Source organism: Oryx dammah, unplaced genomic scaffold, assembly GCF_014754425.2.
Source record: "Oryx dammah isolate SB20612 unplaced genomic scaffold, SCBI_Odam_1.1 HiC_scaffold_21, whole genome shotgun sequence".
NCBI lineage: Eukaryota > Metazoa > Chordata > Mammalia > Artiodactyla > Bovidae > Oryx > Oryx dammah.
In genome coordinates this window covers 29,211,550-29,350,115 of record NW_024070205.1, presented here as the reverse complement: position 1 = coordinate 29,350,115, position 138,566 = coordinate 29,211,550, and the positions used below count along the sequence as shown (strand labels likewise).

At 56.4% G+C, this 138,566-nt stretch overlaps 4 protein-coding genes across 20 annotated transcripts; 2 read left to right on the top strand and 2 right to left on the bottom strand.

Annotated features, from left to right (window-relative positions):
* Positions 1-50,895: 50,895 nt before the first annotated feature.
* Positions 50,896-76,840, top strand: CUNH1orf159 (chromosome unknown C1orf159 homolog). Of its 9 annotated transcripts, XR_005725073.1 has the most exons (10): positions 63,993-66,505; positions 67,094-67,331; positions 67,706-67,812; positions 67,905-67,993; positions 69,516-69,591; positions 71,709-71,795; positions 72,108-72,173; positions 73,620-73,754; positions 74,399-75,133; positions 75,643-76,840. XR_005725073.1 is itself a non-coding variant. In XM_040264136.1 (9 exons), the coding sequence occupies exons 3-9, from the start codon at positions 67,922-67,924 to the stop codon at positions 74,782-74,784; spliced, it is 720 nt and encodes a 239-aa protein (XP_040120070.1). In that variant the 5' UTR covers positions 50,896-51,018; positions 67,706-67,812; positions 67,905-67,921; the 3' UTR covers positions 74,785-76,840. The 9 variants fall into 9 exon arrangements, 8 of the variants coding, with proteins under 8 accessions (XP_040120070.1, XP_040120071.1, XP_040120075.1 ...); XM_040264136.1 differs by lacking the exons at positions 63,993-66,505; positions 67,094-67,331 and adding an exon at positions 50,896-51,018 and having other exon boundaries at positions 74,399-74,424; positions 74,527-76,840; XM_040264137.1 differs by lacking the exon at positions 67,094-67,331 and having other exon boundaries at positions 74,399-74,424; positions 74,527-76,840.
* Positions 76,841-80,572: 3,732 nt separating this feature from the next.
* On the top strand, positions 80,573-83,992 carry RNF223 (ring finger protein 223). Its single transcript, XM_040264134.1, has 2 exons — positions 80,573-81,316; positions 82,755-83,992. The coding sequence occupies exon 2, from the start codon at positions 82,764-82,766 to the stop codon at positions 83,511-83,513; it is 750 nt and encodes a 249-aa protein (XP_040120068.1). The 5' UTR covers positions 80,573-81,316; positions 82,755-82,763; the 3' UTR covers positions 83,514-83,992.
* Positions 83,993-85,757: 1,765 nt separating this feature from the next.
* On the bottom strand, positions 85,758-96,370 carry LOC120880615 (tyrosine-protein phosphatase non-receptor type 11-like). 2 transcript variants are annotated; one of them, XM_040264097.1, is made up of 13 exons: positions 96,304-96,370; positions 91,207-91,329; positions 89,996-90,193; positions 89,125-89,311; positions 88,930-89,049; positions 88,617-88,730; positions 88,371-88,464; positions 88,079-88,158; positions 87,591-87,746; positions 87,251-87,382; positions 86,413-86,567; positions 86,239-86,306; positions 85,758-86,109 (listed from the first exon to the last, which is right to left on the bottom strand). In XM_040264097.1, exons 1-13 carry the CDS (start codon positions 96,315-96,317, stop codon positions 85,787-85,789), a joined length of 1,764 nt encoding a protein of 587 aa, XP_040120031.1. In that variant the 5' UTR covers positions 96,318-96,370; the 3' UTR covers positions 85,758-85,786. The 2 variants fall into 2 exon arrangements, with proteins under 2 accessions (XP_040120031.1, XP_040120032.1); XM_040264098.1 differs by lacking the exon at positions 96,304-96,370 and adding an exon at positions 95,812-95,891.
* A 1,564-nt stretch (positions 96,371-97,934) lies between these two features.
* On the bottom strand, positions 97,935-136,810 carry AGRN (agrin). 8 transcript variants are annotated; one of them, XM_040264037.1, is made up of 39 exons: positions 136,535-136,810; positions 134,096-134,357; positions 116,177-116,224; positions 112,479-112,694; positions 111,981-112,205; positions 111,668-111,892; positions 111,277-111,483; positions 110,000-110,218; positions 109,731-109,925; positions 109,439-109,639; positions 109,208-109,356; positions 109,016-109,121; positions 108,200-108,316; positions 107,949-108,113; positions 107,650-107,793; positions 107,419-107,543; positions 107,232-107,337; positions 106,807-107,139; positions 106,590-106,727; positions 106,007-106,134; positions 105,756-105,870; positions 105,558-105,677; positions 105,019-105,366; positions 104,711-104,903; positions 104,387-104,602; positions 103,694-103,923; positions 103,471-103,605; positions 103,277-103,373; positions 103,010-103,174; positions 102,784-102,895; positions 102,566-102,577; positions 102,218-102,334; positions 101,868-102,060; positions 101,701-101,788; positions 101,513-101,536; positions 100,806-100,838; positions 100,296-100,520; positions 99,714-99,817; positions 97,935-99,360 (listed from the first exon to the last, which is right to left on the bottom strand). In XM_040264037.1, the coding sequence occupies exons 1-39, from the start codon at positions 136,739-136,741 to the stop codon at positions 99,203-99,205; spliced, it is 6,201 nt and encodes a 2,066-aa protein (XP_040119971.1). In that variant the 5' UTR covers positions 136,742-136,810; the 3' UTR covers positions 97,935-99,202. The 8 variants fall into 8 exon arrangements, with proteins under 8 accessions (XP_040119971.1, XP_040119976.1, XP_040119973.1 ...); XM_040264042.1 differs by having other exon boundaries at positions 105,019-105,150; XM_040264039.1 differs by lacking the exon at positions 100,806-100,838.
* Between the last annotated feature and the right edge of the window lie 1,756 nt (positions 136,811-138,566).

Genomic DNA, 138,566 nt, shown 5'->3' with positions numbered 1-138,566 from the left:
AGACCTGGCCCTCCTCAGGCCCCATCACCGAGCAGAGCAGATGTTTCCGGGGCCTGGGGTCCCTCCACTCACTGAGCAGCCTGTCACCAGCACCCTACTGTGGCATGGCCCTGGGGTTCTGGCCACTGCTGGCTCTGAGGTCCAGGGTGAGGTGGTGCCGGGCTTGCAGGAGGGGTGCAGGAGGGGCAGCCTGTTCAAACTGCCTGGCAGTCACTGTGGCTTGTGTGCCCAGAGCACATCGAACAGTAGCCCCCAAACACAGAATACAGGGCAACAACACCCAGGTACCTGCGGGGACTGAGCCAATCTTGAAGGCACCCCAGGATGTCTGTTCAGGGTGGGGGTCGAGGAAGTGGGCAGCTCTGGGGCCCCACCCTGCTCAGGGTCTGCACGTGGGACCCCTGCAGGGAGCTGAGAGACCCCCGGCACACTGCTCTGAGGCTCTGAAGGGTCCTGTCCTCTCTCCTGTCACCACACAGGCGGCACACTGGCCTGGAGAGCTGACCAGAACAGCTTCTGAAGTTTTCTGGCACCTTCTACCCATAGAGTTTGCATGGAGAGGGCATGAGCTCTGTGCTGATCCCCCCACCCTGGGCTGACCACAACAAAGACTGCGTCCACCTGGTCCCCAGCCTCAGCTGGGTTCACCTGGTTCTCTGGCTCCATGCTCCAGAAGGGCTGACATTTCTCAGAGGGCCTGACCAGACTTAGGCCTGGCCTTGAGGGACATGGGGCTTTCCTGGTGGCTTAGACAGTGAAGAATCCGCCTGCAATGCAGAAGACCCAGTTTGATCCCTGGGTCAGGAAGATCCCCTGGAGAAAGGAATGGCTACTCACTCCAGTATTCTTGCTTGGAGAATCCCATGGACAGAGGAGCCTGGTGGGCTACAGTCCATGGGGTCACAAAGAGCTGGACATAACCGAGCGACTAACACTTTGCCTTTCTTTTGCCTTTGGGGGACACACACAGGGAGGGGGCTTCACAGGTGCCTGGACCCTCCAGGTGACCGTGTCCAGGCTCAGAGAGTGGTGTCCATGGCCAGGATCTAGGCCTTCAACCTTCTGGCCCCAACCTTGCCTTTCATTGTCCATCCAGACCTGTAAAGTCAGTTCACTTTTTTCTGAGCTAAGTGAAGCCATTTAGACTTCACCTTCAGAGCTGAGTTAAATTTCAGCTCCAATCCCAGTGGTCAGGACTTGAGGGCTGGAACTGGGCCGAGCATCCCTCCTTGCAGCCATCACTTGTTCCAGGTGCCTCCGCTGCCTGACCTCCAGTGCCCTTGGCTGCTCACGGCCAACCCTGCTAGGGGACCAGTGAGGGCCTGGGAGACCCCACAGGCCCTGGCCAGCCCACCTACGAGAGGATGGATGAGCTACTCCCATTGTTTGCTTCCTACCAGCACATTGACTGTTACATTTTCACTAGGAGGCAGAAACCGGGGGCTGGTGGGCAGCGGAGTGCTCCCGTCTGAGCCCCAGGACAGAATCTCACTCTCCTCCTAAACTCAGAACCTGAATTCCACAAGGAAAGACTGACGCCCTGGCCTGGGCCTCACTGTGGTTCTCATATGGGCTGAGGGCCTGGATTGCTGCGCACCTGGCTTGGTGCAGGCCGCTGAGTCTTACTGGCTGACATGAAAAGTGAAAATAAATGTTCCCTGCTTCCAAGTGCCCCCAATGATGCTTTCTTGACCAGTTGTTGGTAGGAATGAAGCCAGTGTGCGGTCCCTGGGTGTGGGGTCTGATTAACTATCACCATTCCGATGCGGCTCAGCTGAGGACATCTAGGAATCAGAGCATCTCCTGTTTGCAGAGCAAATAGCCCACCTGGAGGGCACCCAGCCTGCCCAGTCTGGCGGGTCCCACCTGCACAGGACAGGGTGGGGTGGGGAACACGATCCCAGCGTGAAAAACCAGCAGGCTGGTTAACCTGCCCGACGGGCCTTAATCAATGGTGAGGCCGCGCAGAGAACAAAGCACAGAAACCCAACCCCTCTGCGCGGCCGGATCAGCCAGCTGGGCAGGGAGGCTGGGGCGGGGGTGGCCCGAAGCTGGCCCATCTGCACGCAGGTATGGCTGGAGCTGTGCGTCTGAGGCCTGGCCGCCATCCCCCCTGAGTCCTTTGGGGTGCCCTCCCCACACCAGAGGACAGACCAGCCTCCTCAAGAGGCCAGCAGCTTCTGTGGGCTATTTTACCTACTCCTAAATCCACCAGATTTTGCAAGTAAGGTATTTGCAGATGACCAACATGCCTGAAAATGCACAGCAGACTGCATCCATTGTCATGAATACAAAACTTATTTTGCCTAATTCAATCCGCTGCCAATGGCTCCAACTTTGAAGCATTTCATCTGAGTTACTAGGAAAAAAAGAAAACGAAACCAACCCGACCTATTTTTACAGATGCTCAGCCTAAAAGGGCCTAAAGTTCTCCCGTTGGATTAATTAAACAGCCTGTGCTTCTGCCCTAGAAGTTTCATTCGTCAGGAACAGCGAACTCTATACTATGCCTCGGAGACAGTTAACCTCTGTCACATCAACGTTTCATTTCCTAAACTTCAAGACTTCCCACGAAGGCCAATGCCTGGGCTGTGAAGGAGGCTCTCAGGCCAGCTTGCTCAGGGCCAGTGTGTGAGGCCGAGGCACCACGGCCTCACTGCTGGACAGAGTGTTTGTGGGGGTGCAACCAAGGGTGCTACTTTGAGTTTAGGTAGAGAATCTTTAGGACAGACTTTGGACCTGACCCCATAGCGCGTCGCTGGCAAGCTGGCCTGCACCTCCTCTGAGGTGGTTCCGGCTCTACTGGCGCCTCAGACAGGGGCGGGTAGGAAACAGCAGCGAATCCGGGCCAGACCGGCTCCAGCCCAGTGTGGCCACTGGCAAAACTGAGCTCTGCCCAGGAGCAAAGCCCAGAAACCCAGAAAAGGCTTAGAGCTGCCGACGTCTCAGGCCTCCTTGGCCCCGGCTCTTGGTGAAAAGACAGCTCAGAACTGGCACTTCAGTGGCCGACTCAGCAAAGGGCTTTCCAGAAGATCTCGTGGCCCTCTGGTTGGGAGGGAAGACCCCCACCACCCGGTACTGGTCCCCTGGACCTGGCCTGTGTACGCTGACCGCCCTGGGCCGCGGGGTGGCTCCAGGCTCCCCCACCCTGCTCTCCCGACCCCCGAGGCCCACCTTCTCCTCAGAGAGGAAGGGCCACCCTTCCCCGAGTCCGGGCCCCACTGGACTCTGTGGCCGACCGGCTGTCGCCACCATCACACCGTCCTCCCCAGGTCGCTGGTGAGGGCCCCGAGGGGGGCTCTTGGCCCAGGGTAGCTGCCTCCAGCTCCTCCACCTCCCGCACCAACCTGCCCCAACAGGTTCTGGGCCTGGAGGAGTAAGGTAGGAGCCCCTCCCGCCTCTGCCCACAGCCTGAGCCTTGCTGGGCCCCGGTATCTGGGACCCACCAGGCCTCTGCGTGGACGCCAGGGACACCTTGGCGCCAGTCTCCCCGAGTACCTGTCAGCCCCTGGTCCGTGGCCCCGGCACCCAGGTCTGGCTTCGGCCCGACCGAGAGAGCTGCCTGCCTCCTGGGCAGACTTGAGGCCCACCGCCCTCGGTGGAGGCTCCGCACAAAGGAACCCGAGGTCCACGAGTGTGCAGTGGACGGCTTGCTGGGCCTTGGGGGAAGTTCTGAGAGCGACTGGGAACAATGGAGGCGGCGCCGGGTAGAGCTGGGAAGAGGCGGCGAGGCCCCGGCTCGCCTTACATGTAGGGCCACCCCCCCCTCCCCACACAGGTGCCTGCTCCAGGCCGACCAATCTCCACTCCCGGCGGCCGACAGGTGTGTCCCCCGGGCTCCCATAGGCCGGGAGGGAGGCAGCTAGTGACGCAGCGGCCGGGCGGGCTCAGGGCCTGCACACATTCCTGCCCCCGCCTCGCCCAACTCACCCGCTGGCCAGGTTGAACAAAAACCAGGGCAAGAAGCTTCGGCAGGGACTGCACTGGAGCGTGTGAGCCGGCGGCCAGGGCAGCCGGGCAGCAGCTCCTGTCCAGGCACTGGGGCTGCCTTGCTACACCAGGCAGGGAGCGGAGAGGGGTCATGCTCCACACCGCTGCCTTTCCCCAGGTGGCTCCGGCAATGCCTCTGACCCTTGGGGCGGTGGCCTCCCACTGACCAAGGGCAGAGACTGGACCTGACCTCTTTGTTCCAGGCCCCCACCCCCAGCTGTGGCAGAAGCGGAGGGTCTGCTTTGTGTGGGTCTCTCAAAACCCTTCTCCTGTTTGCCCCTAGCCCACCTCTATGGTCAGGTGGCCCGGATCAAGCTGCATGTCATACTGGCCCACATGCTAGGGGAGCCAGGCTGCTGAGAAGGGTGGGAGGTCTGCCTGGTGACCAAGGCCTTGGCAGCCCCCGGGGCCTACATTTTAGACCCCTAGACTGGGGTGCAAGGTTTTGTGTTGGGGTTCACAGGGTGGGAGAGACAGGGCTGCAGTCCAGCTGGACTTCATGCTTGCTGTGTGCCCCCAGGGAAGGGCCTGTAATGAAAGGACAGTAATTCCAGTAATTAGCCCAACAGTAGAGAGATCCCAAAGGCCCAGCTACTCTCCATAATGAACCCAGCAGCCGTGCTGGAAACTCATGTGACAGGGCTGTCCCTGGGCTGCTGGCCCTGGCCTTACTCCACCCCAGGAGGGGCTCTGTGGCCCAGAGGCTGTCCTCCAGGGATGGATGAGGCCAGATCACTGCGTCACCTCGAGGGCTCCCTGGCAGCTGTATAACTCCAAGGGGTGCTGTGCCCACACCTGGGGGATGCAGGGGAGGGTATGGCCCCCAGAGCTAATCGTGGGGTCACGGTGGGGGATCCAGAGATTTGCCATGGGCCCCTTGAGTGTGGTTCTGAGTTCACTGCCACCTGGACATCCCAGGCCACTCCACTCCCTGACTCTGGAGGGGGAGCAGCCTGGACCTGGTCTGGCCCCCTAGGCCTGGTATGGGGTGTCTGGAAGGCAGTCCTGGGAGCAGCGGTGCCCTCTAATCCTCGACACTTGGGCTTCAGCCCCTCCTTGGGATTGTCAGGATGCCCACCCACCCTGATGCCCACTCAGGTGTCTGCGTTTGTGTAGGGGTGAGGCAGGACACAGACGTCCCATGGGTACCATCTTTTGAGGAGATTGAGGCACTGTCAGTGGAACTGACCTCCTCTCAGTCTCACACCCTGCCCTCCCCGGTGCTGCCTGCCAGCGGGGAGGGCCTCTCTGCTAAGCCCTGAGGGCCAGGATGCGGTGGGGACCAAGGGCCTGCTCAGTTCTGCCAGGAAGGAGCACAGAGTTGGGTCCAGGAAGGGAGACAGTCATGGGAGGAGCCCCTGCCCCTGGAAGGGAGCATCTGAGGGTCGCTTGGCCTGAGAAGAGGCAGAAGTAAACCTCCTCTTAGTTTCTGGCCTGCTGGGAGGCTCTGATCCTGTCATCGCCAGGCGGGGACCCTTTCCTGCCAACTCAGAGGCTCCTGCAGTCTGAGAGACACCTGGGCACATTCACATGGCTTCCTGAAGCTGCTCTACTGGGCAGCTGCCCTGGGGCAAGGGGACCCCCTACCATGGAGGCTACCCTACCTAGCTGGCCACAGTGGTGCCGTTGAGGCCTGCTTTTAGCCCAGGGTCAGAAAGCAGCTCAGCTATTCCTGTGGCCCAGGAGCCAGGCCTGCCCCCGCCACAGTGAAAGCCACTCAGAACATCCCCTAGTGCATCATTTTGAAGAGGGCTATTCTGGTCTGGCTGACTGCCCACCCTTGACCTTGCAGTGACCGCTCAGTGCTCTCCTTGCCTATTCTGCCTAAGTCTTGAGAAGGAAAAATGACCCGAGTGAGACTGGGCCCTGTGCTGGCAAGAGGACCGAGGAGGTCTTGGCAGGTCTGCACGCATTTCATCCCTCAATTTTCAACAAAAGTTCAGTTGAGATGCTTCCGTTGCCCCTACAGTGTCTGCAGGCAACACTAGCCAGCCCAGGTGGGGGTCCCAGGACACACTGGCACCTCTGAGCTCTGCTGATGGCCACCTCGAGGCCTGAGCTGGGGTCGTCACTCCTAGTGGAGCAGCAGTTGGCTCCTCTCTGTGCAGAGGCCCTGGTCCCTCTAGGGCAGCACTTCCCCGCCGGCCAGGATACATATCCAGGGAGTAAGGGTGGGCGGGCCCTGGGCAGGCCCAGAGCCTCTGGCTTCCTCCAAGGTGAGAGCAAGAGCCAGGTGGCCAGGCCCTGAAGGGTCAGCAGGGTGCCGCCCCATATCACACCAGGCTCATGTTGTCCCTGCCTGCGGGCAGCAGCTAAACTGGGTGCTGGGATCCCTGGAGAAACCAGTGGCCATCAGACAAAGGTTCTGGCCCAGCCTACCTGCTGGGTGCAGATGTTGCCATGGCAGCAGGAGGGGGCGGGGCCAGCAAGACAGGCTCTTCAAGGACAGGGAAGACTGACATGGGAGGAGTGACAAAAGCCCCCCCCCAGCTTGGGGACACAATCGGGCTGGTGGCAGAGCTAGTGGTGAGCTGGCCCCCAGCCCCTCAGCCCTCTCTGTGGGGCTGAGGCCTCACGGGGTGGGGCAGGCAGGACAAAGGGCCATTGTGCTGTGGCTGCGGCTACTTCCTGCATGGCAGCCAGCCACAGATGGCTGCAGGCTCCCTGTGCCCCACAGGGCTCAGCCTCAGCCTGGAAGCCAGGCCCAAGAGGGTCCCACCTCGGGTGCCGAAGGGTGGCCTTCCCACTGTGACTGTGCTGGGGCAAGGGCAGGGCCCTGGAGAACCCTGAGCCTTGGACTTGGGAACAGGACCTTTCTCAGCTTTTAGCCAGCTCTGGGCTCCCCAGGGGACACCTTACTGAGTCGCCTTACCAGTCCCTGCACTTCCGGTTGGGACAGGCCATTTCTCCTCTGCAAGCTCCTCTGACTCACCTCCTCACCTCAGCAGAGCAAATACCTGGGGCAGGTGTGGGTAGATGCTGGGGGCTGCCAAGCAGCCCCATGTGGGCCCACTTGGGCAGCTGTCCCTGGGGTCAGCACCCCCACAGAGGGGGCAAGCTCTGTCACTCACTCTTCCCTGGCCCTCCACCAAGTCAGTGGTGTTGACCTGGATTAGGGAGGGGCTGTGGCTAACTTTGCTTTCAGCCACTGCAACCGGTACTGCCTTGGAAGACAGGCAGCTTGGCTCCAGGAACTGGGAGAAAGGTCTAGTTGCTGGTCCAGTAGGGCAGGTGCTAGTGTCTGGGTCTGGACTTGGAGGTTCTGCCCAGGAACAGGGCTCCCCGTGGGGCATGGCTCAGCCACCTCCTCCCACCCAGAGTTATCTGAAGCATGGAGACCCCGTCCCAGGAAGGCCAGGCTGGGGAGCTGTGCTCCAAGGTAGGGGTGGGGCTGCAGTGCCTGCACCCCTGGACCTGCTCTCTGAAGGCTTCCTGTCCCTGATCCGTGGGGCCAGGTGTTCCCCGCAGAGGCCACTTCCTCCCATCGTGCTGAAAGGTGAGCGCAGGAGGCTGGGCCCTGCCGTAATCAACTGCTGCACTGAGAAGGGACCGTCTTTCTTCCATCTTTTGATCTACCTTTCCACTCCTTTTGGCCTCAGCTACTCCCACCTAGCCCAAGGACCTAGGACCTGTTGGCTGTCCCCAGCTCAGGGCCAAAGGGTTCAAGCCAGAAAGCTCAGCAACTATCACTCCAGGTCCCTCATGGCCCCACATGCTGCCCTGAAGGCCTGCTGGTGCCCATGAGCAGGCTGGGGTTACTCCAGTGCTGGGACTTCTCTCTGGCCCTCCTGGATGAGTCTTCCCCGCCTTCCTGCCCTGGGCCATGCTCTCAGACCCTATTGTTCAGGCAGGGCCTGGTGGCAACACCCGCAGGCTGTGCCAGTGCAATGTGTTCCTGCAGCGTGACTCAGTCTTGACCTTGACCCCGTGCCTGAGATCCAGAAGCACCTATGTTGTCTCAAGCCTGTCTCCCTGAGGCCCACACCTGGTCACAGTGTCTAGAAAACACTGGGCCAGAAGTCTGAAACCTGTCCATCATTCTTAGAAAAACTGAGGCCCCCGGTGGCCTCTAGGGCGCCAAATCCAGGGCCAAAGGTCAGCCCTCTGGGCTCCTGGGCTCAGCATGTCAGCAGCTGGTCACTCTGCTTGCAGAGCCTCTGCCCAAACAGGCTACCAGAGACCACGGTACCCTGGCCCTGCCCGTCTCTAAGAGCCCGTGGGTCGGGTTCTGGTGTTGTGGGGATGGAGGGGGAGGGGTCGACCCTGTCGGGGTCTGTAGCTAGGGAGGACCCAGAACTGTGGAGTTCAAAATATGAAATTAAAAAGGTCCCACTGGTGATGTGAGAACAGGTGCTCTAGTGTGATGTGATAACAGGTGCTCTAGTGTGATGTGATGAGCAGGTCAGCAGCCCGGTGGCTCCTCCCAAGCCCCTGCCCCAGTCTAAGTGTGAGAAAAACATTAGACAAAGCCCAGCAGAGGGGCACATGATGGATATGACGGGCACATACCTGGCCAGATCTCCTGCACAGGCCAAGGTCACAGAAACAAGGGGGGGTCTGGGGCCTGTCGCAGCCAGAGGAGCCCAGGCATACGTGACGGCTGATGTCAGGTGGGGTCCTGGGTGGGAAATGAGGAAGCCGGGTGAGGTGGGATGGTAGCCCATGGAAACGTGCTGCACTGGCAGCACTGGCCTGAGAGCAGGGGAAACTGGCTGTGGGCCCGGGAACTCTCGACGGCTCTGCAGTCTCAAACTATCAGATAGAAGAAGCTCATTTAAGTATATCTGCAAGAGTCCCACAATAACTCTGGCAGATGTCCTGGGGGCATCAGGGGACAGAGCAGGTGGCTGTGGGCGGAAATGCCAGGGGAAGCTGAGGACAGAGGCATTGGTGGAGCCGAGGCAGGGGCCTCTGGCTCCCATCTGAGGCCACGAGGGGTGCTGTGTCCCAGGTCCCTCTGGCCTCCACCCCCACCCTGTCCTGTGCTTGGGCTTGGCGGAGCGCCTAGAGCTTGGGGATCACTGAGGCCTCTTGTCTGGTCTGGTCTGAACGTTCCTGGTGGAACTCTGGACACTTGAGGCCTGATGGGGCCAACTGCCTCTGGGCTCCTCTGCACCCCCTTGCCCAGAGGCTCTGAGCAAAGACCGGCTCAGGGTCTGAGTGCCTCAGGTCCCAGTGGCCCCTTTGTCCTGGGAGAGCGGTCCACAGAACTAGGGCCTCATCTGAAGCCCCTGGAGGACATGGTGAGGCGCATCTACCCCACTTCCCCCACAGCCCCACAGTTTCGGATCCCAGGAGCCCCCAGGCCAGAGTTCAGGTCGACACCAGGAACCTGGCTGGGACACCCTGCCCTCTCCTGCCATGTAAGGCCCACACTTGTCCTGTCCTGTCCTGGGGTCCAGCACTCACGGGGCGGGGCAGGTCCAGTGACTCGGCAGCCCCTCAGGAAGACACAAAGATCCTGGAGGCAGCAGGGGCCTTGGTGCTGAGGCTGGAGGGACTGGGAATCTGCACTGGCAGCCTGTCCGGTGGGGTGCCGTCCTGGGGCCATCCCCTTGTGCCAGGAGACCAGATGCTCAGCCCTACCGCCCCTCTGGTTCCACCTTTGACCAAAGTCAGAGATTTGCAAGGTCTCCATCTCCCAAAGAGCCTGCTTCCAGGGGCATCAGCCCCAAACCCAGCACTCAAGAAAGGAGGGTAGCCCTTGCCTCTCAGCCCCTCCCCAGGGTCTAACTGAAATAACCATCTGTGGGGTGCAACAGGGACCTCAGATCCATAGGCCAGCCTGGCTGGGGAGCCCCAGCCTCCACTCTTGTTCCCCAGCCAGCCCTGAAGGAATCCTCTGAAACAGGGCCATAGTCCCCCAACTCAGGGCAGATCCACTGAGCCCCCATTTCGCCACCATTCAGCAGGGCCTGGAGCAGGATGCTGGTGCAGTAAGGAGTGGGAGGTGGGGGTGGGGGAGGCTCTCACAGCCTCAGCTGTATTGCCAGCCATCCAACACTCACTAGTCCCCTTTGTGATCTCAGACCAGGCCCCAGGCCTTATCTACACCCAGAAGGGGGGGGGGGTGCCAGATGCCTTGTCACAGTCATGGGGCCTCTGCGTCCTCAAATCAATATCTTTACTCTTATACAGCACCTCAGATCCCTGGCCATCGCCAGCCTGACTGCCCCTGGCCAGGGTAATCTGGCACCCTAGCCCCCAAGGCCCTCTCCTACCTGGCCTCCCCCTACCCCCACTGCAATCCCTTGGGCTTCTGGGGGCCTCCTTGGGTCATGCCCACCCTGGATCTCTGGGAACCTGTAGCCCAGACTCAGCATCATGCTCCGCAAGGCCACCAGTCTCAGTTTTCAGATGGTGTCAGTGCCGCCTCCCCACTCCCTGCTTCGTGCCAGGGGCCCTGCTGCCTTCTTTGAGCAAGAGTGGCCTTGGAGCCCCTGCACCCCCACTGCCTGCGGCTCTGGGCACTGCTGAGCCTGGGGAGGGCCCGGCACTCTTTGGGGCCTTTTGTTCAGAATCTTTCCTCCATGGCATTTTCACCCCTTTTCTTTTGAAATAAATCCAAACTTAGAGGAGAGTGGCAGGGACAATATGAATCTGTCAGCTGGGGCAGCTGTAACAAATCACTACAGCCGAGGGCAGCATAGACAAGACGCTGTTCCCACAGAACTGGGTCTGGGAGGCCCAAGATCCAGGCAGGTCTGGGTCTGGTGAGGCTCTTCCTGGTCTGCAGGTGGCCTCACCTTGGTGTGTGAGCAGGGAGGTGATCCCTCTGTGTTCCTCTTGTGACAGGGCACCACACCTCTCATGGGCCCTGCCTCACCCTGAGCACTCCTGAGGCTCCAGCTGCAGACCCCAGCCCACGAGGGTCAGGGCCTTCCACCGAGGATCTGGGGACACGACTTAGCCCAGAGCAGACACCCTTTCTTTCTTCAGGATATTTGAGAGTGACACTCTCACCTCAGGAGTGTCCACCAGGAGCCCTCTGGCCCCCTGGACTATGCAGCTCCAGGCTCAGGAGGCCTGGCCCATCATCTCTGACCACTGCCATCAGCCCCAGGTCGGTGCTGCAGCCCCCGCCGCCCCTGCATATCTGCCCTCTCAGGCCACCGGCCCCTGTCCTCCACCAGCCTCCCCTCCCCCACAGCTTCTCGTGCCCACTCTGGGTGTCTCTGCCCCACGTGACCTCTCAGTGAAGCCTGGGCACCTGTGTCTAGAGCCCCGCCCGCGCCGCGCCCAGCTGCTGCGCCCAGACGTGCCCATCAGTTACGCTCTCGTCTGGTTCACGGCTAACCAGGCCCGGGCATGGCTGCTCCTGCGGATGCAGGTATTGACTGAGAGAGCGCATGAGTGACACCGGAACTCCCACCACCATGAGGGCACACGCAAAGCTGCCCAGGTCTGGCTTTGGGCCAGAACACATCAGATGGGAGGGTGGGCTTCTGTGTCCCTCTTGCTGGCACCAGCTGCCAAGGTAGCAGCAGTGCTTCCCCATGAGAAGGTGAAGCAACAGCAAAGTGTCTGAGGTGACCTTCCAGCAGTGCTGGCTTTACTAACAGTGGCAGTGGACCTCCATCCTCTCCCACAGGCAGGGCTGCGTGATGCAGGCCCCACAGGGTGGGTGGTGGGCGGCGGGCGGGAGGCAGAGTCCCCCTGAGGCAGGAAGGGACTGGGTGGGCATAGGGGAGTCCCAGGATCCTCAGGGACGCTTGCCCCTCCTGGTGCCCACACTCCAGTGGCCCCACCACCCAGAGGGGTGACTTTGCCTCCTGGGGAGCCCGAGCTGAGCAGAGCCCCTCCCAATTCCCGCCTCCCACCCTGCTCTGCACCCACCACTGGGCGGGCTGCACCCGGGCGAGGAGGCATCTGTGCAGCTGGTTCAGATTTGCGTCCCAAATCAGCTGTAGCCACTGCTGACATCGAATTTGCCTGAAAACTCAGATTTGGGGAAAGTGTGGGCTCCAGTGCCCACCAGATGCGGGGAGGGTGGTGGGCTCCTCAGGGATATCCACTGCTCCCCTCACTCCTCTGAGTGGGGTCTGGCTGGCACAGGGTCTGCAGCCTCCTCTGTCTCCAGCCCCTCATCCTTGCCAGGCTCAGCCCTTGTGACTGCCCACAGCCCAGATCCCACCTCCTGCTGTGTCTGGCTCTACATGACCCTCAGCACTGGCTTGGCTCCTTCCCAGCCACACCTTCTAGGGGCCTTCCTGGAGTTGGATGCACTGCCCTTCCTCTGGGAGGGTCCCCTTCTCTATCCCTGTGACCCCCCGCCCCCAGCCATGGTGGGAAGTGGGGGCTCAGAAATCCTGGTCAGAAATCCAGGGTCAGGAGGTCAGATGAGGTCAGTGATTAGGTCAGGAGAGGGTCAGAAAGGGGGTCAGGTGAAGTCAGCATGAAGGTCAGGAGGGGACCAGGAGGAAGTCAGGTGAGTTCAGCATGAGGTCAGAGGGGGTCAGGTAAGGTCAGTGAGAAGGTCAGAAGAGGGTCAGGGGGAGGTCAGAGAAGGTCAGCATGAGGTTAGGAGGGAGTAGGAGGAGGTCAGGTGAGGTCAAGTGAGGTCAGGAGGGGTCAGAGAGGGGGTTAAATGAGGTCAGGAGGGGTCAGAAGGAGGTCAGGTGAGGTCAGTGTGAAGGTCAGGAGGGGTCATCAAGATCAGATGAGGTCAGTGAGGTGAGAAGGGGTCAGCCATGAGGTCAGGCAGGATCAGCATGGGGCTCACTGGGTTTTGAAGACCCCGCCCTCCATTCTGTCCCTGAGTCCCCCTTGGGGACACCCTACTTCGGCTCCCAGGAGCCCCTTGGCTGTTTCTGCCATGTTCTCCCTGCAAGGGCCTGTTTTACAGGGTCTCCTCTTAGAAGCCAGAATGGATAGAGCGGTGGGGCATGGGGAGGGGGGTAGACAGGATGAACAAGGCACACTTATCCTGTACCTTGAGTCAGAGTCAGATTTGGTCGTGGGTGCAGGGGTATTAGGGGCCAGTGTGAAAGGGGTGTAGGGTCAGATGAGGTGGCCTCCAGGGAGAGGGGGCATGGAGCCTTGATATGCAGTGGTGTAAGCCCCCACTGAGCCTTCTGGGTGCCGTGTGAACAGCTACCCTGAGCTGGGGAGGGTCTGGGGCCATGCCACCTGTGCCCACAAATGCCCATCTGTGGCCCTTTCTGCCTGGATGGGGACAGAGAGGAAGTGTCTTGGCCCATCAGAGTCAGGCCCTGGGCAGTGCCTCTGAGGGGGTAACGGGAAGCGAGACCCTGCATTCTTGCTTCTGGGCCCTGGACCCTGGGTCCTGTCACTGGAAGTTTGAGAGGCCTCCAAGGGGTCGGTGGCCATTTGGGAAGTTGTACCAGAGCCAGCCTGTAGCTTGGCCCTGCCCCTAAATGAGTCTGAGCAGCTGCCTCACAGAGGACAGAAGGGGAACCATCCAGAAGCCCAGCATGTATCAGCTCAGGGAGAAAGTCTGCTGTGGGGACCCCAAGGAGGCAGAGGCGAGGTCACAAGTCAAGTCAGGGGCCCTCACTGCCCTGGACACCAGGCAGCTCTGGCCTGGTGTGCTGAGTGGGGCACGTCTTTGCCTCAGGGCTGCTGGGGCCTTGTGTGGTGGCCTTGTCTGATGCAACCAGGCTCTAGGAAAGGCGGGCAGAAGCTGGGCTGTTGCCACAGCAGGGAGGAGGCTCTGCAGTCCTCGGCCTCTTGGGGCGGGGGGGTGGCTCCTGCTGGCAGGGCCCCAAGCCCACTTGGGGGCTGGGTACAGCCAGGCTCCTCCTGCACCTCCCGGCCCTTGGGGCTGGCAGAGCTGTGCTTACGGGACCAGACGCCCTCGCTGGGCCGCCTCCCTCGGAGGCAGTGAGTTAATGAGGCCACTGGGCCGCTCATCCTCTCCACCTGGGTAATTGGTCTCCAAAGGCAGGGAAGTGTCACCGAGATGCCTGGGGCTGCCTCGGGGGATGGGACTGGAGAAAAATCACACCCCGTTTTTCCACTCACTGGAGTCTAATTGTGCTCTGGGGCTGCCCACCTGGTGCTGAGCATGTTTGTCAGCTGCACAGGAGGGAAGACTGCTTCCCTGATTTCAGGGCAAAGGTGGCCTTCCTGAGCCCAGGGCTCATTCAGGGCTCCCCAAAACAGAAGTGTTGGTGGGAAGCCCCATGGGGTGAGCGGTGGGAAGGGACCTGTGCAGCCCCTGGATCCAGATCTGATGGGACTGGGTGAGGGTATGTTTTGCAAGGGAGTTTTGTTTTCTTAATCAAGGTGAAATTCATGTAAAATGAACCATTTTAGAATCAACAGTTCCGTGACACTGTGTATTTGCTGTACTGTGCAGCCACCACCTGTATTTAGTTCCAGAACATCTTTATCCCCTGAAGGAAAACCCACCAGGTAGCCCCCAGCCTGGGATCCACCTCTGTGCCTCTGCATCCCAGACTCGCCATCTGCACACTTCCAATGGTCATCAATGGACCCCCCCATGTGCCCACAGCTCAGTTTGGTTCCCACCCCCATGCTGCTGAAGGCCCCAACAGGAAACCTCCACCTGCCTGCCCTTTGAGCCAGATGACAGGCAATGTGGAGTCCAGTCACCTACTGCTTGTTCATGGTCTGGGCCCTGACTCCTGTAGGAAGCAAGAGGAGGCAGCGATAAGCGGGCAAGGGCTATGTTTGGGCCAGCAGGGCACTCGGGGAATAAGGGGTCCCTGGGTGGGTGAGGTCAACTGGAGTGACTGAAAGGGGAGAGGGCAGGGTTGGGGGAACCAGGTCCCAGCTTTGGGCAAATACGTGCAAGGTGATGGTGAGACACTTCAGCTGGGGTCCAGGACAGGAAGTGGGTCTGTGGGCCTGGAATCCAGGGGTGGCCTGCAAGGATGTCTGGCCGACCCCAAGGTGTTAGTGACCAGAGGATCAGCTACCACGAGATTCATGGATATCAGAGCTAATTGCTGAGGAGTCTGTGCCTCTGGATAAGAGCGCCCAGCCTCCTCCTCACTGGGCACGGGGAGGGGCACCAAAAGCTGAGGCCCCTAAATGTGAGGACAGCAATTGGGAAAGAATCTGTTAGTTGATATTTTAAGAAAGATTCTGAGAAGTCTGATGAGAAGGATCAAGTCTGGTAAGCCTCCCTCCCTGGTGGATGCGACTCTGCTTAGAACTGTGGCCAGGGTCCCAGGGCAACGGGGGACAGGAGCCTGGCTGCACTAGGTCTGGGTCTGGCCTGACCAGACACGCAGGAACTCCATCCCAGGATTCTAGCATCCTGGTGGGCCTGGGTTAGGGACGTGGGAGCTGCAGAAGGAAGAGACCTGGTCAGAACAGGCAGCAATATAACTGGGGGGTGGGGGAGGCAGAGATGGCCCAGGTGGAGAAGTAGGGGCAGCCAGAGGGCCCTGGCAGCATCTGAGAACAGCACCAAGAGGGAGGACAAAGCCAGGGCCAGGCCAGGAGGAGGAGGGAGGTCACTGTGGCCTTGAAGAGAGTGGGGCTGAGCAGCAGGAGGGAGGAGCCAGACAGGAGGAGGGAGGGGGGCAGTGGCGGGGAGGAGGAGGGGAAGTAGGACAGGAGCTAGAGGGGCCGCTGGGGTCAGGGCCGGTTTTGTTTAAAGATGACATGGTAGGAGAGTAAGGTCCCCAGGAGGCCTCTGAACAGGCCAGTGGGGCTCCCCTTGCAGGAGCAGGGCGTTCACCAGGAGGGATAGCTTGGGCCTGACCATGCTGAGAGGAGGCTGCCAAACGGGGTGTTTCCTGCAGCCACGGTCGGTCAGCCGTGGGAGCTGAGGTGGTGCCCGGAGAAGCAGGCACAGGTGGGGCCTGGAGACCAGGGGCGAACCTGACAGAAGCCATGACAGGGAGGGGACCTCCGAGGGGCAGCCAAGGGCCTGCACTCTGGAGGCTGAGGCCGTGGAGGGGAGCAGCACAGACTCACCCCGAGGGACAGTGAGCAGGGGCGAGTGGGGGCTCCAAAAGCTGTAGCCCAGGAGGGCAGGCCTGGGGATGGGTGGGGAACTAGGGTCTGAGGGCCAGTGGAGAGGCCCCCATGGACATAATGAGCGGTGAGAGGGTGTGGGAAGGCCCCTTTGGACAGGGCTGGATGCTTGGCCCAGGGCAGTGGGGATGGGTGAAGGGCAAGTGGATGAGGTAAGAGACGTTTGGGAGGAGGGACGAGGAAGCAAGCAGGGGGCATCTATGGGTGGGGCCCCCAGGAAGGGAGAGGCTGGGAGAGGCGATGTGCCAGCACTCAGCTCTGAAAGTGGAGGTCTTTGGGGGTGGGGTACAGTTGCAGGGAGAAGCTGGGGCTGCTTTGAGGAAAGCAGCAAACTTGTCTGCTTAGCCAGAAGGAACAGGTGGGCTGAGTGGCACCCCAAGTCTTTGCTGGCAGTGATCCCTCCCCCAACTGCTGGTCTAGGCCCAGTCTGGGGACAGCGCAGGCCCTTCCTGGCACCACTTCAGGGACCAAGGCGCACAGACCTTCCAGTGGCTCCTTATGCCGTTTGTGACCCCACATTTCTGCCACAGTTACAACACCCTCAGATTCAGGTGGGGGCTGGATCATGGCCTCAGGGGTGCAGGAGCCTCTGGAAGACCCTCCACCCACCCAGTCTGGTTATTTGCCAGCCCGTGGGGGGACCGTCCCTGGAGCCTCATGCCACAGGTGGGGTGGGGCTGGATGCCAAACTAACGTAGTCAGGGGCGACCGGGCTGCGGAGAACAAAGCTGGGCGGGGCAGGATGCCCACTGGCCTGTGCTGGGGGCCCAGTGTGGTCCCACCTGATCTAGAACCACTGAGGTATCTCAGTGCTATTGCCATAGTGAAATGCCGATGCCAGGATGGGTGGGGGTGTGTGGGGAGGGCGCCTGAGTCTCTATAGCTGAGGACCAGACCTGTCTCCTGGGTTAGCTCTGGCCCTGAACACAGGGACCACCTGCCCTGTTTTCAGTGCTTTAACACATCCACACCCACTTCTGGTTCATGTACTGGAGGCTCCAAGCTCAGCCCAGCCTTCTTCCCCAGAGCAAGCCCTGGTGGGAGTCCTGGGGGTAGCACACCTGTCTTGTTAAGTGGGGTCTTTGCCCACCTTTGCTCCAGCTTTCCCTCCTCACGGTCAGATGTGGGGGCCCTGCCTTTTGGGGGGTCTAGCACCCCATGAGAAGAGAGCCCTACCAGGAGGGAGGAGGCTGCACCCCTATGCCCCCTCCCCATGGACAGTGCCACACAAACACAGTCTGCACCCTGTCATCATGCATCTGGGGAAAGGGTCCCCTCCTCCCCGTCAGGGTCCTGCCCGCTGAGGGACAGGCTCTCACCCCAGGCTGCTGCTCCAGACCCTCGGGGAGTTGACCTCCTTCTTGTGTCTGGTCAGCCCCAGGGTCTTCGTGTGCCAGGTGTGGGCACACACAGGATGCACTCCGGCCCTGAGTCCTGTGGATGAACCCAGAGGGCACCTGTGAGGGGCTTGTCTGGGTCCCAGACTCTGTGTTGACAGAACTCTGGATTGGGCTGCAGGCTGTGGGGCCAAGGCTCACACACACGTGTGCAACACAAGTGTATCAACTCAGTGAGGCACATGAGGGCAGGTGCATCCAGGGGTGTCCCTGGGGCACTGGAATGGCAAAGGAGAAGCGCGTATTGGTGTTTGGGGTTGTGAGTTTGAGCTCGGCCCATCAGAGGTGCCCAGCAGAGGTGGGTCCACCTGGCATGAGCCTCCACATTCCTGTCCTGTTCGGAAAGTGACATGTTTCCTCAGAGGACCCAGAGGAGACAAGTTCAGGTGCCGGGGCCTTGGGCAGGGGTCTGCTGGGATTAAGGGGGTGTGGGCCCTGAGGGCTTCAGGAATGCCCTGGTCTGGGAGCTGTGTGGCGAGGAGTGGTGTGGAGATGGGGCTGTCGGGAGACGCATTCTGGAGGAGGGTCTGTGGACCCAGGATGGACCCCAAGGCCAGCTCCGGCGGGGTGGGCAATAGTGGGGTGTAGAAGAAAAGACAGACATCAGTTTCCCCCTGCCCTGCTTCAGGCAGGACCCAGAGGTGCTGAGGCCCCTGCTGCCCAGCCTTGCTGAAACTTCCTTCCCTGACTCCTCCTCGTACCCCTTCCTCTGCCATTTGTCTTTTCAAAAACTGATCCCAGGAAAGGGCTGGAGCCAGAAGCAACAAGCAGCCCCAGTGAAGAGGGTTCACATCCTGAAAGCCCAGAGCTTTGGGTTTGGCCAAAGGCCTTTTGTTGTCATATAAGTTGGTAAATAGAAGCAAAACACATTTCAGTTGAAAGACAAAGCACAATTCTAATTGGTGGTCCTGCCCTCTTAGATCATGCTGCATGAGCTGTCTTGACTTTAGGCCAGCGGCCACTACCCAGGGCCCCCTGGGCTCCTGGACGCAACTTCCCCAGGACCACCCTCCCAATGGCCGCCCACACTTAGGACAGTGCTGTCCCAAAGCCAGAGACACCTTGAGGTCAGCTGGGCAATGCCTGGGCTTCCCGACCTGCAGGTCCCAGGCAAGGCCACCCCATGACCCTCCAGATGTCCAGAGCACCGCATCTGACTGTCCATCTGTCCACTTCACCAAAGCCCAGGTTTGGCTGCTGTTCTGCTCCTCTCCTCAAAGTGCAGACCAGCCCTGCTGTCCTGGACTTTGGGGAATGTGTTTATCTGGCCAAAAGGACACCAACAAATGCCACCATCTACCAGCCTATATCTTACAGAGCACCCAGTGCGTTCACAGCAGTAAGTGGAGGGGATGCAGTCTCCGGATCAAGGATGCTGCCTCTAAGGGGAGAAGTGTAAACTCAGCTTCCTGGAAACTCAGGTGTGCTGCACAGCCCAGGATCCCCAGCAGAGGAGGCCTGGGGCCAGCACCACCCTCCCAGGCTACTCCCTCTCCCCCCATCCACCGAGTCCTCTGCTCTGTCACTTCTCACTGACTTTGGGAGCGGACGAGGTTGCCAAATGTCCAGTGTGTGATGGAAGCTTGGGGAGAAGTCAGGGAGGGTTTTCAGAAGGTAGGGGAATGGGGGTCTTGCCCTGTTCCTGGAGAAGGTGGAGGCGGGAAGGAACCGGTGGCTTAAATCAGGCAGAGTTTGTGGGTGGGAGGGGCCGCCAGGCCAAGAGTAAGTGACAGCCCTACCTGGTGAGACCAGCACTGTCTTGTTGAGACTGTCTCTCTGGGAGGCTGCTGTGGGGCTGTCAGGCCCCTGTCCCGAGGGCTGAATGAATGAGCAGCCACGATGTGGGCAGGGGGCATCTGCAGTGCTCTCACCTGACCGCCAGCCCCAGGCGCACACTCCTCTGCATGTGTGTGTGCATGAGACTGTGCCTGGGGAATGTGGGGTTGTGGATGTGTGATTGGTGTGTGATTGGGTGTGTGATTGAGTGTGTGTGCATGTGTACATGTGTTCACGAGGCTGTGCCTGGAGAACGTAGGGCTGTGGGTGTGTGACCAAGCATGTGTGTGGATTGTGTGGATGCAGGAGGAGGCAGGCAGAGCCATGGGGAGGGGACAGGAGCAGGCCCTGAAGAGCAGGCAGTGGAGGTGTTCAGGCCCTTGACCTCTGACCCACTGGGTGTGGCTGTGCCTGGGAGCTTTTAGAACCTGAACCCTCCCCCAGGGTCACAGTGGTTTGAACCTGGGCCCAGAGGCTGTGCCACACCCCTGGGGTGGGCCAGGTGGGGTGGGAGGAGTCCTCTCTCCAAGAATCACCACCTCCCCAGCACCCCCAGGGAGTACCCCTACAGTCAGGCTCAAGTGTCTGGTGCACCCTGGGACCACATGCAGGGTCCCAGAGGACCCACACCTCTGGACACTGGAGAGGGCTAGGGAGTCCAGGACTACAGGCCCCGGGATCCCATAGAAGGCTGGGGCAGGGGAGGGAAGAAGGGATGAAAGGTGGCAGAGGGGAGCCAGGACACCCCACTAAGCAAAGCCGCTTCAACTTAAAGGTCTGACTTTCCTGGAAACCATCTCTGAGACTGATTTAGTGAGCAGGCCCAGGGATGGTCCCTGAGGAGTGAACACTGGCCTCCTGCTCCAAGTCCCTCCATAGTCTCCCATAGTACCTGTAGTCCCCCATGGTCACCTATAGTCCCCGTAGTCCCCCACAGTCCCCTGTAGTCTCCCTAATCCACCTAGTCCCTCATAGTTCCCCATAGTGCCTCCTGTCCCCCATCGTACCCCTAGTTCCCCATAGTCCCCTGTGGTCCCCCATAGTACCTGTAGTCCCCCCCCGTAGTCTTCCTAGTTCCCTGTAGTCCCCCCTGGCTGTCCATAGTCCCCCATGGCCCCCCATGGCCCCCCATGGCCCCCTGTAGTCCCCCATAGTCCCCCATAATCCCCCTTGCTGCTGCTAAGTCGCTTTAGTCGTGTCCAACTCCTAGCGACCCCATGGACTACACCCCACCAGGCTCCTCTGTCCATGGGATTTTCCAGGCAAGAGTACTGGAGTGGGCTGCCATTGCCTTCTCCGATAGTCCCCCTTAGTCCGCTGTAATCCCCCATAGTCCTCCATATTTCCCCGTAGTCCCCCATGGTCCCCCATAATACCTGTAATCCCCCTGGTCCCCCTGTAATCCCTCATGGTCCCCCATATTCCCCTAGTCCCCCATGATCCCCTTGGTCCTGGGTGTGGGGGTGGGGCACAGAGTCTCGGGGGCTCCCCCCCCCCCCCCTTGCATGCAGACCTGAGCCCCCAGCACTCGCCCCCTGCACCTGGGCACCTGGCTGGCTCCGGTTTCCCTATGCAAAGCTCAGCTCTCGCCCAGCCACGCCCTCCCCACCCTGGGAGGAGTGGTCCCCACAATGAGGCCACCTCGGGGGCCCCTGCCCACATTGTTCACTGCAAGACCAAAGAGGGTGGTGGCAGACAGGTGCGAGTATCCACTATCCCCACCTAGGGGCACGTGGCCGAGTGCCCAGGGCAAAGCACTACTGGCCCCAGTGGTGCCCAGCCCCCACCGGCTGCCCCACCCCAGGGAAGCGTTAAGTGCCTGGCCAACCGCACCTTTGTTTGCAGACCTGCACCTGCACTCCAGTCTACTGGGCAAAGGGAGGCGGATTGCATGACTCCCACCAGAAAAATTACCCCCCCTACACACAGTCTTCCTACAAGCTTTGCCTAGGTGGGGAGCCTACTAGGACCAGAGCCCCCACACCCTGCTGCAGTTGAAGGCAAGCATCTGTCTGCTCACATCAGAGGCTCAGGGCAGGGTGGGGTGCTTGCCCAGCAGCCTCCCCGCTCCACACTGCCAGGAGCCCTGGGGTCCAGCTGCATCCCCAGAGCTGAGCACTACCCGCCCCATGCTCTGTCCTTGGGGTGATCAGATCTGCTCCAGGGAGATGCTCCTCGCAGTGAGGCTTTCACTGTCCTCAGGACTCGCTGGAGACAGCCTGGCTCCAGAGCCGACCGTCCACCCTGGCCCCTGTGCCACAGGCTGCAACAGCCCCTCGCCATGCTGCCTTCCCAGTGAGAACATGGCTGACCTCACCCTTCTCTACAAGGTGGCTGCAACCGCTCAACACCCACCAGCATAGCCTGCCTGTCTAGTGTGGACCCCTCAGCCCATCCCCAGGGCTGGGGGTCCTGTAGTCCTCCACTCACTGCCCCCCAAACACTCAGCTGAGAGCCCTCCAGGGCCCCCCCTCTACCCCCTTCCCATGTTTCTCAGAGCTATGCTGGCCCCTCCCCACAAATCAAAGGCTGCAGGGTCTGCCCCCCCCCCCCCCCCCCCCCCTGGCACCCAGAGAGCAGGGTAGCACACAGGTCCTTTCAGCTGTGTGGCCATGTGTCCCGCCCCCATCCTGCCCCAGTTCACAGGGATGGGGGGCAATGGAAACTGGGGTCTACTCTGTCTCCCTGGGACCAAGGACCACAGCCACATGGCCCTAAGTTCCCACTTTTAGACCTGGGGACATCCATGCTTCCAGCGATTCTTGATCCACCCAGGACCCCCATGGAAAGGACTCAGAAAGCCCTGAATTCCTCACCCAGGCTGTCCAGGAAGCCCCCACCCCCAGCTCGCCACACTGCTCCCCAGCTCAGCTCCTGCTGGCTGTACCTCAGTGCCTTGAGATCCGTGGTGGGTGTCTCCACCATAGAAATGAGCAAATGCCACAACCAACCCCTGGGGCCGCTAGTAACATATTCAACCCACTGTGGTCCAGGACCATCCCATTCCAGACCCTCCAGTCCTGCCCAGGACTAGGTGTGGGGCTGCGGGGCTCTTGCAGGTCCAAAGGACAGGGCAACCTGAATGACCCTGGGCAGCCTCAGGCCTGGTGGTTGGAGCAGTGGACAATGGCCCCGGGCCTGGTGGCTAGAGCGGTGGCCCGGGGCCTAGCTTTGCTGCAAGGAGAACACTATTGACCCTTGGAGGTGAAATCACAGGATGGGCTCTCAGGCATGGAGGGTTTCGTGGAGTAGAGGTTAAAACCTGTGGAATCCACTGGTGTGGACAGTTTGGTCCCAGGTTAGAGCAGCCCTCGGGACCCCAGTCAGGGGTAGGGGGACCAGGAGTGAAGTCATAACTCAGGAAGGGCAGGCAGTTTGGCCCCTACCTCCCTCAGCCTCCAGGAAACCAGATCAGGTGGGTGTGGCTCCCACGCTTCCTCTTCCCGGGCTCAGTGGTCAGCAGACAGTGACCTTAGGCTTGGGAGCTGAAGAGGAGGACAGTGGCTTGCTCCATTGAACCTGCCTGTTGTTCCTAAGGCCTTCCCCTGGCTATGCCTTCCGTGAGCTCCACGCTTCCTCCAAATGCCGTTTCCTGGAGGCCATCTCCACCCCAGCGAACGTGGGTCCTGACGTGGGCCCCTGGTGTGGCCACCTCCTTCAGCGCTCTCTGAGGCTACGTTCTGGACACTTGTTCAGCAGGACATTGGAACAGGCTGGTACCCCTCCTGCAGGGGACCTGGGGATGCCCACAGGACAAGTTGAGACTCTGTGGCCCGGATCCTGCCCACCTGTGTGGGGTGCCGTGCTTGGGGACCCTTTGCTCCCTCGAGGCACCTCACTTGCTGGAGACCTATGATGTCTCGGGGGGCCCAGTGGCCCCTCTGGTGTTACTGGCATTGATAGAAAGTGAAAAAAGGTTTTGGCAGAGCGGGATGGGCAGGGAGGAGGGGGAGCTGGCCTGAGTGGGGTGGGGGAGCACCACGGCCTGGAAGGGAGAGGGGCTGTGGGCAGTGAGGCGTTGGCCCTGTGCTGATCACCCCAGGCTTCTGTCTGAGGTAGGAGAGATGTCAACCCTCCTGACCCCTTGCTTCTCAAAGATGAGCCAGTAGCCAAGACTGGCACTTTATCACATTGTTCCTTTTTAGGAAAAGAGAACACGAATTCCGTGTCCTAGGACACGGCCCCTCCCCAGACCAGCACCCAAGGGCCCACGTTCCAGAAACTCTGCACTTGTCCAAATTGACTGGGGACAGATCTGCCCTTTGCTAAACCTTTTTGTGGACAAACACCCTGGGTGACCTTTCAGTCCCTGAAGCTTCCACTAATCCCAGCGTGACCTGATGGGTCAGAGGGAAAGTGCCACTCCTGGGAGCCGACTTCTTGTTAAAGATCCTGTCTGGGGTTAATCCTGACGGGAGGGAGTCATGTGTGGTCCCACCGGCTGCTCCCTGCACTGCCTGGGAACAGAAACCATGTCTGGCACAAGGCCTCCTCTTCCAGGGACAGCTGGCTTGGCACTTGATCCACTGAAGCCCTGGGCTGGTGGGGAAGGCACGCTCACTGGCCAGCTCCAAACCCCTCACGGGCCTCCCTGTGCAAAGGACACCATCCAGTGGGAATGTTGCCCTCACAGTGACCCCACGTGGGAAGGATACACCAGGGGCCAAAACCAGGAAACAGGCCCACACTAGGACCCCGGAGGACAGACCAGTCCCCACTGGGACCCCCAGGAACAGACCAGCCACCAATGGGACTCCAGGACAGACCAGCCACCACTGGGACCCCTGAGGATAGAGCAGCCACCACTGGGACCCCCAGGGACAGACCAGCCACCACTGGGACCCCAGGACAGACCAGTCCCCACTGGGACCCCATGTAGCCACCCCCTCGTCACCCCTCAGAGATCATACATCTGCCCTCTGTCTTCCTGTAGGAGGCATTTTTTGTTCTTCTCACAGATACACATGCCCGGATCATCTCTCATGTGCTCTCCTTGTGCACAAAACTCAATGCTCACACATATATGCAAGCGCGTGTGATCTGCAGGTACACTTCTGTGACTATGGGTTTTACTGGAGTCTTTGCAAGTATGATATGTCACTCCTCACCTATGCGGTGATGCCCCTGAGTCACCTGGATGCCTTCTCTCCTTAGAAGTGCTGAACTGGTTTCCCCAGAGTCATATGTTGAAACTCTGGCCCCCAGGACTCAGAATGTGACCATGTTTGGAGACGGGGCCTTTTCAGGGGGAATTAAGGTAAAACAGGACCAGTGGGCTCTGATCTAATCTGACTGGTGTCCTTATAAGAAGAGGCAATCAGGGTCTTCCCTGGTGGCTCAGTGGTAAAGAATCTGCCTGCCAGTGCAGGAGACACAGATTCAATCCCTGATTTGGGAGCATCCTACATGCCATGGAGCAACTAAGCCCATGTGCCACAACTACTGAGCCTGTGCTCTAGAGCCTGGGAGCCATAACTACTAAAGCCCACACACTAGAGCCCGTGCTCCACAACAAGAGAAGCCCCCAGAGTGAGAAGTCTGTGCACCGAAACTAGAGAGTAGCCCCGCTTGCCGCAACTAGAGAAAGCCCTCACAGCAAAAAAGACCCAGTACAGCCATAAATAAATACAATTGTTTTAAGAAATACTACACTTTAAAAAAAAAAGAGGCGATCAGGATACAGACCCTGGGAGGACTTGGGGAAGTGGCCTCACAAGAGCTCTGAGCTCAGACCTCCTGCCTTCAGGAGCGGAGGGAACTGACTTCTACTCTCTAAGCCCTGGATTTGTGGCACTTGGCTACAGCTTTCCCAGGGCAACCACACGCCTAGCACTCTCTCTGCACCACCACCCCCAGAGGGGCTGTGAGATGCTGCAGGACCACCCCTGCCTGGCGCACTTGCAGACACCCGGTGGAGTCAGGGTTTGCAGATACTTCTAATTGTGTGATATGACCAGATGGCCTGGCTCTGAATTCCTCTACAACATGTGAGAGCGAGCTCCCCTCCCTCTGGCCCCTCTGGCAATCTGTGCTTCTGCTTTTTCATTTTTCCCGAGTGACACATTCTGGGTGACAGCTCACCTCCAAAGAAGCCAGGTGCCCCAACTCAGGCTCCCTTCTGGCAGGTGCATGGCACCCCAGCCCAGGGCTCTCAGTGGCCTCCTGGGAAGTCACTCTTGGGACGGTGACCCACACTGAGGTGGGCCAGTTGGTGCTCCTGGGTCCCCTCTCACACTAGGACCCTGTTCCAGGCTCTGCTCCTTGGACACTGATCCGATGTCTGGGATTCTGGCTTCCCAGATGCCAGCAAATCAGGCATTCTCATTAGACAGCTCCCAGATTTCTCAGTGGGTTGCCAGTCACAGCCCTCACCCATCTTTCCATGGAGTTTCTTGTCTTTTTCTTGACAATTTATAAGTTCTTAATACAATATTTATCTTGTAATCACTTGTCTGCTTTAAAATATTTTCTCAAATTGATGATTTGTCTGCAGACTTTACTTATGGATTATCTTGTTATGGTTAAGTTTTAACTTTGATATAGTAAGTGTGATTATGGGAAAAATTTGTTTATTGCATTTCTGCACAGAGCCTGTACAAGGGGAAAAAAACTTAAAAACAAACAACTACTGTTGATCTCTTCAAAGAGAGAAGAGAAAATAAAGTGACCACAGAAAAAGATCAGAGTGCTTTAGAAATAAATATTCAGAGACCAAGCACAAACCTCAACAAAGGAAACTAAAGTTGAAAGACCCAGAAAAGGAGATCAGGTCACTTGCTCCCATCTATGAGCTCCCAGGTCCCAGTGATATTTACCATGAAAGAGGGAATAGAGAAAACAGGAGCCGGGAAACAATTTAAAATTAATGATTAAAGAAAATATCCTGGAAATGAGCAAGAATTTCCAGACTCACTGAGCCACGGAGCTCATGGTAGAGAGCGAGAAGGAACCCATACGAAGGCCATTTTCATGAACCGTCAGAACACTGGAGACAAAAAGGAGCCCTGAAACTTCAGTAAGAACCGACAAGCCAGTTGACCTCCTGATCAGGAGTTAAAGTGACATGGAATTCACCCGCAGAAGCATCAGAGGCTGGGGTCCCAGGCTGGGGTCCCAGGCTGGGGGGACAAGGTTCTGAGCTGGAGGGCCACCCCAAGAGACAGGCTTCCATGCTAGGGAGGGACAGGCATTAAAAGCCCCATGTTTGTGGGCGCCCTTTCTCAGGAAGGATGTGCTTCATCAGGACCAGGGTGAACCCAGAAAGAGGAGAGTGTGGGGTCCAGGAAAATCCAACCCAAAGGAAAAGCAAAGGAAATCTTCCAGGTGAGATCCAGAGATCTCGGGGTGCCAGCCCTCCTGTAGACCTAGGAGGACCAGCCCCCAAGGGGCCAGGGAGGAGGCTCCCAGAGGCGCTGCCTCAGAAATGCCCGTGTGTTTGAACTGAAGCCACAGCAAGAGTCTGAGGACGAATTAGTCATGAGTTCAGAGAAAACTCAGCAAGCATGAAAAAAGAAAGGCGATGATTAACTCTGGGGAAAACTGCACATGTTCAGATTGGAACAGTAACCATGGCCTGCCTCAGGCCTGGTGTGAACACAGACAGACCTTACCCCTGAATTCAGAGCTAATTAAAATTAGAACGTCATTCTGTTGCAAAAACAGGGGGACCTGAGTGTGTGGGGGAAGGGGAAAGGCAGAAGAAATAAACACCAGCTTTCCTGAGGTGAATTCAATAGACAATACCTAAACCTGAAACAATGAGAAGCTGTTATTCAATCATGTTGTTGCCCAAATGCTGGTAAAGGGCCTAGGAATTATGCGGGAGAGGGAATTAGTTGCCTCAGGGGCCAGCATGGGTGGCTGGCGGGGCATATTTGTCTGAGCCTTGTAGAAATGTTTGAATCTTAAACCACATACAAGTGTAACTCTGATAAAAACGAAATTAAAACTGAGTCAGTGTCCTCCCACCCTCTGAGGTCTGGGATGACCTGTAAGCACACTGGGCTGAGGACCCATCTGCTGTCACTATCTTTCAGGACATGCCTCTGATTACCTAGCCTAATGCTTCTGCCATGCCTTCCCCCTCTTCTCTGACAGTTGAGATTCTGCTGGGACAGTGCCCATTTCTCTGGGTTTTCCCATCACAAGGCCACGTGGGGTCCAGCACCCCAACCGGTGTCTACCTCCCTGGTCAGGCGTGGCCTCCCTGCGCCCTGCCCATCTTCCCACGAGGCCACGCAGAGTGAACGCTGCGGCGGAGCCGTCCCAAGTCTTAGACCCACGTCTTACTTCTTTCGTACCCTCTTCTTACTGGGGCGTCCTGGACAGGACAGAACTTCAGCTTTGGTGAAGGAAGCTGGTCCTGCTCTAGCCGATCCTGAATTCCACGCCTCTGGGGGAACTCACAGATACACATGACTGTATACGTGGAGTGAATCTGGTTTCCCTGCAAGAGCCTTGTGGCCGCTGTCATGCAAACTCACGCATTTCAGGCCTGCTCCCTTCGCACGGGGCCTGCACTCTGGCTGTCATCCTCAAAGGTGGCCATGTCACAGGCACGCTCCGTAAACAGTTTGGGGCCTTAACAGTCACCCTTGCCCACCAGAGGCTTGAAAACACCCACCAATGTCCCTGAGGGAGGCCCGTGAACCCCCTCACAAGGGCAGCGCGCCCCTCCATCCCCTGGAGAGCCCAGCCCGCTCCGGTCTTTCCACACAGGCCCCAGGGTGTGCCGCTGACCTGGTCCCCACCCCCTCGCCCAACAAACAGCAGAGAGAAAACCCTCCGGCCAAAACAGGCTCTTCCAAAGACCCCTACTTTCCCTGCAGGCGACTCTATGCTGGCCCAGTGCTCAGACCCTGAGCTCGCAGCTGCAATGGCCCCCTTGGCCCCAGGCGGCACCCGGTGACCGCGAACTGGACAGCAGCAAAGTTTCAAAGTCGGGGGAGGGGAGTTCTCGAGCCAGCTCTGTGCAGAGGCCACGGAGTGACCGCGGACCCCCACAAGAGAAGCTCTCCCCAGCACCAGCTGTGGGCCTCGATCCTACCTGGTCCCCGTAGAAGCGGCAGGCAGTGTCACCAAGGTGCAGCTCCCGCTGCCTTATCGCGGCCTGGCCGGGGGATGCGGTGGAAGCCTTTGCCTGGTACAACCCGCTTCTGCAGCACAGCCCAGGAATTCTGCCTTGAATAATCTTTAACTTCTGCTCGAGAGAAAACTAAGGTTGTGTGCCTGTCTGTCTACATGGAATGCCAGGGGCTTCCACTCAGGAGCAGAGTCCTCGGTAATAAAAAAAAATTAAAAAAAAATAAACCACCTCGTCATAAGAAGAGGAAGAACAGAAGAAGAAAGTATCTGGGGATTCAGCTAGCCAGCAGCAGCAGCAGGCCGGTCCCATCTTGCTCTTTGGACATGAAGCCGTGTTGGTGACCGCCCCCACCTCCCCAGCCTCTAACCCCACACCCAGTTCTGCGATTTCTTCCAACAGCCTCATATTTCAAACTGCCAGAGCCAAGCTGGCGCCACCCCTGCACCCTGCATGTCCACCTTCCACACTGGGGTTAGTTCTGTGCTCATCCAGCGTTGGGCCTGTGACCTTGCAGCTGCAGTGGCAAGTCCTCTCAGAGCTCCCATGAGCCCTGTGGCCACGATGGGGGAGGGGACAGCCTGGCCAGCCCCCCTCAAAATGGCTACACAGGGAGCTGAGAAACCAGAGTTTTCCTTTAAAAAGACCCCAAGTTTCTCCAGCACTGGGACAGGAGTGATCAATGCTTAAGGTGCCCAGGTGAGGCCCGCAGACCCCGTGAGGGAGGGCACTGGCCCCCCAGGACATGAGATCATCACCACCCAAAGGATAAGGGACTGCAGCTCTGTTCTGCAGGTCTCCCCGAGACCTGCCTTGGAGAGCCTTGTGCCTTAGAAGCTGAGCTTCGTGAGGGGTAGGGGGTGAGGGGGTCTTGTGCAGCAGCCAGAGAGGCCGATATGAGAGCCTGGGCACGGGGGTCCAGGAGAGGCTGCTTCCATCAACCACCTGTCCTGGGCTCCCCACACTCCTCCCGTAGCGTGTGTGACCCCCACACCCCATTGGGTGGCCACAGACTCTCTGCCAAGGAATGGGACACTGATTCAGACCCTCGCTGGAAATAAACCTCACGCAAGCTTGCAGGGGGGCCCCCTTCAGGGCCTGCCTGCCAGCAAGATGGTCACCCAGAGAGCGGTGAAGAGAGAACCCAGGCAAGCCTGCAAGGCCAGGACCCCTGATGGCCCGGGCAGCCTGTTGAGTGTGCATGGCTGGGGATTCTTGGGCAAAAGGGCCCTCCTGACTTCCTTGGTGCCATAGTGGATAAAAATCTGCATGCCAATGCAGGGGACACGTGTTCAATCCCCAGTCTGGGAAGTTTCCATGTGCCTTGGAGCAACTAAGCCTGTGCCCCACAGCTGTTGAGCCCACGCAGAGCCTGTGCTCCTCAATAAGAAAAGCTACCGCAATGAGAAGCCTGTGCACCACGACAAACAGTAGACCCCTCCCTGCTCACCACAACTAGAGAAAGCCTGTGCAAAGACTCAGTGTAGCCAAAACTATAAATAAGTAAATAAAAAGGGCCCCAGTCCTTCTGACCAGGGGCCAAGGGGTGCCGGTCACCCTCCCACTCCCGCTCATCCCGCTCCCTCCAGGCTGCACTGGCTGTTTGGAGTGCTGACACTGCCGACCCTATATTTCTCCCCCCACCATCATTCACTCAGCCTTGGATTTCAGGACATGTCTGCAGAGCCCTGAGCATTCAGACATGCTCCGGCCCTGTGAGGTGCCCCCTTCAGGCTGCCCGTCCACACTTGGGGATGCCTGCAACACCCACACAGCTCTTTGGGGAGGTCATCACCCAGCTGGCCACATCCCCAGCTGGGCTGCCTTGTCCACACCTGGCCACCCCGATCATATCCAGCCACCCTGGCTGCAGCTGCTTGCCACGTTCACACCTGGCCACCCCATCCACTCTCCCAGGGTCCCACAGCTGCATATGCTCCAGTCTTCCCTGGTGGACTGTCTGATGGGGAGGTGGCACTCATGTGTTTTTCTCTACTGGGCTTGAAGGTGTCCCCACATGAGGTCTTCTGAAACATGACCATTTTCTCACTTTTTGGGTAGGGTTCTTCTCCTTCCTGTTAAATTGAAGAATTCCTTGTGTTTCCTAGATAACAGTCCCTACAGATGGGCATAGTCACGATCTTCTCCAGTTCTGCCCATTCATTGGTCAGAAATCCTGATATTTATAACCGAACACATCCACTGTTTGCCTGAGGGCTCAGGTGCTTGGGGCGGTATCTGAGGCCCCTTCCCTGTCCCTCCCAGGCCACCAGGCATTCCCGGAGGGCTCTCCAGGTGGCAGAGGAATGCCTGCAATTTAACAGGAAGGAGAGGAATCCTACCCAAAAGTGAGAAAACATGCTCCACGCTCCCCATGCCAGCCCTGCCAACTCACACTGACACACCTTTCCCATCCCTTGGCCCATGTGTCCTTCCTGCCTGGATGTGTGACTGTCACCCTGCCATGGTGTGTGACCAACCTGTCATGTACCCCAACATCTGGGAGAGCAAGTTCTACTCTTCCCCTTTTTAAAATGTTTACTCCATTATTCATACCTTTTTCTGTCATAAATTTCAAAGTAAGCTTTTCTAGTTTCTGCAAAACTCCAACTGTAATTTTGACTAGGATTGAATGGACCATACAGATTAATTAGGAAGAACTGACATCTGTGCCATGTTGCTCTTGCCCCCGAGAAGGCAAAGGACCCCTTACTGACTCAAATCAACACTTCAGCCTTCATCTCAGTTTACAGCTCTCTCCATACAGGTTGTCTGTATTTTCGCCTAAGTTAATTCCTAGATGCTATATTTTCTCTCTTGCTATTGTGAATTCTTTTTCCCTAATTTGTTATTGCTGGTATAGAGCAACATTATTGTTTCTTCATTTTAAAAAATTGAGGTGAGATTTACATAATGTAAAATTAACCATTTTAAAGTGTTGGTTGTTCCAGTGGCAGTTAGTATGTTCACAATGCTGTGTGACCGCACCCTCCCCTCAAATGTTGTCATCACTGCAAGGGCCCCTGAAACGAATTATACAGTGATTTCTCATTCTCCCCACAGCCCCCAGTCTGCTTTCTGTTTCTCTGGATTTGCCTCTTCTGGATATTTCTTAAAAAATGGGCTCACACATACTCACACATACAATATGTGACTTTTGCCACTTATCTGGCTTCTTTCCTATATTATTGTTTTTTTATTTTTATAAATTAGACCTAACGTAAAATTTACTATTTAACCATTTTTTAAGTGCACAGCTCAGTGACATTAAGTACATTCATATTGTTGTACAACCATCACCACCATCCACCCCCAGGACCTTTTCATCTTCCCAAATTAAAACTCTGTCCCTGAGACTTCCCAGGTGGCGGAGTGGTATAGAATCTGTCTGCCAGTGCAGGGCACATGGGCTCAATCCTTGGTCTGAGAAGATCCCACATGCTGTGGGACAACTTAGCCCACGTGCCACAACTACTAAAATCCTACAGCCTGTACTGTAAGGCACCCTACAGCCTGTGCTCCGCACAAGAGAGAAACCATTGCAATGAAAAACTCATGCACCACAGCTAGAGAGTAGCCCCTGCCCACCGAAACTGGAGAAGGCCATAAATAAATAAATATATATATTTTAAAGCTACTCTGTCCCCATTAAACCCTTACTCCACACCTCCTATTCCAGCCCCTAGCACCCATCCTCCTACTTTCAGTCTTTGAGTTTCACTCCTCCAGGGACCTCATATAAGTGGAATCATAATTATTTCTCCTTTTGTGACTGGCTTATCTCACTCAGCCTAATGTCCTAATCTATGCTATGCTCTGTACAGTCAGCAAAAACAAGACCGGGAGCTGATTGTGGCTCAGATCATGAATTCCTTATTGCAAAATTCAGACTTAAATGAAAGAAAGTAGGGAAAACCACTAGACCATTCAGGTATGACCTAAATCAAATCCCTTATGATTATACAGTGGACAGGACAAATAGATTCTAAGGATTAGATCTGATAGCCAGAGTGCCTGAAGAACTATGGACAGAGGTTCATGACATTGTACAGGAGGCAGTTATCAAGACCATCCCCAAGAAAAAGACATGCAAAAAGGCAAAATGGTTGTCTGAGGAGGCCTTAAAAATAGCTAAGAAAAGAAGAGACACTAAAGGCAAAGGAGAAAAGGAAAGATATACCCATCTAGGTGCAGAGTTCCAAAGAAAAGCAAGGAGCAATAAGAAAGCCTTCTTCAGTGATCAATGAAAAGAAATAGGGGGAAAAAATAGAATGGGAAAGACTAGAGATCTCTTAAAGAAAATTTGAGATACCAAGGGAACATTTCATGCAAAGATGGGCATGATAAAGGACAGAAATGGTATGGACCTAACAGAAGCAGAAGAGATTAAGAAGGGGTGGCAAGAATACACAGAAGAACTATACAAAAAAGATCTTCATGACCCAGATAACCATGATGGTGTGATCACTCACCTAGAGCCAGACATCTTGTAATGCGAAGTCAAGTGGGCCTTAGGAAGCATCACTACCAACGAAGCTAGTGGAGGTGATGGAATTCCAGTTGAGTTATTTCAAATTTTTAAAGATGGTGCTGTGAAAGTGCTGCACTCAATATGCCAGCAAATTTGGAAAACTCAGCAGTGACCACAGGACTGGATAAAGTCAGTTTTCATTCCAATCCCAAAGAAAGGCAAAGCCAAAGAATGTTCAAACTACAGCACAATTGCACTCATCTCACACACTAGCAAAGTAATGCTCAAAATTCTCCAAGCCAAGCTTCAACAGTACATGAACCATGAAATTCCAGATGTTCAAGCTGGATTTAGAAAAGGCAGAGGAACCAGAGATCAAATTGCCAACATCCACTAGATCATAGAAAAAGCAAGAGAATTCCAGAAAAACATCTACTTATGCTTTATTGACTATGCCAAAGCCTTTGACTGTGTGGATCACAACAAACTATGGGAAATACTTAGAGATGGGAATAGCAGACCACCTTACCTGCCTCCTGAGAAATCTGTATGGACGTCAAGAAGGAACAGTTAGAATTGGACATGGAACAACAGACTGGTTCCAAATCGGGAAAGGAGTATGTCAAGGCTATATATTGTCACCCTGATTATTTAACTTATATACAGAGTACATAATTTGAAATGCCTGTCTGGATGAAGCACAGGCTGGAATCAAGATTGCCAGGAGAGATGACATCACCCTTATGGCAGAAAGCAAAGAAGAACTAAAGAGCCTCTTGATGAAAGTGAAAGAGCAGAGTGAAAAAGTTGGCTTAAAACTCAACATTCAAAAAACTGAGATCATGACATCCAGTCCCATCACTTCATGGCAAATAGATGGGAAACAATGGAAACAGTGACAGACTTTATCTTTTTGGGCTTCAAAATCACTGCAGATAGTGAGTGCAGCCATGAAATTAAAAGATTCTTGCTCCTTGGAAGAAAAACTATGACAACCTAGAACAACCTAGACAGCATATTAAAAAGCAGAGGCATTACTTTGCCAACAAAGGTCCGTCTAGTCAAAGCTATGGTTTTTCCAGTGGTCAAGTATGGATATGAGAGTTGGCCTATAAAGAAAACTGAGCACTGAAGAACTGATGCTTTTGAACTGTGGTGTTGGAGAAGGCTCTTGAGAGCTCCTTGGACTGCAAGGAGATCCAAACAGTCACTCCTAAAGGAAATCAGTCTTGAATATTCATTGGAAGGACTGATGCTGAAAGCTGAACTCTAATACTTCGGCTACCTGATAGGGAGAATGGGCTAATTGGAAAAGACCCTGATGCAGGGAAAGATTGAAGGCGGGAGGAGAAGGGGATGACAGAGGACAAGATGGTTGGATGGTATCACCGACTTGATGGACATGAGTTTAAGCAAGCTCCATGAGGTGGTAATGGACAGGGAAGCTTGGTGTGCTGCAGTCCATGGGGTCTCAAACAGTCGGACTCAACTGAGCAACTGAACTGAATTGAACTGAATGTCCTAGCCATTCTATAGCCAATACTATTGATTTTTATTCATTTGTCTTTTACTCAGCAATTGTATTGGACTCTTATTCTAAGGTTTTCCATCTATTCTACTGGCTTTTTAAGATAAATGATTGTACCTTTGCAAATTTTATTGATTTTTACCTCCTTTCATAATCATACACGTCATCTACTTTTCTTTCTTTATTAAGTTGGCTATGATCTCCAGTCCTATGTTGGGCAATAGCCATGATATGGGAGCACTCTTGGTGCCATCCAGATCTTAAAGAGAACGCATTGGAAGTTTCTCCAGTTAATGGAAAGTTTGCTATGAGGTTTTCATGTGTGAAATATGTCGTGTTACTGAACTTCATTTTTAATGTCAGTTTATTAAAAGGTATTTTAAAAATTACAAATAGGTTTTGAAATTTATGTAAAACTTTTCCTGAATCAGTTAAGATAACCACATTTTCTTTTTTATTCTATCGAACTATCTTTGCTTTCCTGTTACAAAGCCCAATTTTTAGCAACTTTTGTTTAGTCAGTCATTTTGTTTCTGGTTATCTGGGTAATTCTGTGCTGGCTCCTCACTGCTGCATGGGTTTTCTCTAGTTGCAGCAAGTGGAGCCCACTCTCTAGTTCGGCATGCAGGCTTCTCACTGCAGTGGCTTCTCTTGCTGCAGAGCACGGACACTGGGGCATGTGGGCTTCAGTAGTTGTGGCTTGTGGCTCAGTAGTTGCTGCTTCCAGGCTCTAGAGCACAGGCTCAATAATTGTGGCACATGGACTTCGTTGCTCCATGGCATGTGAAAGCCTCCTGGACCAGGGACTGAATCTGTGTCTCCTGCGTTGGCAAGTGGATTCTTTACCACTGAGCCATCAGGGAAACCCTACAATACCCACTGAACATGATGTATTATTTTTAATACACTTGAATTTCATTAGTTACCGAGAAGATCTGGATGATAAGAGGCAAACTGTAGATGCCGGGACACACAGTAGGGCCCACCTTCCCAGGGTGCTGTTTGATTTTCTTCAGCCCTGACATTTTAGCCTTTGCTTGTCTATGAGAAGGTGTGCAAAGGAGAGGAATCAGGAATGGCCCGAGACACAGCACACTGAATATCAAACTTCCTAACATAAGGAAGGGAGAAGGCAATGGCACCCCACTCCAGTACTCTTGCCTGGAATATCCCATGGATGGAGGAGCCTGGTGGGCTGCAGTCCATGGGGTCACTAAGAGTCGGACATGACTGAGCGACTTCACTTTCACTTTTCACTTTCATGCACTGGAGAAGGAAATGGCAACCCACTCCAGTGTTCTTGCCTGGAGAATCCCAGGGATGGGGGAGCCTAGTGGGCTACCGTCTATGGGGTCGCACAGAGTCGGACACGACTGACGTGACTTAGCAGCAGCAGCAGCAGCGGCAACATGAGGAAGATTGCCTGACTCCCCATGTTCTGTGCTGGGCATCAGGATCCAGCAGTGGACATGGTGGGTAGGTTCCTTCCCTGACACCCAGGGGCCTAATGAAGTCCCTTTGAAACTGGAGGGACTATGGTGGAGAGTCCTCAAAGTGACTCAGGAGTTAGACTGTTGTAGGATGTGAATTCCACTGGCATTTAAGATGCTTATGCAGTTCTTAGACAGTTAATCTGGGCAGAGAGTAGAAAAAACATTTTAGAAAACAAGTCATCCTATGCAGGGAACAGGGAACACAGCTCATCTTTTTCAAGGGAGAACAGATCAGTAAAAGAGCTTACTGTCTGACATATAAGGTGTCTGAGGGACTTTCCTGGTGGTCCAGTGCTTAGGGCTTCACGCCTCCTCTGCAGGGGGCATGGGTTCAATCCCTGATCCGGAAACTAAGATCCTGCCCACTGCAAGGCTTGGCTGAAAAAAAAAAAGATATTTGAAGAACTGATACACTGAAATCCTCTAGCCCTGAGGTAACATCTTTTCACAAGGGAAATATCCCTAGGAAGCTGCGCTTGGACAAGTATCCAGCACCAAGATTCAGAGAAACACAAGAAAAAGCATCTGAAAGTAAAGTGTGTTCAGACTCGTAACGTTGCTGGGGGTGCCAGGGCACCATGGAAGAAACCCAAGGAATGCAGCTGTGGGATCTCGGGGTGTGTGCTTGCCCCTGTCACCCAGTTTAGGGCAACTTACGTCGGGAGGGGGGCAGTGCCGAAGCATGAAGATCTGCGGGGAAACCACACACGTATGGGAGTCAGCAAAAGATGAGACACCCCCACCTGATAGGAGAGACAAGTTAAGGCAGCAAACAAAGGCCAGGAGGTGCCACACTGTCTGGAAGCAAGTCTGAGGATGGAGTGACCAGCAGGTCCAGGCCAGGGAGGGTGGGAACCATGGCCATGGCCCCTGACAGCCTAGGGGTCAGAGGCGTAGTGTGTTCCCTGGAGAAGGCACTGGGTCAGGGGCAAGAATCTGACCCCGGCCAGGGGGCTCCGGCCCTGCCCTGGCACCAGGGCTGAAGTTGGAGTCTCCACATGGTGACAGGCTCCCCACACCCAACTGTCCATCCTGTGCCTCCGGGACCATTCTCTCTGCTTGCAGGGATGTCTCAGATGCCCAGAGTAGAAAAGGGCAGCACCAACTGTGAGGCCCTTTCAGCTCTTGGGGACATAGGGGAGGCAGCTTCCCATGTCCTCCAGTGTGTGTGGTGGCAGGGCACTGACTGGTGGCTGGCAGGACCTCCTTGGAATGTGTGCACATGTGTGCATGTGTGTGTGCACATGTATGTGCATGTGCATGCACCACCACACACACCATGGGGAGTGACTGAGGACCAGGTCTAGCCCTGGTCTGTGACCACCAAGGACAGTCCAGCTCCCTCCTGGTAAAGTGTGTCTGGAGAGGCGTGTCCAGATCCAGGCTGCCAGAAGTTCGGGGGGGCGTGGGGTCTGCCCAGGGTCAGATCCCTCAGAATCCAAAGGCTGAGCATTTCCCAGGCCCAGATCAGCCACTGTACACCCCTTCCACCAGCACCAGCCGTCCTCGAGTCCCAGGCCCAGATCAGCCGGTGCGCACCCCTTCCACCAGCACCAGCCTTCCTCGAGTCCCAGGCCAGGCAGAGTGCCTGCGAGGCTGCAGAGCAGTGGTGACCCTGGAGGTGGAGAAGGCCTTTCCCACGGGCCATGAGCTGAGCTTCTGCATCCTCCCTGGGATGAGGGGCATCTGATGATGCAGCCTTGGCTCATCAGGGTTTCCTTCTGGGTGAGATGTGGCCTCTAGGAGCCCACTGGCTGGAATCTAAAACCACTGCCGGCTCTATCCGATGCACAGCAAGGCGCCCGGGCCCCCGGCCTGGGTAGACTCTAGGCAGCATAGCAGCCGGGCGGCCAGGCCTTGGGGATGCAGGACGCAGCGGAGGCTGTGGAAGCCAAGAAGGGAACCAGCTGCTCCCAGCACTTCACTGCCTTCAGAAATGGGCACAACATGCATGGTTCTCCATGGACTGCCTCGGGGCCAAGTGGCCTGGCCCTGGGAGGGAGAGCTCTTTAAAGTGGTCAGCAATTTCCATGTTTAACAAAGGGGCCCTTCACAGTGAGTGGGCAGTGGGAAGTGACCACGGGGCACCCAGGGGTCGCCACTCAGCAGACAGAGCAGAGGTGCTGCACCGCCGGCAGGAGCTCACCGGCCGCACATGGCCAGGTTATCCCTGGTGATGAAGCGGTACTCACCGGGGAGATGCCTGGGACTGTGAGGAGGAACCCCCGGCAGCCCAGCCCCCACATGATCCTACTGACATCTCCATGCATTTCCTTACAAATGTTTTTCTATGCACTGATGTAAATCTAAGCAAATAAATCCTGGGTTAAAACCCAACTTCGCTCGTTCCATCCCAGGCCATGCTCCATCTTCTCACTTGGTGTTATGACACCTCCCTGATGGGACATGGTAGCTATCATACCAAAGCGGGCACGCCATGGTCTTCCCTGCACGTTGCGGGTATTGTGTGCTTCACAAACCAAAGATGTGTGCCAACCCTGCAGTGTCGAATAACTGTTAGCAGATTTTAGCAATAAAGTATTTTAAAATCAAGGTGTGCACATTGGGTTTTAGACGTACTGCTATCGCACACTTAATAAACTACAGTGCAGTGTAAATATCTTACATCCACTGGGAAAGCAAATGCATGACTCGTTTGTTGTGATATTCTCTGTGTCAGGGAGTCTGAAACAGAACACGCAGGGTCTCCGAAGTCTGCCTGTATTATATGTGCATAACAAGTTGGTTCCTGGGTGTCGGGTGAGCACCTCACCTCCTTTTCTGGTCAGAATTCCAGGGATGAGCTTGGAGCCGGCGCCCTGGCAGGTGACTGCCCCACCGGTGTCCCCAGCTTCTGTCCACTTTACAGATGAGCCACATGGAGGCCTCCTGGTTCCTCCCAGGTATGGTTAGCATGGGCAGAGCACTGGCCCCCAGGCTCTGCGGGCTAGCCGCATCCTGGACCCCACGGAGGGGTGGACACCCTAGCCCCTTTGGTGTTGCTCCCGGGGGGTAGTAGAACCACCCCCAGGCCAGTGCCCCCGGGTGCGGGGGTGGGGGCTGCTCCCAGAAAGAATTGTGGGGCCCCCCGGGCCTGCGCCCTCCCACTGCCCTCTTGCAAGGCATGCTCACCAGCCACAGCATATGCGCTTGTACCCCAGGTGCCAAGGGGCTCTGCCAAGGTCTGCGACCAGTGGTGCTTCTTGTTTCTGCCTGGGACCCTGGGGCTCTCTGGGCCCTTGACTGGGACCAGGCTCATCACTCCCTGGATGGCTCAGCTCTCCCTGACCCAGAGTGTGGGTCAGGCTCTGCAGTGTGACCCCTCTGTGCATCTGAGTGCAGACCAGTGCCCAGAGGGCAGAGGGGAACAGGGTCTGCCTGGTGGCACCTGCATCTGTCCAGGAGATTCCTGGGGGCTTGAGAGGACAGAGGCCAGAATGGAGACACAACCCCTGCCTAGCTTCTTGCTCCAGGGCCCGGGCAGGAGGCGTCCTGGCTGAAATCCAGGCGGAAGCCAGCTCTGGGTCTGTCCCTACCCAGTCCCAGCCACTTTGCCACTGTGGTCAGCAGAGGCAGGGGTCAGCTGCAGCCCTGGGGCAGCCCTTTCCTGGTGTTTGAGTGCCTAGTTGAGGTCCCTGCAGGACACACTGCAGCCACCACGGCCCCACCACGGCCCCTCCACAGTGAGCAAGACGTGGGGCACTGCCATCAGGAGGGCCTGCAGGTCCCACTGCTGTACCTGACTCCAGGGCAAGGGTGCCATGCTGCCCCCAGGGCAGGTGAACACTGACTGAGGCGCTGGCAGGCTGGAAGCTCCGTTGCCCTCAGGCATCTCTCCAGGCCTCCGCCCCCACAGGGTACAGACGCTCCCAGGCTTGCTATCTCGGCATCAGTACATGGAGGTTAGGCAACAGGACATATCCTGTGCCTCTGCACCAGGACGGATGTCCAAAGCCCCTCAAGCGTGGCCTCCTGTTAAGTGGGCCGTCGTCGCCATGCAGCCTGAAAGCCCCAAGGTGCAGCCAGCTCCCCTCCCAAGGCCCATGTTGACAACCCTTCCTGGACAGTCAGCCACGGCGGTTTGCTCTGCTGCCTCCCCGGCTGTGAGAACCTTCCGTGGCCTTCGTCCTGGTGAGCCCTTAATTGCCAAATAAATATTTGCCCAGGGTGGGGCTTGGTGCTCAGGGTTAAGTATTAAATGGGCTGAAAGCCGGAGGACCCCACGGCCATCCTCGAAGACCTAGGTGGAATGGGGATGCTGGCCCGGCTGTGTTCCCATTCACCGTCCAGATGGGAGGCAGAGCTGACCCCAGCCCGGAGCAAAGGCCAGCCCAGGGACCAAGGAGGACCAAGGCAGCAGAAATCCTAGGAACATGAGGTGCACAGGGGCGGGGAGGGGCACTGTCTGCATCAGAGGTCCGCCAGAACGTGGCCTGTCCTGAACAACAGGGGATGAGGCAGGAAAAGGCACGTCCAGGCCGACTGAGTCAGTCAACACGGTGCCTGAAAACAGCAGGGGACCTCAGAGCAACTGATGTGGCATGAGGCTGCCCACAGGGGTGGCCACAGCCACCTGGTGACCAGCCCTGGACGTGCCACCTCTCCCTTCCTCACTTGTGTCCACGGAGAAGTAAACTGGAAGGTGGAGGGGAGGGCACTGGTCAGGATCAGCACTTCTGGTTTGTTTCCTGGAAACCACTCATCCCATTGGTGGGCATTTGTTTGCTTTTGCTGATGGACTGGCAGTTGGTTGGTTAAGTAAGACTGTAAAGTGAGAGGACTTTTGAAAAGATGCACATTTGTTGTCAACCTAACGCCTATGAATGCCAGGCCAGGCGTGTCTGTTCCCACATGGGGGTTCCTGCCACTGCTGTCCCACAGCTTCTTGTGCACAGAATCCTGGAGACATGTTCATCACCAGGCTTCCCAACCTAGTTTTCACGGGTACACGTGTGCACTCATCCTGTGTATTTGTCCCTGTTTGCAGCCTCTCTGATGCAGCCTCAAGTCCCCACGGTGAGTCTGGGCTGATTTTGTGCCAGCTTGGCTGGGCCACTGGGAGCCCAGGGACATGGCCAGATCCTGTCCCAGGCAATTTCCCATGCGATTAGCATTTAAATTGGTGGACAGAGGAAAGGAGATGTCCCTCCCATGAGAATGGGCCTTGTCCAATCTGTGGAGGGCCTGAATGGAACAAGAAGGCCAGCCCTCCCCACTAATGGCAGGGTGGCAGGGGGGCTGTTCCTGCCTCTAGACAGGAGTGACCTGTCCTCTCTAGGCCTTCAGTGGGCTGACTGCACTTCCCGAGGGTCTTGGCCTACATGACTGCCAAGTCCTCATAATGAATCTCTGTCTGTCCATGTACCTCCTGCTGATCTGTGTTTCTGGAGACCCTGACTCTTACATCCGGGTGGATGGGTGTCTGTGGCCACACAGGGCTCACAGCTGGTAGGGGGAGGCCTGGGCTTGGGTCAGTGAGGATGTGAGCCACTGGAGGCCCCAACGACCAGGCCCAGGATCTGGCCAGGACCCTCCCGCGAGTGAGAGCGAGGGGCTGTGTGATCCATGGGGAAGGGGGTCTGAGACGAGGGGCAGGAGCACAGCTGCAGGGAAGGAGCAGCACCTGAAGGCCCGGGGAGGACACAGAGGACCAGTGCGGGGCCTTGTGTGGGCAGCAGGCCCAATGCCTCGAGTTGACTAGGGCTACCGCTAGTGTGTCTCAGGGTTTTGGGCACCCCAGGCAGCCATGGTGGGGAGTTTTGGGCACCAGGTACGGGGAGGCACTGGGGTCACAGATTGAGGCAGGGTCCCTTTCTCCTCCCCAGGGAAGAGGGCCTCAGTGCCAGTCCTGGAGCATCAACACATCAATTTCTGCGTCTTGGGGAAGGGTCCAGACCCAGGTCTGCCCCTCTCCAGGGTCAGAGGACCTTGGACAGTGGAGGCGGGGGCTGCAGGCTTGTCCAGGCCGTTGCCCGCTGGACAAGGGCGCCACCTGCAGGCCTATTCAGGGACACGCAATCCCTGGGGCTCCAACCCAGGGTGGTCAGGCAGGTTTGTTAAGGACAGCAGGAGACCCGCTTCCCTGCTGGGCTGGTGTCTGGAGCTCTGAGAAGCTTCCAGCAAAGGTCAAATGTCTTCTTGGGCTTTCAACCATGAGTGGGGAGCACACAGAGCCCAGAGGTCAGCCTGGCAGGCACGGGGTCCATGAGGCTGGCACCAGCCCTTCACCAGGTCACCAGTGACCACACAGTCTGGTCTGCATGCAGTGAGGACCCCAGAAGGCAAGCTCAGGTTGGAGCCTGTGCTTCCTGCACCTGGCCCAGCAGGCTTCCTGCTGGTCTTCAGAGGACAGCTCCACCCACCAGTCTGCACAGATACTTGCACACAAAGCCCACAACCCAGGGAAGTGGACCAGGTTGGGGAGGGCCGGGGGCGTGGAGGGTTGTAAACAGCAATTAAGTCCTCCTTCTAATTGCAGGCGATTAATTAGCTGATGATTGAGCCTCCCCCAGCGTAGGGGCTGTTTGGAAAGAGCTAAGGACCTTCACCTGCTCCTCCTTGGGCTGCAAAGGTGCAGGAGGGTGGGGTGGGTGGGAAAGGGGGACAGTCTCAAGGGCTGCACAGAGGCGGGGTAGGGGTGAGAAGGGGGAGGACAGGCCCAAGGGGCTCTGGGGGTTGGATCCTGGGGGCCATTAGGCACTGGGCTGGGGGTCCTGAGTCTGCCTATGCCTGCTCAGGTTCCGAGTACCTGCAGAAAACATTCTCTTAATGGGGAGGAGGAGGGGAGAGCAGCCCCCAGGGGAATCCAGAGCAGAGCGGATAATTGCTGTTCCCACATCCAAGAGCGGGAACAGCGGGAGGAGGCGAGCCTGGGCAGGCCTGCTCCTTGGGTGCCCAGGGACCTGCCTTCCTGGGCTGACGCAACAGAAAGGCCCCACAGGCACTCTGGGAGCCCGAGGGGTGGGGATGAGGGCTGTTTGTGCCTCAGGTTCCTCTGGGCAAACCTGGCCCAGCCTGAGGGCCCTCCCTCTCTGCAGCAGCAGGATGAGTGGAGGGGCTGGGAGTCCTTTGTCTGAGCAGCCATCTGTCAGGAAAAGCGAAGCACGAGAAAGGCCACTGGGTTTCAGGAGACAGAAACAAAAACCCTGGGATGATCAAGGCCAGACGGAGGCAGATAAAGAGGCCACCCCATTCCCCGCCAGGAACTTCTTCCCCAAACTGCAGCATTGCTGGCTGCCTGCTTCGTTGTCATCTTGTCTCACATGTGATCCTGGGAGCACTCTGTCATCAGGCACAGAGCAGTCCCCACAAGGAACCTTCCAGCCGCTCCCCCCCACCACCCCCCCACCCCCGCTGTTAGACTCTTCCATAATTCTGGCATTTCAGGGGTTAGGTGAGCCTTTGAGACTAGCTTTTCTTCGCCTGCAGCTCCCCCGTGCGGCAGCCCCATAGCTGACTGGGCTGCTCTCCCACCTGGGACACCTGGGTGGTTGCCAGGTTTGGCTTTTACAGACAAAGCTGCTGTGAACAGTCTGTACAGTTTTTTTTATGTAGACATCAGTCTTTGTTTATCTGGGATAAATGCCCAGGAGTGCCATTGCCGGTTGCCACGGTAATGTTCGGTTGATGAGAAATTGTCAGTCAGTCTCTCAGGGCCTGCCCCTTTACATGTTCCCACCACTGCAAGAGTGATCCAGGTCTCTGGAGCCTTGACAGCATCAGTGTTGTCACTATGTTTAATCTTAGCCATTCTGATGGGTGAGTGGTGGTAGCTTCTGTGGTTTTAGCTTGCATTTCTCTGATGGCTAATGGTGCTGAGCATCTTCACAAGTACTTTTCTGCCACCTGTACTCCTTTTCAGTGAAATGTCTCTCACCCACCTTCTAATATTTTAAACTATTTGCAAATGTAATATATTCTATTTCCTTCTCTCTCTCTCTCTCCTATTATTTCTTTGGCTGTGCAGCACGGCTTGTGGGATCTTAGTTCCTTGACCAGAGCTTGAACTCGGGCCCCAGCAGTGAAAGCGCTGAGTCCTAACTACTGGACCACCAGGGAATTCTCGACATTCTATTTCCTTTTCATCTGAATTAACAAAATCCTCCCAATTAAATAATCGACAGATACCTATTTTAATTAAACTTATATATAGGTTATTCCAAAAACTCTCTTAAATTTTCAACACTTAAGTTTAGTAGGATTATAGGATTTCATCTTAAAGAAACAAATGTAAATAATTTCCTCTCTTGAAGGATGCTGCTGCTGCTACTAAGTCCCTTCAGTCATGTCTGACTCTGTGTGACTCCATAGATGGCAGCCTACGAGGCTCCCCCATCCCTGGGATTCTCCAGGCAAGAACACTGGAGTGAGTTGCCACTTCCTTCTCCAATGCATGAAAGTGAAAAGTGAAAGTGAAGACGCTCAGTCGTGTCCGACTCTTAGCAACGCCGTGGACTGCAGCCTACCAGGCTCCTCCGTCCATGGGATTTTCCAGGCAAGAGTACTGGAGTGGGGTGCCATTGCCTTCTCTACTTGAAGGATGATTCAGTCGCAAAGCTGACCGTCTGAACAGGAAAAGATCTCTGCACGGCAAACACAAAATGTTCACTGATTTCCCTTCAACACAAATAAATAACAGTGCCTGAGTCTCTGCTTCTTGTAGCCGTCCCTACACTGAATGAAAACCCCCCAGTGGGGAGGTGTTAACTCACGGGAAGTCTGCTCTCGGCCCAGGCAGTAACCTTGACCCCAGAGATTTCTGGGGGATGCTGGCTAGATCCATCACTGACCCTGGCATCCCACATTGCTCCCTGTGGCCTTCATGGAGCCTCCCCCACATGACTGCTGTAGGGGTTTTCATATTTTTGTGGCCCTTAAGACAGTAAACATATTTTTCCATTTTATCCTGGAAATTATCCTTCAACCCCATGGGCTCCTCAGAGATGTCCTTGTATTCCCCACCAGCCTAACAGGACCGGGACCATGCAGCTCAGGGGCTCCTCAGAAAGTCCCAGAACATCTTTCTCGGGGTTGTCTGGGCCACATGGGACCACCACCCGCAGACACCCACATGACTTGTTCAGGATGTGCCCCCACCCCCAGCACCACTGCCCAGGCCTTGCTGGGCCCCTCCCTGCCCTGGGAGGGGGCCAGGTGAGCCCCTGCCTGCCTGCCTTCTGGAGCAGGGAGTGGCACTCCATGCCCCTGGTGGTGTGGTGCTGGACACAGCTGCCAGGAGACAGGCCCGTGTGGGGGCCGCCGGGGGTGCGTCCAGCACGGTGCTACACAGAGCAAACATCTGACCACCGACACTGGAGGCTGACCCCAAAAGTCAGCATAACTTTCACGTGTATTGTTGAAGGAAGGGGGTAACAAGGGGGACCACAACACACATTCAGGTGGCTGTTTTCCTTAAGGAATAGGAACTGGGAGTTTGGAAGGAAAAGGTGTAATCAAGATTAAAAACAAAAATAGAGACAGACTTCCGCTCCTGGCCAGAGGGCGTCACAATCACCTCTCCTCCAACCAGCTAAAACTCAGACAAGATTCAGATGACTGCCCTCGAGGCACTGGACATCAGGCAACCAAGGACACTGACTCCCAGATGCAGGGCCCAGGGCCCTTAGAGACAGGAGATGGAGCTGATGGTCCAGAGGACCCAGTATGGCTGGAGTGCCCAGACCTCCTCACAAAGCTAAAAGAAAGGTCCAAGAGGGTCAAATTGTTTCCAATCAACTTTTGTGCATCCCAAGATAAAGCTCAGGAGTACTGACCGAATACAAAATTGTGCAACACCAAGGTCAAATTCACATCTAGCAACCAGCCAAAGACTGCCAAAGCATGCTCAAAAGAAAATAGATAACTTCACTCAAGAAGTTGAATTCACAGTTAAAAACCTGCTCATAAAGAGAAATCCAGGCCTAGATGGCTTCACTGGTAAAAAATTCTACCAAATGTTTAAGGAAGAGTCAAGAGCAATTCTCTGCTTCCTGCTCTGGAAAACTGAAGAGCAGGGCAAACCTTCTAACCCTCTGTGCATCCAATGTGACCCTGATGACAAACAAAGGCCTTACAGGAAAACCACATCCCTTGCAACACAGATGCAAAAATCTTAGCCAACTCATTCTTAGAGAATTTTAGCAAACTGACACAGCAATATATAAAAAGGGTAACATATGACCAGATGGGCTTTTCCTCAGGAATATAAGGTTAGTTTAACATTGAAAGTGAAAGTCATTCAGTTGTGTCCGACTCTTTGCGACCCCATGGACTATACAGTCCATGGAATTCTCTAGGCCAGAACGCTGGAGTCACCGTTCCCTGCTGCAGGGGACCTTCCCAACCCAGGGATCAAACCCAGGTTTCCTGCATTTCAGGCAGATTCTTTACCAGCTGAACCATCAGGGAAGCCCTGATGTTTAATGTTAGAGAATGTAATTCACCACACAGACTTTTCTCAATAGTTATTTTTTTAAAAAAGCATTTGACAAAATCCAACATCCATTCCTGGTTTAAAACAAAACAAACAAGCAAACAAAAAAACAACAAGTAGAAGTGAGATGGGGGTTCCCTGTGGGCCATGAGTATGAAGGACAGATAAGACTTCCAGGCAGAGGTGTCAAGGAGGCAACTTGTCACAGGAGACTTCAAGAAACTCCTAAACATTGAGATCTGCTCTCACTTTATTACTGGTTTTTACAGAATTGTCCTATTTTTCTACATTTTTCCCACAGGTGATTTTTGAATGCTTTTGTCAAACTGTGAAAGTGAAATCCTCTTAGTGTCTTAATAGGGATTCAGTGGATTTACAGATTTATTAATAAATAGATTAAAGGGAAAAGAAGAAACTACTACACAGAAAAAGTTGTAGATAATTTTATTGTTCATTTCAGAAACTTTATGGGAAAAAATGCAAACCCTAGGCTTTCAATAGGTCCCATGAAAAGATTCCTCAGACCCCTTTGCCTTGCTATGTCCACCAGCCTGGAGACCTTTACCCAATCTGAACCAAGCCTCCTTCCCACTGAAGGCCCAGATTAACCCAGACCCCAGCCTCCCGATGGGGACTCCGCAAAGACTCAGTTGAGAATATACTTGCTTTGGCTCATTGCAGGCTTCTTTGGCAGCATTTTCAGGGAGCCCGCATTTGACCTAAGAATCACTAGAGTGAAAAGACCACCCTCTGATACTAGATGATTTGTTATTAAGGGACAGCCTGATGTTAGGGGCACGTGGGGCTGAAGCAGGCAGGCTCAGGGATAAGTAACAAGATCCTGGAAGAAAGCTGTTTCCACTGGAGTTCAGAAAACCACTGAGAAAGTGGAAATTGACGAAATGGAAGGGAGCAGTGATTCTGTGGCAGGCAGGGCAGCTGCGGGGCCACAGAGCAGCCACAGGCGGCAGAGACCCTGCTGTGCCACCCCACGATGTTTTTCAGACGTCCCAGTAACGCCAGGCCAGGTTCCTCCTGACTGCATGGGCCCACGGAGCTGACACATTCCCAGGCACGAGTTCATCCTGAGAGACTTTACCATCACCATCAAGAGTCACATCATCCTGAAAACCTGTAGTCAGTGACTCCCCAGCTCTGCTGTATGGCAACGAGGTGCCATGAGGTCATGCTTGGAGCCTACATCAGCTTCTGCCTCGGAGGCCCCCTGAGGGCCATCCTGAGAGGGAGCGCCCGGCTCTAACTAAAGAAACTCAGTGACCGCTGTCCTCTGGAAGAGAAGACACAAATGTGACTCAGCCTCCAGTCCTCAGTACTCTTCCTAGGAGAGCAGTAGCCTCGCACCACAAAATAGACATTCTGTTGACATTCAACTCTGGACATTCAAACTTCGGATGAGTGTCCTGAGTGTCCCGAGTGTCCTGAGTGTCCCCACAGGGAAGAGAACCCACAGGATTTGGGCCAGATGGCCAGTTGGGGCAGAAGCCAGCTGAGGGTGGGGACGGTGTCAGCCTTGGAGGCTGGGAGTCCCAGGGTCAGGTGTGGGCTTATGCTAGCTGTCCTGCAGCACCCCACACACCTGTAGATCCTGACCCTAACCTGCACCCCACTCTCACTAGACACTCCCAGGGACACCCACAGGGACCCCACCCTTTCATTGGCACGCCTGTGATCCCATGTGCTGAGAAGTAAGGACTGCAGGACGTGTACACAGGCAGAGCCTGAGAGCACACAGGCAGACTTTCCCCCAGTGCCACCCTGTCAGAACAAAGCAGTCCGGGTGCCAACCATCCTGTCACCTAGACCCCACGGTCTTAGGGACAGACTGGGGAGCATTCCCAGTGCCTGGGAGGTACCACAAGGCCAGAGTGGAGCTTTCGTGGAAAGAGTAACCAGTTGGACCAGCTTCACCAGTTCAGAAAAACCAGAAATCTATCCCATCCACGCCTATTCATATCGAATAAGGAAGTTCGAGACAGACCTGAAAAGCCCATGTTTTATGTGTCCCTGTGGACTGCAGTCTGCGGTGTGGGAGCCCATCTTGGTCCAGGCCTCTCGGTTCAGACCCACCGGCCCAGACACTCCTCTCCAAGTAGCTGCCTTTGAGGAAACTCGGCCCCCATCCAACAGCCCAGAAAGCATGAAAAGGCGATGGTTGATCGTCCTCTCTTTTCTCCAAGCTCCTCTGCACAGCCTTCCCTAGGGACAGCCTTATGCAGACCAGGTCCAGGGAGCCCCACGTTCCCCGACCCCACAGGCTCTGCCTGAAACCCTGAAAGTGGCAAAGCTGGCACAGGGGTGGAGTGGGGGGCGGAGCAGGGCAGCCCAGGAACAGCTGCCTTCCTGGGGAATCGCACACAGAGGACACAACGCCCACACAGGCCTTTTCCAGGCCCCGCCGTCCACCATGCCCGAGCGCGGGGAGCAGCCCCAAGGTCGAGTCCAGAAACGCTGTGGGGACACTGTTCGCAGTCTGGTGTCACCCTCCGGGACACATCTGTGTAACCCCGTGCTGTCTCGGGAATCACTACCCTGGTGGACACCAACGAGCAGCCTCGCTGAGCATCTGCAGAGGGGTTTCGGGCCCCCAACTCCAGGAGCCAGATGCCCTGGCACCGACAGCCTGGGCTTTTCTGGTCTCTCTCTCCCTGTCTCCTGGCAACACCAGAGACAGCTGCATGTGAGAGATCCTGGGCAGCGTGGGCCTCCCCTTGCTTCAGCTACTCTATTGGGGCCCTGAAGATATTAGAAGACATGGCAAGAATACACATAACTATACAAAAAAGATCCTCATGACCCAGATAACCATGATGGTATGATAACTTACCTAGAGCCAGACATCCTGGAATGCGAAGGCAAGTGAGCCTTAGGAAGCGTCACTACCAACAAAGATGGTGGAGGTGGAGGAATTCCAGTTGAGCTATTTCAAATCCTAAAAGATGATGCTGTGAAAATGCTGCACTCAATATGCCAGCAAATTTGGAAAACTCAGCAGTGGCCACAGGACTGGAAAAGGTCAGTTTTCATTCCAATCCCAAAGAAAGGCAAAGCCAAAGAATGTTCAAACTACTGCACAACTGCACGCATCTCACACTCCAGCAAAGTAATGCTCAAAATTCTCCAAGTCAGGCTTCAACAGTACATGAACCGAGAACTCTCAGATGTTCAAGCTGGATTTAGAAAAGGCAGAGGAATCAAGGATCAAATTGCCAACATCCGTTGGATCATCAAAAAAGCAAGAGAATTCCAGAAAAACATCTACTTATGCTTTATTGCGGAGAAGGCAATGGCACCCCACTCCAGTACTCTTGCCTGGAAAATCCTAGGGACAGAGGAGCCTGGAAGGCTGCAGTTCATGGGGTCGCTGAGGGTCGGACATGACTGAGTGGCTTCACTTTCACTTTTCACTTTTATGCATTGGAGAAGGAAATGGCAACCCACTCCAGTGTTCTTGCCTGGAGAATCCCAGGGACGGTGGAGCCTGGTGGGCTGCCGTCTATGCGGTTGCACAGAGTCGGACATGACTGAAGTGACTTAGCATGCTTTATTGACTATGCCAAAGCCTTTGACTGTGTGGATCACAACAAACTATGGGAAATACTTAAAGAGATGGGAATAGCAGACCACCTTACCTGCCTCCTGAGAAATCTGTATGGACGTCAAGAAGGAACAGTTAGAATTGGACATGGAACAACAGACTGGTTCCAAATCGGGAAAGGAGTACGTCAAGGCTATATATTGTCACCCTGATTGTTTAACTTATATGCAGAGTACATCATTTGAAATGCCTGTCTGGATGAAGCGCAGGCTGGAATCAAGAGTGCCGGGAGAGATGACATCACCCTTATGGCAGAAAGCAAAGAAGAACTAAAGGAGCCTCTTGATGAAAGTGAAAGAGGTGAGTGAAAAAGCTGGCTTAAAACTCAACATTCAGAAAACTAAGATCATGGCATACGGTCCCATCACTTCACGGCAAATAGATGGAGGAACAATGGAAACAGAAACTTTATTTTTTCAGGCTCCAAAATCACTGCAGATGGTGATTGCACTCATGAAATTAAAAGATGCTTTCTCCTTGGAAGAAAGCTATGACCAACCTAGACAGCCTATTAAAAAGCAGAGATATTACTTTGCCAACTAAGGTCCGTCTAGTCAAAGCTATGGTTTTTCCAGTAGTCATGTATGGATGGGAGAGTTGGACTATAAAGAAAGCTGAGCGCAGAAGGATTGATGCTTTTGAACTGTGGTGTTGGAGAAGGCCCTTGAGAGTCCCTTGGACTGCAAGGAGATCCAAACAGTGCATCCTAAAAGGAAATCAGTCCTGAATATTCATTGGGAGGACTGATGCTGAAGCTGAAACTCCAATCCTTTGGCCACTTCATGTGAAGAACTGACTCACTGGAAAAGACCCTGATGCTGGGAAAGACTGAAGGCAGGAAGAGAAGGGGACGAGAGAGGATGAGATGGTTCGATGGCATCACCGACTTGATGGACATGAGTTTGAGTAAGCTCCGGGAGTTGGTGATGGACAGAGAAGCCTGGCGTGCTGCAGTCCACGGTGTCGTAAAGAGTCGGACATGACTGAACGACCGAACCGAACTGAACAGACCTGATCAGGGCCCTAGACTACACTTCCCATGTCGCTTTGCGTGCACCTTTAGATCTCGCGAGAGCTCTGGGCTGTCACCCACTTGACCCGGCGGTTTTACCGTGGACCGCTGGGAGGTGTAGTTTTGGGCTGGGAGCTACGCTCCCTGGCGCTCTGGCTCGGGTGGCGGAGAGACTACAAGTCCCAGGGGGCACAACGCGACCGCCTGGAGGGCGGGGGGTACGAAAGAGGAACTCGAAGGGCGCGGGGGTGAGTGAGGGGCCGGGGGGGCGGTGCGGGCGCGTGGGGGCGGGCCAGGGGCTGGGGCGGCCCTCAGGGTGCGGCCCCCCGGCAAGGCTGCAGTGGCGGGGTGGGGCGGTGGCGCGGGGTCTGGCCGCTTTGCTCCTCCGCGTTCCTCGTCCCCGTCACCGGCTCTGGACGCCTCCGCCGCGCGGGAGGGCCAGCGAGTGGGTTTATCGCCCTAGAGTGTCCACTGTGGCTCAGCGGGGTCTGTGTGCGTTGTCATCAGGACGATTTAATTGACGCTTAGTTTCCGTTTATTTGATACCGGGGTTCGGACGCGCGTCTCACAGCGTTTCAAGGCGCAGCGTTCGGGGTAGCGCGCTCCTCGGAGGTTCCCGAGCGCCCAGGTGGCCCTTTTGTCCTGTTCCGGGGTCCCTGTGGCTTCGGGGGTAGAGCTGGGTCCCGTCCTTCTCCGCTCCTCCCAGCACCCCCGCAGCAGTCTGTGTTAGCCGGAATCCGAACCGCCACAGTGATCTCACCAGCTCCTCGGAGGAAATAAAACCTGGGTTTTCCGGAAAGTTTCTCCTGGCACATGCGCGCCCCACCCCACCCCGGGCGCTCCTCCCAAAGGCGGAGCGGCCGCGCCTCGAAGGGTCACCGGCACCCCGAGGGCGCTGCCTCCTCTCCTGTATTGCCCAGTTCCGCGAGGTAAGCTGTGATTTGTCCGGTAATTCACCTGAAGAACGCCCTCTGGTCACCGCATCACTGAGAATTCTGCGTCCCCAAGACCAAGGACCCCTTCCAGCGAGTCTCCAGGGGTCCTCTGGCAGCACCGTCTCGGCGCTGCTGAGGCCACAGAGCGTGTGTGTTCTCATTCTGTCCCGAGAGCCAAGTTCCGCCTTGGCGCCCTATGCTTGCTGAGACGCTGATGAGCGGTGGCCTCGCTGAGGAGCTGGAGATCCAGTGGGAGAAGCAAAAGCAAAGATCAGCAACGTGAACTTTGAAGCGGTTGGCCCCCTGCCCCTCTCCGTTCTCCAGACACAGCCGCGGGGAAGGTTGGCGAAGCGTGCATTCCCACCGTGATCTCCCGGGCAGGGCCTCCTGTTGGAAAGGCATTCGTGAGGTTTTCTGGCCAGCACCCAACCCCAGTTGATTGTTGTTGTTTTTCCGTAGCTCAGTAATAGCCGACTGTTTGTAATCCCATGAACTGCAGCACAACAGGCTTCTCTGTCCATCACTGTCTCCCTGAGTTTGCTCAAACACGTTTCCATTAAGTCAGTGATGCCATCCAACCATCTCATCCTCTGTTGCCCCCTTCTCTTGCCCTCAGCTTTTCCCAGCATCAGGAAATTGATGGGCCAGAATAATTCCCCCCTGGATACCTGAAGTGTTTTCTGCTGCTGCTAAGTCGCTTCAGTTGTGTCCGACTCTGTGCGACCCCATAGACGGCAGCCCACCAGGTTTCCCCTTCCCTGGGATTCTCCAGGCAAGAACACTGGAGTGGGTTGTGTTACTTGTTCAGAAATCACAGTGACTTCTTCCTTGAAACCAATTCCTCTAAGGAAAAATGAGTTGTGAAAGAAAACATGGTACAATTTAAATTCTCACCAAATTTTTAATTACCTTGAAGAAGTTTTTTCTACCCAATTCCTTAGCTTTTTTGCTAAGATTTTCAAAATTGAAAATGAATTGCAATCATTCAGTTCATGATTAAGTATAATTCACATAAGTGAGGTGCATAGATTCAGTTTGACCAATTTTGACAAATGTATACAGCTGCGTAGCTGGCACATCGTGGTGATAGAGGGCGCTTCTGTCATCCCTAAAGCTTCCCTCGTGTCGTGTCCTCTGGATCGTCGGGTGGAAGCCCTGATCCCCATGTGTTGGTGTCTACAGCTGGGCCCTTGGAGGTGCTCAGGGTAAGGTGGGGCCCACGAGGGGATCAATACACTAGCAACAGGAGGAACACAGTTGCTCGCACACCAAGGAAGGGCCTGGAGGATCTTGAGAAGGGAGCCTTCTGCAGTCCAGAAAAGGCCTCACCAAACCCAGATCTGCCAGCACCCAGATCTTGGGCCTCCCAGACCCAGTTCTGTGAGGAACAGCACCTTGTCTACGCTGCCCTGGGCTGACTGAGACTTTCTAAGCCTTCCCAGACCCACCTCCCAGAAGCAGGCACAGTTCTGACTTCTGCCACATTCCTTTGTGGTGTCATGTTAGACCTTGTGGTCTGTGGAGTGGCCTTGGTTGTCCTCAGCATGATACCTGTCCCTGGAGGGCACTTGGGTGGGTTCCTGGCATTGCCTTGGGTGACAATTGTGCACATTCTTCCATGTGTGTTCTGTGGGCATGAGACTGCCGTGTGGGCCTGGTGGGCAGAGGTGTTTGCTTGTGTCTTCCATTTGCATGTGGAACATTGATGCTGGACCTGTTGCACCCACTCCAGGCATCTAAGCAGGTCCTTTAGGTCTCTGGATACAAGCCGAGACAGGTGTGTGTGTGTGTGTGTGTGTGTGTGTGTATACATATATATATATGCTCAGTCATGTCTCCAACTCTTTATGATCTCATGGACTGTAGCCTGCCAGGCTCCTCCATCCATGGGATTTTCCAGGCAAGAGTACTGGAGTGGGGTGCCATTGCCTTCTCTGGGGAAGCCCTGGCTCAGTCAATAAAGAATCTGTCTATAATGCAGGAGACTGGGGTTTAATACAGATAGATAGATATTACTGTCCATTGTTTGAACTTGCCTATTATTGTGTCTTTTTAAAATTAACTTAAAATCTTTTGGAGTAGTTTTAGATTTACAGAAAAGTTGCAAACCGAGGCACATTTGTGAAAGCTAAAACATGATAGCGCTCCGTTACTGTTCCCGGCCCTCCAGGCTTCGGGTCACATGCTGCCCCAGGGTCCTCTGCCCTGGATCCCATGATGACAGCTATGAGGAGGACTCCTCAGGTGTTTGTAGCATATCCCTGATTTGGGGTTTGTCTGCTGTGTTTTCTTCTGGTTGGATAGGGGTTGTGGGTTTTTGGAAAGAGGACCCCAGAAGTGAGGTGGCCCTCTTGTCACATCACATCAGGGCAGCTGATGTTTGCACGACATCATGGGGCTGTTGGCCTGGTCACCTGGCTCAGGTGGTGTCTGCCAAGGAGAGTTGCTCCTTATCCTGTTCTCCAGTCTCTTTGGCAGCCATGCAGGGAGAGGCAGCCCACCCTATTGGGGGTGGGAGCTAAGCTCAGGGAAGACCCATTGTGTGGTCTGGAATTCCATGAGGAGGACAGACTTGTGGGTGTGTGTCTGCACTCTGGAGGGGACCCAGCTCGGTGCTGTTTGTCTGGCTGCTCACCTGTTCCAGCCTTGGCCACCAGGACGTCATCAACGCCTAGCTGCTACTTTTAAGAACTTCCCTTTCTCACCCTGCCAGCCGCTCCAGCTTCTCTTCCTCTTGGAGTGTCCTGCCACAGTTCTCCCGGGAGCGCTAGTTCATTTCATTGGAGAGTGGGATCTAGAGACCAGGAACCAGGCAGTGGGTGTGGGCATTGCTGCTGCGGTCATTGCTTGTAGTCCTCTTAGCAGATAGGTAAGTATATACCTGTTCACCTGTGTGTCTGTAACCTGTAATCTGTAACGAAAGTGCTTATGTATAACCTTCTCGCCACCATTGCCATCATTTTCTTATTTGTCCCACCCCAATGTATTTAGAAAGCAGTTTCAGAATTGTTCACCGATACACCTCCCCACCTTGAGAAACAAAATTATCAACTTGAGTACAATGTTTTATATTCTGTTTCTTCTTATCATTGGTCTTAACAATTTCCAAAGAGTATTTTCCAACCACTCTCATCCTGTCCCCTCCTGTGTGTTAGTGTCATACATTGTGATGCAGTTAGATTCGGTGGCCACAGTCTGCTTTCCGTCCTGACATCCCTGGTGGGTGGTGTTGATTTTTTTGCGTATATTAAAGTATACTCTATGATGTAACTTTCTGTGGGTTTTGGCAAATGCAGAGTGTATATCCACCATAACGGTGTATTTTAATGAGCAAAAGTGTTTAATAGTGTTGAAGTTCATTTTATCAGTTTTTCTTTTTTGGTTCATGCTTTCGGTGTTCTATTTATTTTTTTGTTTTTTTGGTAACAGCTTTATTGAGATTTAATTCACATCACCATAGAATTCACCTATTTAAAGTGTAAAATTCACTGGCTTTTAATCTATTCAGAGATGTGCAACTATCACCATAATCAAGTTTAGAACATTTTCATCACCTCAAGTAGAAACCTTATATGGGTCAGTTCAGTTTACTCAGTCATGTCCGACTCTTTGCAACCCCATGGACTGCAGCATGCCAGGCTTCCCTGTCTATCGCCAACTCCTGGAGCTTGCTCAAACTCATGTCCATCGAGTTGGTGATGCCACATCCAACCATCTCATCCTCTGTCATCCCCCTTTCCCTCTCTACCTATAGGGGTGGATAAACAAAATGTGGTATATACATACAATAGAATATTATTCAGCCTTTTTTTTTAAATATTCTTTTTTTTTAATTTATTTTTTATTTTACTTTACAATTCTGTATTGGTTTTGCCATACATTGACATGAATCCACCACGGGTGTACATGCATTCCCAAACATGAACCCCCCTCCCACCCCCCTCCCCACAACATCTCTCTGGGTCATCCCCACGTACCAGCCCCAAGCGTGCCATATCCTGCATCGTACATAGACTGGCAATTCGATTCTTACATGATATTATACATGTTTCAATGCCATTCTCCCAAATCATCTCACCCTCTCCCTCTCCCACTGAGTCCAAAAGTCCGCTATACACATCTGTGTCTTTTTTCCTGTCCTGCATACAGGGTCATCATTGCCATCTTTCTAAATTCCATATATATGTGTTAGTATACTGTACTGGTGTTTTTCTTTCTGGCTTACTTCACTCTGTATAATCGGCTCCAATTTCATCCATCTCATCAGAACTGATTCAAATGTATTCTTTTTAACAGCTGAGTAATACTCCATTGTGTATATGTACCACAGCTTTCTTATCCATTCATCTGCTGATGGACATCTAGGTTGTTTCCATGTCCTGGCTATTATAAACAGTGCTGTGATGAACATTGGGGTACATTCGGTGTTCTATTTAAAAGTCTTTGCCTAACCAAAAATCAAGGGCTTCCCAGGTGGTGCTCATGGTAAAGAACCTGCCTGCCGATATAGGTAGACAGAAGAGACATGGGTGCGACCCCTGGGTTGGGAAGATCCCCTGGAGGAGAGCATGGCAACCCACTCTAGTATTCTTGCCTGGAGAATCCCATGGACAGAGGAACCTGGCAGGCTGTAGTCCATAGGGTCACACAGAGTCAGACACAGCTGAAGCGACTGAGCATGCACGCACACAACCAAAAGTCACAAAGATAATCTCCTGTAATTTCGTGTAGAAAGTTAATAGATTCAGTTTTGTGTTTAGGTCTGTGTTGTTCAGTTGCTCAGTTGTGTCCGACTCTTTGCGACTCCAAAAACCAGTTTGGACTGAAGGCCAAAAACCAGGCCTTGCTGTCCTTCACCATCTCCCAGAGCTTGCTCAAACTATGTTTATTGAGTCGGTGATGCCATCCAACCATCTCATCCTCTGTGGTCCCTTTCTCCTCCTGCCTTCAATCTTTCCCAGCATCAGGGTCTTTTCCAGTGAGTTGGCTCTTCACATCAGGTGGTCTGTGAGCCAGGTCTAATTAATTTTTTGTATGTTGTGAGCCTAGTTTCACCTTTTTTGGCTGCGGTAGGTTTTCGTTTGGGGGCAGGCTTTCCTAGTTGTGGCAAGCGGGATGCGCGAGCTTCTCATTGCAGTGGCCGAGCACAGGCTCTAGGGGCTGCAAGCTTCAGTAGTGGCTTGTGGGCTCTAGAGTGCACGCTCCGTACTGTGATATTGGGACCAGAGATTGAACCTGTGTCTTCAGCACTGGCAGGTGGATTTTTAACCACAGGACCACCAAGGAAGTCCTAGGTTCACTTTTTATTCCATGTGAGTAACCAGCTGTCCAGCATCATTTGTTGAAAAAATTTTCCTTTCCCCATTGAATTGCTTTGGCACCTTGTCACAAATCATTTGATTGTTTTTGTGAGGGTCAGTTTCTGTTACACTAATCTCTGTTCATCAGTCCACACTGTCTTGTGACAGTTCCTCAAAAAAAGCCTGCTGTAATTTTGCTTGGGATTATATAAAATATTGGATCAATTTGGGGAGAATTAATCTTAATAATATTGAGTCTTCCAGTTCATTTACATGGATTAATGGAGATATTACGCATATATATGTATGTGTGTTTGTGCTATATATGTATATATACCATTATAGTATATCTTTCCATTACTTGGATCTTGAACTTCTCTCAGCAGTATTTTGTAGTTTTCTGTGTACAGCTCTTACACATTTTTTAATTAAATTTATTCCCACCAATAGATTGTTTTTGGATGCTATTGTGAATTATATTAATATTTATTAAGTTTCATTTTCCAATCACTTGTTGCCAGTGTATAGAAATAACAATCGATTTTGCATTTTCACTTTATATTCTTGGAACATTGCTGAATTCACCTACAAATCATAGCAGGTTTTTAAATTTTCCTAGGATTTCCCATATGAACAATCATGCTGTGAGCACAGAGGCAGGATCAGCCCCTTGTGGCTTCTGCTTTGTTTTCTGTCGTTACTGCTCTAGCTTGAGCCACAGGGCAGTGTTGACAAGACCTGCAGAGGCTGAGTGTCCTCAGCCTCGTCTCGGTCAACCTGTCATGAGCTGTGGGTTGTTTGGGGATGTCTTTCTTCATGCTGAGGGTATCTCCTTCTGTTTTCAGTTTATTGAGTGTTACTATGAATGGGCCTGAAATTTTGTCAAATGCTTGTTTTGCATCTGCTAAAATGGTTATATTTAGTAGAACCCCTTTATTCTGTTAAAGTGGTTGATTGCTGGTTTTGATGTAAAGTCAATCTTATGTTCCTGGAAGAAACTTGTTCGGTCGTGTTTTGTCACCTTTCAGTATTTGCTGAATGCAGGCATGCAGTTTGCTAATGTTTTGTTAAGAGTTTGGGGATCTGTGTTCATGAGGGATATTAGTCTGCTTTTTTCCCCTTGTGATTATTTTTGTCTTTTTTCTGTCTGGTTTTGCTGGTCTGGGTCTGAGTCCTGCTTGCTGGGCTTATAACCGAGTTGGAACAGATGCCTTCCCCTCTGCTTTCTGAAGGGCTTTGTGTAGTATAGGCAATTCTTCCTTAATTATTTGATAGACTTCACCATTGAAGCCATCTGGGTTCAATGCTTTTTTTGTGGGAAGTTTTAATGTTATTAATTCAGTTTCTTTTTTTAAAAAATATATTTATTTATTTTTGGCTGTGCTCGGTCTTTGTTGCTGCTCATGAGCTTTCTCTAGTTGTGGCAAGTGGTGGCTACTGTGTCGCTGCAGAGCAAGGGCTTCTCGGTGTGGTGGCTTCTCCTGTTGGAGAGCATGGGCTCTAGGCATGCAGGCCCAGTAGTTGCAGTGCACCGGCTCAATTGCTTTGCGGCATGTGGGCTCTTCCCAGACAGAGATCAGACCGGTGTCCCTTGCATTGCAAGGTGAGTTCTTAACCACTGGACCACCAGAAAAGCTCCCAATTTCTTTAATGTATATAAGATTGTTCAGATTTTCTTCTTCATCTGTGTCATTTTTGTTAATTTGTGTATTTAAATAAATTTGCTCATTTCCTCTAGGTTGTTGAATGTATTGGCTTTAAATTGTTTATAATATTGACTGATGGTCCCATCAGGTTTGTAGTATTTGTAGTGATGCCTGTCTGCTTTTTAATTTCTATGTAGATAATTCACATTGATTTTTTTTTATTATTCTTGCTAGAGGTTTATCAATTTCTTTAATCTTTTCAAAGAACCAACTTTTGACTTGGCTTGTTTTCTCTAACTTTTGTTCATTTTTTGTTTCATTCATTTCTACTCTTGTTATTTCCCTTCATCTGCCTTATATGGTTTAATTCAGTCTTCTTTTTCTGTCTTCTTAGATGGAAGCATAGATCGATGATTTTACACTTGTCTTTTCTTATACAGGCATTAAAAACCACAAATTTCTTTCTAAGCACTGCTTAGTTCCCTACACAAAATCTGATAGGTTGCACTTTATCTTTTTGTTAAAAATACTTGAAATTTTCTTGTGTTTGATCCATGAGTGATTTAGAAGTCTGTTGTTTCATTTACAAATATTTGGAGATTTTCTGAGTATCTTTAGTTATTGATTTATAATTACACTTAGAAAATATATTCTGTATGATTTTTACCCTTTGAGTTTGTTGACACTTGTCTTATGGTCTAGCATATGGTCTGTTAGTGAATATTTTGTTTCCACTTAAGAATGTGTATTATACTTTTGTTGAGTGTCATATTCTATACTTGTGAGTTAAGTTGAATCAGTTGATATATCCTTTTTCTCTTTTTCTCTGTCTACTTGTCCAATCTGTTATTGAAAGAGGGATGTTAAAGTTTCCGATCACAGTTGTCGATCTTTTTCCTTTTAGTTCTGTCAACTTCATGTATTTGGAAGGTTTTATTGAGTGCATACAAATCAATACAAGAAGATTGATTTATCTTCTTGATGAATTTACTGTGTTATTGTTGTGAAAGGTCCGTCTCTTCTCTGAGGCAGTTATCTTCTTGAAGTCTGCTTTGTCTGGTATCAGTATATCGGCATGAGTGTTTTATGCTCAGTAATTGTATAGACTATCTTTTCCATCTTGTGCTTTCAATATTCTGTGTCTTTATGTTTCAAGCTTCTTTTTTTAAAATATTTGCTTCTTTTTAAATTTTATTTATTTTTAAATGAAACAAAGATGAATATTTTTAATGATAAAAAATACAGTTCACAAAGAAGATCGACATCATAAAACCATTTGACATGTAACAACAAAGGAACAAAGATACATAAAGCAAAAATCAGAAGAAATATAAGGGAAAAAAATATAATCATAGTGAGACATATTAACATTTCTCTAAGAATCTTATCAAGTGCAGAAAAAAGAATAGGAGCATCTTGAATGATGTCATTAATTTAAATATAGATTTCTACTTATATTAATTTATATTAATCTTATATCCTACATAAAATATTTAAAATTTTGTATATCATACGTTATTAGATGTCCATAGGACATTTAGAAAAACTGGCAAAAAGATAAACATTACTAAATTTCAAAATGTAGAATTCTTTTTTTGTGTGATTCAGTTATACATAAACATATATTATTTTTTATATTTTCTATTGTAGGTTATGACAAGATATTGACAATAATTCCTCATGCTGTACAGCAAACCTTTGTTGCTTGTCACATATCTATTTTTAAAATTAGAAACCTAGCAATCTATTCATACTAAATTAAACAAGTGGAATGAAACTATCATAATTATTTTTAGTTAGGCAAAAATTCATAAGTTTTCTAGAATATGTATATTATGCATATTATTTATATATATCTATACAAGAGTCAAACTTGTTTCTTATAAAGCACATATCATTTGATCTTGCTTTTTTATTCAATCTGACAATCTCTATTAAAAAAAATAACTTTAATAACTATCATTTGTGAGGCACTTTATATGTATTATGTATTTTCATTTTTTTCTAGATATTTTATTGCAGTAAAATATACATAATATGAAATTTACCATTTTAAAGTCTGTAGCCTATAACGTTAAGAATTTTTATGATATTGTACAACACTTACCACCATCTGCCTCTAGAACTTTCCATCTTCCCAAACTGAAACTCTATCCCCATTGAACACTAACTCCCATCCCTCTTGCCCAGCCCCTGGCACCCACCCTCCTACTTTTTGTCTCTATGGATTTGGTGACCCTGGTGACCTCATATAAGTGGAATCATACATTATTTGTCCTCTCGTGAGTGGCTTATTTCACTTTGTATTATGTCACCCATGTTACAGCATGTATCAGAATTTCCTCCTGTATAAGGCTGAATAATATTCCATTGTATGGATGGGCCACGTTTTGTTTATTCATTCATTGATGGATATCTGGGTTGTTTCTGCCCTTTTCGTGTATGTGTGGCTATTGTGAGTAATGCTGCCGTGGACACCAGTGGAAGACCCTGTTTTTTATTTTTTTGAGTGTATAATCACAAGTGTGATTGCTGGATCATATGGTAATTCTATGTTTTATTTGAGAAACTGCCCTGCCCTTTTCTTCAGCAGCTGCACCACTTAACATTTCCCCCAGCAACAGAAAAGGTGGTGGAAATTTCTCCACATTCGTTTTTTCTGGGTTTTTTGATAGCAGCCATCCTCATGGTTGTGGAGTAGTATATTTGCTGCATTTCCCTAGGGGTTAGTAGTGTTAATCTCTACTTTTTGATGGGGTATTTAGTCCATTCACATTTAGTACGATTATTAGAGTGTTTGGGTTTAAGTCTACCACCTTCATGTTTGATTTCCATTTTTCCATCTGTTTCTCTATTCCTCCTTCCCTGGAATCCAAGTTTTTAAAAATTTTGTTTGATCTTTATTGACTTTTTAGTTCTGCCCTTTTATGTTACTTTTTTAGAGGTTCCTGTAGAGGTTTATTTTGTCATGGTTTACCTTAAAAATTAATCCTATACTTCACAAACAATGTGAGATCTGTATACAGAAGGTCCCAGTGACCACCTTCTACTTATTGTACTCTTGGAGGCATGTTTTACTTCTTGTGCTAGAAAGTCCTACAACACAATTTTTATCTTTAGCTAATATTCTTTAAAAATAGAGGTGTATTATATTTAATTTTTGAAGTCTCAGATGCCTTTGTTTACTACATTGAGAATTTCTGAGTCCAGTGGCTAAGACTGTGCTCCCCCTGCCGAGGGCCTGGGATCGATCCCTGGTCAGGGAATTAAAATTCTGCAAGTCTCTCTGTGCAGCCAAAATAAAAAAGGGAGAATTTCTGTAGAACTGCACCATACTTGACCAGACGTGCTGAATGTATTAGCTGTACGTTGTAAAACAAGCAGTGCCCACTGGCTTCAGGAGAAACCTTTGGACCCCAAGTCAGTGTGGTGGGTAGATAGATGCTCTGGCACCAGACCTGGCTGGTCCTCACCCTGCCATGTATTCGCCATGTGGTCTTGTGCAAGCCCGTTTTCCCCTCTTTAAAAGGAGTCTATTGTAGGCATTGTTGGAAGGGTCGAATGGGTCAATATGAGTGAAGAACTCAGAGTGATGCTTGGCACACAGCAGGTACTATATGATTGCTGTTCTTGCTGTGGTTACACACATCCCTTGGAGATCCAGGATCGGCAGCAAAAAGAGACTGTGACAAATCTCTAAGTTGCGAAAATACGTATCATAGGAGAATAAACCTCAGATGATTAATTTGATCATCCTTCCGGGAATGTTTTAGAGATGAAAGGGGCTACTAAAGTAATGTTCAGTGTAACTTACTATTTTAAATTAATCTTTTTGCAACTGGATTCACGCTCTTAAACGAGAATAGTGTTTGGGCGTCCATCCTCTGTTTGTTTCCCTGGGGCTGACTCCTGCCTAGTGGAGACAAGACCATTGTGGCCCGGCAGTTCTCTCCATGTGCCCTGCTGCTGACCAGGGGCAGCACGTCGGAAACAGCCTCTGTGCCCACCGTTGGGTTTTTGAATTAAAAAACCATGCAGTGCAGTTAGTTGTTCCCAGGGTAGAAGAATTAGCTCCAACAAAGCAACTCTCCCTCAGGTGGCAGTTATCAACCAAGAACAAGCTATGGGGAGCAGCTGCCTGAGGACACCTGAGAAGGGACATGGCAGGCAGGCTCTGAGGGCAGCTTAAACTTAGAGGAAGTGGCAGGCCCAGAGTGTGTTTCCTGTTTGTACGTCTTAGCTTTGAGGGCAGTGCAGTTGCAGCGGTGGCGTGGGGTGGTTAGAACTCTGGTGGAAAGACTGCACTCTTCCTTGTTAGACAGGGGGAGGAGCTGGGCAGATGCAGCTGTTTCAGAGTAAGAGAATTCCCAGAAAAAGGAATTCTACAAATAAATTCTGCTCTGATTTCTGGCTAAGACCTGAACCAGGCACACACAGGGCAGGTGGGAAGCCACCTCAACCAAGAGTGAGGCCACTGGTTATCACAACATTGATGGTGACGGTTTCCTTTTTGAATCTAATGAAATTAATTACCTACTAAATCATAACCATAAACTCTCTTCCCTTGCTTCCCTTGTAGCTCTGTAAAGAATCAGCCTGCACTGCAGTAGACCCAGGCTTGATTCCTGGGTCAGGAAGATCCCCTGGAGAAGGAAATGGCAACCCACTCCAGTATTCTTGCCTGGAGAATCCCATGAACAGAGGAGCCTGGCAGGCTACAGTCCATGGGGTCGCAAGAGTCAGACACGACTTAGCGACTAAACCACTACCACCAAATCATAAACCATTCCTCTCTCCAGAGGAATATAATTGAATTCAGAGTCTCTGCAACATAACAGATTGCAGAGTCTTTGCAATCCAAAGTTACTCCACATACAAAGAGCTGGGGTGCTGTGAACCCATCCTCACGGGAAAATACAGTCAACAGACTGTCATCATGTAATGACTCAGGTGTTGGGTGATCAGACAAGCACTTGAAAGCCAACAGAGTAACTGTGTTCAGTGACGTAAAGGAAAAGACACTCCTAGTGAACAAAAACATAGGAAATCTCAGCAGAGGGATAGAAGATGTTTTTTAAAACCAGCCAAATGGAAATTTAGAATCGAAAAATATAACACTTGAAATAAAACATTCACTGAATGGGCATAATAGACTGGAAAGGACAAGAAGTAGTCAGATGGGGGAAAGCAAGAGGAGCCTTAGGGACTCAGAGGGCAGCGACAAGTGTGAAATGCAGTGACTGTGGAGCCCAGAGGGGAGGCGAGAGGCACACTGGGGCAGGAGAAGTGCTTGAAGAACAGACTCTCCCAATATGGTGAAAAACATAGATTTATAGATTAAAGAAGCTCAGGGAGTCTCAAACGGTGAATATGACTACAACCACACCTGGGCACATCATTTTTAAGTTACTGAACACTTTAAGATTCACTTTAAAAATCTTGAAAGCAGCCAGAGAAAAACAGATTACATACACACAGTGCTGCAAACACTGGGAACTTATCATCATAAAGCCAGTGGAGTGCTGGAAGAAAGTCAACCTCCCAGCCGCATGTGCTAATTACAGATATTTTCAGAAAAAGGAAAGCTGATAGAATTTGTTGCCATCATCTGTGTACTGTCAGAAATGCTAAAGGAAGTTTTTCCTGGCTGAAGGTAAATGATATGAGAGTGAAACTCAGATCTTTATGCGAGTGATGAGCATCTAAAAGAGTAAATACCTGGGGGAACGTCTTCTTTAAAGTATGTTTTTAGGGACTTTCCTAGCAGTCCAGTGATTAAGATTCCACACTGCCTATGTAGGGAGCACTAGCTCAATGCCAGATTGGATAACTAAGATCCTGCATGCCGCATGACTCACCCCCCTCCCCCCCAAAAAAACGTGCAATATGTTTTTAAAGAAAAAAATCAGAACGTGTCTTGAGTTTGTAATGCATGCAGGTGAAATACACATGATGGCCATCACATGAAGCCAAGGGTGAGGGGTCCATGGACCTGCAGGTTCTGCCTTGGTGTGTCGTGCTGCAGTGTTCTAAGCAGGCTGTGAAATGGGGTCAGAGCAACAACCATGAAATAATGCAGAGAACCATAACTAAAGATAAATTGAAAGGGAACTTAAAAAAAAAATCCAGATAATATGAAAGAAAGCAGGAAAGAGAGAAGTAAAACACTGGAGAGACGAGCAGAAAACAGAACAGTAGCCTTAAACCCAGCCATAGTGTCATTATACACTTGCCAAAGCCCAGCATCAAAAGTGACCCTGTTCTAAACATGGACTTGAGGCAAGAGTGATGTGCCCATGTAGGTTCATCAGAGTACTTCCCTGGAGCAGGACGTTAACAGTGGAAGAGGCTCTGCTTGTGTGGGGGCAGCAGGGGTATGAAACTCTCTTACTTCCTGCTTAGTTTAGCGATGAGCCCAAAACTGTTCTTAAAAAAATAATCTTTTATGTATTAAGACAAAGGAACAAGTAGAAAACAAATAATAAAATGGTAGACCTGAGTCTAACCACAGTGATATTTACATTAAATATTAATGGACTAAACTCTCTAGTTAAAAGTTAGAAATGATAAAATGGGTAATAAGCAAGACCCTATGACATGCTGTCTATGAGAGATTCACTTTAAACATAAAAATCACAAGCTGAAAATAAGTGGGATGCAAAATGTGTATGTATACAAATAGCACAAGAAGGCTGGAGTGGCTGTACTAATATCAGGTAAAGTAGGTTCAAGATAAGGAGTATTACCAAAGAGAACCGGAAAATTCTAGTGATAAAGAGGTGGTTTCATCAGAAAAACATATCAGTTACAAATGCACCCAATAAAGGGAATAATAAGCAATTCCACAATCATAGGCAGTTTTAACATCTTTCTCTTACCAGTTGTTAGAACAAAAGACCTAAAGAAATCAGTGGGAAAAAAAAAAGAAATCAGTGAAGACATAGAGGGTCTGAACAGTGCTCCTGGAATCTTGACCTGAGTGGTATTTATAGAGCCACACCCATCAGAAGCAGAACACAGATTCCTTCAAGTGCATATTCTCTAGCATAGACCAAATGCTGTGCCCTGAAACAAGCTTCCAGGAAAAGTAAAGAAGTAAACCTGCATTTATTTGCATAGGACATGATTATTTATATAGAAGATGCTAAGAAATCTGTAAAAGTCCTTAGGATGGAAAAAAGCAAGAACCATTAGAGAAAAAATGGATGCAGTTAATTTTATGAAAATGAAACATTTGTTCTTCTAAAGAGACCCATAAGAAAATGAAAAGACAAGTCACAGAATGGGAGAAATGTCTTTAGTACACATACTTGGCAAAGGACATGTGAAGAGCTAGCACATAATAATAGAAAGACAACTCAGCCGAACACAGTGGCCCAGAGAAGTGAATAGACTCATCACAAGAGATGTAAGGTGTGTGAGTGGCACACAAGCAGGACAGAGGTGCTGACCATATCTAGTTACAGAAACACAGATGGGAACAGAGAACCACCGCCCACCTGCCAGTGTGTGATGACAACCTGGTGTGGCCAGAGCCAATGAGGCGCTCAGAGCTGCAGGGGCTGCATGGGGAGCCACGGCCGGAGAACAGCTGGGCATTGGCTTCCCAGAGTTACCTTGACCCAGTGCTTTCCGATATTGACCCAGGAAAGAAGGCAAGTGACCATTCAGGAACAGGCCCAAGAATGTCTCCGGCAGCGTTAGCCAAAATGCGGAAACAGCCATGTGGCAATTGGCAGGCAGTGGGCAGGGGAAGCGTCCTTACAGTGGATGCCACTGAGTCACGAGAGGGCAAAGTACAGAGGACTTCAAAGATCCCCTTGGCCATGCTGATGGGCAGGAGCCCAACCCAAGGTGCGTGGATGGTGTGGTCTTTTCCCCTGAAATTCCAGGAGACATAGTCCACGTGTAGTGGTGGGGTCTGAGGAGGGGCAGTGTGGTGTGCACACTATCAGTGGTGTCTGTTAAGCAGATGGAGGTGTTGGCTGAGCTGATTCTTGAATCAACGTTGGCAGCATGTGTGTGACACCAGTAGTTGCCACCGAGGGGACTTCACATCCCAGAAAGGGGCCGGTGCCCCAAGGAAGAGCTGGTGTTTTTAATGAGGATACTTGACTCCAGACTGGGGGAGCGCCATCTGCTCCATCAGCCTGGACTGAACCCAGCACAGAGCGAGCAACAGGACAGACCCCAGCCTGGGACCCCTGGGCCCTGGGCCAGTGGACGGAGCCGCTTGTCATCCCCCAGGCCCAAGTGCGCTCTTTGGGACACACCCTCCCTTGAACCTGAGCTCGTCTTCCTCATGCACAGCTTCCTCCTACAGCTGTTTTTATTAAGAGAGAAGTCTTTTTAGAAGTGACTTTTGTGTGTTTGGGACAGATTATAACTGTGGTTCCCACCTTGCAGAAATTGATTAAAAATCCAACTAACGTTTACTTCCAGGGTCGTGCAGGCTAGTGTGTTTCCCTGGTTACTCTAGAGATGTGGCAGCATGAGCACTAAATCACCTGGGCTGTCTCGTTTTGAGTGGTTTCCGTGTTAGGAAGTTTACTTGAGGCCGGTGATCCTATTTCGTCTGTTTGCTCTCTGGACCCACTGCCCATCAGAAGCTTTTGCCCTGGACTCCCTGTGCCGTCGCCCAGCTGGAGGTTGCTCACACGCCCTTCTGTGATGACGGCAGGTGGGCAGCTCATGTTCCTCTGACCGGCCTGGTCCTTCAGAGGCACACCCACCGCCGGACAGTTCTATCTCTGGGTGAAAATGCTGGAAATTGAATTCGGGTCTTCCGAGGACAGGATGAAGTGGCGGGTAGAATGGCCAGCTCCCCTGACCCCTCCGCTCAGGTTCAGCCTCCCTTCTGGGAAGACCCAGTGCATGGGCAGTGGAAAGCTAGTGGGAGGGAGGGAGTCTGTCGGATCCTGATTCGGGCAGGCTGAGCCCTAGGGGCTCCTGAAGGGAAGTCTAGTTGGACCCTGAGCCCCAAGGCCAAGGCCCAGACGTGTTTGGCTGTGCTTGACCAGCAGCGGGGCCTCACCTGTCCACCTGGATTTGCAGGCTGGGCTCCAGGGTTGTGACACTCTGGAGCCAGCAACCAACCCCCTGACTGCTGATCAAGGGTGGCAAGGGCCTGAATGTCTGCAGCCCACATCCAAGAGGGCCAGGTAAGTGTCCTCTGCCCCAGCCCACCTCCCTCAACCGTGCCCTGCGCTGGCAGGTGGCACCTGTGGCCACATAGCACCCCTCTCTCTCACAGAGCCTGCACTCCGGGACATGGCACTCCGGCGTGCCGTCTTCCTGGCTGGCCTCCTGGTGGAAGTTGCTAGCAGAGCCTCAGGAACTGCGGTAAGCACTTGTCATGTGGCACGTGGGCCCTTCACCAGGGGGTCTCGCCCTTCCATCTGTGGGCGCCACCCTTGTCCCAGCCCCAGAGACACTGACTGTATACCCTGTAGGGTTGGGGCCTGTGACTCTGGGTGGGCAGCTGACGCATGGGCCTACCCATGGCCCCTGCTCCTCTCTGCCCGCTAGACCCTCCTTTCCCTCTGCCCAGCTGGACCTCTTCTTGGAGCTGAAATGGGGTCTCCACACAGCTGCCCACTGGCACTGGCCAGAGCTAGTGGGATGGGCAGAGGTGCCCGCTCCAGGCTCAACTTGGCCAGGTGACAACTACCCAGTCAGTGACAGGTGTGCGGAGTGGTGGTTCCTGGAGGTGCCTGGCCACACCTACACACCCCCGGCTGCCCGCCTCCAGGATGGTGGGCCTGCCCGCTGCTCTGCCTCAGCTGGGCTGGGGGGACAGGACAGCTGAGCCTCCCTTCTCAGGCTTGGCCTGGCCCCCATGGCACCCTCCATTTCTTGGCCACTCTTAGGTGCTCTTTGCCAGTCCTGAGCCGGGTCTTGGGAAACCTGGGTAAACACGGAGCAGAGCTGCCTGGAACGCCCTCTCAAGGCACCTCTAACCATCTGGTCTGTGAATGAAGCACCCATACCACCCACTCCTGCATATGGGCCTGGCCAGCATGTTTGCCCCTGAAGTGCTGCCTGGGGCAAACTGTTCTTCTGTGGGGGCCAAGCTGGAATCCCCCCAGGGTGTGTCTGTAGAATTGCAGGAGCATCACTGAGGTGTCCAGGACTGTGAGCTGTTTGGTTGGGAGCAAGGGGCAAACACGTCATGAGAGCCACCCAGGCCTCTCACCAGGGAGGCCACGGGAGCCTGGGTTTATCTTCCTGAGTCACCACAGTCCAGAAACACATGTGCTTGCTTTCTTAGCAGCCTCATTTTTTGATTTTCAAAGCCACCAGCTGCAAGCATCAACTAATAACTTAATGTTTGAAATGCCCGCCCTGTGCCTCCCTGTAGCTCACAAGACGAGAGGTAGCAGCTCTGCCCCCGATCCAAGAGATCCCTGAGAAAGGGTGGCGTGGAGGCCCCGAGGGAGGGTGACATGGAGGGCTCGAGGGAGGGCAGCGGGCAGTGGACGAGAGGTCCATCCCTGCCCACTAGGCTGCTCCAGCACCCCCCTGACGGGCTCTCTGGGTCAGCCCGAGGGAGTCTCCCTCCTGCTGTTGGGAGTCTGGGTGCTGGGGAGAGTGCCCCAGCAGGTCCCAGCCAGACACCTCAGTTGTTGATTCAATCTCCAGACGCTTGCCAGACAGCAAGTACTGTCCCAGGGAGAGTCTGTGCGGTGTGATCGTGTGTCCTGACCTCGCTCTAGGTCAGCAGGTGCAGTCCCCAGATGCTGACTACAGGAGGCTGGGCCCTGGGTGTAGGGGTGAGCTCTCTGGGAGCCCCTGTGGATACCACCCTGGGCCTGGCCCACACATGCCACCTGACCACAGAAACCCATCGCTGTCTCCTCTCTAGGGTCAGCAGCCTGAGTGCTGTGTGGCTGCGGGGGACATCAACGCCACCTGCCCAGGCACTAGCCTGTGTGGCCCAGGTGAGCTTTGGTGTGAACCAGCCTAGACGGCCTGGGGAAGGAGGGGCTGGGGTGTGGGCAGAGGCAGCAGGGTTGATGGGGCCTCATCTTGAGAGTTGGGGCAGAACCCCAAGAGGACACGGTGGCCTCATCCTGGGAGGTAGGGGCAGGCAAGACTGCCTGTTCCTGCAGCGAGTTTCAGCTGGGTTGAGACAAGCTGACATAAGATAGGAGCAGCAAAGTACACAAATGTGTGAAGTTTTACACACATTTTGACTCAGGAGGAAATGAAGCCCCAAACAAGTGGCAGAACCTCAGTGCTAACACATCAAATTGAATGAGGAGGTGATTGTGGGCAAGGGACTGAGACACGGGCAGCTGAAGGGGATGGAGGGGGATGGTGACAAGGTCGCTGAGTCCCGTCTCCTCCTGGTTGGGGGAAAGGGGCAGCTCTCATGAGGTTTGTTTCCTGCTTCTGGGAAGAAAAGGAAGGTCAGAGCACCCTTCTGGCACCTGCTGTTTTTTCATTGCCTCACCTCAAAACAGTCTCTGTCCTGAAGTGGTGACATATTCTGGTTTCCTTCAGTCCCCACTTGAAACTTTACCTTCAGATAATGTCACAAATTGAAAGCCAAGTTGGTAGCCATGGAGAGATTTGGGTTAGAAGTTGTGCGACAGGAGGTCAGCAAAAGGGAAAGAAAGCAGATGGAACCAGGCAATCACCGGCTCCCACGTTGCGCTGACCATCAGCCCTGGGACAGGCCATCCCATAGACCACGTCAGAAAGAGAGTTGCGGGTGGGCTCCATCCACAGTGAGGCCTCTGCATGTGGGCAGCAGGTGGGGGCAGCATGGTAATCCTTGATACAGCCCGATTTTCTCCGGAACTTTCCAGAAGGCCTGCATGGCAGCAGGTTGCCATGACCTGTTGAGTTGACTGCCCTGAAGGTCACATCCGTTTGCAGGGCTTTGGGAAAAGGCAGTTTTGGTTCTTGGTGATTCCAAGTCAGCAGTGGGTGAGAGGCAGAAACGTTGGTTTGGAGAGTCAGAGCCAGACTCGGGGAACCGGGGATTCCAGGATCCAGGCCAGTTTATGGGGGCTGGACCTCAAGGTCGAAGAGCAGGACTGGAATCTGCTGTCCACCAGCCAGACCAGTCTGCTACTGAAAGATCACTTCTCTCTACAGCTACCCCTTTCCACCAGTGGAAATCACAGTGACACAAACTGTCTTTAAAATAAGTCTATCGTCTTTAAATTGGGCCTGATTAAGAAGTTTAGCCAAAGCAGTGATTGACCACATAGGCTCTTTTGAAGTCTACTTTGCTGGTCTCTTCACAAAGACTCTCAGATGGGACTTCTGAAGGCCTCTCGAATCCAGGAAGCCTAGCCGAGGAGGACTCACCTCCACACCTCACCTTAGTATCTTTAGGTTGGGGTGAATTCCCCCTTCCTGAGTCCCCATGTGCCAAGGTTCCTGGCCTTTCTGGGCGGTGACCTTCCTTACTCACTGGGAAAGGTGGAGAGCCAGTGAGCCAGGCCCTGGGCTCTTTTCCAGGTGCTATAATGCTCCATAAAGTCAACCTTTGCTCCTTAAGTCTGGTCGCTAGTCCTGCCCTGCACACACAGCCCAGGGCCTCCTCGTGGTCAGCCACCCTGGCAGTTTTGCCAAGGAGCCCAGTTACCTTAGGGCTGGCCAAGGGAGCCCTCGAGAGTATTGCTGCCTTGGTGACAGGTCTGTGCCCAGGACCCCACATTCCTGGGCCTCCTTGAGATGCCTCCCTGAGGTCTGCCCCTCCCAAGAAATGCCAAGTGAAGGAAAAAGAGTCCACCTGCTTCAGAAGAGTAGCCCGGTTCTTACAAGAAATGAAGGGCTATTCCTAATACTTGTAGATTCCATTCTTGTAGAAGCCGTTTCCGAGACGTCCAGTAAAGGGCCCATGGGGATCCCCAGGCAAGAAAAGGCAGGCTGTGGTTCCTGTGGAGGGGCTTCTTTTTCTGAAGTCCATCCAAACTTCCAGAATGGGTGAACTAGTGTTCTGGAATAAACATAGTTTTACAAACGCAAAGCACAGGACTCCCTGAAGGCAGCCAGCTGGCGTGGCTGTGCTTCGAGCTGCATCCTCTGTCCCCTGGCACAGGCTGCTATGGGCGCCCGGCCGAGGATGGGAGCGTCAGCTGCATCCAGTGCAGGAACGGAACCCACAACAGCTCCGAGTGCAGAGGCCGTATGTCCTTCCACCCCTCCTCCCCATCCCGTCCTCTGGCCTGCTTCTCACCAGGGGGCCACACCTCTGAGCTCTGGAGGAAAGAGTGGGGATCTGGGTTGTTGTCCCCCATCCTGGGCCACTGTCCCCCCGTGGGCACCCCAGGAGTCCCCTCCCTGAGTCCTTATGTCCCTCAGAGCAGCTGTGGGGCAGGGGCCGCTCTGCCTCCACAGCCACCTCCCTTTCTCATTTCCGGGCCACAGTTGCATTTGGGCTGCATCTCTGGCTCCCCGGGGGTCCTCCAGCAGCACTGACCGCTGTGCTCCCCCACAGTTGCCGGCCGAGGTGCACAGTTCCCTGTGAACAAGAGCACAGGGATGCCTGGGCGGCAGAGTGTTGGTAAGTTTCTCAGCTCACCACACCAGTTCTCGGGAGATGCAGGGCACTATCAGAGCCGTTTCCAGCGCAGACCCAGTCACCCGTGCTGGCCTCGGCAGGGCCATGTCTACAGTCAAGGGCAGATTCCACCCCAGCCAAGAGCTCTGCACAGGACCCCGCTCTGCTCACAGAGCAGAGCCCGTGGTCTGGAGGCTTTATCAGCTTTGAAGTCAGGGTCTGGGGTTGATTCAAAAGGGTGGGTGTGGCTGGGGTCACTTGGCATGGGCCCCCGCATGCCTCTGAACAGGCCGCATGTCTTAACCTTTTGCCTTGCTCATAGCCACCACCCCGCCCAAGCCCCTCAGTCCCTGGGAGCCCAAGACGTATGGTTCTCCACAATGAGAGGACATCCTGAGGAACCCCAGCCCTGTCCCTGGGGGCTCCTCTAGGACGTAGGTCTCTGAAGAGACTACAGACACTGTAGGCAGAGAGAAGGGCCCACTACGCCACCTGGTCCTCAGGGCAGACACAGGAGCCACCTGGGCACTCTGGGCCCCAGCCGGCTCCTGCTGCCAGGCATCCCATCGTACCGACACACCTGTGGAGCCACAGAGTGGCCAGGCCACGGGGGTGTGGTACTCAGGCCACCCGAGGCCACTGCAGTCAGGGAGCAGGACTTGCCCTGGGCCTGGGGTTGACTCAAGAGGATGAGTGAGGCCACCTCCTCTTCTGAGGTGTTGGTGTCATGATGGGGGTTATGATCGTCCAGACCCTGGTCCTTCAGCAGAGGACATGTTGACCTGGACCAATGGTTCAGGCCTTCCCTGTGAGTCTCAGAACTGGAAACAAGTAGCCTTGTGCTGTTGTGGGCTGAACAGTGTTAGGGCAGTTGGGCACAGACAGCGCCCGCCTCTTGTGATATCGGGCTGGGCCCTGCAGCAGAGGGTGGTAGGTAAGGCCCATGCAGTCCATTGTTGAGCCCATTTCCTTTGTGGCAAATCTAGGCCAGTTTAGCTGGAAGTCGTCCCTCCTGAGGCTCCAGTGTGGCTGTAGCTGGCCTCCTGTCTACATGGCAGGGTCAAAGGGCTTGCCACAGGCTTCTGAACGCAGAGTCCCCCTGCTCTGCATCAGTGTGCTGGCTGTCCTGATCCTGTGGAGATGGAGATGGCTGGTGTCCTTGTGCTGGGAAGGCCACCCAGGTGACAGCCAACAGGCTGCAGTGAGGCGAGCCAGGGTACATCCTTGTGCCAGAGCTGTGGGGCCCTGAGTGGGTACCAAGTGATGAGGAGGAGATGGGGAGCTTGGGCTGGGGACACTGGACCTCTCGACAGCCCACCCCCTGAGAACTCCCCAGCTGATGCCTGGGGAGTCAGCTGAGTGCAGGGGAGGCCCACACCTCTGCATGCAGGACCCTCGGCCCTGCGGGAACCCAGGTGTGCACACCACCAGCCCTCACCTTGCTTGCAGGGGGCCCTCAGGTGGCTGCCTCCCTCTTCCTGGGGACTTTTCTCATCAGCTCGGGCCTCATCCTCTCCGTGGCTGCATTCTTCTACCTCAAGCGAGCCAGCAAGCTGCCCAAGGTCTTCTATGGAAGAAACAGAGGTACCCCCTCCTGCCAGGGGTCCCAGGGGAACAGCATGGGGCAGGGCCAAGATGCTGGTGTCTGGGGGCAAAGCTCCATCTCAGGCAGCCTGGACGGGACTGGGTTGTCACCTGGCTGTTGTGTCAGGATGGGGGGGCACGTCCTAGGAATGCTCTGTGTGGATGTCTTGGGGTCTCAGTGTGAAGGGTGGCAGTGGCAGACACTCTGCAGACTGGCTTGTCTGCTCCATGGAGATGGCAGGATGCTGGGGAGGGGAGGGGATGGCTTGATTCAAGGCGATGAGGGGACACCATCCCAAGTTCAGGGGCAGGCTGAGGGCACCCACAGGCACAGGAGTGGGGACTGGAGTGAGCCTGGATCCGGGGACCTTCTGCAGGCTTGTGGATCCCCAGGCTGAGGGATACACGGACACCTGCCTAGGCTGAGAGGACCCCTGTCCAGGCTGATGGCCCCTCAATACCTGTTTAGGCTGAGGGGACCCTGCCTAAGCTGAGGCTCCCCCAGGCTATGCCCCCCCAGGCTGAGGGACCCCCACAGGCTGAGGGCTCCCAAAGCTGAGGCTACCTTAGGCTACATGCCACCCCCCTACCCCAGGCTGAGGCAGCTCTGTGGCCTCCAGGTGACACCTGTGCTCTTCCTGCAGCTCCCGCCCTGCAGCCTGGCGAAGCCGTAAGTACCCAATGGGCAGGCAGAGGCCCTGTGTCTGTACATGTCCGTCGGCTGGTGGTCGTCCTGCCCACAGTTTTCACTGTGCCTTTTCCTCTTTTCAAGGCCGTGATGATTCCCCCACCTCAGTCCTCAGGTACGTCAGCTCCTCCTACCCCGCATCCTATTGGGTGCCTTGTCTCTGGTGAGAATTTCCCTTTTATTCCTCAGGTGCTCAATGTGTCAAGGATTCCCAACATGGATCCAGAGTCACCTCTGCCACCCTCTGCCCTTCCCCAGGACCCAGCTTTGCCCGAGCCAGGAGCTGGTGGCTTTCACCAGCTCTCCCATGGCTCCTCCAGAGTGACGGGCACTTTAGTTTGACTGTGTCAGCTGTGTCACGGTTGATGCCATGAGTAGAGAGGTCGCAGCCACAAGCCACAGAGCAGGCGTCACCCTCCTCCTCCCCAGACTGTTCCTGCCACCACGCAGAGATCTGGAGTGGGGACAGGTGGGGACGTCCTCCTTTGGGGGACGGAGAAGTTACTCTGTCAAGGCTAGATCTGCTCTGTCTGGTGAAACACACATCTCATTTCTCCTGAGTGGCGCCGTGTCCAAGCACAGGTGCCTGCGTTGTCTCCCACGATGGCCATAACAAAGTCTGCAAATCGGGGCTCGAGAGGACAGAAGTGTCTTCTCTCACAGCCCTGGAGGCCGGAAGTCAGAAGTCCAGGTGTGGGCAGAGCCTTTCCTTCCAGAGGCCCTGGGGGGGGTCCCTCCTGCCTCTTCTGGCCTCTGGGATTGCAGGTGTCCCTGGGCTCGTGGCCCTCTAGCCACCGCCCACCTTCCACTGGCTTCTCCCCTCTGGGTTTCCTGCTCTCTGCCTCCCTCTCATGAGGACACTGGTCACTGGATTTAGGGCCCATCAGATAATCACATCTGCCAAGACCATTTCTCCAAGTAAGGTCACATTCCCAGCTTCTGGGCCTTAGGATGGGTACACTGCAGGGGGCCACCGTCTACCCTATAGCACATCACGATCTGTGCCTTTGTGTTTCAGGAGAGCCAGACCCTTGCCCTGGCCAAGGGGCTCCAGGTTTCCAGGAGTTGGAGCTCAGTGGGCTTCCTCTCCCATTCCCCTGTGGCTGCCCACCCCCACTCCCATGAGCCCCAGGGAAGCCCGCTGCCTTCCTGCCACGTCAGGCCCTGCTCTGACCCCACCTGTCTCTGACTCTATTTCAGTGAGGAAGCCGCGCTATGTCCGGCGTGAGCGGCCCTTGGACAGGGATGGAGGCCCCACCACTGTCTCCTCTGTGGAGGCCCGAGTGAGCAACGTCTGACCCCGAGGTCCACCCACAACTCCACATACTGCAGAAGAGGGGCCCCCATGCACAAAGGCTGGGCGCTGCCCAGCGAGGCCTCGGGATGGGCTCAGACATGGCCCTGGCTTGGCTCGTCTGATTCCAGCCACATATGCAGGGGGAGCCGCCCACCTGCAGGCCTTCCTGACCGCGCGTGGCACTCAGTATGATCAACCCGGGGCATCACTCCAGCCTCTGCCCTTGAGCCCAGGTGGGGAGCCAGGCACAGGGGGTCTGGGCCCCACGGGAGAGACAGCCTGCAGGACTCCAGATGCTCCTCTACCCTGGAGTCCATGGTGAGCAGATTCCTTGCATCCTCTCTGAGAGCAGTGAGGCCCAGGCCTTTGAGGTTCCAGCTGCGTCCACATGGAGGTGGTACAGGCCTGGGGACCGCCCATCCACCCCAGGCTCAGGCACCACAGGCTGTGCTGCGTTGCTGCCCAGTCCCAGGAGCTGCAGGACCGAGCTTCTTGGCTTCCTGCTGACTCCTGTCTGTGTTTAAGCAGAAACACATTTTGTACAGAAGTCCAAGGGGCACGCTGCCCTCATCTGAGCCCTGCCTGGGCCCCAGGCGCTACAGGTCCTCATCTACCTGGGGATGGAAACTGGCCTGAAACTTCTGGAGGTCAAGGTCCCCCAGGGACGTGTCCACCCAGGGCCACATTTACCTGTGACTGCTGCCTGGAAGCCTGGACTAGCTCATCACGCCAGCCTCGCAAGGACCTCACTGGCTGCCAGTCCTGTCTGGCTGCCCCCACCCTGAGGCACCAGCCAAGGTTCCCATGGAGACAGGAGTGTTGGGGCACCCGCTGCATGTGGGTGGAGTGTGGCCTGGCCTCCCCAGAAACTCTATTGGGATTGCTGTCTCCTCCTTCAGGATCTGGTCTGAATCCGTGCCGCCTGAGGCAGGGCCTGTGTGGCCAGCCTCCCAACTTCTGCACCGTGATTCCCACTGGAGCCTTTGCAGTTTCTGGACATGAGCTTGGTCACCAGGACATGAATGGATGACTGGCTGGTGGCCATGAGGGGCAGCCACTTGAAATTAGCATCAATAAACCACTCAGGCCTTTCTTACTGCCCCAGGGTTCCCTATTCCTCAGCAAGGAGGAAGTCTCTCACGGGAGATGGGGAGCCCCTGACAAGGACCCAGACCCCCACCCTGCAGGCAGCCCCCAGCCCTGAGGATGTTAGTCATGGGAGAAGGGGGCTTGTCCCAAGTGGCCTCATGTAAGTAGGAGATCACAGTGGCCCCCAGTTGTCAGGACAGAGATAGGGAAGCGTGTGGGTGCCTCTTAGGTTTTCTGTGAGGAGACTGTGCCTGTGCAGACACGACAACCATGGGGCACCCGTGGTGCCTGGCTCACAGCCCTAGGAGGAAGTTACACATGGGCACAGAGTGGAGGCCAGCATCAGCTGTCACCTTTGGGAGGCGAGGATGAGTGGGTGACCTTTGGAGGGGCTGGCGAGCACAGGGATGTTTGTCAACTGGTGGCTTCATCCCAGGCATCCTAGCCAGTTGTCAGGACAGAGCGGGGGCAGGGCAGAGAGCCTGGACTGCCTGGTCTGAGGTTTGCAGCCATTGGGCACTCCCCCAGGGGGTGTCTGTGTGGCCCTGGGCCTGAGCATGTGGGAGTGCTTCAGCGTACCAGGGTTTGGGGGAGGCCCCGCCCTCTTCTGGGGACAGTGGCCTGGAACCACCTGCCTCTGCAGCCGACAGCCTTGAAGGGCTGTGGGGTTCCCATGGAGTTCCTGTGGATGTAAGATGACCCTTGGCTTCCCCTGGGAACCTCAGAGCCACCTCTTCTCTAATGTTCCTGGCCCTGCAGCCCCTAGACTCAGCTTTGCTCCACCCCTGGGCTGCTGCTGCTGCTAAGTCACTTAAGTCGTGTCCGACTCTGTGTGACCCCATAGATGGCAGCCCACCAGGCTCCCCCATCCCTGGGATTCTCCAGGCAAGAACACTGGAGTGGGTTGCCATTTCCTTCAATGCATGAAAGTGAAAAGTGAAAGTGAAGTTGCTCAGTCGTATCCGACTCTTAGCAACCCCGTGGACTGCAGCCTACCAGGCTCCTCCGCCCATGGGATTTTTCAGGCAAGAGTACTGGAGTAGGTTGCCATTGCCTTTTCTGCCACCCCTGGCAGCAACACTCAACTCTGAATTTGACCCTGCAGCCCTCTGCCCCCACACTTGAGATGCTGCCCCTGACCTTCCAGGCCTCTTGTAGCCTGGCCTCTTGGGCCCTCAGCCACGCTGGCTTCCCCTCTACCACTGGACACCTTGGGCCTGGGTGTGACTGTCTCAGGCCTCCCAAATAGTTGGGGGGGCATTCCTGGACTCTTGGGCACATGACTGATGGGTATCCAGGGCAGAAAGCAGGTGGGGGTGGGGCAGCTGGCAGGGACAGAGTGTCTGTGTGGGGACCCTGCACAGTCCCCTCCTCTGTCACCTATTCCTCACCTGGACTCCATGCCTTCATGTAAAAAGCCAAGATAAGGCCAATTTGGGGGGTCTTTTCTGGCCAAAGCAGGCAGGTGGGGCACCTGTCCCCTCCTAGTGCTCCACCATGTCAACCACCACAAGGAGCCCCACGTCCTAGGAGGCGAGCTTGGTGTGGGGCTGGGCAGTGGGCACGGGCCTGGGGTCACAGCTGCAGCTCGTCCAGTCATTCATTCATCTGTTCACTCAGTGCCAAAGAAGCACCCAGAGCCGTCAGAGGTCAGCAAGAGGCAGTACCAGCTGTAGAGTTGGGAGGTGGGAGCACAGAGCAGAATGAGCAGGGCCTGAGGATGGGGCATGAGAACAGAGGCCCTGGTGGGGCCTGGGCACTGGGCCCCAGAAAGAGCCAACCCTCAAGGCCAGGCCGACTGGGAACTTGGCTCACTGCTGGGTGTGGGAGGGACAGGTCTGGAGGAGTCACCTTGTGGCCAGAGGGCAACTCTGAGCTTGTCAGGAGCCAGAGTGCAGAGGGTGCGGTGGAGGCCGAGCCCAAGTGCACCCCCTAGAGCCCCTGCTGCAGCCCAGCCTCTGCCTCCCAGGCTCTGGCCTGAGGGGCAGGCCAGAGTTTACACCCATGTTGAGACCTTTCCCCAAACTGGCTGTTCTCTGTGCCCCCTGCAAGCCCTCAGAGTCTTGAAGCCAGTCCTCGCACAAGTACTGGGGGTGGGGAGCCATGGCCAGAGTGGGCCTTGTGGGGCAGGCCTCTCCCCTGCTCATTTGGCCAAAAGTAGCTCCTGCCTCCAGCCTAGGACTCCCAGGTGTCCTGAGGTCTTGGGGACCCCTACCATCTGAGAGCCATGATTGGACAGGGGTGGTCACTGCAGGCCTTGCTCTCTGCCCGGTCTGGCAAGTAAGCCCCAGCTTCATGGTCACCTGCTGGCAGCCAGGCTCCCCTCACATGTGCATGCACACAGGTGCACACACAGCCAGCCGGAGTAAGGTGGTAAGCAGCTCACCTGCTCACATGAAGCCCACACACTCACAAGATGCAGATATTCTTCCCTCATCATGATGAGAGTGAGCAGTTGTGTGGGGCCAGGGGAGCCCTGAGTGCCATGGTCCTGTGTGGTGAGACCCGGCCCCACCCCAATGGCACATCCCTCGGGCATTCCTGTCCCCTTGCCTCGGGCACTGACTGTCCACTGAGGAGCTTGGAGTGATCTCAGAGCTCGGATATTCCCAGGAGCCCTTGGGGAGGTGTGCTCAGAGGACCAGGACACTTCCTGGAGGAGCATCAGACCCTGAGTCACGATACCCGTGGGAACCAGAGCCCCATCCTGCTCAGGCGGGCCCCGCCCTCATAGAGAGTCCCCATTCTCTGGGCCCTCACTAACCCCGCTGGCCCTGAACCTTCGCCAAGCCCCTCACCAAAGCTCTTCCTGCTCCTGGAGCACACAAGGAAGCCCCCGTCCTCTCTTCCTCTCCTGCAGTTGCCCCACACCTCAACCTCCTATGGCTGCAGTCCTGGCTGCCCCCTTCTCCTCTCACTCTGGTTCCTCCTGGGGTCTGGGCCCAGGCAGCCTGCTCCATGCACCCATCTCCTAATGCCTCTTGATGACCTCTGACCTCTGTTGGCCGTCAGTGCTTCTCCTAGTGCTCTTGGGGCTGGGCAGCCTCGGGGGGTCCTGAACCATCCACTGAAGGGTCAGGGCCGTCCCCCACCAGGGTGGAACCCTCTCTCAGCCTGACCAAGCCCAACACTCCCTCCCCACAGGCTCATGATGGGGTTCTATCTCAGGTCCTGGGCCCCAAGGTCAGATCAGGTGCACACTGAGGTGTGGTATGTAAAGCTGGGGTGGGGGGTGAGCGGCGAAGCCACAGGGTGGAGGAGAGAGCCTGCTGTGACCCTGTGGCCAGGAGGATCAGGTACCAGATGGAGTGGCTATGACACTTCAGGAAAAGGGTGACTCTGGTTGGTCACAGCCCATGCCACTGGCTAGGCTCCAGGCGCCTCCAGCACAGCCCTCACACCCTCCATCCTGGCCGCAGACAGGCCTGGATGCAAGCTGGCCCTGTGGTGTGCTGGGACTCAGTACTGACCTGCTGAAACCGCTCCCTGTACCCCAGGGAGACTTCTGGATCCTCTGCCTGGGTGGGCACTTCCTTGAGTCCCTTCCCTACCTACGAAACTAAGGTCCCTCAAGCAGATGCTCCCCTGAAACAAGTCCTGGGGCCAGCTTGCTGCCTGACACGCCTTCACCCCTGACTCACCCCTCACTCACCCTGCGGGCACTCCCAGCCTGACCTCTCACCCCACTCCCTGGACCCAGAGCAAGGAGTTCCCTCCCAGCCCCCAAAGGCTGCAGGTGGGAAGGGATGGGTGGGGACAGCAAAGCCCATTTGGGGGGTGCTGTGCTTTTGAGTGGCAGCCACATGGATGAGGTGGGTATTGGGGGGAAGGGGCAGGAACAGGGGCTGCTAGGGGAGGGTGTCAGTGAACTGAGTGGGGGGCCTCCTTGCAAGGACCCTCTGGGGGCCCACCCAAAGAGCTTAGGTGCCCCCACCTTGAACAAGGCCAGTGAGCAGGTAGGTCTGTTTCTGGAGTGGCTGTTCCAGCATCTCAGGAGCTGCAGAGTAGGAAGAGGTTTTACCAGGCACCCAGTCACCTGCTGAGACCTGCCCAGACTGCAAAGGCCTACTGACCCCCGGCCCCACCCTAGGTTCTGACCTCTCACTTCTGACTCCCCGCCCTCTACTGCCCAGCCTGCCAGGGAGAGGATGAGAGGCCAGCCAATCCTGAAGGCCCTGGGTCACACCCTGGCCAGCATGATCCCAAGCGAGTGTATAAATACACCTGCCAGGAGCCCACGCCCAGAGAACTCACACCTGCCTTGGACAGCGCTCCACACCTGAAGGAGCGCACACGTCGCACACCCCACCTGGCCGGCACAGCTGCGGACAGACAGCTCTGGAGAGGAACACAAGTCAGGGGGAACACAGGCCAGCCTGGACCAGAGGAGACGAAGCCAGCGCTTCCAGGACGAGTGAGCTCGGGGCCTCAGCCTGGCCGAATCAGCCAAGAGGGTCATGCCCGGGCCCCTCTGACCCTGGCTACCAGGTAAGGCTGGCTCAGCTGGCACTCGCCTCTCACCAGTACAGGTTCAGGGTGGGGCACCTCCTCAGAAGGGTGGGACCCAGTGCCAAGGAACCAGTCATGTGCGGAGCAGCTGGGGGAGGACGGCTGCAGTACCCCAGACTCTGCTGAAGCTGTACCTGGCCTGCGGCAGCTGCTGTCACCAAAATACATTGACATGTCACACCGCGATGCCAGAGCACTCGTGACATCACAGTGATACCACCGTGACTCACAGTGGTCACTGTCAGGTGGCAGCAATACCTGAGCCTTAGTGGCACGTCACTGCAAAGTCATTCCACCAGCCCTCCTGTACTGACCAGCCAGTCAGGCTCAGGTCACCTCCGGGGGGCTCATGGGCTCCATGGGGTCATGTGGTCAGATCTTCCCAAGGCCCCAGCCTCCTCTGTCCATCATGAAGGTGATGGGTGAGTCACCCCCTTACCTGCCCTCCTCCAAGCAGGACCCATGTGGCTTCCTGGGGTAGAGAACTAGGCCCAAGAAGAGGCAGCAGGCAGGTTACCTGAGCCTCATCAGGAAGACAGGCTAGGCCTCCCACGGAGAGGGCAGTAGGTGAGGAGTGGAACATCTCACTGCCTCCTGGACGGCAGTTGTGGCTGGTGTGACCCTCCCGGGTGGTGGGCCAGCCCAAAGAGGATGCCTGGCTCATCCACCCTCCCCACTCCACTGGCCAAAGGGTGAGGAGCATTTCCAGGCCCTGAGGGCCAGCACCAGGCTCTTGTCACCAGCCAGATGAGCTGGCCCTGCAGGTTGAGGCCATGGTGGGGAGACAAAGCCCCTCCTCAGGCCACGGCCACCACCCTTGCTTAGGTCCCCTGGTCTCCCGCAGCCTGTCAGGTGGCTGGCGCCCACCCTCACACAACTGCCTGCCAGTTATTGTGCGCCCACCAAATAGGCCACTCACACTGGGATCTGTGTTCAAACCAACTTCATCTGGCCCAGAGCCACACTCTTCCTGTGACACCCCGAGGCCCCTCCGAGCTGCCTCTTCTGCACCGTGGCTCTTGGTCACATGACCAGGGTCCAGCCCAGAAGAGCCCTGATGTAAACAATAACTGTTGGGGGCCGTTGTCATCATCACTTTTATTTCTGCCCAATGGCACAGTCAGGTAGGCCAGGGCTGGTGGGAAGGGTTCACTGAGCAGTGGTCCACAGGGCCCGGCCAGGCTGGGGCACCCCAGGGTACTGACCCCTGATAAAGCATGTGAGGAGCTGGGGAGTGCTGGGGTACCACTTGAGCAGAAAGACCTTGAGGTGGGGACAGGGGTGGGGGTATTTCGCAGAGGTGCCCACAGGCATCTCTGAGATGATGCAATGAAGAGGGATGGGGAGAGAGTGGCTGACTGACCTTGCAGGAAAGGAGCAGTCAAGGTCACTCACAATGGTCTCCATTGTCCCACAGCCCAGAACCATGTCATCAAGCCCACAGGTGTGGCACACGACCATGCCACCTACCAGCAGGAGCAGCCCCACAGCCACAGTGCCCAGGTCCCCCAGCCCAGCCAGCAGCCCCAGGTCTCCAGGCACCCCAGGCTCAGAAAAAGTGGCCTCCCCTCTGGAGTGCTCCATCTGCTTCTCGGGCTATGACAACATCTTCAAGACACCCAAGGAGCTCTCCTGCACCCATGTCTTCTGCCTGGAGTGCCTGGCACGGCTGGCGGCTGCCCAGCCCACAGGCCAGCCAGGTAGCGAGGCTGTGCCCTGCCCATTCTGCCGGCAACCCACAGCTGTACCCACTGCTGGAGCCCCTGCGCTGCGCACCAGCCGCCAGCTGCAGGCCCGGATGCCAGTGCACCTGCGTCAGGAGGAGCCCGTGTGGCTAGAGGGCACCAAGCTCTGCTATTACCCACCACCCTCTGTGCCTGGCCTGGTGGAGCCCGGCTTTATGTGTGTGGACATAGGCCCAAGCAAGCCCGCTGAGCCTGCTGCGCCTGTGCCCACCCCAGGCCCCGCCCACCATCGGGGGCCCCTGGCCCGCTGCTGGGCACGCTGCAGGGACTGGAGGCGTGTGGCACTCATCACAGCCCTGCTGCTCGTGCTCTTCTGTGTGGTTCTCTGGCCCGTGCAGTGTGCACTCAAGACTGGGAGCCTGCGCTGCCTCCCCCGGCCGCCCTCCACCGCTGCTACCACCTCCTCGCTCGGGTCCCTGGCGGACAATTAGTGTCACCACTCCCACCCAGCCCACCCCTCCAGGATCCCAGAGGAGCCCCCACGTCTCTGAGGAACCCCACCCCATTCAGCACACACGACCCTTCACTCTCTGGGGCTGGGTCCTATGGGGTGGACAAAATGGTCCCCGGAGCTTCCAAGAATCAGATTTGCTATGGGCTCCAGAGGCCACCTCCCTAACTCCCATCTTGTAGACGGGGAAACTGAGCCCCAGAAGAGACAGCTTGGCAAGGCCCCTCTCTGTCCACACTGTGAATCACCTGTAGGATCTACCCCTTGCTGAAAAGGGAGGCTGCTTGCCACCCTCATCTTATTTTCACATTTCACCATGGTTCCTCGCTTCCCCAGGCAGGGCTGGCCCCTTCCCTTGGGTGGCCATGGGGACAGAGGGCAGTGGCAGGGAGCCCAGCTCCCCAGTGCCCATCCTGCCATCCTGAATTGTACATTTTTAAATAAACTATTTTGTACCCATAATTGATAAGGGGTCCTCACCCTCTGTGTTCTTTCCTGTACCATTAAGCCCCTCTCTCCAGAAAAGTCCAGTCTGCCCCTTCCACAAAGGCTCTGAAAAGGACACCTCCTGGACTGGACTCCCAGCAGCCCCTAGCGTGTGTGGCCCAAGTTCTAGGGGGTCCAACTCCGGTCCTGCCTGGGCTGTGGATGGGCTGGAGCAGTTCTGGGCTTGGCTGTCTCCCGGGGCTGGGAGGCTGCCTGAGGGAGACAAGGAGGGCCAGAAGCACCTGGGGCAGCGGGTACCGAGATGGGGCCTTGGCATGGTCCAGAGTCCTTCCCACCCCCACTGTGATCACAACAGGCTGCAAACCCCAGAAGTCATGATCCCACAGCCCTGCCCAGAGCCCTGAGTGGAGGGCTACAGGACTTCACGACCCCTGGGAACCGAGGCTCAAGGGTGCACAGAAGCAGAGGTGGCAACAACCAGCGTATCCTGACGATCTACAGGCCTCAGGTTCCTCCAGCAAAGGGCCAGACCTGGCTGGTGAAGCGAGCATCCTGGGGGATGGGCGGGAGTCCTGCCACCCCACCCCTCCCCCACCCAGTACTGCTATCAGTCCAGGAATCCTGCACCGCCAGGCTGGCATGACGAAGAGAGGCCAAGCCGGTTCTGGCTTGCATAGGTCTCAGCCTCCTCATTCCTCACCCCAAAGCCCAGGACTTCCTGCTCCAACCAGCTGCACCTCTGGCTCAGAAAGACCCTGGGGAACTGGGCCCAGTCATAGGGACCCACAGATACCCTTTTTCCAAGCCCCAACAAAGATGCAGAACTGAGAAGGGATTTTACTGAGGAGACCAGAAAGTCACAGGGCCATCCATAGTGGGAGGGTGCCAGTGTGGACCACAAGCCAGTGACATCACATCATCACAAACGAGTCATGCGCTCATGGAGCCTCACCCTCCTCGCTGTGGTCAGATGAGCACGTCACATATTCCCTCATTTAACAAGCATTTATCTACGCATAACTGCAATGTGACAGTCTGGGTTAGGTCTGGATGTGGGAGGACTGAGCCACTGGCAGGCCACAGCCTAGACCACGGCTGTAGGCAGGGCTGAGAAGCAACTCTGAAGGGGCGGGGGCACTCAGAAAGCACGGAGAGGGTCACAAATGCTGGTGAACAAACTGGCACTCACTTGCTGGTCTCGTGTCCCACATACAGATTGACCCTCAGACATGTAGCACACGTCTTCACTGCAACGTGCAGTTGGTCACTGGTGGCCTCCCAAACTGAGTCAAACCGCAGCCCTGCAGCTCTGCCTCCCCTCCTCCAGGAGTGCCAGGGCCACTGGATCTGCCCGCCCCTCACCATTTCTGGGCGTGCAGACCTGGTCAGGGAGGGTCTGAGCGGCAGACCCGGGACTTCACCCCCATTCTCACCCCCATCCCCACCCCGACTCCGCGGCGCTCAGGGCTGGGCGCCTGTCTGCACAATCCTAAACAGTCTTTTGGAGGAACGCAGAGGCCGGCCTTGCTGGGCTCCCGCCTTCTTGCACGGCTCCAGCCCCAGTCGGGGCACGCTCACGAGGGGCTCTCACGGCTCTAGGCCCTGCAGGTTCTCTTACTCGTGGCGGGAGGCCTCCCGGGTCCTGCTGGCGGAGACGGAGTTCGACTGGGGCCCACCTGCGATCCCGCCCCCTCGCCCCGGTCACGCCCCCAAGCCCGGGCCTCACCCCCGAGGCCTTCCTGTTCCCCTCTCCCGCCCCGCCGCCCGCGGCCGGGACTCTGCCCTCCACAGTCCCTGATGCTCCACTCACGCCGCCGGCGCCCGGGACGGCGCGGGTCCGGGGCTACAGCCGGGGTCGGCGGGCGAGACGCCCAGGTTCAGTGAGCCGCGCTCCTCCGGCCGCTCACGCTGAGGGGAGGGGCCCCTGGTCACCATGGTGATGCCAGCGCAGGCTCCGCCCCGGCCCGGCCCCGCCCCCAGAGGCTTGCGGAGGCGCAGCTGTTCGCCCTGGATGTACTGCTGCAGCGCCAGGTACACGAACTTGTACTGCGCCTCGGTCTGCACCATCCCCGAGCGCTGCCGCCGCACTAGTTGGATCGTCTTGGGGACGTCAATGTCGCAGTCTAACCCTGGGGAGGAGCGTGCTCAGGGCGGAGGGGGCCGGCAGGGAGAAGGTGGGATGGTTAGATGCAATGGGCTGGACAAGCAAGCATAGGGGGCGGGGCTACGTGGGGCGGGGTCTTCCTGGGGCGGCTCACCCTGCCTACGAATGACGTCCACCAGGATGTCAATCACAATGATGGTGCCAGTGCGTCCGATGCCAGCGCTGTTGGGACGGACCAAGGAGGCCTGTGGCCAGTTGACAGGACAGAGCCGTGGCCCCTTCCCCTGTCGCACCTGTACCGCTGGCCCTGCCCCATCCCCGGTCGCACCTGCAATGGACTACCATGGGTCCTGCCCCGGGCATGCTGCTCTGGGCCCGGTTCACCTCGTCCAGGAAGCTAAGGACGCCGGTGGGCTCGGCCGGGACGCCGTGGTCCGGCCAGCTGAAGTACTGGTAGTGCTTCACTGTGTGCGGCGACTCCTCCTGGGCAGGGTGGGCTGGTGAGTGCCAGCTGGGAGTTCTGGGCTGTCCCAAGCGCCTCGGGCTGCTGTGACCCTTGGCTGGGAGGGGCACACGGACTGAACCGGGGAGAGACAGGGCGAGGCCCAGCGGGGTTTGCCAGAAGGAGTGACCAGCAGGACCCAGACAGAGCGGGAGGGAGTGGGAGGAAAAGATAGGATTCAGGGCTTGGAGGACCCGTAGATGGCCCCAGGCAGCCCAGGTGCCTGGGGAAAGGAAGAAAGATGGTCCTGGGGAGGAGCAGCTTCCAGGAACTTCATTCTATTTAAGCCAAACGCAGAGGCTTGCAGGAGCCCCAGTGGTTGTCAAAGGAAACTGGCCAGGAGGGAAATGTGCCTGGGAGGGGAACAGGCACCAGTGGCATACAAAGAAGGCCCAAGGTACTGAGACGCCCAGGGAGGAACTGGAAGGAGAGGCCTGTATGGGTGTGAGACCACCCTGGAGCCAGACAGCTGGGTTGAGAACTTGCCTGACTGGGATCACTGCCCAGCAAGGCCCAGGCCAGGATTTTGCCCACTGGGTTGAGAGATGTGGAAGCCATCAAAGCCAGTGGGGTTGGGTGGAGGCTGGGCCAGCCCAGCGCAGACCTGGGGACTTCCTGAGCACGTCACCCTGGTCCCAAGGCTTCCAAGGCTCTTCAGGCTCACCTGGTCTGGCCTCCACACCTGCAGCTCCCGCACACAATAGCCCTGGGCCCAGTGCTCAGCCATGTTGTACACATGCAGGTGGCCGTACTCTTGGCTGCCGTGCAACTCTGGCCAGTATCGGAAACACTTGTTCTGGGGGGTGGGGGCATGGCATTAGCCATGTTGGAAGACCACCAGCACCCATGCCCCTCCTCCCTGAGGGGCACACACAGGGTCTCTCTAGGGCCCTCGCTGTGCCCCAGCATCTCTAAGACTGAAGAAGCAAAGCTGGGCCAGCTCCAACACAGGTCCAGTGGGGCACACAGCAGGAGGATGGAAGCACATGAGCGAGAGCTCCTACCCGGCCTCGCTCCACCTCCCTGGTGGTCATGACAATGACGCGTGTGTTCTCCTGGTGCACCATGGCCCAGAAAGCAGCCACTGTAGTCGGCAGACAGCCCTGGGTGGCGATGTACACCTTGCCCAGTCCATGGCCTGGCTTCTCCTCTGGGTCACTCTGAAAGAAGGTGGGGTCAGCTGCTTGGTCTTTCCAGGAATTAAAGTGCCAGAGGACCAATTCAAGTTGATGCAAATGATATGCAAAGTAGCCAAAGTGGCTCACACACAGTCCATGGAGGGTGGAAGGGGCTTAGAACCAATATTTAATCCAGCAGGTTCTGGATTGGCCCCTCTGAGGACCCAGTGCAGACTGCTTCACCCTTCCCGAGTATCTGTTATCTTTCCAAAGTCCACAGACCACTCCAGGAGCTCCAGGCTCATTATTATGGGGAATGGAGTGACCAGGGTTTGATTCGTGTAGGCCACAGGTGCAGCAGGCCAAGTACCCACCCTGATGTAGTTGGCATTGATGTAGTCGGCTCCAGGCACTCTGTCATCCACATCATGAAGGATGACACGAGTGGTATCAACTGAGAAGGGAAAATGTAGCTCAGGTCTCCAGGGAAGAGGGATCCCCGCTGACCTGTGGTGAGCAGAGGCAGAGGACGAAGGGGCAAGAGAGGGCATCGCACCAGTGGTGGGGAATGACCCCTGCCTCCATCCCCAGGACCCCTCTGCCAGATGGGCCCTGCACTTGGTGGGTGAGGACCTGGTCCGCATGTGACCCCAGCCCCAGCCTCACAGGGAAGGATGTTCTTGTATCGATTCTTGGGCTTGTTCTCCGGCCGCTGGCCTTCCTTCCGGGGGTACAGGAGCCGGCATTCCTGCTGCAGCATCTGGAGGAGTGGGGCTTTAGCCTGCGGCCCCGACCTTTCCCCAGAGCTCTCAACACCCGCCTTACACACCCTGACCCACACCCCTCTGCTGGCCCTTGCCGCAGCCCGGAGGACAGGAGTCTGAAGAGGGGCAGTGGGCAGCATGCCAACACCTCGAACTCCTCCCAGAAGCCCTGCTTGGCCTTCTCGCTGGCATCCGTGGCCTCGCTGAGCTCCTGCACACGGCTCTCAATGCTTGCAGCGCTGATTCTCGTGGCCTTGAGGGGCTGGCAAGTAGAGGCTCGAGTCCAAGCTTAGCAAGGCCCAGTGGACCCCAGAGTGCCCTGGCCCCCACCCTTGCCTTCAGCCACCCTGCCCCAGCACTGCCTGGTGCCCTCTTTCCCTGGTGGGGCTATGCCAGAGTCCCTTGTCTCCCAGAGGGAGAAGCTCACTCAGACCCCAAAGTTCAGGTGCCTGGAGACATACCTGCCGGAGATGCACCACAACCCCTGACCTCTCCACCATGGGGTTCTTCCTGTAGCGCTCCACCAGATCTCCAAGGGTGTCGAACTGCTCACCACCTCCCACGTCGTACTTCCCATCTGGCTGTGGGGTGGCAGTGAGGGCCTGGTGGCTACCCCCTCCCCAAGCCACACCCCCAACCCCACCCCTGCCTCTTACCTGGAAGTGGATCATGATGTGGGTGACGCGTGGCTGGCGGTCTGCCCTGTCCAGCTGCTGCGTGAGCACTGACAGCACAAAGTCCCCAGGTTTGCTCTGACTCTCCCGAACCAGGAAGCTGCCTGGACGCCCCTTCTCCATCAGCAGCTTCTCAGCCTCCTTCCCAGACAGATGCCCATGATACCACCTGGCCCAGGGCAGCACACATGAGAAAGGAGGCCCTGGACTGGACAGGTGAGGGGCACAGACCCACAAGTAGCTGAAGTCTCTGAGGCACAGACACCAAGAGACACACACAGCCACCCAGACCTCTTGGGCCCCGGGCAGCACCCACACCGATGCCAACCTGGGTCAGCCCTGCCCACCTCTCGACCCTTCTGCAAGCCTCCTCCAAACCTCCTCCAACCTAGAAAGCGGCAGGAGGCGGGACCCTCAGGCCCTGCAGGGCCCCATAGTGGCCACCAGGTGGCAGCCTAGTCCTCAGCAAGGAGGGGGCCAGGCCAGCCCCACCCAGCTTCCTCAGCAGGTGCAGCTGGCTCAGGCCTCCGCAGTGCAGCCAGGGAAACCGAGGCTGGGAGACCTGCTCTCCCCAGGTCACCAGCCAGGCAGGCAGAGAGGAGGCCGGCTGCAGCTCTTCCAAAGGCACCCCTCTGTGGCTGGTGCCTGGGACCTGGAGAACCAAGGCCAAAACTCCTAAGGAGGGAGTGCTTTATACTCCCTCAACTCTGCCACAGTGGTGCCCAAGCCTGACCTTGAGTCCTGGGGGCAGAAGAAATCCAGAGGCTGTGTCCATCAACCCCTGCCCCTCGGACCCTCGCACACACACAAGTGTGGACACAGATGTCGGCCAGATGCAGACGCAGCTGCTCACCGTTCCGACGTGGGGTCCTGGCAGCCCAGTGGGTGCCGGAGCTCCACGGGGGCCCCGCCACGCTCTCGGAGCAGCCCCCCACGCTGGCCTGTGTAGTGCTGCACCAGCTCGGCCAGTGTCGCGAACTTCTCCCCTCCATACAGATCGTAGTAGTCACCTGTGTTCTGGATCTTGATGTGAGTCACCTCATCATGGCGCCTGGAAGGGCCAGTGCACCAGCTGCCATCAGGGCCACTGTTCCCACCAACCACCCTCCTTCCCATGAGCACTCAGCTTCCCGAATAGCCCCAGGGGTGTTCTTGCCCTGATGTCTTGGCCTCTGCCATCCCTCTGCCCAGAACAGCTACAGTCAAAGTCAGCTCCCTCCCTTCTGCAGGTTCCTGCCCAGTCAGTGTCCATCCAGGCCTCACCCTGGGTGGTGGGCACCCTGCCCCCATTGCCCTCGGGGCAGCCAGGACTGGGTGTGGCGACCACAGGCTTAACTCTCCCTTGGTCTGGTGGCCGAGGCTGGGGCAGCCTCTCAGGACAGACTCTGCCTCACCCCAGACCACCTCCCCAGGGGCTCTGAAGGACAGGGGCTGGACTGATTCTCCCAGGTGCCCAGTGTGGCTGGGGAAGCCCCAGGTAAGAACAGAACGCCTGTCTCTCAGGTGAGGGAAATCCACCCTGAGGACTCGTCCCACCTGCTGCCTCAGGTTTAGCAGAAAACCCAGAAAAACTTGGAGTGCTTTGGGAAGACCCCACCTCCCCAGACTCTAGACTGACCTGCCTCATGCAGGGCGGACATGGGTCCGGCTGTCCACTCTGCTGGTCGTGGCCCCTCCTGCCCATCCTCCCTACACATTGGCTTTTGTAGGGCTCTGGGCAGATCTCCAGTGAGTGACATCCCCATCAGATGGAGGTACAATTATGGCCAGTGAGGTCCCTCAGAGGGATGAGGGCATCTTGCTGACCAGGGCCCACCACACTGAGCCATCCCTGAAGGTCTAAGTGGCCCCTCCTGCCCAGGGGCCACCTGGCCTGAACACCAGACCCCCCAGATCTTGCATGTCTAGCCCCCAGCAGAGGTCCCTGCTGCTCAGAATGCTGTCCACCAGCTCTCTGGGAGGACTAGGGAGCCTGACCCCCTGCTGTGCCCTCAGCTGAGGTTATTGCCACCCCTTGAGGTCCCCCAGGGCCTCAGGCCTGTCCACCCTGCACCACTCACCCACCTGACAGACAGTGTGAAGCCCCCAGGGCAGCTCTTGCTGGGTCTTGCCAGGAAGCTTCCATGCTGGCCACTGGACATGAGTAGCTGCTCAGCTTCAACTCCACTGATGTTGGGGTGAAACCACCTGAAATGAAGAAGGAGAGCTGCTGATGAGAGAGCTGGGAGATATTGGGCCATCGTGACCACACCCACGATGCCCGCTGGGGCCACCCTGTGCCCACCCCCATCCTTGGTCTGTGACCACAGGGTCTGGGGTCTGTGAGGAAGGAGATGAGGCTGGGAGTGACCAGGGACATAGATGGGCAGAACCTTTCCCACAGTGGCAGGTGGGCAGGGCAGACATCCCCTCCCAGAAGGACACCAGCAGGAACCTCAGCTCAAGCCCTCTGCCGTCTCTCCCCCACTCACTGCCCACCAGGCATCCCAGCTCAGCCAAAGGCACTCGGGATCCCCCATGGCCACCCAGAGCTCCCTTCTTCCCCTGACAGCCCGGCAGTGGACCGCGGGGGCCCCCGCCCCTCCCGCCTTCTCCACCCCTCTCCTGAGGCACCCTGGCAGGTCTTGTCAGTCATTTGAGCAACGCCCCTGGGAGAAGAGCACAGCCCACAGGCCCAGGTCCACCCTCCACCTGCTGCTGCCCACCAGCCTCCGCCCCTCACCACACAAGGCCATGCACTGCAGGGCTCCCTGTACCAGCTGTTCTCTGCTCCCGCCCACACTGCGTGACCGAGCCCTTCTCCCCTCACTCTTGGATGCGTTTTCTGCTTCATTGTTCTTCATAGCCGTCCTGACATACGTTACATATTTATTGGCTTATCTATCTCCTACGGGAGGATTTAAGTTCCACGAGGGGTGAAAACATTCTGTGCAATGTGTACACCAGGGTAGAAAACAGAGCCTGGGTATTAAAAAAACAGATGTGAATTCAGAAATGAATGATTAATGAACCCAAGGTGGGTGGTGGGTGGTGGGTGAGCTGGGCTGGGTGGCTGGCAAGAGCAGGTCAGGAAGGCAGAGAGTCATTTATTCTGCTGGAGGTCCAGGCTGAGAGGGGCTCAACCCTGCCCTCCCCTGCTGCTGCCCTGGGACCACCCTTCACAGTCACCCCCGTGAGATGGGGGGACAGCTCAGGGGGCCATCATCAGGACTCCACAGGTGCCCACTGCTGAGATCATAACTGCTGTTTTCTTTACCTGGGTGGCTTCTTTTGTCCAGTTAGGGCAAGAATTTCTGGGCCGAGGATTAAATCTACTTGTGTGGGGGCCCCAGAGCATCTCAGGGCAGGGGCCTGGCTTGACCCCCCAGTGGGACCCTGTAACCCAGTATCCGGACTTCCACCAGCAACAGTGGGTCTCCCATAGAGGCACAAAAGTCACTGCAGGAGGGTCTTGCGCCGTCTGGTTCAGAGGTGTGTGTCCCTGGTTCACTGTACAGATGACACATGGTGTCCAGGGTAGTCCTGCCCCTGTCCTGCCTCCAGTGGGACATCAGCACCCCTGACTCCAATTCTGCCACCTGCTACCTCCAGGCCCCACGCAGCTGTTCGCTGTTATAACCTGGGCACAAGTGAGGCAAGGGCTGATGTGCCCTAGACAGACCCTATTCTGTCCTGTCCTTGCAGATGGCCCCAGGCCATCCTGCTCCACTGAGATCTTTCTGGAATGGGAGTCAGTTCACGCCTCTTCCAGGTCCTCCTGCCCCTCCCTCCGCCCCATCCTGTGCTCCGTTTGTCCCTGCCTTCAGCTGCTTCCTTACTCCTCCAACAAGCCATCTGTGCTGTCTATACCTCACCATCTGATGCTCAGCCCAGGGCAGGTGTGGGGTGTGCAGGTGAATGGGTCAAAATTCAGCACAATCATAATCCCAGTTCCTGGGTCACAGTGGCCACATTCCACTGCTGAAAGCCATGTGTGGCCAGTGGAGGCTGTCGACTGCATGTGGGAAAGAATCATTTCCACCATCACAGAAAGGATGGTGCTGCACTGGCCCACACTGCTGAGTCCCCACAGGACAATTTCCCTGGGCTCTCAGGGCCTCCTCCAGCCTCCTGGGGCTGGTGGTCAGGTCCCCAGAAGCACAACCTCCACTTGGGAGTTCCCCACACTCTCCTGGTTCCCCATCTCACCTGGCCTGCGTCCCCCTCCTCCTTCTGACCCCATGGTGTTGGAACCTCCCCACTCTGCCCTCCATTTGTCTCCACATCCACACACCAGGGATCTGGCCCCACCTGGGATGTGAGCTTCAAGCTCACAGACACAACCCTTCCCAGCATCTCTGTCTTGACATTTGCAAGATTCAAAAGTCCTGACAAGGCCCCTGAGGCCCTGTTCCACACAGTCCTCACTTAGTGAAGAGAGTCACTGCCTGACATGGCCCAGGTCCCTGCCCTCAACTCCCCAGCACTCTCCCAGTGCTGCACCCTCTTGTCCTGACTTCCAAACTCCCCAGACCCAGACCCAACCATTTCTCCCACTCCCCTGGGACCAGTGCCCACCGGCTCTTGCCTGGACTGCAGTATTGATTTCAGGCCCCATCCGTGACCCCTAGCTGAGCCATGGCAGACAGACAGGTTCTCAGAAAACACACATCAGAGCCGCGTAAGCCTTGTCAGTGGCCCTGTGTGGCTTTCAGGATGCTTGTCCACCTCAAGGACCCCGCCCCCACTGGAAAGCACCCTTCCATCCCATTGTTCATCTCTCTGTTCTCCGACCTCACCCCTCATCTGGCCACCTCCAGCTGGTCCTGCAGGCCATGGCTCACACTCCCTCTCTGTTCATTTCCTGAGAGACATACCGCAGCCCCCACCCTGCAGCTGCATCTCTGCCCCTCCTTCCATGCGTGACAGGCTGCGGCAGGTTTCACATCCCCCATCAGGCTGAGAGGTGGACTCAGGTGTCCAGCAGGTTGGTGCAGCCACAGCTCTGGCTGCGGGGTGGGAGGAGGTGGAAGCTGCAAGTCCCATTTCCAATCTCCACACTAGGGTCACGTCTGTGCCGAAGGGCTTCCTGCTCTGTGGCAGGTCAGTGACTCAGTTCTGCCCTTGTCACATGGTCAGGCAGGTCCTGGACAGGGGCAGGTGGGGTGGGCAGGATATACTGGGCTCCCTACCAAGTCAAACAGCTTGGGCCCTTCAAGGTCCAACTGAGTCTGGCCGATGCTCAGGAGCCCAAGAAGAGCCCAGCCTGAACCCACTGGCCAGTGTCTGGTCCAGCTTTCTGTGTGGCCTTGGTGTCTCATCAGTAGATGGGACACCCTAGGACCGTGGGAGTTCCTTGAGTGGCTTGTGGACATGCTATATACACGGTACCTGCAGGAAAGACAGTTAGCGTGATGGGAGATACACAGAACAGAAGGGAGAGCCCCAGGCTGGAACTCCAGGGCTGAGGACCACAGAGCACAATTAGTGTCTGCCTCCATCTCCCTACCCTTGGCCCCTTCTGGTCCCTGTTTATGCAGGCCTGTCCTGTCTGTGCAGAACTGAATTAACCAGAGACATGCTTTCCTCTCCAACCTGGAACACAGGGGGAACTCGAGGGGGCTCAGTAGACCCCCATAGGACCCAGCCCCCTCCCAAGCACCAATATCAACATATCAAACCTCAATGCTAGGCAAGACCTGAGCCCAGCCCTGCCCACAGCCGGAGTCCCGGGGTGAGTGGTGCCAATGGTGATGCCCGTTGACCCACAAACCACAGGGCAACGGGAAGGGGCCACTGGGTGGGAGCAAGCAGGAGGGGGCATGTGTTTCGCTTGGGATTTGGTTGGGCCTGCCCAGGCCTGATAGGGCTGTGGGCAGTGACCCAGGGGTCGGAGGAGTGACAGTCCAGATGGTCATCACAGGGTGGGGCAGGAGGGTTGGCAAGGGCAGGCAGAGCCCCACCCGGGGCTTTCCCAGGCTGGCCCAGGGTCACATGAACATGACACAGACAAGACCTTTTCTGAGCACCAGAACTTGCCTGGGGAACCAAGAAATGAGGCTCAGGGGAGCCTGAGGGTCATTCCAAACAGATCCCAAATGCCCTCCTCCCTGAGCTCCAGCTGGATGTTACATCTTGGAGCCACAGGGCTCTAGGCTGACAGGCTCTTGGAGATCAACTCACTTCCACTGTTCCTGAGCCTTAGAGGGCCATTGGCCCTGCCAGAGGCCACCTTGCCAGGCCCACCGCACCCCTTGAAGGGATTCGGGGGCCCTCACCACTGAGGCACTGCCCTAGACCCGCAGATCAGATCTTGTCCAGTCGCTCACTGACCTAGGGAGTCACTTGGGGTCTTAGGGCAACCCCTCCTGTGACCTCTAGACTCACCCAGCTCGAGAGAGAGGTGTTCTGGATGTACCAAGTGCTAGGAAGTGGTGACAGGCATCTCACACCTGTGTGGCTCCCCGGTGACATCCACATCCAGCTAGAGTCTGAGCTCACATGAGTGTGTGCACAACCAGGGAGTGGGGATCTGGTAGAAAGGGCGGGAAGTGCCCTTCCTGCACATGCCCTACCTTTCCTCTTCATGGGGGCAGAGCTGCGTCCTGTTTCAGGTTGCACACACACCATTGCCAGGGATCTTGCCCCTAAACCTGACCCTTAGGAGAGCCTGGGAAGGGATGAGCCTACCTTGCAGGTCAAGGGGCTTCCAGGATGCTCTCAGTTCTGAAACTGGGGAAGGGCAGACCCCAAGGTGGAAAACATCTCTGGTGACCAAAAGGAAGGCAAGGAGTCCAGAAGGGTGAGAGAGAGAGGGTCTGTCAGTGACTGGACACCTGCTGTCCACTCGAGGCTCCAGCGGCTGCCATGCAAGAGCACCATCCATTCCGTAGGGTCAGGGAACCTCTGACTCCACCCAGGCCCAGCCCCAGATTGAAAGAGTCCTTTCCACCGGCCAGAGTAAGGCCAGGCCTCACTGTCCCAGGACTCAGGCATCTGGCCCTGGCTGTGGAGATGTCACAGGTCACATGTGGAGATGACATGTCAGGTCAGGCCCGGGGGCCACCGGTCAGGAGCAGGAGACGTCCCGGGTCCCATCTCTCCCGCACCCCTGTCCGCACCCGTCGGCCCGAAGCGCATATGGCGGGGTCCAGCGTCAGGCCACCGGGTGGCCAGGCTCACCTGCGCGAGGTCATGTCTGCTGGGCTCCGGCTCTCTGGCAGCTCTGAGGGGGCCCCGCCTACCCAGAGGATCCGCCCATCAGAGCCCCGCCCACCGGGACACGCCCCGTTCAGGGAGCCACGCCCATCGAGAGGTCCCGCCCCTCCATATCTCCCTTAAAGGAGCCGAGCCCTCAGGTCTCGCTGCCTTGCTGGCAGGTTGAGTTAATAGTTCCTAAGGTCGCTCCGAGCTTCAGGACAAGGAGTTCACACCATATTACAGGCTCAGAGGGCGCAGGTGCCAGGCGGCCCTGGCCAGGGCTGCACAGAAAGTGATTAATTATGGGTCCTGCTCGTTTGGGTGCTTTCCTTCCAAGAACCTTTCTGGCTCCGCCTCTGTCCTGAGGGAGGAGGGGCTGCACACCCTACACCCTGGAGGCAGGGGCTGGGAGCTAGAGAAGTGGGCGAAACAGGCCCCACCCGCCCTGTATCCAAGAGAGGGCCCCAAAGGGGCGGAGGTGGGAGCCCCTTTCCTCTTACCCAGTCCTATGTTGGGCTGCTAAGTTCGGTTCTAAGTTCCCTTCTCCCCACCTCTGCCACTCTTCCTAGGCAATGCTGACACCTCTCTGACCTTTACTCTGCTACAGATGCCCCTGCCAGGTCCGATTGTCCCCGGTGCCCACTGGCCAATCGCGTGGGGCTCCACCCTTCCTTGCCTGAGCTCCTAACTTTGGGATCCCCATTAGGAGCCTCAGTGCCTGCCCAGCACCCCAGCTCCTCCCCTTCTCAGGAGTGGTACACCACACCACGGCTTGTAACCTTTTGCTGCTTGCAACCCCGACCCCAAATCCCTACCTTGAGCTCTTCCTCCTCATGCTCCTGACAACTTTGAAGGCCTGGCACCCTCAGCATTGGTTGCCCTGAGAGCCCCTCCTGGAAGCATCAGCTCCCAGAGCACCCATTCCTGGTCCTCCCAGCATGGAGGTCTCCTCTCCCCTCATTCAACACCAAGCAGAGCCACCTACTCCCCAGTGTGCCTGGCCTCAGCCCAGACTCCCCTCTGCCTGGTAACCCTTGGCCTCATGGATTCCATTCAGGTGGCCTCAGCTCCTCAAACCTAGCCACTCCAGATGCTGCAGGAAGGCCCCCCTAGGTGCTTCACACCTCAGTCAGTGTCTTCTCCACCCCATGTCCGGCCCAGCACAGGCCCACCCCATCCCCACCCACCAGGGTTCCCCATCCTGACCCCCCAAGACCCCCTTTACCCTTAGTATAGCCAACCTGCTGTCCTCATAGCTCCTCTTCCCACCCTGTGCTCAGACACACAGATGTAGGCAGATATGTGTGCAAATATGCACACAAGGCAGGACCTGCCATCCCTAAGGAGGCTACCTGGGGTGCAGGCCTCATGGACCCACCTGGCCAGCCCTACACACAAAAGTGTGCACACTCACTGCACAGGGTCTCCTTGCCAAAAGCAGCCCCCAACTCAGCACCCTTCCTCCATCCAGAGGAAAAGGAGGTTGAAGCCTGCACGCCACCATGAAGCTGAGCATCATGGCACTCTCAGGACATAAACCAGCCAAATGGGAGAGTGTAGGGCCAGGCGGGTCTGAGGGGAGTGGCATTGGTGTGGATACACACAAGCACCTGTTGAAAGTGTTCAGACTTTATTTCACGGTGATTGACACAGACACAGGTTGGAGTTAGTAACAGGACATATAAGGCTCCTCCAGCCTCTAAGCCTGACAGCCCAGGCCGGGCTGTGAGAGAGGCTACAGGAGGGTTGGGGTTGCCACCCCCACCATGAGAGGTGTGGGCAGCTGTGGGGACGGGACCAGATGAGACCTAACATTGCAGTTTAAGGCATTTCTGGCTTTGCAGCCATCTCTGCCACCCCTGCATCTGCTCCTTGGCCTTGGTAAGACACCCAGTTTACTCCTGGTCACTTTTGGATAAGGACATCCACTCCTCACCCCCGAACTGGACAGAATGTTTTCTATGTGGTATCCTCAGCTGTCCTCAGGCCAGGACAAGAAAGACAACAGGCCTGCCACCCCAGGTGTCAAATAAAATCCATACATAAAGACTCTGAGGTTGGTGGCCATGCCTGGACATGCATCCTTGAGAGGGGATGCTGGCCAAAATCAAGCAGTCCACATATCACAAGTGGCCCTGCTCCTTCTCAGGGCTCCTCACGGGAACTTGGGCAGTGGAAAGGGGTCACAGCCATGTCCAGGGTGGCTGGGTAGATGGGCAGGGCCAGCCGTGGGCCAGGGTGCCCTGAACAGGCCTGGGCTTGGCCTCTGCTCTCCAGTGCCCTGGGATGGGTGGGCATAGCTGGAGGGAGGGGCTGGCATGGCCCCAACAATGACATTGTTTCACAGGATTGGCACATGAGGCCTGGGCTCAGCAGGCCCTGGTGAGGCTGGCCCCACCCAGCACAGGCAGAGAGGAGGGGCAGCTCAGCTGGAATCCAGAAAGGCCTCAGGCCTACACAGAGGAAGGGCCCCTCTAAACCCCACAGCACCTTGCTGCTCTAGGGACAGGCCTCGCCAGAGGGAATGTGGGCAATGTGTATATGCAAGGTCTGCCGACAGGCTGGAGAACAGGGTCCAGCACAAGTGGGCACTGTGCAGGCACAGCCTGAGAGGCCAGGACACAGTGTCCCGAGGCAGAGGGTCACATCGCATCCCAAGGCTGCTGAGCGAGCCAAGTCCTCCATGTGCCGAGTTACCCCCTGACCCTGAGAGTCCCTCGGCACCAAGTCCGTCTCTGCAGCTCACCTGCCTGGTTAGGAGGGAGGCCGTGCCAGCAGTCCCTCCAGCCATCACATAGGCAAGAAAATCATATCAAAAAAGCAACAAGTTTACAAAAATAGAAAATAATTACAACAGGGTGGGCAGTGGCTGCAGCGTGGCTCACAGGGCAGGGCAGGGCCGAAGCTCTGGCTTGGTGATGGCGTCCTCGAGCAGGTGCAGCGGGCGCTGGCCCACCACCACGTCCCGCAGGCAGCCCACAAAGCCTGTGCCATAGGCTTTGGGCAGGGCCTGGCCCGTGGGCAGCTTCTCCAGGCCACCTGCAGGAAGACACAGGAAAGGCCCCAGACCGTGACTCAGTGATAGGCAGTTTGGGCACTGGTAGGCAGAAAGGCTAAATGACTAGGTGAGTTACCAGAGGGCTGTCAGTGCCCTGGGGAGACCAGGCGGCCAGCAGGTGTGCTCCAGCCTCCTGGCCCCACCCCCTTCTGGCTACAGCAGGGGCTGAGACAGAAGGGGAGGACCCCACCCCAATCCTAGCCCAGCCAGCCCGACCACTGTCCTGGATGGAGCTGATACAGTGCCCCTCTTAAATGCCAGCCCCCGGGGGTCGGAACCTGTCCCTCAGAGACCCTTGGCTGCCCCTTCCCTGGCCTCCCCCACAATCACTCACCCAGCCACAGGGCTCCATCTGTGTCCAGCTGCGTGGCACCCAGTGGGGAGGAGCCAGTCACAGGGGCCTCGTTGCCCACCTGAAGGGAACCTTCCCTCTGTTTCCTGGGGTGTGGGTGGAGGGAGGCTGTCAGGGCTCCAGATCCTGACCCCCATCCCTTTCGTCCCAACACCACACCCTGGGGACCGTCACCCAGTGTCACCCTGGGGGCCAGAATGGAATGGCACCAACCCCAGGAGAGCAGCTAGTAGCCAAGGATGGGGGGACCTCCTGTGAGAAAAGTGTTGCTGGAGGGGCAGCCAGACTCAGACCAGCGTCTGGGCAGAGCAGGGACTCCCCTTTAAAATCAGGGGTTTCTTGGCCATCTCTGCTTCTCCTATACCCTCTTTTCCCTCCCTCCTCATTGACAGTGACCTCAGGTCGGGCCACCACCAGCCCTACCCACCATCCCTACCCACCATCCCTCCCCCCGACACACACACCAAACTCCTACCCTGGCCACCAGTGGCCAGGCATGCCCTGGCCGGGCAAGTCCAGACACCACCCGCTGCTATTCTTGGTGGCCCCGGGCTCCCTGCTGACCTGTGTGCCCTGACCCGCAACCAGCGGTTGGTATTGACTGGTACAGTGGAGCGCAGCACCACGGGCTGGGAGCCCAGGTCATAAGCCAGCTGCAGGCGCCCGTCCACGATGGCCAGTGCGATGTAGTCAGCCCGCTCCGTGGCCTTGCCACTCCACAGCACCAGCCCCTGTGTGGCCTCAGTGCGCAGGCTCAGCTCAAAGTGGTTACTCTGGAGTGCCTTCTCACTAGTGGGCAGAGGGCTGGTCAGGACCTCTGGGAAGGTGGTGGGGATGGGGCAGGGGAGGGAGGAAGGTGAGGGGGATGACTCCAGAGGCCATAAAGGCAGTGTTGCCACCAGAGCAGCTCGGTGGGCAGGTGGTGGACACGGCCAGTGGGACGAGAGACAGATGGTGGGGCCAGGTCAGCAATCAGAGGAGCAAGGTGGACAGACAGAGGGAGAGATCGACAGAGATGCTCGGAGAGATGGGAAGGCAGTGGGCAGACAGCAGGGGCCAGGGGCCACTGCTCACCTGGGACGGGCCCCGGAATCCAGAGTTTCAGGGCTTAGAAGCAGGAAGAGAGGGAGGCAGGTGAGCAGGGGGGCAGACAGGCTATAGCGCAGGGTGGGGAGGGACCCAGCAGCAGCCCTCCCCGCACCCCCTCTTCACCAATGGAAGGCGGGGGGACAAACATCCATGGAGAAACATTGGCCCCACCCACCCCAGAAGCCTGGCAGTGACACACGTGCACACACATGGGCAGACACAGAGCCGGTGCGCATGGCCCAGGCCAGGTGCAGAGGGAAGAGCTCTGACACAGGCGGTGTGGAATAGTGACCAAGGGCCCCTGGCTGGGAGACAGCCCTGGATGGGCCCCCACACACGTGCATGTGTGCACACATGGGGGCACATGGACTCACACGCGCACTGTGACACACTTGCATTGTGTGCACACAGATGTGGGTGTGCACGTGCTTGCCCACCGTGCTGGTACCCTGTGGTGAGGGGCCTGGCTGCAGGAGTGGAGGGGCAGACTGACATCCAACACACATCTCGGAAAGGGAGATTCCCTACTTCCAAGCTAGGAAACTGAGCCCCACGCAGCACCCCACAAACCCCCATCCTCCTCCACTGGGGATGGAAAGTTCTGCCCTCGCCCTTGGGATGTGCTGCCAGGAGGGAGAGGAGCAGAGGACCAGGAAATGGACTACTGGTGAGAGCGGAGGTGGGCTACTTACGCTGGGATCTCATTGGTCAGTTCGCTTGGAAACAAAGAGACAGAGACAGTGAGAAGCAAGGAGGGTGGAAGAGGGGCAAAGGTGGGCTCAGAGCAGGGGCAGGTGTGGAGTATCACGCATATGGTCCTGCGCAGCTGGGCAGATGGGACGGAGGGTTGAGGGGTGCCCGGCTCCAGGAGACATACTACCTCTCGGTCACAGCGTTGAGGTACTCGATGTAGGTCCGTCCATCAAAGGCCAGTGCGTCCAGGTCCCCAGCTGATTTCTCAATCAAGCCTGAGAGACAGCGAGGTGAGCGCAGCCTCTGGCAGGTTCCCTCCCATGTCCAGCCTCGGCCCACGTGGGCAGCACTCACCCTTCTCACAGTGCAGCCCCGAGAAGCCTGCAGGACACAGGCACTCATAGGAGGCCTCACGGGGGAGACAGGAAGCCCCATGGAGGCAAGGCTGACCCTCGGCCTGGGTACAAGGGTGGTCTGCAAAGGACGAGACGTCCATGGCCCGGACCACGTGCTCACGGGTCAGCAGTTGGCGGCCATTCAGGGAGACCTGGGGGGTGGGGCGTGACAGCTTCTGTCCTGCCTGTGTCCTCTGGCCCAGAGGATAGAGGCCCCTCCTGGGATGGGCCCTTCCTTGAGACTGTACCAGGGCATTGCCGCCCCCCCCAATCCTGGGCTCCCCAGGGTCCCACCCCTACCGTACATACCAGCTGGATGGCTCCATCAAAGCCAGAGGACACGGCAGCTGCTCGAGCCAGCTTGCTGAAGTCAGGGGCCCCCCCAACAAAGAGTGGCTCCTTTAGGTTGAGAACGGTGTGTGGCACCTGTGGGGAGGTGCAGGGTAAGGGGCGGTGAAGCCTACCCACCAGCAGGAACAGGATGTGAGCCCCACACCAGGGCCCGCCCGCCTGTGGTGACCCACCCCGCGCCCTCCAGCACGGTGGAGGCAGTTAATCACACAGATGTGGCCGCGATGTGGGGGCTTAGTGGGGAAGGAGCTACTCTAGGGGTGGAGGCGGCAGAAGATGGATGAGCAGGATGAGAAGAGACGGTACCTTGCGGGATTTCTGACATCCGAAGAGCGAGCGGGGTGGGGGTTGCAGAGCAAGGGCCAAAGAGCAGTGGGAGCAGAGAGGAGACACAGACAGAGGCCCAGGACAGAGGGGAGAAAAAACAGTCCAGTGAGCGCCAGCCATGGGGCGGGGGCTGCACGCCTCCCAGGAGGAGGAGGGAGGCGGGGAGCAGGGGGCTGGCCCAGGAGACACTGACTCACCGGGGACTCCCCCAGCACGCGAGGCCCATCACCAACTCGCATGGCTCCTTTGCGTCCATTTCGCTCCAGGGAGACCCTGGTCCAAGCACCCAGGGCCACCGGCTCCTTGCTCCTGGAGAAGAACAGGTGTCGTGAATAGACGGTGGGCTCTAACAGTCTACCTGCCAGAGGCCCCAGGAACACTGAGCGCAAGCCCAGTCCTGCCCACTGGAGCACCCCTGCCCACCTGATGACCGCTGCCCCCTTGCCCAGGTCATAGCGGAACTCCAGGAGGCCATTGTGCAGCGCCAGGGACACAAAGTCACCCTTGCCATCTGTCTTCTGTCCATTATAGAGGAGCAGGCCACTGGGGCTCCGAGCCAGAAATACCACCTCCAGTGCCATCTTCTCCCTGGGGCCATGGGAGGGCAGGCGGGTGACCTGATGCCCCTCACTTCACAGCTGGATGGGGGGTGGGGGGCGCTTCCCCTCTTCCACCCCTCTGCCCACTGACCCCAGGTCCCGCTCAAAGGTGTGCAGGCCTTTCAGTTCCAGGTAGGAGAAGCTGCTGAAATCAGCCAGGAATGGCTGGTTGTCCTCCGGCTCTGAGACTGTGAGGACAGGAGAGGGTCACACAGGGTTCTAGGCTTTGATTCCTGGAGCCCACTCACCTCCCACCCTCCCCACCCTGAGCACCGCTGCCCCCACCTGTCTGGCAGAGGCTGCCCTCCCGGCCATGGGGGCACTCGCACTTGGCCTCTCCCTGGGGCAGCACGCGGCAGGGGGCTGCTCCATGGCAGGGGTTCGGCTGACAAGGGTCCTTCTCGTCGGCACAAGTTGGGCCTGGATGGAGGCAGGATGGGTTCCAGGAGACCTGAGCCCTGCCGACAGACACACAGCCCCCCAACACCTAGCCCCGTCTTGCCCTCACCAAAGCGGCCGGGTGGGCACTGACAGCGGAACCTGCCTTCCTCCAGGGCCTGGCACGGGGCCCCTCCGAGGCAGGGGCTAGGCAGACAGGGGTGGTCCCCACACTCGCCCACTCCGGAGCTTCGAGTCGCAGATTCCGGCCAGCTGCTCAGCTCCAGCCGCTGATTGTTGACGTCCAGCAAGCGGATACAACCCCTAAGACCGACGCTGACGGAGGTCCGCTCTAGCACCCTGCCACCAAGATGAGGGGCAGGGGTCAGAGACCAGAGGCATCCTCTCTCACGGCCAACTGTGACACTTGCGTTCCTCGTGCAGTCGGGACCGCGAGCCTGGGCTGTTCCCCATCCCCACCCCCTACCCTGGTGCTCACAGGATGGGCAGTCCCACAAACAGGACAGAATCAGGAGGGGGCTGGGCTGAGAGTCAAGTGATGGGACTAAAGATCAAGGCCAGCCCAGCCCCTCCTTGGTGGTCACACTGCACCTGGGTCCTCAGGATCAGGACAGAATCAGGGTCACTGTCAAGGGTTAGGGCTGAGGCCAGGGTCACAGCGATTGTCCACGCCTATCCTTCCACCCCTGTGTTATCCCACAGGGACCTTGGACCTACTGGATGCCACCCTCAAGAGTTGGGGATCAGAGCCAAGGTTGGGGGGGTCTCTGATTGGGGCCACCCCACCCTCTGCCATGCTCACGTGGAAGCCTGATCCTCAGGGATGCCACCCACGAAAAGGTCAGTGTCCAGGTTGAGACCGTCAGTGCCACTGGGGCTCTGGCCCAGAACAGGAGTCTCACCATCCACGGAGAGAGTGCCTTGGCGCCAGTGCCGAGACAGCTCCAGGCGATGCCACTGGCCGGGCTGCACGGGCACGGAGCTGGTCAGCACCGCGGGCCCTGAGCCTGTGTCGAACCTGGGGCAGGAGCAGGCACTCAGGACAGCCAAACGGAGCCAGGACCACTGCCTGGCCCTGTCCCCCGTCCCTAAACCCCATCCCTGACCCCCACCACCCGCCACCCACCTGAACTGCACACGGCCTCCCAGCAGCGCCAGTCCCAGGAAGTCCTTGCCCCGGGCATTGCCGTTGTAGAGCAGCAGCCCCTGGGGTTCCAGCGCCCGGAACTCGAGCGCCAGGCGCAGGGTGTGGTAGGCACGGAGGGTGGGAAAGGCCAGGAAGGAGTGGCCCCCGAAGGCTGGCACGGAGGGGTGCAGGGCTGCAGGAGACAGGGAAGGGCAGTGAAGGGCATGGAGGCCACAAAGTCCAACCTGCCCCTCACTCCACCCTGGCCCCTCTGCCTCCCTGTCCCTCTCTGGCATGTAAGACCTTACCCTTCTCACAGGCGGCACCCCCCGTGCCTGCTGGGCAGCTGCAGGTGAAGTCTGCACCCGAGCCCTGGTCCTGGCAGGTCCCCCCATGGAGGCAGGGCTGGGAGTCACAGGGCCTTCGGGGCTGCTGGGTGCCTGGGGTCAGGGGACGGCGTCCAGGCACACGACTAGGGGCAGTGGTGGGGGGCTGGCGCGTGGTCAGGGGAGGTGTGGTCCTGCTGACAGGCCGGCTTGTGTGACTGGGAAAGTGGGCCCGAGGGGTTGCAGCTGAAGGTGGCAGGCGGGCCACCGTGGTGGCTCTGGCTGTGGCTGCAGCCGGGGTGGCTCCCGTGAAGAATGCAGGAAACCAGTCTGGGGAGGGGATGCCATCAGGACCCAGAAAGAGAAGGGTCCCCAAGGCAGTGCGGAGATGGGGGGGACAGGAAGGTGGGGACAATCTGAGGGGAGGGAACACCATTAAGATCCACAAGGAGCAGGGGCCCCACGGGCAGGCGGGGCACAGGGAGGGAACAAGCCATGGCAGTGCTGGACCAGGCACTCACCGAAGTCCATGAACCGCACGTGTTCCTGCAGAGGCCGCTTCACGCCCAGGGACCTGCGCCTGGACACCTGGAGCTGCCGGAGCAGGGCCCGGCCCACGTCGGACGCTCTGAAGGCTGTGGCTGGGGAGGAGCAACCCTGAGCATGGTGGAGCCTAGGGTGCCCCTCCACCTCCCAGGGGGACCAGGGTTGGGGCTCACTGGGGTCAAAGTGTACTTCCACAATGGCCCGGACCGAGCTGCCTGGCCCCAAGTCCCGTAGGCGGACACTTCGGAAGTCCTTCTTAACGTCTGAGTTCCGGAAGAGGTCATCCAGCTATTGGTGGGGAGTGAGTTAGGCTCTGGGAGGCTGCCCGGGCTGGAGCTAAGGCCCACCCCTCAGCGCTTCTCTTGGTCAGTCCTGGAGAAAGGCTGGTGGCTTGGCAGGGCTGCAACCCCAGCCCCACACTTACTGCGCTCTCAATGCTCCTGGCAGTCTCCCCAAACAGCTCAGACTTGGGGTCCGCCATCTCCGGCGTGTAGAACAGTTCTTGCCCCTCGACCCCCTCGAGCTCCAGCACACCCTGGAAGGCCTTGGTGGCTGCAGAGGAGGGGCCAGTGAGGTCCTGCCCGGCACCTGCCTGGCTTCTGAACCAGCCATGGACATAGGCCCCAGAAGCAAGCCACGCAGGGTGCAGGGCAGGTGGCGGTTAGTCAGATGGTCATGAGGTTAGTGGGGACCCCAGGGCAGAGCTGCTTCGGTTACCAGGCAGACTCCTTGGAGCAGTGCCCCAGGCTGGCTTGCAACAGGAAACACATGTTAGCCATGGGGTCCTGGGCACCCACACGTGTGCAGGGGCTGAGAGCACACATATATGTGCTTGGGCTGAATCCCCAGGACCACTGGCACATGTGTGCTATTAATAAAATCAGAAGACCACAAACCCTGGGTGCCTACCTGCTGGGCAGGCCTATGGCCTGGGAGGAGAGATGGCGTCTCTAGCCACGGCTAGGCCACGCCTCACGCTCCACCCCAGCCCCCGGACCTCTACTCACCAGGACAGTTAGAGCCCTCTGCGTCCAGGGAGGGTGTCTTGCCATCTGAGCAGCAGCCCATAGGTGAGTTGTAGCAAGAAGCCCTTTCCATGGGTAGCCCAGGGGTCCCAGCACTGTCTCCTTCCGGGGACTCAAGTCCTGGGGAGGTACAGTCTGAGCCCAGCTGCAGGTGCAGCCCTCCTGGGCCCTGCCCCCAGATCCCAGAGCCCATGCTCACCTCCTGAGCCAGCCCCACTGGCCTCCAAGTCACCGCTCAGCTCCTCGTCACCGCTCCCATCAGCGCTGCCAGATTCGCCGAAGGCAGAGGTGACGAGGCTGGCTGCCGGGGAGGGGGCCATGGGAGGCATGGTCAGCACTGGCCTTGCGGTGGTCCTGGGGATGCTGGCCGTGGTCCAAGGTTGTGATGAGGCTCGAGCAGTGGGCTGGCTGTGGCGGGTACTGCTGGGAGCCAGGGGCAAGGCACTGGGGGGCGGCAATGGTGCCTTGTTCAGGTCAAGTGCTAAGGGGGCCACAGATGCGGATGTCTGATGCGGACCAGAAGTGATGCCTTCTGCGAGGAGAGGAGAACCCAGGTGGCAGGGCCCAGGGTCAGAGCACAGTCAGGCCTTCCTGGTCAGTCTAGGGCAGTGGGTAAGGCCTCACCCTGGCAGGGGCCGAAGCTCTGGATAGAGATCTCCAAGCCCTGGCGGCAGGCGATGGTCCTCAGCTGGCACTCATTGCCATAAGTGACTCCATCTGACCCACAGACCTGAGGCACAGAGCAAAGATGTAGAGGGTAGGGCCCGGGCCCGCCCCACTCCTGCCACCCTCCACATTCCCCATCCCTCACCTTGGTAGCATCGGCTGCTGGACAGGTGGGTGTTGGGCACACGCAGTGGGCAGAGCCAGCCTCCTCCACACAGGATGCCCCAAACTCACAAAGCATCTCAGCACAGGTCGTGGGTGGCGAAGAGTCTGGAGCACAGACACAGGAGAGTCCACTGGCTCAGGAGGCCCCATCCCTACAACAGATCTACCCCCTAGCAGAGGGGCCTGGGGCAGTGCCAGATCTGGTCCTCACCTGTTTCACAGCCAGCAGGGCCCAGAGCGCGGCCATCTGGACACAGCCCACACTTGGGCCCGGCCACCCCAGGCTTACAGGAGCATAGCCCAGTCATCTGCTCACAGTCGTCCCGCACGGCGCCCTGGGGGTCACAGCTGCAGGCTGGGAGGCAGGGGAAGGAGGCTGAGGTCTGTGCTGGCTTCTCCATGGGCTCTGGAGCCTGACCCAGCTCCTGCCAGGTGGAACAAGGGACACAGGGACAGGGTAGACAGGCAGGAGCATTCAGCTAGGGACTGACCATGGGCCCTGTCACTCACGGGTACAGCCGCTCCGGCCATCAGTGACGATACCACGGAAGTTCCAGAAGCCAGGCTCACAGCGGTCACACTTGAGGCCCCCCACACCCGGGCGGCAGGAGCACTGGCCTGTGACTGGGTCACAGGTGCCGCCGTAGGAGCCGTGTGGGTTACACCGGCATGAGCCTGCAAGGCCAGGACAAGACAGCGTCACTGCAGTCAGGCGCATGGCTCTGCATGGCTGTGGGTCAGGGCTGAGCTCGGGTACTCACTGGGGCAGCCAGCCAGGCCCACACCCTGGGCAACAGTGATGTTGTCCTGGCAGCAACCGTAGGGGGTCTGAGCACAGTGCAGGGAAATCGCAGGTGGCAATGGGGCCAAAGTGGGGCCTGCAGGGAGGCGCGGGGGTTTAAGTGCTAGGCAGGACTGGATGCCCAACCTGGGTGTGACCACTCTGCCTCAACCTCCCCAGCCATCACCACTCAGCCCTCCTGATGCCAATTCCCACTGGGGCCTCTGGACTGCAGCTCAGGTCACAGGTGAGAACCTCATACAACACAAGAAAGAGAATATCTATACGCAAAGGACCAGCAATACATGACACCACCGATTCTGGATGTGAAGCCCTGTGTACACGTGTACAACCAGAGCACACTCAAACTAGTGAGCCTTTGCAAGGTGGCAGGACACACACCCAGCACATCCCCTGCATGCAGACACACACAGGAGCACTTGTGCATGCACAAAGACATGACTGCTGATCACCATCGGTCTCCTCCCACAAGAGAAAGAGCCTAATGGGTGCACTTCACTGGTTCACTGCTGCCCTCGCACACAGTAGGTGCTCAGCGAACACTTGCTGAGCAGCAGGCACACACATCCACATATCACAGTTGCATGAATACAGATATGCACCAAAACTGCATACTTCAAACACAACACACATGTTCACACATACCACTCCAGCACACACACAGCAACTTCAAACAATACAGACTCCCACTTCCCTCATACCCATGGGCACATGTACCTTTAAGCATGCACATATGTGCCCACATGCAGCCGAACACGCCCACACATTCACTCACCACGGCAGGCTCCCTGGGCCACGACATACAGCTCTGGCTGTGATTCACACCTGGCCTTCTTCAGCTCACATTCGGTGCGGTAGGTGACTCCATCCGAGCCACACACCTGAAGGAAGGGCATCAGGGCAGGTGTGGGCAGCCATGGCCCCTGCCTCACTGCCCAATCAGAGCCAGGTTGCAGGGGATGCTCACCGGGCTCCTCAGGACGCCCTGGCAGCTGAAGCCGCAGACGCATGGCCCATCCTCTGAGTCCTCATCCCAGATGCCACCTCGCTGCCGGCACAGTTCAGACTCACACTCGCCATCCTCTCCCGAACCCGAGCCTCCGGAGCCACACTCAGCTATGGGGAGGAGGCCAGGTCACCTTGGGGTCCTGGCCTAGGCTGGCACACACCAGCCCACCTCAGCTGCCCACCAGCGTACCTTGGTCACATGGCCCCGCCCGGGCCTCCTCGATCTGTGTCTGCTGCTGACAGGCAGCCTCACGGAGCTCGCATGAACTGCCGTAGGTCACGCCATCACTGCCACACACGGGGCCGGGTGGAGGGCGCTCACACCGGGGACACACGCACTGCCCCGCTGAGCACACAGCCCCAAAGGCACACACTGTGTCTCCACAGGTCTCTAGAGAAGGCAGAGCCAGAAGTGGGTCAGCGGATATCGGTTGAAGGACACTTGGGACCACAACCCACCAGGTATACCCAGCTCCACTCACGGCAGGGACCGGCTGAGGCCACGTGCAGACTGATCTGACGTGTGCAAGCGTGGACGTGTAGTTCACATTCACTGGCATATGTGCGCCCGTCAGAGCCACACACAGGCTGGGCTGAGGTCACACATTCGGAGGGGCACACACAGCGCCCAGTCTCAGCTTCACACAGGGCTCCAAAGCGGCACTGCCCACAGCGGTCTGGGGAGAAGACTCCATCACCATGGTGACAGGGATGGCCTCCCCACAACCAGGCCCCCTTATCCACCACTGACCACAGGGTCCTCGGCGAGCCACTCGGATCTCCCGCCCAAGGGCACAGGCTGAAGCTTCCAGTTCGCACACACTGCCATACGTGACGCCATCACTGCCACACACAGGGTCATAGACGCCTGAACACGCTTGGTGACACGCACACTCGGCTTCCCCATTCTTCACAGTACACATCGCCCCAAATGGACAATGCACCCCACGGCATGGGGATGGGGGCTGGTCTGGGAAGAACATGGGCACTCAGCAAGGTCTCCACCTGCTTTCCTAGGCAATGCACAAAGCCCCTAGCCCCAGGCAGCAGACCCCCACCCAGGGTGGGGATGGTGGAGGAAGAGTGGACCAGGAGAAGGACCAGATGCACAGGACACAGCAGAGAAAGGGACAGACACAGGAGAGACACGGACAGGGACACAGACCCAGACGGCCCTGGGCCCCTGTGTGAGTGTGGGATGGGGCTGCCCTCTAGCACAGGGGTTTCTTGACTGACTTCAGTGGGGTATGGGAGGGCCAGGTTTACTAGCCCGCTTAGGCCACTGACCCTTGACACAGCCCTGGGACCCATGCATGTGCAGGGGGGGAGTCTCTCTCTGGGTGGAGGAGTCTGCAACCCAGAGCCACACCCAGGGCCACACGGGGGAGGAGGTGTCTGTCCACTTGCTCTGAGGACCACAAGGCCAGGCAGCAGCGAGCCACCCCCCCCTGCCGCGCGGGGGGCAGACCTCGGGCTGTGGGCTCCTGGCGGCAGGCGCGGTACCTCATCCTGCCAGCAGGTCAGGCTGGAAGACACAAGAGGTGGAGCCAAGAGGGAAGGGAGGGCAGAGGAGAGGATACAGACGCAGAGAGACCAGAAAGATGGACAGACCAACTGACGGGGACGGAGTGAGAGGTGGGCAGAGCCCCAGTGCACACAGGACACGCTGTCTCTCCCCATTCCGGGCCCACTGAAGCTCCGCTGAGACTCTGCTTCTAATGTGGCTGTGTGTCCCAAGAGCGTGGGACCCAGAAGACCTGAGAGCTGCCAGGCAGGTACCAAGGAGCTCGCCCACAGACACCAGCCTTGGACCCAACATCCCCCCAGGTGCTGCAGCCAACTTCCTGACAGATCCCACCCCCCAGAGCCCGCCGACAGACAAAAGCCCTGCCAGCCCTGCTCAGAGTGACCAGCTCTCGCCCCCAGCCCAGGAGGAGCATGATTCAGCATGGAGATGGCATGTGATGACAGGCAGCGTGGACCGCTGGACCAGCCTGCTCCCGGCACGGAGCCCGCCCGCATGCTCACCACACGGGCCCTGGTGCTTCATGGGGATGCTACGCTGCTGCTGACACTCGGCCTGCTGGCGCCAGCAGTCATTGTCATACGTGCGCCCGTCATGGGCACACACGGGTCTGTAGGCCCCGTCACAGACGACGCGGTCACAGGAACAGCGGGGGCGGCCTCGGCGGGACAGGCAGACGGCATTGAATCTGCACGGCTCCGGGCACTGGTCTGGGGGACCAGGGAGATCAGAAGAGTAAGAGAACCACAACAGACCTCCTTGGGATGGGTAGGGCTCCATGGGCACATGGGGTGATGATTTGGGACCCAGGAGACCTGAGGGGAAGGTGGGGACAAGTAGGTCCCTGGGTCATGCAGAGTCCCAGGAAGGGGCCCTCCCCCAGGAGCCACCCACCTTGAGGCTGGCACTGGCCAGAGCGCACTTTCTGCAGGAGGAGGCCTCGAGCAGCCCCTGTCCGGCCCATGACGCAGTCATTATCGTAGGTAACCCCGTCGTCCCCACACACGGGTGTCCCACGGGGAGGGCAGCTCTCTGGTCGCAGGAGCATCTCCGGCCGCCGCGTGCGCGGGTTCACGCGGCAGGTACGGCTCAGGTCACTGAGGGAACCCTGGCAGGGGTCTGGGGGCAGGAAGATGCAGGTCAGGGCACTGCCGGTTGTGTGCACACACTGAGGGAGGTCGGGCTACACACGCAGGGCAGCGCTCACCGCAAGGACCGTCGAACTTCTTGAAGACGTTCTCTTGGTGGGCACAGGCTTGGCGCAAGAGCTGGCACTCACTGGGGTAGTCACTGCCATCGCTGCCGCACACAGGGCGTTCCGGGGCCCCCAGGCACGTGGCAGGGCACAGGCACGTAGCTGTCAGTCCATCCGCAGAGGGCACACAGGTGCTACCAAAGCTGCAGGTGACGTTGGAGCAGGGGTCCCGGGTCCCTGTGGGCAGAGCAAGGTGGGCCAGCGGCCCTCCGTACATTGGCCAGCGGCCCTCCGCGTACCCGCTCATCTCAGGCCCCGCCCAGCCTTTCGCAACCCTTCACCGCAGGCCGCACCCCCATCCCCACAGGCCCCGCCCCTGCCCAGCCCTTTGCAACCCCCCTCACTGCAGGCCCCAACCCCATCCCCACAGGCCCCGCCCCCACCCCCCGCTTTTCCCTCACCGCGGGAACAGCTCCTACATTCCTCCACCGCAGGGCCCCGCCCACTCACCGCAGGGCCCGCGGCGCAGCAGGCGGATGCGCCTCTGCTGGCTGCACTGCGCCCGCTGCAGCTCGCACTCGTTGCTGTAGGTGGAGGCATCCGAGCCACACACGGGCGCCACCACGCTGGGGCAGGCGCTCTTCTTGCACACGCAGGAGGCTCGGCCCGGCTCGTCTGCGCTGGGCTCGCAGACAGCGCCAAAGCCACACAGCATTCCTCGGCACGCTGCGTGTGGGGTGGAAGATGCAACGGGGTGGGTCAGGGCCTGGCCTCTGCCACCTCCAGGCCTCCGGTCACCACGCACACGGACCAATGTCTGCACACCTGCCCAGACCTTGCATATGCGTGCCCACCCATGTTCGTGCTAGTGCTCACAGGAACCCTGGTGTGCCCATCGTAGCCAGGGCCTCAAGCCTCCCCCTCTCAACAATTCCCCCTCCCCCGCCCCGCAGAGCTCTCCCACCAGAGCCTTCTCTGCTCAACTGTGGAAGGGCATCGCATCTGACCCAGTCCCCACACAGAGAGCAGATGGCCCCCGGGCCAACTCTGTCTCAGGGAATCAGTGCCTTCTCATCAAAACGGAAGCCCCTCATCCAACTGTGACCTACTCCTCAGAGCCTGGCCCTCCCCACCGCATCCCTGGGAACTGTTCCAGTGACCACCCCCACACCTGGCCCTTGTCACTTCCCCAGGGACCAGCTCCCATGCCTTTCATGGTCAGGCCTGACGTCACTCAGCTGTAGGACAGGGTGGGAGTATCTGAGGTCAGTCGCATGCTCCACCCTGGCCCAGGACCCAGTGCCTTGCCTGCTCCAGGGCTCCTTGACTCTTCTCACTCCTTCCTCCTCCTGCTTCTCTAGAGGCCTCCCCTCTCCTCAGGCCTGTCCCCACTTGAGCCCTTCTCTGCCCACTTCCCCATCTTCCATGCCCCCCAGCCAGCATTCCCCAGGGGCATGCTCTGCTTGGCTCCTAGCCCGCCCACCCTCCTAGGCCTCCTAGCTGCAATCTTTCCCTGGGGCTTGTTGTACTCACCCACCTCATCCTTCCCCACCTGTCCTCCTGAGCCCCCACCTCAGGTCCTGCCACCCCACATCACACTCAGCATGACCTCCTCAGGGACCCAAGCCTACACAAGGCTTTGCAGACCCCTTCTCTTCTGTAAACACTTTATCACTTTTTGGGGGGCTGTGCAGGATGCAGGATCTTAGTTCCCTAACCAGGGATCAAACCTGTGCCACCTGCTTTGGGAGCTCAGAGTCAACTACTGGACCACCTGGAAATCCCTTCTTAAAACATTTTAATTCCTGACTTTGTAGTGTTGCCAGTGCACATCCTCTCACTGAGCTACAAAGCCATCAGGACAATCCCTCCTGAGCATAGTGTCAGGGCAGGGGCAGGTGAAATCCTCAGGACCCCTGCCCAGGATGACACCCCACAGGCAGGGTAGGCCCATTACTGGTTGCAGCTGTCTCGATCTAATAAATGTTTAATTGGGTCCAGTTATCATTAATAAATTATGGAGAGCATGGGTGCACCCCCTCGTCACTTCCCAGGGGGCTCAGGAAGTGGGGCAAGAGGAAGTATTCTCAATTCCAAGGAGGGTGGAGCCACATAGGAAGCTGGAGCTGTCACCACAGCAACAGCCCACCTGGGCTCCTGTGTATTTGTCTGGGAGTTCCTACCCCCACCCTACACAGTCTGAATGAACAGGGGCTGGAGGCAAGGGTGGGGTTAGCATGGATATCCCAGCCTGAAGTCCCTGCAACACCCCTGTCCTAACCCTACCTCATATGGGCAACCACCCAGATCCTTCATCGGATCCTGGAGCCAGGATTCACTGGCCATGTGACTACGGGCAAGTTATCACCTGGCCAAACCTCAGGATCTCCTCCCAGGAATGGAGACAATAAACCTACCCCCCCGGGTTGTTGTGAGGCTAAATAGGCCAATACCTGCAAAGGCTCACAGAGGCCCAGGATGCCACTGTGTGTGGGTCAACCCCCCGAGGACCACAGCTGTAAGAGCCCCCAGCACATCAGCCGCTCCTCTGTCCAGGCTCACTACTGTGTCCACTCTGACCCCTCTTTTCACTTTCCATCTCAACCATCTCCTTCTCTCTCCCCTCAGCACTTCCTTTTACCTTCAGCCCTCTCTTGCCCAAGACCCTGGGGATCCCTAGGCCAAATCCATGGGCATTTCCTCTGGCTGGCTGGCTGCTTTATTTGGCTTCAACTAGATCTGCTGATCAAGGTCTCCCCCAGGGTCCTGATCCCATGGCTGAGGACCTGGTCACCTCACTGTACCACAGGCTCCTTTCTCAACTGCTCTGTGTCTGTGCCCTTGGGCTCAAGCCTCACTCTCCCTCTGGTCACCTTGGTTCAGCCAGACACCACTCAAGGTCCCAGCCCCTGGGCCAAGGACACTTGCTTCTGTATGACCACTAGGTTCCTCGTCCTCCAGTACTTTCATCCTCGTCATGTAAACTGCCCCTTCTTAGGGCAGGTGGAGTGCCCAGAGACCTGCAGGTGGCGTGGCCCTTAAGGGTCACCTCTGGGGCTTGGCCTCCTGCAGGAGCCTCACTCTCTGCTTGCCCAAGGCCCCCCTCACAACATGCAATGCTGGAGGCGGCAGTGGCTTTTTATAGCCTCTGGTTAGAGTGGGTATATTTAACTCTCTCCCCACACTTGGGTAGGTTGGAGGATGGAGCTGATGCCCTGAGCCCTGCCTGTGGCCAAGAATGTGCAGTGTGTGTGCCTAGGAGGAATGACGATGGTCATGGGGGTGGGGCGAGGGTAGCTGTCCCCAAAGGTGTGGTGAGTTCAGAATGAGTTCAGAATGCAAGTGTGCGGCCCGCGTAGAAGGCCGTGGGGAGGGGCAGTGCATGTGTGAGAGCAAAGAGACATGGCAGGTGAGACATGGCAGGTCTTGGGGCTTGAGGAGAGGAGACTGAGGATACTGGGACAGAGGGTGTTTAAATCCAACCAGCTCCAGGCCTCGTGCCCACAGATTATGGGAGACAGTCCTGGGCCCAAACTCCCCGTCCAGTGCAGCCCTGCCCCTTCCCATGGCTCATCCCATTATGGATGGCCTTCTGTGTGTGTACTTCGGTGGACCTGGGCAGCTGCCTGCCCAGCAGGGTTCCCAGGCACTGAAAGCAAACTTGGGAACGCCCCTGTCTCCCAAGAGGACCGCATCTACCCCTGCCCTCCTGCAGCAATGACAGCATCCTCTCCTCTGCTCTCACATTAGCTTAATTACAGCAGCCTGCACAGCAGGAGGCACCCAGGGGGCTGGGACCCAGCCCACAAAGCAGGGTAAAAAGGCCAGGCCCAGCCTGCTCAGTCTGGGGACAGACCCCCCCATCTCTCCTCAGACAGCTGTCACTGGTCCTGCTGAGACCCTCCCCCTGAGCCCACAGCCCCCTAACCCCTCTGTTCACATCTTGTCTCACAACCTGGGGGCTCCGGTCCCAACTTTGAGGCCAAGATGCAGCCAGGCCCAGGGATTCCAGACTCCACGTTCCTTTTGTTGTCCACTACTATGGACTCCTCAGGTTTCCTCCTCCAGGCTCCTCTGCTCCAGATACTCCTAACACATCTGATGTGCACACCCCAAGGATGGCTCCTGACTCCCCCCTCAAGAGTGCCACTGCCCATCCAGGCACAGAGTTCCAAGTTCAGTCTGTCACTAGGTGAACCCCTACTCACCATCCGGAGGTGTTGGGGGCACTGGCGTGAAGTGGGTCCCAGGTTTGTCTGGAAAAAAAAACAAATCTCAAATTAGCTCCCCCTGAGCTGGTCCTTCCCTAGTCTGTTCCATTGTCCAACCTAGAGGTTGTCACCTTTGCCTGTACACATTCCTCCCCTGGCTCTACTCAGAGCCATGAAGACTGGCCAAGCCCTGGCAGTAGACAAAGACAGAGGCCTTGGCTCTTCTCTGCCCCTCTAGCTGTATCATCCTGGCCTGACACCTGTCAGGAAGGCCCAGTGGCAGAGGTGTAGGCACCATCTATTCCTTAGATGAGCCCCAAGCCCTTCCAAAGCCCCTATTCCCAATGTAACCAGCTGCCCCAATTCCCCAGATCCCAAAGAAAGTTGTCAATGCATCTCAGGATGAGAGCTGGCCACCATGCTCCCACCTGTCCACCCAGCCCATGGACAGGCTTTTGGGGACTCAGGCATTCAGAGAACAACCCATGGTGTTCCAAGAAGATGCAGCTAATGGCCTCTCTGTAACTCTGCCTGTTCCCTAATCTTTTGGCTGAGGCAGGGGACCTCAGCCAGCAGAGGCAGGGTCACTTGGGTCCAAGAGGCAGTCACACCCGCATTCACATACAGTTGTTGAGGAAGAGTAGCACCGCGAAGCCAAGCGTGGCCGTGGCCAGGAGGATCAAGCAGACATTACAGGGGATCATGAAATACCGCACCAGGACGGAGACCCCGCGCCGCTGCCGGCGGGCCCGCTCCAGCAGCAGTGGAGGCATGACCCAGGCTCCTCAGCCCCCACTCCTGAGGTGTGGGGCTTCTCACGGGGTGCCCTTGGGCCTCTTCCGTGCCACTCTCTCCATTCTTCGACCCCGGGGCAGTTGACAGCCGCTCTATTCTCAAAGCTCAGCTCCAGTCACAGCCAGGGAGTGGGAAGCACCAGCCCCCTCCACAGCCCTTGAGGCTCATAATGGGTGTGCAGAATTCTCCTGGAGCAGAAATCCCAAAATTGGACTCGGAGGAACAACCAAGGGCCAGCACCACCTCTGCTGTCCACATCGGTCAGGGCCTGGGCCAGAGGCTCCGGCAGCTCTCGACCGGGGTCCAGCTGTGCTCAGTCTTCCCGGAGCCAGCCTCGGTAGTCCCACAGCCCCGGATCCTGCCCGCCCGGCAGCCTGGGAGAGGCTGGTCCGAGGGGGACTGGCGGCGATCGGCCCTTCGCCCAGGACTCAGCTAGGCGCGGGGTCCCAGCTGCTCAGTCCCCGGCAGAGGCGGGAGCGGCGACGGCAGCGAGCGGGAGGAGCGAGCGCGCGTCCGGAGAGAAGAAAGAGCCGGCTGCCGAGGGCCGCGCCCGCTCCCCGCGCCCAGGCCGGGGCTGAGGCGGTGAGTGAGGGGCGAGGGGCGCCGTTGAGCGAGGGCGGGGAGCAAAGACAAAGGAAGACGCCTCCGGGGACCCCAGGGTCCGCGGGGAGTCGCGGCTTGCGCCGCAAGAAGGATGGGCGGACGAGGACTGGAAGGCGGCGGCACAAAAGGGAACGCATGGGCTGGGGATGCTGGGGGGCAGCTGTGGGAACCAGGGCTGGAAGGGAGCAGGGTCCAGGGAGGGCGCAGAGGTGGGGCGCTGAGGTTAGGGAGGGTGCAGGGTCTGGCTGGGGGGGCCGGGGTCGGGGTGGGAGATGAAGGGGAGCGGTGGCTGGAGCTGGAGACGCAGGTGTGGGGGTGGGGTGGGGGGCTGCAGAGAGGGTGCGAGTAGGTGGGCGAGAGTGGGGCGGGACAGGGACGGGTTCCCTTCCGCTCCCAACCGGTTGGGCTGTCTTGTGCGTGTGAGCGACGGCGCGGCGTAGTGTCTGAGTCCCAGCAGCGGGGCTCGGCCTGCACCAAAGACCCGGTTCTGGGCTGAAGGCTGCGTGTCACCGCGTGTGCGTGTCAATATCTCTGCTTCTGCTGGCCCCACCCTGGTACTGTGGGGGTAGCATCTCCAAGTGCATATACACAGGTGGGAATTGGGCTGGGTTCAATTCAGAGGGTGGGCCACCCTTCCCTAGGAACTGACATCAGCACCTCAAATTATCCCCGCACTCCCAACTCGCGTCCGCACGGAGAGAGGATCATGCAAATGAGTCCCATGTAAATAAGCGTTATGCAAATAGTCGGGGCTCCAAGCCCGGTCCGCAGGGCCGGAGCGCCCCCCAGAGGCCGTCCGGGAAAGTCGGGACCGTGACGTCACAGCGGGCCAGGACGCGCAGCCCACCTGGCACTCGCGTCCTCCCCACCACGTGTCCAGCTGCCTCACGAACACGTCCCTGGAGTTCTCCCCCACACACACCCCGCTCACTCCCTCCTCGTCAGGTGGGCTCTTCACGCCTCCCAACCTTCCTCGGCTGGGACAACCACCTGCCAGCCAGCTCTGTTCTGTCAGGTCCATCTCCTTGGACTCCTTTCCGTCCCACGGCCCGGCACACTGCTGCCAAATCCCAGCGGGATCAGCCCACCCTGTCCGGGTCCCCCATCACCCACGGCAGAGAAGCCCTGGAACCTAGGGTTCTACCGAAACTTGGAGGAAAAGCCAATACACAAAGTGGGACAATGCACCCAGAGCAGCAGTCAGGCTCCTGGGAGGCCCTGCCCTTGGCTGTCCTCACTCTCTCCTCAGAGGAGCCTCCCACCCTCTCACCTCACCCTGGCACTGCCCACGCCACACTGATACTGGCGGTGCCCCAGACTGGGAGCACCCAGGGCAGGGTCTGACTTTTTATCTCCTCCAGGCAGGGCTTGGCCCAGAGCCCAGAACATGGTGTGGTGAGTTCAGGCAGTGACACATTTCCCGTTTACTTTTCACTGCAGCCCCCCTAGGACTGCAGCCTGATCCTTTGACTTGGGGAGGGTCCAGTCAGTGCTAGGAGTTAAACCATGGACTTGCCCACTGGACACATGCCTGCACAGGAGCCCTGTTTGCTGCTGCCACTGCAGCTGTGGAGCATCATGGGTGGGCCATGGGAGGGAACCAGAATGTGGGAGGGGTAAGGCCTGGGATCAGAGGGAAGCCTCCCCCCGGCGGAGAGCCTGGGATCTGCCCGCAAATGGGCTGGCCTTAGATGCTCCCATGGCAGTGGTGCTGGGTGCCCTGTCGGGCTTGGCCTGGGGTAAAGGCAACCACATGCAGCCTGGTGTCTTTCAGCTCCAGTCTGAGCCCCCACGGGGGTTGGATGCCTTCAGAGAGACAAAGGGCCATTGAGGCCTCAGATCCAGTCAAGGGGGAGGAGAGCTCAGGCTACTCCGGCTATTTTAGGATCTCCAGACTCAAAGTCATTCAGCCTTGACCAGCCCACGCAGGCTCAGGTCCCAGGAAGAGAGGATGAACCAAGCCAAGAATCAGACCCCCTCTAGGCTTAAACACAGCAACATGCTAGTGCTCACATGCTACACACACACTCCATGTTCCAGGTCTCCCATATGCAGACATATGTATAACCACTCACTCAAGTCTGCACAGGCACCGTGCAGTCACACACACACCTGCGTGCATACACACTGCACACCTTCATGCAATGCAAAACTTGCCCCTCATCCACACAGCACACATCGGGTGTGCCCCCACATACACGCGTGTAGTTGGGCCCCTCCAGACGCTTCCCTGGCCTCCCTCTGATCCCTTTCACTCCGTAGGGGAGGGGCCGGCGCGCTCCAAAAGGATGGGGTGGGAGTGGGGCGGCAGGCACACTCCACGCATGCGCACACACCTTTGCTGTGGGGACCTCCGCCAGTCTCCAATCCTGGGCCCTTGAGGGTACCCCGTTAGTGCGTAAAGTGCATCGAACAGTTCGAGTGCAGGTATGTGGCCTCCAGCCACAGGTGTCTGGCCGCCCTGGCGGGGGAGGGGAAGAGGACGGAGCAGGGCGGCCCCCTCCCCCAGCCTCCTAGAGTCGGGTCTCAGGGCCATCCCTTCCCCCTCGGCCTCAGCAGACAATGGGCGTTTCACAGCAGGACGTCGCTGCTGGACTGCGGCCAGCGGCTGGGAAAGAGGCGGGGTCCAGCCCGGCCCAATCGCCCCCTCAGGTGAGGCTAAGGCCGGGAGGCGCCCATTTGAGTCCGCGGGCTGTGTGCCCGCCCACGAGCCCCCGGGCAGGGCCCACACTGCTGGTTACCCCGCGCTGTTGGGAGGTGGCATTAAGTGAGAGCTTGTGGAAGAGTTGGGGCTGGTTCGCAGGGCAGCGGCCGCTGACCCCGGCACCTCTCCTCCTTCATTACTCAGCATTCATCCTGCCTGGGCCCGGCCAAGCTCCTCCGGGGGTGGGCTCAGTGCAGGAGGCAGGAGCCGAGTCAGGTCAGCTCTCTACCCCTGAGAGGTTACTCTGTAGCAGAGATTGCCCTAGATCGCAGCATCTACGTGGGGGATGTCTGTACGGAGACCCGAAGGACGGGGTCGAGGGATTTGCACATCCAGACAGAGCCAACTACAGAGGCCCGGTAAAAACAAGCTCAGGAGACTGCACGAGACCAGGAGAAGCCAGCCCGGTGGGGCCTTAGGAAACAAGGGCCAAGGCCAGACCAGCAGGCCTGGGGAACCCAGGGCCGGGACGCCTGCCAAGACAGGCTTCAGCCACCAGGGGGCGCCAGCCGAACAGAGGGGGTAGTAGACACCTGGAGAAAAGGTAGAGCCCACCAGGCTCCTCCATCCATTGGATTCTCCAGGCAAGGGTCCTGGAGTGGGTTGCCATTTCCTTCTCCAGGGGATCTTCCCGACCCAGGGCTCAAACCCAGGACTGCCGCATTGTAGGCAGATGCTTTACCGTCTGAGCCACCAGGGAAATCAAAGGTAGCGCAAATGTCCCCAGCCTTTTTGGTACCAGGGACCAGTTTCGTGGAAGACAGTTTTTCCACGAATTGGGAGTTGGGTGGGGAGAGGTTTGGGGATGATTCAAATGCATTCCATTTATTATGCCGCCACTGATCTCACAGGAGGCAGAGCTCAGCTGGTAATGCCAAAATGGGGAGCAGCTGTAAACACAGATGAAGTTTCGCTTGTTCACCAGCACTCCAGCCCCTCACCTCTTGTTGTGTGGTCTGGGTCCTAACAGGCCACCGACCAGCAGCGGTCCATGGCCCCGGAGTTGGGGACCCCTGAGGTCAGGGATGGGGTGGAGGTGGCTGATCCATACCTTCTGTCCCTCTCCTCTAGGACAGCCCCAAATCCACCTCTTTCGGCCAGGTCCTGCCCATGTCTAGGAGGAAACAGAAAGCTGGAGGAGCCAGGGTGGCACCCAGGTGTGGTCAGTGCCAGTGAGTCAGGAGACCCTGTGTTCCTGCTGAGGGCCACAGGCAGGCCAAGAGAGATGCACAGTCCAGCACAAAGGTCTGAGTTGGGGGGCGGTGCTTCTTGGAGGTATTGACCAGCTGGATGTCAAGATGAAGAGGAGTGGCAGACAGACACCTATTGGTGAAGGAGGAAACAGACAGAACAGGCTCCATCTTGAAAGCAGAACTCCATCTTGGGCCAGACCGTGGACTTTGAGCTATATGCCCAGTATCTATGGAAACGACATACCAACTGGAAAACCAGATCCCTGGGTGGAAGAGCCCCAGGGCTCGTTCCTAGACAGTCTGTTACCTAAAAGAATACCCTAATTATCTGTGTAACTGAACAAAATAATAAATTCTATTATGCTTATTGGGATATGCCACAGGCCTATTGATAATTGTCCACTGTTAACTACCTAGGCTTAAGGCATATGAATCATGGGTAACTTTGACTGTATCTTTCTTTTCCTTTGTTCAGACTAATTTCAGGGAATTTGGGGAGGTGGGTTTGGGCACGTACACTTAGGGTATATAGTGAAGTCACTCAGTCGTGTCTGACTCTTTGCAACCCCATGGACTGTAGCCTACCAGGCTCCTCCCTCCATGGGATTCTCCAGGCAAGAGTAGTGGAGTGGGTTGCCATTTCCTTCTCCAAGGGATCTTCCCGACCCAGGGTATATAAGGTTTTCAGAAAAACTGGTCGGGGTCCTTGGCTAAGAGGAGACTCTCTCTGCCTTGGGCCCACCAGTGTAATAAACTGCACTCCACTATCTGCATTGTCCTCCTGAGTTTGTTTCCCAGAACGCATGGCGACAACATTTGGTGCACTGGCCGAGAAACTCCTCACTTTGAGGAGACAGTCCCATTTGGGACTACTCCGAGGCCTTGTGGCTCAAATCTAGAGGGGGGAAGGTGCCTCGCCCTTCTGGAAGGATTCTGCTTCTCAATGCCCAGATCTTTCATGTTAGCAGGTGGTGGATGGCAGCAGGGAACTAAGCGCTCAGGTGAGGAGGAACCCACCTGGCAGGGTGGAAGAGGGGGCCTGATCAACCCCCTGGGAGGGACTAGAAGGGGCACAGACCCACAGGAGCCTGAAATAGGCAGGTGGCAGTGATTGCTTGGTACACAGGTTGACGAGTGTGTTAGGGCTTAGGAAGGAAACTTGTGAAGGTCATTTAGGGGACCACGCCGTCTTGGGGAAAATTATTACCAAGCCAACTTCCAGGGGATTTTTAGGAGAAGACACTTGGTTTTGTATGCTCGTATTCTGCCCTCCCCAAGGAGGTGTCCCATCTGCTATGAGATTCTTGACCCCCTCGGAATTGTCAGGCTAGAAAGAGGGGGATACATAAGTGAGTACGAATTGGCTTTTCTGGAGACGGCCTGGGACATGGGATATTTAACCCATCTGTATTTTCATCCGCACTTGATCAAGCCCACCAAGGCAGAATGGACTTTGAAAGTTAAGGGAGAAACAGTCTTGGATCACATGGTGTTCTGGTTCGGCTGTGCTGACCAGCAGGTGAAGGCACGCTGATCCCCCTTCTCCCTCTGGGATCTGGCAGGTAAGGCTCTTCTCACCCCAATTAGGAAGGAGGCAGAATGGCAATTTAAATGTCATTGAGTGGAAATATCGGAAGTACATAGTACTACTGAGAACTTCGTAGACAGAACGAAAGGGAAAGTAGAAGGTCCGAGAAGGTAAGCAAGATGAGCGGAAGTGAATCTAAGGCAACTGTGTTGGAGTGCATGATTAAAAATTTAAAAGAAGGGATTTGGAGGAGACTGGCCACCTCATGCGAAGACTTGACTCACTGGAAAAGACTCTGATGCTGGGAGGGATTAGGGGCAGGAGGAGAAGGGGATGACAGAGGATGAGATGGCTGGATGGCATCACCGACTCAATGGACATGAATTTGAGTGAACTCTGGGAGTTGGTGATGGACAGGGAGGCCTGGCGTGCTGCGATTCATGGGGTCGCAAAGAGTTGGACAATACTGAGCGACTGAACTGAACTGAACTGAACTGGACTGGGTGAAGATGAAGCCTAACCGCCTCCACACACTCTCTGAGGTTGAATGGCCCCCTATGGGAGTAGGATGGCCACCAGAGAACACCATGAACTTAAAAATAGTGGAAGCAGTCTATACAGTAGTCACGGACTGAGGACAGGACACCTCAGTCACTATACAGAGCCAGGACACCTGGATCAATATCCATATATTGACTCATGGCTAGGGTTAGCTCAAGACCCTCCTACTTAGACAAGGTTCTGTATCCAGAAGGGAAAGGGGAAAATATTAATGGCACAAAAATTGACTGATGATAAAAAAGGAAATTCTACAGGATTTGGACGGGGATGACCTGACCCCTCCTCCATACTGGATAATGACGTGCCTGCCTCCCAGTGCTCCACCAGGACCGGAGGCCGCCTTACTGCCCAATCCAGGGCCAGGTGAAGAGCCACTGCTCTTCCACCAGCTTTCCAGGAGTTCGTAGAGCCGCCGTTTCGGCAGGCTCCAATCCCAGCAATGGAGACCTCTGGTCAATGCCCCCAGAATTCCACCTCAGCTGGACCTCCTAGATTGTATCCGGTGAGTACTGATGGGAAAGGGGAAGAAAACACAGCAATTAGCCAGAGGCTGTGCTCTGCCAAGGAACAGGGGGAAGAGCCCCACTACAGATGCCCCTCAGAGAGCTACGACAGCCTCCAGCTCAGGACGCATGGGGCACTACCATCAGCCCCCTGTAGCCTAGTATTACCAGCCATTTTCCTCTACGGATATATTAAACTGGCAGAGACACACTCCACCTTACTCGGGGGAGCCACAAGCCATGATTAGGCTAATGGAGACTATTTTTTGAACCCACTGCCCTACATAGGATGACATAATCCAACTACTTGTCTCCCTTTTCAGCACTGAGGAAAGACACAGGATCCTAACTGAGGCCAGAAAATGGTTAAGAGAAATGGCACCTGAGGGTACTGCAAACCTGCAGCGGTGGGCAGGACTAGCCACCACCGATAAGAGGCCCAATGGAGACTGTAACACAGAGGAAGGCAGGGGCCATCTGGAGAGTTATCGGGTGACTACTTTACAAGGTCTCAAGAGGGGGGGCCCGAAAAGCTATGAGTATCCCAAAACCCTCCGAAGTGATTCAAAGGGAAAGCGAATCACCCTCTGAGTTCTGTGAAAGACTATGCGAAGCCTATAGATTTTATATGCCAGTAGACCCAGCCAGAGGCTGCTGGGTCTCAGATGGTGATAAATGCAGCCTTTGGTCTCTAGCCTACCCTGAAAATGTCAGATGGGGGGACACCAAGTGACTCATGAATTTTTATACATCCCTGAATGCCCAGTACCTTTGTTAGGAAGAGACTTGCTGTCTAAATCGGGGGCACAAGTGACCTTTCCCCCCACGAAAGATCCACTGTTCGAGTAGGCCCAACCACCTATTTTACTCTTCCTCTCAGTAACCCCTCAAGATGAATGGAGGTTGCAGGATCTCCTGGAAGGGAAATTGGACAGGCTAAACATTCGAGAGATAAAGTTAACTCAACAATTCCCTGAGGTCTGGGCGGAAGACAGCCCCCCCAGGCTTGCAAAACAAGTCCCACTGGTAACAGAACACAAACCCAGTACAATTATGTCAGCACCCGCCATGGGCCTGCCAGACCTTGCTCAGCCGTTTCCTCTTTTCATGACTGAAAAGGACAAGGTGGCTATGGGAGTGTTGTCCCAGACTATGGGGACATGGGACAGACCTGTGACTTATCTCTAATCAGCTGGACAATGTTGACACTGGGTGGCTGGGATGCTTACAGGCAGTTGCTGCAACTGTCTTACTGGTCCGGGAGGCAACCAAGCTGATTTGGTCCAAGATTTGTTTGTAAAAGTCCCGCATGAGGTCAACACTCTCCTGCAAGGAGACCCCCATAAATGGCTGTCAACATCCTGGATTATGCAATATCAGGGCCTGTTATGTGAGAACCCCCATGTTATTACTGAGCCTTGTCAGGCCCTGAATCTGGCCACTCTCTTTCTTGTGGGAGACTGTGGGGGACGTGATTGCAAGGAAATATGCCAGCAGCCCTGACTTGAGAGACCAGCCAATCCCGGACCCAGATTTGGTCCTGTACACCAATGGCACCAGCCTGGTGAAACAAGGACGACTGTCGAGATATGAAATAGTCGTAGAAGAAACCATTGTTGAGGCTCGCTCTCTGCCATCACACTGGTCCGCTCAACAGGCTGAACTATATGCTCTAATCCAGGCCCTCCAGCTGTCAAAAGGTAAGAAGACAAACATTTACACAGACTCCAGGTATGCTTTTGCCACACTACAGGGCCCTGTATAAGGAGAGAGGCCTTTGACAGCCAGTGAAAAAGATATTTAAAATAAGGAAGAAATTAAGACCCTATTAGATGCTGCCTGGGAACTAGAAAGGATTGCAGTCATACACTGATGAGGACGTCAAAAAGAGGATACCCCCTGGGCTCAGGGAACAGACTGGCAGATAAGACCACTAAATCAGCAGCCGAGGGCTTGGGGGTGACAAGTGAAGCCCCTATTAAAGCTCTCATGTTGGTGAAGCTACCTGAGCTAACACTAGACTCTCCAAAATACACTGAAGCCCAAAACCAACTAGCCAAAGCAGAAGGGGCCATCAAGACTGAAAAGGGATGGTGGGAATTGCCAAGTGGCAAATTATTGGTACCGGAGGAGCTGGCACCCACTCTGGTAAGCCAAACACACCAAGAGACCCATATAGGCCATGATAAACTGGAAGAGCTAATTTGAAACTATTTCTTGGTTCCCCACCTCTCTTCCCTATGCAGGACAACTCAGAACTGCACTGCCTGCTCACAGGTCAATGCTGCCTCTCAGCACAGACAGAAACCTCCAGGGATTAAGGTAAAAGGCACGCTCCCCTTTGAACACCTGGAAGTGGACTTCACTGAAATGAAACCTCACTGACACTACCATTACTTGCTGGTCGTAGTATGTATGTCCTCAGGATGGGTAGAAGCTTTTCCTACCCGGACTGAAAGAGCATCAAAAGTAGCCTGGTGCCTGCTTAGGGAAATAGTTACCAGGTTTGGATTTCCTACCAGCATTGGATCGGACAATGGCCCAGCTTTCATAGCTGATTTAGTATAACAAGTAAGCAAAACTTTAAACATCAAGTGGAAATTACATATAGCATATAGGCCCCAGAGTTCTGGGATGGTGGAAGGAACCAGCTGGACACTTAAAGAGACACTCTCCAAGTGGATCTTAGAGACTGACGGTTCCTGGGTGGACTTGTTTCCGACGGCTCTGCTCAGACTCAGGATGACCCCACAGTCCCATGGCTCTTCTCCATACAAAATTGTGTATGGGAGGCCACCTCCCATAATAAAACAGGTGTCAACAAATTTGCCTCAGGTAAGGGGAGATGAGATTTCACAGCAGATGGAACAACTGGGTAAGGTAATAAATCAGGTAACTAAGGTTGTACAAGAAAGGGTGCCATTCCCCCTTGGGGAACAGATTCACGAATTTGTGCCCGGGGATCAGGTGTGGTCAAGGACTGGAAACATGACTCCTTGGCCCCACACTGGAAGGGTCCATATGCTGTTCTAACCAGACCTACTGCAGTTAAAGTTGCAGGTGTCACTCCCTGGATCCACCACATGAAGATGGAAGAGAGCATACCATGCGGACCCAGAGGACGCCAAGTGGACTGCACAGAGGGACCCCTCTGATCCCCATGAAACCAAGATCATCTTAAAGAAGAAACAGAGATGAAGCTCTACAATCAACTGCTGCTACAAGGACTTGCTGGTATCATCTTGAGACTGACCATAGTTTCAGTACAAAGAGGGACCTGTGCTATAATTAAAGTTGAATGTTGTATATATATTCCTGATTTATCTGGCTACATATCAGCCACCCTAGATGACATGAAAGGTAGGTAAAAGTTATGTCTGATGATAATCTTCCTTTTTGGACTTTGGCCCTACGTTGGGTGAAGGGTGATTGGTGGAAAACTATATTTACTATTGTTGTAGTTGCCTTGATAGTTCTGCTTTGTGGATCCTTTATTTTACAATGTATTATGAACTTTGTAACCCAAAGGTTGATGTCATTCTCCCAAATTGGAGGTCGGAGAGTCAGGGTGCAATTTACCCCTATGAATGATGCTCATACTATGAGTTAAGAGCATCAAGAAGAGGGAATGAAGGAGGAAACAGACAGAACAGGCTCCATCTTGAAAGCAGGACTCCATCTTGAGCTGGACCATGGACTTTGAGCTCTATACCCAGTATCTATGGAAACGACATACCAACTGGAAAACCAGACCCCCGATGGAAGAGCCTCAGGGCTCGTTCCTAAACTGTCTGTTACCTGAAAGAATACTCTAATTATCTGTGTAACAGAATAGAATCATAAATTCTATTATGCTTATTGGGGTATGATCACAGGCCTATTAATAATTGTCCACGTTAACTACCTAGGATTAAGGCATATGAATCACGGTTTAACTTTGATTGTATCTTTCTTTTCCTTTGTTCAGACTAGTTTCAGGGAATTTGGGGAGGTGGGTTTGGGCACGTACACTTAGGGTATATAAAGTTTTCAGAAAAACTGGTCGGGGTCCTTGGCTAAGAAGAGACTCTGCCTTGGGTCCGCCGGTGTAATAAACTGCACTCCACTATCTGCATTGTCCTTCTGAGTGAGTGTGTTTCCCAGAACGCGTGGCTACAACATTGGAACCAAGAGAAGCTGGGAACAAAGGGACAGAAAGACCGACCAGACAGGAGAGAGCCACGTGGTTAGCTGCAGCAGCCCTTCTAGCGGTGCTGTGAGGGTCTGCTGCTAGGCCCTGCGCAGACGGGTGGGTGAGGAAGGAACTGATGGATGGAGTCTCGAGTGGACTCTAGCAAGCCTCACTGCTCCCCCTCCAGGAACAGAGGTGGACACACATCCTTTCCCCACTCGTGGGTCAGGACAGGCCATAATCTGGCCCAGATGTTGTGCCTTTATTTCTCCCCAATGTACTTAGAAATCATGTACCTGTTGCCAGAGGGACAGGTGTCTCAGGGAGCCACAGCAGGTTGCCTGCTTCTGGGCCTGGTATGCAGAGGAGGCAGTGCAGAGGCAGCTGCTAGGGGAGAGGTAGGGAGCTTCAGGCCCACCTCACATAAAAGGCAGACCTGCCTCTCCTGACCTGCCCTGCTCCCTAACCTAGCCAGACACAGGGTCCAGCAGGCGTGTGAGGGGACAGAGAACCCAAGTGACCCCAGGGACTCTTCCTGTCCAGTGCAGCCCTTCCATCTCTGGCACTGAGAAACCTAGAGGCAGAACCCACAGGAGGAGGGGCCTAGCTCTCTGCTGGGGATGGGGTGGTGGGAGGGGAGCAAAGCTGGACACTGGGGCAGCAGGCAGGAGATGGGACCCACAGAGGGCCCACAGCCCTGTTTCAGAACTCTGGGACACAAGCCAAGGTTGCCAGGTACCATCGCATTGGCAGAGCATCTGCAGGGTCCCCTCCCCAGGCTGAGTCCTGCGATACAAGTGTGGCAGGAACCACAGGCCACCAGCTGGAGTTTCAACCAGAACTGTTGTGTGCTGGTTGGTACACCTGAGGTTGCAGGCACACGTGCATACAAATGTACACACACACACACACAAGTGCAGGCCACACAGCTGGGAACAGCCGGCTGCCTATGAGGACAGAGAGCTTGCCCCTCCCATGCCTCAGTGGGAGGGGAAATGGGAGGGACCATCTTCCCCTTCCCAGGTCCAGCTGTAAGCAGCCCCCCTAGCAGGGGGCCTTCCTCAGAGGAAGTTCTCAGGCTCTGCTCTGGGGGGAGAGGCCCCTTTGAGGGGAGCTTCCCTCCCCACTGGAAGGCCTAGGGCCCCCTAAGTCCCCCCAGAGGCCTAGGTCACACCTCCCCGGCTCCCAGCCACAGCCTAGGACAGGGCCCAGATCCCTCCTGAGCCCCCTGTAGCCTATGGGGACACAGTACTCTCTGATGAGCTGGGTCACTCTCATCAGGGTAGCTCTCACTAACTGTCTCATTTCTGAGATCCCTTTTTCTCTTTGTGAGAGGTGGGCACTTCCTGGGACTCTGGAGTGTCAAGTGCTATTGGGGCTACTTCAGGGATTGTGCCTGCAGCCCCCAGCTTGCTGCGCTGGGCCTCAGGGGCCTGTGTGGGGAGCCACAGTTCCCCTATCCCAGTGCTGAGAGGGTTGCTGGGGCCAGCAGAGCAGTTCAGGCCTCTGGGCAGCTGGCCTGGGCCTTCAGGTGAAGGCAAAGGACTTGGGGGGCAGGGGCAGGAGAGAGGTCAATTTCAGCAGCTGTTTTCCACCCCCCTGTGGTGATGGGGTGGGGGCAGGCTTTGATTCTCAGGGGACTGGGGGATTAACCCTTTAGGAAGGAAGCAAAACAGGCTGGAGGAGGCTGTGCAGGGCAAGCAACAGTTGGCTAGATCTACAACCCTGAAGTCTGGGCTCACTCCCCTGCTAACCTTACCTGGGGCAGCCTCATCCCACCCTCTGCACTCTCCCTACCTCAGTCTTGAAAGGATTGGTGGGGCAGGGGGCTGGAGCCCCAGACCCAGACCAGCTAGCCCTGACCAGGTGATCCAGTTCTTCCCAGCACCCCAGAGAGGCTGCGAGCACCCCCATGGCTCTGCCTTCCTTCCACAGGCAGGCCCCACTGGAATCTACTCTGTCCAGAGCCCTGGGGAAGGCAGGTATAGACAGCAGGGGAGGAGAGGACAGTTTCAAAACAACTTTTTTTTTTTCCATTTACAATCTGCTGGGGAATATGGAGGCTGGGGCACTTCTCTGGGTGGGGAGCAGGCTGATGGGGTGGGGTCTGGAAAAAGTCAGGAGCTGTTTCTACCAGCTCAGGCCTCCTGCAGGAAAGGAGCGCACTGCCTTGAAGTGATGGATCCAAAGCCCTTTGGTTTCAGCAGCAACCCCCTGCCCACCTCCCACCGCGCCCCAAGTCACTGGGGCCGCCCCAGTGAGAGTATCAGCCAGCCCGCTGTGGTCCCACAAGCCCATGCTCTCACAGACTTCCTACCGGGGACCCTAGGTGAGAGAGGACAGTGCAGGAGGAGGCCACACTCCACCTGAGCAGATGCCCCGCCCCCAGTGGCTGGAAGAAAGGAGAAAGCCTAGGCGCGCTGCCTCCAGCCTGGGCCTGCCCCTGCTCCAAGGACCTGCCTGGGGGAGGGGCCGCGGACAGCACTGGGGCGGGTCTGGAGGGGGTGGGGTGAGAACTTACGTCTGCAAGAGGGAAACAGGGACAGGAAGAAGCCACCTCCCACCTCGGCAGGGAGGAATGTGGGGGAGTAGGGCGGGCTCAGGACTTGGGGGTACAGAAGCTAAATGCCAGACAGCAGAGGGAGCCAGCTCTGGCCCTGAGGGAGCTAGCCGTGGAACCTGCCCTGGGCTCCTACCTGCCCCGCTTTGCTCTGCGGAGCCAGTCCCTGTCTGGGGGTGTCTGTGTCCACATCCGGCTCCCAGGCCACAGGGCCTCCACCAAGGCCAAGGCCAAGGCCCGGGACCCAGCATCTCTCTGGCCTGAGCTATAGCCTAGGACTACCTTCCCCAAAGGCCCAAAGGCTGGCGTGGCAGGGAGGGGAGGGTGTTCACTGGAATCAGGCAGGCCAGGCTAGGCTATGGCCGCCAGGACCCCCGGCTTCAGGACTGGGCAGGGCTGGTCTGGACTAATGCCAGACTCTCCGACCCTGTTCCTGTGCCAGGCCCGGAGAGGGCAGACAACACTTCCTTTCTCTGCTCTTGGCTCGGAGTTGGGGAGGGAAAGGCCTGGGGAAGGGCCCCAAGCCTGCATCCCTCCTAGGGGATTCAGGGGGGCCCAAGGACCAGTCTTCATTAGGTGGGGGAGAGGAGGGTGGTGGGAGTGTACGAGTGGTGTCCGGACCAGGGTATAGTGGCCAAAGGCTGGAGGAAATGCCCGCTCAGCTGCCAGCCTGGGCAGCTCATGGTGCGTGGGCAGCTGGCACTGCAAGAGGCCAGGCCACTTCCCTGACAAAGCAGGGCACGAGGGTCTCCCTCCTTCCTGGAGCAAACCCGCAGTCTCCTTCACCCACAAGTGGTGCAGAGGGAGGGACACATACCTGTCTCAGTTATGCTCGGAATGTGGCTCCTCAGGCAGAGGATTGGGGAGGAGGAGCTTCCTGGGGACTGGAGGCTGGGGAAGCCAGGAAGACCCTGCAGGCCCTAAGGGAGAAACTGAGGAAGACAATCCTAGTGGAGCTGGGGACCAGGTATGCCTCCCAGCAGCAGGTACCCCTGCACGGAGCAGGGTCCAGGTAGGGATGAGGTGGGGGCATCCAGGCGGGTGGGCCTCCAGGATGTGTCCCCTGACCTTGGCTCCTGTGGGCCTTTTAGGGGCAGGGGACAGGTGTGATAGAGACACAGGTCTTGGGGTGACCTCCACAATCAGTAGCTTCACAGCCTTCACTCTGGGTCCCAAGGGACGGGGGCAGCTGTGGGGCCCCAAGGAGCAGCAAAGGGTCAGGGTCAGATGAGAGGTCATTGTAGCTCAAGCTCAGCCCATCCCTAACCCCAACCCCCATGCTAAGGTGAGGCTTGGCTCCCTGGAGAGCCTGTGGTGGGGTCAGAGGTCTTTATCTCTTACAGAATGGGAGGCATCACCTACAGAATGGGCGGCAGGCCCTTCTCCTGCCTGCTCCCTGCTGTGGGAGGTGGGAAGAGGGCTGTGCCTTCCTCAAGCCTGGCCCCAGCTCCTGAGAGCCTTGTCCCTCAGGCCTTGGGGATCCTTAGAGGGAAGCACCCCATCTAATCTACCCTCTCTCTGGCCCCCTGCCCCTTATGGCACTGCTTTCCTTCCAAAGAAGGGATCCGTGTCACCAGCTCAAAACTTCCAGGGCTCCCCAGAGCCTTACAGTGCACCCCAAGCTTCTCATTCTGGGCCCCTCCCTCCCTCGGGGCTTCCCCTCTACCACGATCCCCATACTGGCCCAGCTGGAGCTGGGGCCCTAGACTGGTCCCTATCCTGGGTAGCCAGCAGACAGCAGATGAAGTCTCACTGGGGGCTCTCTCTGCAGACCCTCCTTTCCAGGGGTCCTGTGCCCAGCCTGACATATCCAGAGCCAGGGCCTGGCCTGGGTAGAGTAGGACCTGGCAAGATGGCAGACCCTCTTCTGCCTGGGGTGGGCCCCCTGCCACATGCCCTCTGACTCCACAGATCCTCGAACTAGACCTTTCCAGCTATGGAGTTAATGACTTGTCTTCTTGATCGTGCAGAAACAGATTTTCTGCAGCCTGATCCCTCTTCCCACCTCTCCATAGCCTCCAACTCATCCTCCAAAACGGGATCACCCTCCACAACCTGCCTCCTCTCCATGCCACTCTCCCATCTTTCCCCTAGAGTACAAATTTCCAAAGCACAGTCAGGGTCTCCAGTCCTCACCTTGTGGGAGGGCCACACTTGGACCCCTCAGCTAAGCTAGTGCTGGGAAGGGACCAGGGACACAGCCCTGCTGGCATCTCTATGCAGTGTTGCATCAGGACCATAGATGCAGTCCTAGGAGCAAATGACTACAGGCTTAGCAGGATGCTACAGGGCCCTTCACTTCAGGTTCCACACCCCCCCACACACACACATAGTCCGTCCCAGGCCAGATAAATCCACCATCCAGGATCCCACAAAAGCAAGCCAGCACCACAGCAGTAAGTTGGGTAGAAGATGGAACTTCCCTACTGGCCAACAGAGCAAGTCACAGGGACAGGGTCGCCTTCCCAGGACAGGAAGTCAGGGACCCTTCCTGCTGCCCTGGGAGGAAGCGATCTCTCCGCCTCCTCCCATACATCCCTCCCCAGGCAGCCATAAGGGGACAGACAGGATGTGAGGGCGACAGGCAGTTCCTACTTCTCCCTGCTACATTCCTCAGCCAAGGATCTCAGCCCCCAACTGGGATTCTCCTGGGGTGAAGGGGATGGGTGAGCCATCATGTGATTCCTGCTCATCTCTCAGAGGTTAGGATAAGGAAGGGTTGCTCTTGAGCCATTCAGAGTAGACACATGGGGACAGCAGACAAGGAAAGATACTTCACCTCTGTTAGGGGATCCCACAAGCCCTCAAACTCTTAGAAGCAGCTCACTCCACATAACTGTCCCTTCCCAGAAATGGGAGGCCTCTGGGAACACAACAGGGTAGCCTCCCCTCCAGCACAATCTTTAAGCCCCACCCCAATGGCTCAACATCTGGGCCCCGTCTAGACATGTGTTCGGGCTTCTGCAGAACACAAACAACTGGTGTTCATTCACCTGGTCCCAGCCTCTCTCCTAGAACAGGGAACTCTAGGAAGGGGTGTGCAGAACTGGGGAGGCGGAGGGAAGAAGGGGAGGCCTATCCCTTTGCAGGGCTGAGACTCCAAGATGACAGATAGTGGCATCGCTAGGGCCAGGGTGGGGAGTGCTGCTTATGTTAAGAGTCTGGAGCTGAGGTGGCCAGGAAACCAGGGAGCCAGGACCCAGAAAAGGAGGTCAGACCACAAGATGCCATGTGCCCTAGTCTAGGACAAGTTCTCTTCTGCACCCAAGGCACGTGCTCTGCTCGGGCCCCCACACACCTTCCACACAGTGCTCAACCTCCTCCAGGTTCCGCAGGGTGATGCGCATGAGGCTGGAGTTTAGCATCAGCTCATTCTTGTGGGCCGGCCACAGGTATGGCGGGGCAGGGTTCACAAAGAAGATCCTGGTATCTCCAGTGGACACCTGGTTGTCACAGATAAGGGGGTCTCCGAAGCCGCCAATCACCACTTTGTTGCCTCCGTCCAGCAGGCTTTCCTGGGCCACCACATCTTTGCCCTTCAGGTACCGCCAGACCCGAACCTAGGGTGGACATGAGGGGGTGTTCAAGTGTCAGTGGTTCTCTTCTCACTGGGTAGACTGGGGGAGGTGACGAGGCCAGAGGCAAACACCAGACTGGTGCCTGGACTTTTCCTTCTTTTCCCACCTCACTTGCTCAGGGCAGATGTCCAGAGTATACCCAAACCCTGGGCAGATATGTGGAGTCAGTGCCCCCAGCCCCCGCCCAGGAGGAAGCTTCAGGGAAGCACACACACGTGACAGATGCCGCTGCCCTTGTTATACTCCAGGATACCTGGCCTGAGAACACACCCCTTCCCTCAAGAAGCAGCTCCCCAACCCTCAGGTTTAGGTGACCCCAGCCACCCCAATTCTAAATGTCCACCTCACTTCAGGTATGGGAAAGGGACCCATCCAGCCTGGGGTGCCTGCCTTCCACACCCTACTCTCCCTGTCAACCCACCCAGTACTTGGGCCCACCTCTGGGAAGAGCCAGGAGCAACTAACATGGATGATGAAGTTGCAAGGTGATGGGCTCTGAGCTCAAGGCTGCTGTCCAGCTTAGCTCCATGCAGCCCTGTGGGTAGGCTAAGACACGGTCCAGCCAGGAGGTGAAAGACCCCTCCTCCTGCAAGGCTCCTACAGTGAGCGCTGCCAAGGCAGCCTGTGAACCACAAAATCAAGTTTGGGCAGCACAGGGCAGCCCCACCCTCCACATTCTGCTCTTAGGGCCCTGAGGGCACCTGCTCAGACAAACCAAGCCCTGGGGTACCCCCAGACCACTGGCAGTGGGGGCAGGAGGGCCACAGGCACTGCAGGCAGAATGAGCTGCCCTAAAGGAACAGGCCCATGGGGACTGCCCATGAATGCTGTCTCTGAGAAAAGACACCCCTTTCTTCAGGATCTCTGGGGGCCAGGACTTCTGGAAAGGGGAGAGAAAGATAACAGTGGCCCATCCACCTGGCCGCTACTGCTGGGAGCCTTGGGTCTGCAAAATCTACAGGGACTCCCTCCACCCTCCAGTGGCCCAGGGATGGTGGGGGTGCCAACTCTTCCCCCCGCCCCCCATGCCTAGATACAGAGTAGGCTCTGGAAGGCCAATAACCAGCAAGGGAGGGCTGGGCGGCTTTCATCGCCTCCCCCCACCCCAGCCACACCCAGGAGCAGCGGGGAGGAAGTCGGGAAAATCCTGCAGGGACTTGGCAAAGTGCCCTGGCGGTGGTGGAGGGGAGGGGGCCTGGCGGGGGATCCCAGCTGTAGTCAGCACAGGCCAGTCTGAAAGGAGCTGCCACCCCTCCCCATCTCCAAGGAAGAGGAATGATCCGATTTCTGGTCAGGGAGGTGGTTTTAGGGGCCAGAGGGGAGCAGGGGCCTGGGTCACTTCAGCCCTCCCTAGGAACAGATTGTGGGGAAAAAACCACCAGACCTACCCCGGGAGCTCCCAGATCCAACTGAAGGAGAGGCCAGGCAAGGCCCCTCTCCCTAAGGCCAGGGGATATACAGCTCTCCCAGGGATGGGGCACCTGCCTTGCACCCCCCACCCCCGCACTTGAGGCTCAGCAACGGCCCCGCCCACTTCTCTGCTCGGGCCCCACACCCATCACTGCAGCAAGCCCACCAGGACCCCCGCGGTTGGGAGATAGGTGTGCACCCCTCCTCTCTCTCCGGACCACCCCTTCTCACCTCTGCGGAGAGGGCGACAGCACTGACCGCAGGCCAAATCACCACCCCCACCCCAAGCAGAAAGCGTCACCTCCCCTCGTCCCCTTTCCTTTGGCCAGTGGGGAAGGGGCGCGGTAGCCGAACATTCTCCGGGGGCGGGGCGCACTTGTTTCCAGTAAGGGAATGGGTTTGGGGTGAAGGAATAGATACCATCGGGTCTCCAGGGCCCGGGCACCGCGAGCGGGACTGCAGCGGCACCGCAGGAACTTTCCCTCCGGCGCTCGCGAGTTTTCTCAGACCCGCACCCGCCCCCCCACCGGGGGTCGGCGGTCGCCAAGGGAGCGGGAGCCGGAGCTGGCGCTGCAGAACGTCTGGGGCTCGTTCCCACGGCCCGGGGTGGGGGTCTCAGCGGGCGGCCGGCATCGCGACGGGAAGACCTCCGGGCTAGGGGTCCGGGATCGCGGGGGAAAGGCCCCCAACTAGGGGTTCTAGAAGGGTCTGAAGGGGCTCAGGGTCCCGGGGGTCCCCAGGGGGCCCACCTTGCACGAGTATGTGTGCTGCACCGGGTCCACGTTGAGGATCTCCTCCACGGTGCCGGTGAGCACCACGTTCGCCTCCTCCTCGCGCCGCTCCAGCGCGCGTTCGGGGCACGTCCCGTCGGCGCTGGGCAGGGCGCGCACGGCCACCACCAGGAGCAGCAGCAAAGGCTGCAGCAGGGCCCGGCTGAACGGCCGCAGGCTGGCCATGGCGCGGGCAGAGGACGGCGGAAGGCGGCCGGAGCAAGCGCACGGACCGGGCCGCGCCGGAGACGGGACTGGACAGGACGGGACGCAGCTCTGGGGAGGCGGCGGGAGCGCGGGCGGCGCGGGGGCGGGCCCTGAGGCAGTACCACCCCCTTCCCGCCCCCCTCCCCCGGCCCGCCCGCCCCCGCCCCCGGCCCTCCCGGCGCCCTGCGACCCGCGGCAGCCGCAAACAAAGCGCCGGGAAAGCGGCGCCGGGCGGAGGCCTGGCTGGGGGAGGGAGGGGGCCGGTCTAGGTTTGGCCAAGGTGGGTGGTGGGCCTGGCCAGGCCGAGGGGCGGGGCTGGGGCGGGCTCGAGGGTGCTCTCCCTGCTGCGGCGCACTCCCACGGACGCCCCTCCCCCGTTCGCGCGGACGTTCCACCCCCCCCGCCCCCCCGCCAGGAAATGCGGCTGAAATCGGGTTAATGCATAATCTGGAGACGACGTGACGGGACTTCCAAGGGGCTCCAGGTTGCGCCAGGGCTGGGGCGGCGGGGGCTCCCTGGCCGCAGGAAGGGGCTGCCGGATCCGAGGCCCTGCCGCCCCTCGCGCCCTAAAGGGCTGCGCCCCTCCCCCCGGCGAGAGGAACCTGACGGGGGACCCTAGTCCCTCACTGGAACTGGGGACAGAAGCTCGACCGCCAGGGACCACCGGCCAGCGGGGACCAATGCGGGCTGGGAGCTGCGGCGATTGGTCGCAGCGAAGCGTAGCCCCGCCCACCTCGCGATCCCGGGTCCGTTCCCAGCCCTCTGCAGGGCGGCGGGCTCCCCCTGTTGACTGAGGTGGGAATAGCAGCAGCGATGGACGGCCAGCCACGCCCCCTTCCCAGCTCCCCTGAGTCACTTCTCCAACCATTCCCGCTGGGTCCAGGGGGATAAACCGAGATGCAGAGTGTGCAAATTAGAACCCGACCTAGCTGAAGATGGTGGGAATGGGAGGAGAGGAGATCCCTTCTGTTCTTCCAGGGCTGAGTCTGCTGCACACCCCCTCACCCAAGCCAACCACAGATCTCTGAGCCAGAGGCCATGGAGGGTGAGCAGCCCAGAGGAACCTTGGAGAAGGACCCTACCTCGCCCAGACCCTGCTGAGGGTATTCAAGAAAGGAGGGTGTCACCGACAGGGTGTGCTCACACTTGTTAAGTTACAGTATGACAAAGAGGTGAGGGTGGGGGCCCAGGAAATGAGGCTAGAGCCAGGAGTCCCCCTACACACACACACACACACACACACACACACCCCTGCATGTCTACACATAAGTGTCACAAGGCAAGCCAGACCTGGGGATCCCCCAGCTCAGATGCAAACTCCCACAGATCGGAAAGGGGTCTGGGTCTCCAGCCAAATGCCCCTGAAGAGTCCGAAAGCTGAGGTCTGAGTGTCCCCAGAGTCACGGACTTTGGCCCAAGAGGTGTAGGTTCTGTGTCCCCCTCCCTGCCCACCGCATTCTGTCCAAGGCTGACTCACTTGGGAAACTGGCACAGAAAGAAGCATCTAGTTTGGAAGCAGGTGTAGTTTGTTCCCCTCCCATCCATGTGAACAACAGGAACCCTCATCATGGGTGCTCCCTCACCTGCTGGCTTGGCCCTGCCGTGAAGTGAACTCTGAAGGAGCAGCTCACCCTAATGGTGATGTGTGTGCCCAAGGCCCAGTCCGAAATTCCCTCCAGACCAATGCAGGCTGGACAGTGTATTCTGATGGGTCCTGGAGGCCCTTAGCCCCCAGCTGGTGTGGAGGAGCTTCCCTTACAACTGGCCAAGGCAGGCCCTAGGGACTCAGCCCCTCACCACTTCC

Bases quoted from the DNA above. Each gene is read 5' to 3' on its own strand.
- CUNH1orf159 (XM_040264136.1), top strand. From the start codon at position 67,922: ATGGCACTCCGGCGTGCCGTCTTCCTGGCTGGCCTCCTGGTGGAAGTT. The intron at 67,994-69,515 runs GTAAGCACTTGT...TCTCCTCTCTAG, and splicing joins GCAGAGCCTCAGGAACTGCG to GGTCAGCAGCCTGAGTGCTG. The intron at 73,755-74,398 runs GTACCCCCTCCT...CTCTTCCTGCAG, and splicing joins CTTCTATGGAAGAAACAGAG to CTCCCGCCCTGCAGCCTGGC.
- RNF223 (XM_040264134.1), top strand. From the start codon at position 82,764: ATGTCATCAAGCCCACAGGTGTGGCACACGACCATGCCACCTACCAGC.
- LOC120880615 (XM_040264097.1), bottom strand. The intron at 88,731-88,929 runs GTATGTCTCCAG...TCTACTTGCCAG, and splicing joins TTGTGGTGCATCTCCGGCAG to CCCCTCAAGGCCACGAGAAT. The intron at 88,159-88,370 runs GTGAGGCTGGGG...TTCCCTTCTCAG, and splicing joins ATACAAGAACATCCTTCCCT to TTGATACCACTCGTGTCATC.
- AGRN (XM_040264037.1), bottom strand. From the start codon at position 136,741: ATGGCCAGCCTGCGGCCGTTCAGCCGGGCCCTGCTGCAGCCTTTGCTG. The intron at 104,603-104,710 runs GTGGGTGGCGGG...CTCCTGCCCCAG, and splicing joins GGAGGCCGTGTGCAGTTCAG to GTTCGACACAGGCTCAGGGC. The intron at 103,924-104,386 runs GTGAGCATGGCA...TCTTGGTGGCAG, and splicing joins CCTGAGGATCAGGCTTCCAC to GGTGCTAGAGCGGACCTCCG.